General features: G+C 33.6%; 2 protein-coding genes across 2 annotated transcripts; one reads left to right on the top strand and one right to left on the bottom strand.

Annotated features, from left to right (window-relative positions):
• Positions 1-51,303: 51,303 nt before the first annotated feature.
• Grip (Glutamate receptor interacting protein) lies at positions 51,304-90,451 on the top strand. The gene is made up of 16 exons (XM_089638050.1): positions 51,304-51,867; positions 64,258-64,467; positions 81,016-81,263; positions 82,035-82,324; positions 83,875-84,059; positions 85,287-85,406; positions 85,500-85,662; positions 85,743-85,969; positions 86,045-86,190; positions 86,957-87,347; positions 87,429-87,584; positions 87,671-87,865; positions 87,959-88,555; positions 88,643-88,839; positions 89,009-89,107; positions 89,198-90,451. Exons 1-16 carry the CDS (start codon positions 51,684-51,686, stop codon positions 89,264-89,266), a joined length of 3,477 nt encoding a protein of 1,158 aa, XP_089494176.1. The 5' UTR covers positions 51,304-51,683; the 3' UTR covers positions 89,267-90,451.
• An 866-nt stretch (positions 90,452-91,317) lies between these two features.
• omd (integrator complex subunit 5 omd) lies at positions 91,318-115,889 on the bottom strand. The gene is made up of 16 exons (XM_089632993.1): positions 115,492-115,889; positions 115,255-115,405; positions 115,030-115,140; positions 112,641-112,831; positions 111,603-111,726; positions 110,825-111,010; positions 109,273-109,431; positions 105,938-106,250; positions 104,392-104,705; positions 100,984-101,207; positions 100,194-100,382; positions 99,946-100,062; positions 98,579-98,744; positions 97,716-97,852; positions 92,007-92,091; positions 91,318-91,522 (listed from the first exon to the last, which is right to left on the bottom strand). Exons 1-16 carry the CDS (start codon positions 115,708-115,710, stop codon positions 91,371-91,373), a joined length of 2,838 nt encoding a protein of 945 aa, XP_089489119.1. The 5' UTR covers positions 115,711-115,889; the 3' UTR covers positions 91,318-91,370.
• Between the last annotated feature and the right edge of the window lie 1,322 nt (positions 115,890-117,211).

Genomic DNA, 117,211 nt, shown 5'->3' with positions numbered 1-117,211 from the left:
CGAATAAATGTGTATTTTTATATACCTATAGCATATAGATGCACCTGTGACAGGTAAAACATACTTTTTTTAAACAGCGCCATCTGTTGAACTTAAAACCAACGCGCGCTATAGTTTCGCTATCTGCACAGACGGAGTGAGCCACAGCAGGGTACAGTTAGTTAAAAAAGAAATTACACTACACTAAATAAAATATCGATAGAAATTTTATTGAAACCCATAAAAGATTTTCATTTACAAAAAAAAATATTTATACATTACTGTCCGTTAGGTTTTAAGCGATTTCTGGATACCAAATTATGATAGAAACAGAAAAATACTAAAAAGCTAGTGATTTATTATATTTCAACTATTCTTGGCGGAATTAGGTTAATAAGGAAACACATTAAGAGTAAAATTTATGTTGGTGTTCGTGTCCAGTATTTTCAAAACGGAAGTGGTCCGCCAAGCGCAATCGTATTTCAATTTTCCATTAGGGAAATCTCAGCTATTTCCGGACAGCTTTGGAATATTGTAGATCCAATAATAAATTATATATTAGTACATTGGTGATAATCCCATGTCGTTCTCTTTAGTATCTACAATAGATTATTAATTTATCTTCACTACCCTGTCTTTAATACAAGCAGAACGATGTATATGTGATAATACAAGCAAAGCGATGTATAGGTGGTAATACAAGCACAATGGGTGGTAATATAAGCACAACGATGTATAGGTGGTAATACAAGCACAATGGGTGGTAATATAAGCACAACGATGTATAGGTGGTAATACAAGCACAATGATGTATAGGTGGTAATACAAGCACAATGGGTGGTAATATAAGCACAACGATGTATAGGTGGTAATACAAGCACAATGATGTATAGGTGGTAATACAAGCACAACGATGTATATGTGTTTTATGTGGAAAATTCACTGGTTAATGCCAGGTGTAAAATGTAATTATTTATATAAAATTTTAAAACTGTTTGTTTTCCCAATAAACAAAAATTAAAAAATAGGTGGTAACACAAGCACAACGATGTATAGAGGGTAAAATCTTTTTTTTCTGCTGTCATTCCTTGCACCTGCGCTCTTTGAAATATTATTCATATTGTCCGAGAGATGCGAGCCGGTTTGTGAGATGAGAAATAGGACTGCCATATTAATGTTTGCCATTAAAATACCTCAAGGAAGATTAAGAGGCTACATCAATCAATATTTTACTGCACTTTTAGGTGAAAATGTGCACGCAAATACATTAATAGAGCAAATACAATACCTAGAACCTTCGCATATGTTATGTTCTTCAATGACGCCATTTTTATTTAAAATTTAAACAAAGATGAAGTTTACTTTTTCCGTAAATTTACGTGAATCACACACCTTTTCACAGCAATGACAATTATAAGATACGGTAGCATATCAATTACCGATAGTAGATACGGTGTAATAGAAAACTCAGGACTGTGGCAATTTAACACACATTTAAAATGGTATAGTCATTAAAAGTGATTATTAAAATTAATTGCCTATTTTTTCACATTAACTCCACACAGGAGAGGCGGAAAAAAATGTCATATTTGGGGATGCTATGTGGGGGTCTTTTTAGGGAAAGGAAGGAGATGCAGTTCTAGGAATGAGGGTTGGGTAGAATATAGGGTTCAATGTGTCCAGGAGTGACGGACGAATGAATCCATTTTCCCACTGCGGTGCAAGGTAATGGGTCGAGAGAGTCCAATTGGAGAAGTCAAAGGTAGTCAGTAGATGGGCAAACGCATCCGCTCTGTACCCCTGCTAAGTCACCAAACCTAAGAAGCCACCTGGGGTGACCTACGAGTTAGTTATCCAATAAATGGTACGCGGGGCGGCGGTACCCATACCACGTAACCTGTTTGACCTAGTTTTTTTTTAACTTTTTATCACATTTCATGAATTTATATCACTTTTCAAGAGTGTGTTGAATTGCCCAGTTACCAGTAGATACCTACCTAAAAACTGACCGAAATGTTTCTTATGTTTCTTCATGAAGCTATTGAGATATTCAAGAAAATTACAGTCTTTTTCTCATTAGATCAGTGCTACGCCACTGCTCCTGAAGAATGGAGAAAATAATATACTTCTTGCAGCCGTACAAGTAAAACGTGCGCAATGAGGAACGGGTGATTGGTAAACCTAAAGAAATAAATTAAAGAAAAAATAGTGTGGAGTGTGGAGGTCTACGGATAATCCATGGAAATACGAGGAGGGTGATGCATTGGTGATGACCTACCATAATCGTATCAGCAAAGTTAAATTTTCTGAATGCTATTAATCAGGCGCTATAGAAATAAGAGTAGAATGTTGTAAATGGTGACCCCTACAAACATCATCAATCTGACCCTTCCATGTAGTTTCACCAAACTTTGAATATATTGTCAACAAAAGAATCACAATGGTTTTTTTAATGAATAGTGGCGAAATTAATAAGGATTAGGTAGGAAGAGGGCGTCTCGTGATTTTCCAAAACAAAAGCTTTCTGTTGACAGTTTTTTTTAAATATATATTTGGACAAATACCTAATACCTACTGAAAAGGACGTTTTTTAATGGAGTTTTGGTTGACACTTTTTTATAAATATATTTGGAAAAATACCTAATAACTACTGAATAGGACGTTTTAATGAAGTTTTGGTTGACACTTTTTTATAAATATATTTGGAAAAATACCTAATAACTACTGAATAGGACGTTTTAATGAAATTTTGGTTGACACTTTTTTTTTCAAATATATATTTGTACAAATATCTAATACCTACTGAAAATATGTTTTTAACGAAGTTTTGGTTGACAGTTTGTTTTTTAAATATATTTGTAAAAATACCTAATAACCACTGAAAAGGACGTTTTTAATGAAGGTTTGGTTAACAGTTTTTTTTTAAATATATATTTGGACAAATACCTACTGAAAAGAACGTTTTCTATGAAGTTCGTAAAAAAATTACCTGACTGAAATTAATGTTTTGCACTGGTGCGTACCAATTTTACTAGTGTTATTTGAATATTGAATATCAGCTCCCAAATTTACCCAAAGCTCACCAACGGGTTAAATCGATCAATGACTTTGTGATATTGATCTTTCAGTACAGTATGTTCAATACGAACAGGGTGATACTCACAGTCAGTCGGGTGATGACTGCGTCTGTTTTATAATCAAATGCAGGGATACGACATAATAATATTATAATTTAATGTAAAATGAAGGAGTTCATTTTACCATTAATGTTATTCGATAAAAAATATTTTGATAAAATATGTTGTTAGAAAATCCTTGATCAAATCTAAAAAAACGCTAGTTTTACATTGATAAGATAAAAATATAATAGCCATGATATATGAGTTTTGAAATACATTATTTGTGTTGCATTTCGCAGGGACACTCCTAAATAATTGATCAATCGTAAGTTGTTATATTATTGATTCCGGTCTATTGTCTAAGATCTAATGTCTACGCTTTATACTCGTACTGTCAGTTGGTCGACGCGTGATTCATAGAAGTTATCAATAGGTAGATATAATATGAATTTATCACCCATTGTTTGGAATAATTAATTATACATGATCTCCGAAACTTATGTCATATATTTTCCCAGAAATGAACTCAACTTGAAATTTAATTGATCGTGACTTATATTTATATCGATTGCTTCCTCTCTATTCCATCTTTTGGTAGCTGAGCAAATTGATTTACTTTATATTTGGAAACAGCAACGACCGCAGCAAAAAAACAGATGACAACAAAGAGAGCAACAACGTTAAAAACTACAAAAACAATGACAACAACAACCCCCACCTCTACAACGTAAATATGAACAACGAAAATAACAATAACAGAAATTACAACTATAAAAACAATGACAACAACAACCTCCACCTCTACAACGTAAATATGAACAGCGAAAATAACGATAACAGAAATTACAACTACAACAAACGAAATAACTATGATAACAACGATAAGGAAGCTAAAAACAACAACTACCGCAGCAACGACATAAAAGACATTAATAGCAACAACAGCGACAAATTCAACAGCGACAACAACAACCCCACCTCTACAACATCAATATCATCAATGTGAACAACGACAACCACAATAATAACAACAGAGATTACAACGAGATCAACCGAAATAACTACGATATCAAAAACAAGGAAGATAAAACCAACGATTAAAACAACATCAACAACGAAAACAACAACAGAAATTACAACGACAACAACAGAAATTACAATGACAACAACAGAAATAACAACGACAACAACAGAAATAACTACGATAAGGAAGATGAACACAGCACTGACACAAACAATAACAACAACTACGTTTTATCTTTATCAAGCAAAACATCCACTTACATACATACTTACTAACTCATCTTTGTAAGCGGCAAAAAGATGATTATTATTTTCCTGGCTGCACAGTCAAATATGTCGACCTGTACTTCCTGGATGATTTTTATCTGGATGGTTTTTACATTCTAATTTTCTCAAACAGCCGCATGTGGACTCGAGCCTAATTTGAATTCTTCGTTTACAATTCGAAACAACAACACAACGTGCGTCAGAAATCGACATCATGGCGTGTGGCGTGTGATAGATTACAAAACGTACCCACAACATCTCTTTGAATCTATTTTAACGTATGACCAAGTCTATTTCACATCTCGTTGTTTAGAGTTGGCGTGATTTACACCCAGATGTTTGGTTTACGGACCTCTTGCGCCGACCGAGGAACTAAAAACATCTAATGAAAGCTGAAAGCTCAACAACTGAAAACTGAACAATCAAATAACAAACAACTAACAATCAGAGGCTTCGTAAAATCAGGTCCGGACTTAGAGAATTCTTATAGGCCCTACGTTGGCGGGGACCCTTTGGGAATTTAGCAAAAAAACACACAAAACACACCCACCTTTTTTGTTTAAATGTTGATCAGCGGTTCTCAATTTTTTTCGATCACAGAACTCTACAAAACTTGAATGTTGACGGAACCCCGGCAAGATTTGGGACATACATTATTGTATTCTTTTCTAAATAAATTCGACATATGATTGCGAATAGTGCGTTAATAATAAAAATCCCGGAGCCTATGGAACTATGACTCCCTCATTTAGAGAAAGTGGCGAGGGTGAATGGAGTGGAAAATTAGCTGTGAATTACACAAATACCACCATAATGATGGAAAAATAGAACAAGCAACATTTTCCACTTATAATGACAGAAGTGGGAGGAATTTAACATTGTCACATTATTACCCAAGATGTTCGTCTTCTTTAATGCAGACCCCTAGGCCCTAGGCAATGCGCAGTAGACGATTTTTTTTCCATATTTAAGGTGAAGCCAAAAATATGAAAGAATAACTACAAAAATCTGGTAATTTTTGGCAGCTGAACGTTAAAGTAAGTAGCAAAACCCCTTTGTACTTACCTACCTATTTAGAAAAAAATATTGGAATTCGTTATTTAAAATGTTGATCATAGCAACTAATAGCAATGAAAATAAAATTTATTTATTATTTTCAGAGTCCTGGGTCAGAAATGTGAACAATTTTGGCACGTGGCCGGGAGCCTGTCTGAGTTGGGGCTCTATGTAAATGTGACATATTTTTTTCCTCCCAAGTGTTGTGTCTTCCTATACTTACCATTTTAGCATCTAACAGAGGCCCTCTCCGAAGTTGGGCCCTATGGACATATTTATATATTATTTTGCAAGTCGTGTGGCATCAATGTGTATCATTTTGGCATCTATCCAGGGGCCCCTGCGAATTGAGGGCCCTAGGTAAAAACGAATGCTTTCCTGAGCCCAATTCTTTCAATGAGCCCTGTGGTATCTATGTATACCTCTTTCACCTCATCCTAAAAGATTAAATATGCCATGTTAGGAATCATTTTCATTTGGGGCCTCCATTTAACTATTAACTAAAAAAAATATAAGAAAAACGTCGCCTGGCCGTAGTCCCCTCCGAAGTTGGGGGCCTGGGCCAGGGCTTTGTTTTCCTGGGCAGAAGTCCGGCCCTGCGTAGAATGGATTTTCATGCTTCAAATGCTGCTTTCTTTTGTCATGATTCCTTTAAGACAATTTTGTGTTTACATTTGGTTACAACAAGTCACGGTGGAAATAACCTCTCTACAACAAGCATTTTAGGTAAATAACATTGTTACATGCATCGAAAGTATTTATAACGTTTCTACTAACGCAGATCCGTGAAAATCACGAGATATTATAAATGTACTATTTGTGAATTACGAGTATTTATAAAAAAAATATTTTTGCTTCTAAGAAGAAACTTTTCTCACGAATGTTAGTAAACTCGATGACGACATATCCAATGACATAATAAAAATACAAGACACATTATATTCATACTAAACGAACAAATAATTCAAAGAATGTGTTTAAGACTGAATTTATTTGAAATAGCTATACGAACGGCCCGCTAAAGTATGTCCACAGGACCTAGTTCATCATAAGACGCGCGTTGTCTTCGTAACTTATCTTGACTATGAATTCAAGTAAGCATCTGTCAAACATTTGAACAAAATAGACACGCATTTCAAATAAATAATTCATAATACATTAAATAATTTTGATACAAACTTACTTAATGCATCGCTTGTCTGATATGATAAGTAGTTCCAATTTTTAAAACTGAAATTGAATAATATAACGCATTTCGTAGGAATATTCCGCATTACTTACTCATCCATGCATGCACCGACAACCTTTTACATTTTTAATTAAGATTTATTGAATAATGTTATTATTAAGTTCTGCAAGTATTACATAATTAAATTATTAAAATTGATTTAAATTTCATTTTTATAAACATTAAATGTAGTTCTACGAATGAAACACAAAAACAATTAACGAAATTAGTATGTTTAATTGCAGCTATTCTGTGACCCACAAGCATACAAAATTTAAAATAGGTGTATTTTACCTATTTACCTACTAAAAAGAGAAATGCCAAAGGTCCCTTGCAGGATTTTTCCAATTTTTCCAGTTATAGAAATTCATTACTTTATTTTATATGAAAGGGGTAAAAGAAGTGTGGGTACTGTAGGAAAAAAAGCACATCATCAGCTTAACACATTGTTAAATACGTACATTTACAAGAACACAAGGCATAGAATATTTCTTACACCTGTTACTTGTAAGTAACCTACTTTTGTATATGTCTTTTTTCTTATTCGTGTTACCGAATTCAGCAGCCAAATACATAATATTATTTTTTAATCTGCTGGAAAAATTAAAAGAAACAACTTTAATTTCGTTTAACATTGATCAGCGCACACAAATAAAAAATCTGCATAAATTAGTAGGTACCTCTATCTAATTACATACTGTACAATACGCGCGTATTGTGTATTCGCTTTGATTCGTACGTATCTCTATCTAATTACATTCTGTACAATACGCGCGTATTGTGTATTCGATTCGATTCGTACGTGGAATCCCGCTCCGCGTGCGCCTGTTTACTTACGTGTTATTATTTATATTGCAACCCGCTTGAACCGGCAAACTTTGACACTGGAATGCGCTTTGTGAGCCCTCATTTGTCGTTCGGCGCTTGCAGCGTGCAGAGATTGGGTCGCGGTCGGCGTACACAGCAGTTCTCAGTCCTCAGTCCTCAGTCCTGCTCCCTTCTCCACCAGTCCAGTCAACAGTCGACGGCGCGCATGACTTCCTAAGCTTATTCTTAATTCTGCTCCCTCGGGAAGTTCGGAAAAACAAAACCGGAACAGCGGCTAACCGGCGCGAAGCCGATTCGACACGCAGCGTGACTGTCTCGGGGAAATTAATCGCCGTTATTCCTGCTCTCAGAATAATTATATTCGCTGTTATTCTACCAATAAATCATAGTTATTTCGGTGTTAGAAATACACGTATGCAAGTTTTCTTTTCAAACGATTAATTTACCTTTACGTTGTGTTTGGTGCATTTATTATGATCTAGTTATGTTATTTAGATATGCTTATTAATTAAGAGATCAATGTGTTTTTTGTGAACAAATACTGATATTCTAAATTAATAAATGGACATTTAGAACTTTTGTAAAAGTGTTTGTGTGCTGAAGTGAAATTTTTCAACCCTTCGCAAAAAACTTCGAGATCTACCCTACCACAAATGTAACTTACGTATATTCTATAAGCGTTATTGATTATCACCATGAACTTCATCTGAAATTTATCTGAGTCACTAACAGATGCGTGTGAATCCGCCGCATCATCCTAAATCTCAAAGATGCGTCTCTCGAGGCGGATATCAAGTAATATTTTGGTATCAAGTTGCGTGTTAATTACCTAGTCTTTGACGTCACCCGTCATTAGGGAGTTGGAGACAGGAAGCGAGGGTCCAGCAGTCAGCAGCCGAGACGATGAAGCTGTGGAAGACTCTGAAAACGGGGAACAAGACGGGGAGTGAACTGAAAGCGGGCAGCTTCGCTTCATCGAACCAAACTGTGGACACCTTTGAACTCGAAGGTAACTTTTTTATGATAATTTTAAATGTACAGATTCTTACCTATCTAACTATTTCGGTACCTCTCAAAACTGTGTTAAATTACAATGCCATAATCGTGTGTGCCAATTTTAAATTGTTTATGCATTCTATATTTTACTCATTAACTTGTTTGTCATTAACTATTGTATTACTTTTACTTATTATTATTATTTTATTTAATATAATTAATTATGATTACTCTATGAACATCCTTTCATGTAAGTTTTGTGTATCATGCCTATTTTATGCACTAAAATAAAATAAAATAAATAATAAATGTCTATAGTAAGTAAATACATAAAATTATATCGTACAGAAAGGAGGTGTGATTTTTATGAAATATTCTTTCATTCTTAAAAATTATCATTAATTTTGAATGATCCAAATTAAACCAAATTTGACTACAGATTTTATTTAATAAAATAACACTTTAGAATTATTTTGCATCTTGGCCTAAATTCTGATGGAGCAGTTGTTTTAAATAAGCTTACAAAAAAATGTTTAAAAATCAGTTACCTAGTCAGTTGCCTAACGCAGACACTGTTTTTGCTTGCCTAGTAAGGATTGTATACATTATTCTCTCTACTTTAATACAGCAGCACAAGCCTGTTTTAATTTTTTGTCTCGCCCCTCCCCTCTTATTAAGCACCCAATCTCACCATCTCATCAATTATAGATTTTACTCATTTGCAACATTATAATCACCTCACCAGGAAATCACAACCTCCAACTTGTAATGCCTGGACTAATTTTGACATCAATTAGTACGATTATCGCAGATACTTTATTCGAATATATTACCTTTTGATTCACCGCTGAATAAAGGCTCCCTCGTTCCTCTCCTTGGAGCACGTGGTGTGGTTGTGACACAGTATGCGACCCTATTGATGTGTGTGATAATCAATGTGAGCTAAAGTATTCACATGGGGGGTTGGAACCTGGGGGCCAAGGGAGATTGGGGGGAGGGGTGGAAAATATATTAGAAGTTTTTTTTTGGGATCTCTACTTACCACAACTTATTATTTACATCACATTGATAAAAGAGATGGTGCACATAATATTATTGTATTTTCCAAGAATGTAATCTACAAGAACTATTGTCAGTGGGGGGGTTTGAAACTTTGAAACCCTTAACCACCTACCCCTTCCCTACACCCTTAGCGATAATCCTACATAGATCTCCGGTTAACTAGACATTTGAGACCACTGGCCCAGAGTCAAAGTTCTTACTGCTATCCAAAAAGTTCTTACCATCAATCATTATATTATGTGTATAAACATCGTCGATACAAGAAGACCTGAAACTGCTAGATTTTAGGATCGCCCGCCTCGATTTTAATGTTCATGTTCGATTGGTCGTAAATTCTTCATATTATGTTTAAATATTCGACAGCGGACAGATATAAATTAATGTTAGTGTCAATAAACATATGAACATTGCACTGCAATCACATCAATAACCCCACTCGATTAACACTTTTATGTCTGCCAATAAAGATGTGATGCTACTACTGCTCTCATCACAAAGGCAATCAAGAAATCAATAAGTTTGTTTGGTCAGTAGGTACCTAGTTGGTAGTGTACATAATGATATTATGTATGAAATAAGCACCAATTTCGACGACCTCCATAATCGAGTAGTTAAGATTTTCGACTTTGAGGAGAATACTTACTGGTATTAAATATTGCTAGTTTATTAAGAAAATCTTCAAAGTATTCGTAATCATGTTAAAAACGGGTCTGCAGGGACTTAACAAATGAATTGACAGGTTTCATATTAAAGTTTTAGTAAAAATTGGCTAATTTTTTTTAGGAAACGGCCTTCTGTCTCGTTTTAACAGGATTTTAATAAATCAGCAATACTCATTTGTCTCCGTGAGCGGGTTAAAACGCAGATGTGCGCTAATTAATAATAAAAAATTGTGTGGAATTTCAGGGAAGTATTATTAAAATAAATAATAAATATTTGCGACTTGTGACACGTTTCCAAGGCCAAGACCACCATCCGGCATCGAAACATTGCTTGCAGACCAGATCAGATTAGCCACCAGATCAGATTAGCCACCAGATCAGAGTAGCCACCAGATCAGAGTAGCCACCAGATCAGAGTAGCCACCAGATCAGAGTAGTCACCAGATCAGAGTACCCACACAGACAGGTACTTTAATCTGATAGTATTAATACTCCAACGTCTGGATGATGTAGGCCCTCTGATTGGTCAAATTTAAATTGTGTTTAAATAAGACTTTAAAGATTAAGACACGATTTCATACTGAAATAGAATCGCCACATGTAATACGATATTTCTTCAAAAATATCGTTTCTGCTTATACAATTTTTGGATAATATCGAAGAAAATATGTTTTAGAAAGTTCATGATCCATTGGATTAATTAGTTTACAGTGAAAATTATCCACAATTACGTGATTACGTTTGACGTTTGACGAAAAAAGCACGCGTTCATTCAACATGGCCGATACGCACCGCGTCAATAGATGATAACCGAGAGAGCGCTCCTCTGGCGGTGAAAGAACGAACCAAGGGGCTGGCGCGAATATTTAAATATGCAAAATAAAAAGATTTCTTCTGGAAGTTTATTTAAACTTTGCAATGGCATCTGATAGTATTATTGTCCCAGCGTCTGGACGGTGTAGGCCCTCTGATTGGTCAAATTTAAATTGTCTGTTTCGGGTAACTTGAATATTAAGACACAATTCCATACTAAAATAGGATCGCCTCATAATAATACGAGATTTCTTCATAAGCATCGTTTCTGCTCATATAATTTTTGGATAATATCGAAGAAAATATGTTTTAGAAAGTTCATAATCCATTGGATTAATTACATTACAATGAAAATTCTCCACAGTTACGTGATTATGTTTGACGTTTATAAAAATTCACGCGTTTCTTCAAGATGGCCGACAGAGCGCACCTCTGGCGGTTTAAAAACGAACCAAATGCCTGGCGCGAATATTTAAATATGCAGCTAACAATACTTGACTACTTACCATTAACAAGCGTTTTATAAGAAGATTTCTTCTGGAAGCTTATCACTTTGTAATGGCATTTATCATTATTTTTTATATTTTTTTTTCTTATTAATTATATCTGATTTTATATTGGCATGTTTTCTAATTTCTAAAATTGCAAAATTATTTATTTGCGATGCTTTATATCCTGAGTGAAGTATTTTAAGACCTGAATTTTTATCGAAAGTGTGATCATTATTTAAAAGATTATTTGCAAACTCAGATTCACTATTTCCATTTATAGCCCTGCGATATTCTTGAGTTCTGACTTCAAAGTTTCTATTGGTTCTACCTTTGTAAAAGAAATTACAATCATCTCAATTGAGTTTTTAAACTCCTGTTTTTTTTGTTTGAATTTTGCTATCATTATTATTAAGAATATATTTCTTCATTGTTATTAGTGTAAAACGCCAGTTGAATGGTACCAGGATTGTTTATATATATATAATTTTAGAAGTATCGTTATCCACAAACAGAATTCTACGCCATTGTTTATTTCTATCTTTAGAAAGACCGTTTGAAGAGAATGTGTTTAACTATCAATTTATTAGAATAACCGTTATTAAATGCTATTTGTCTTATGAACATATTGTTTTATGGTTATATGCTATTTGTTTTTTTCAGGTCTTAAAATACTTCACTATAAATAATTTTGAAATTTTAGAAATGAGGAAACATATTAATATAAAAGCAGATATAATTAACAAGAATTTTTTTATAAACTCTCTTTTAAATATTTTCCCACTCAACTGGTCTTTCCCGTCTAACGATATTGTAATTCCTAATTATTATAAACCCAGCCTACTCTTACTCCTCCCCCCTCCTTCCACTTCTTCTTTCCTAATTGCAATCTATATTTAATTTTTGACTTCGGTGTATACACAATAAAATGTAAACATTATATTTATTTATTTATTGGACAATTTGCATAGCGCCGCTTTTGTGAGATATCACCTCAGGGGCGCTATATTGTAATAATCTACCTTTATATATAGATTTTTACTCTCCTGATGAAGGTGTATATATAATCTAGCTTTAAACTTTATTAGATACAGTAACAGTTGTAGGTAAAGAATTACCACCAGTTGGAGTAAAATTAACACCTTTTAATTAAACCGACTGCTAATGTCATCGCACAATTACCCTCCTTTTATTCATAAACACGGGTACAATTAATCAATATGTAATAATCTATTATTTAAGTCAACTTTGTTAAAACTATCTTTAATTGTGACAAACTAAACGATATTGATTCAACTTATAGACATTGACGGTTGTAACACATATTCAAGCACTGCAAGTCTCCTATGAGCTAATTATATTAAGTACGATAACAGTTAATATCAGTTGTAGACATGTAGTCAATAATAGTGTTTCATTTGAAATAATCCATCACAAATACGTAAAATTTCATTTATTCAAACAACTGTCATTCTTATTATGCGTAAATTTAGAATGTTATTATTAATTAACTCCTTCCTGTTCCGTGTTTTAACAATATATATACTCACCCTCTCTCTGTGAATGTTCTAATATCTATCTATTAAATGTAACTGTTGTTAATATCACTTAAAATGGGCGAAGCCCAAGCAAGAGCCGCCCGCAGGGCCTAGCAGAAAAAAACCCGCGGAGCGGGTTTTTAACTGCTAGTCTACAATATTATTATGCGATCGTCTGGACGGTCTGGGCCCTCTGATTGGTCGAATTCAAATAATTTGTTTTGGTTAAATTCCGCTAACTTGAAAATTAAGACCCAATTTCATACTAAAATAGGATCACCAGGTTTCTTCAAAAACATCGTTTCTGCTCATATAATTTTTGGATAATTATTTACGTGAAACTACCGTTTTAATACGCATTTACAAATAAAACAAACATTTGATTCAACTTAATGACAATAAACAACAACTCTTTGCATATACGATTTTGAAAAATATTGATATTTAATATTATTTACGTAAATAATAATTTCGCATTATTTTGACAGAACACCGATATGATATACGCGAAAGTATAGGCACTGCCAACCCAATAAAATAACATGAAAGACAATCGGAAGATAGAAACGCTTCGTTGATTGTAAAATTAGCCAACAAATCTCTAATCTGACATGTACTTAAATGTATAATAAAACAATCATTTTGCCAGGTATAAATATTTATATAATATATATTAAGGTATTATTCGGAAACGCTGGACAAGGATAATACGAAATATTTTTAAGTAAAACCTTCGGATTAACCTTAATATATTAATTAAGGAAGGACCTAGAAGGAATCTGAATGCATTCGGGAATTTTTGAATTTTAGCATTTTAATTTTTAATTACGCAAAATTAAAATTTGCTTTCGTTGTATTGGATGACAGCCGGAATAATTTCTATTGATGACATTTTCTTTTTTTGGTATTCCTGATATGAGTGTCTAGAATTTTTACCATAATTTACTCTATGCAAATATTATTTTGGTATTTTGGTTTCTTTTACAAGTAAGGAAATATTTAAAAAAAAGGTTATTATAGGTTAGGATAGGTTAGGTTGGGTTATGCTAGGTTAGGTTAGATTAGGTTGGATTAGTATAGTTCAAGTTAGTTTATAGGTAAGGTTAGATTAAGTTGGATTATTATAGGTTAGGATAAGTCAGGTTATGTTAGGTTAGGTAACGTTAGTTTGGGTTATTATGGGTTAGGTTAGGTTGGGTTATTATAGGTTAGGTTGGATTTGTATAGGTTAGGTTAGGTTAGGATAGGTTAGGTTAGGATTGGTTCGGTTAGGTTAGGTTAGGTTAGGCTAGATCGGATTATTATAGGTTAGGTTAGGATATAGGTTAGGATATAGGTTAGGTTAGGTTGGATTATTATAGGTGAGGTAAGCATAGGTCAGGTTAGATTATTATAGGTTAGGATAGGATATAGGTTAGGTTGGATTATTTTAGGTTAGGTTAGGACATAGGTTAGGTTGGATTATTATAGGTTAGGCTGGATTATTATAGGTTAGGTTAGGTTATTATAGGTGAGGTTAAATAAAATAATAGTCAAATAAATCATTTGTGCTAAGTAGGCACTATTTTGCCGGAATATTGTATTACATTATATTTTTTTTAAATTACGTTTTTCAATTGTCTCTAGCCGCTCATTTCAGGAATACCGACAAAAGAAAATGTTATCAACAGAAATTATTCAGACTGTCATCCCATACAGCGAAAGCGAATTTTCATTTTACGTAATTAAAAATTAAAAAGCTAAAATTAAAATTTTCCCAAATGCTGTTCGATTCCTTTTATAGTAATTAAGGTAAATCAGAAGGTATTATTTCAAAATATTTTCTATTTTCCGTGTCCAGCGATTCCGAATATTTACCTATATTAATTTACCTTTAGACATTTAGGCAATTATTCGGGAAAGGTAAAGTTTTACCCGAACAACTGTCATTCTTATTATGCCTAAACGCCTTCCTGTTCCGTGTTTTAACAATATATACTCACCCTCTCTCTGTGAATGACCTAATATCTACCTATTAAATGTAACTGTTGTTTGTATCACTTAAACTGGGCGAAGCACAACTAAGTGCCACCCGCAGGGCCTAGCAGAAAAAAACCCGCGGAGCGGGTTTTTAACTGCTAGTAATAATAATTGTATGACTTGTACAGCGCCGGTTTTGTGCAAAATCACCTCAAGCGCGCTGTACAAATTTATAATACATTTCTACAGTGATCTATGTTATTACTAACTATTTATGGAGATAATATACAGTACAATACTTACCTGGCAGGTCACTTGAGATTAACACCTAATTAACATTATCTAATTGTTTATTAGCGAAATTTAGATACAGGATTTAGGACATAATTGGAAAATTGAATATAACTGGACTTTCTCTTAGGAAGGGTATGACAGCTTTCCCGCCTTGATTGTCGTTATCCTTTTTCTTCACCCCTCACCCCTTCATTCTCACAACATTCCAGCTATGGGGTTGTTGTATTTCCACTGGCTCCGGGCTTAGGTTTTGTGCGGTATTCACATTCAAAATATTAAAAACCATATATTTTAAATACATGAAATCAAAAGATGTCGAGAAACGAAGTATGTCTCGCCAAACTCTCGTGTAATTATTACGAATGCAATAAAAAAGCCACAAATCCGAAACGATCTTCGCAGGCGCGCCACGCCATGGATGGTTCCTTCCCCAAAACAAATAACACGATATCTGTCTGAATTCAAATTAATGGCTACAGCTGAACATGGCAAATATGAACGCAGAGTGAAAATAACCTTGTAATGGGGGTAAACGTTGAAGGATTGCACAATAAACACAACATTATGACTTCCTTCATCCGTTATATTCAAATCCCTAGACTAACATTAGGGGAAGGGAGGGCAAGTTGGAAGGCTTAACTTTAAGATGTAAAAAAAATATAACAACATAATATCAATCATTTATTTTAATAAGTCTTCAGAGAGATCTTACATGCTTATAAAATTGAGTTATTAAAAATAATTAAAATTGAGTATAAAATCTGTTAGGACCCATAAAAGAAAAACAGGAAATATTCCATCTTGCCCTAACCCTGAGGGCAGGATGGAAAGCTTATAAGGGCAAGATGGAATGAATAGGATATCCTTACATTTTACAGTTGACACATAAAAGACAACCGTTTTCTATGTCTGAACATAGTTCATGTGCCCAACAACAACACTGTGGACACTGTACCCAGTCCTCTGTGGGCGGTTCCACATATGCTTCTCCACATAATACACACAACACATCGTCTTGTGTTGACTGTTCCGGATGTTGTAGTATGTTCTCATCTTTTTATGTCCTTTTCCCCTTTCTTTTACCCTTTCCTTTGCCTTTTCCTTTGTTTTCCTTGCCATTGATGACCGTATTAAGGACTAATTTTGGTTTCGCTTTCAGCTCCTTATTTTTTTCAATAGTTTCTTAAAATGAAGAACTAGTTAGGATTTCTGATCTTTTACATCTCAATTTTCGCTTCTTTATTGTAGGAGTAACTTTTGGTGATGTAAGTATTTTAATTGGAGAAATTTAGTACGAGGTGGATGGTTGTTCCAAACTCTTTTCAATAACACCTAAACTTGTTTTAAATATACTGTCATCTGACATCGTATTCTGTGTATTATCAAAATTAAGTTGCACTTCTTCATCCTGTTTTTTTTCATAACCATCATGGACAGTAGATGTTTCATTGGTAATATTGTCTACAATATTGACGTTTATTGACGAATAATCATTTGTGTCGGTATTTTAGTCTCCCTCATCAGTCACAATGAAATTTTGTTCGCCTTCAATTACTGGAGCGTTTTCATAAAAAGTGGCCGATGCAAAGTCTAAATCTGTAAACAAATGTCTATATATGGGAAGATGCCAGCCTTTCTGAACCCACTAGTGGCATTTTGCACAGTAGCACTTATGTTCATAGGCGATGCATACTAGCCTAGTTATATCAAACTGATTTAATCTTCTTCCAGGATGATTCTTTTGAAAAGTGTCTAGGGCTTGCTCAAAAGCCACTTTGAATGAACGGTAAACCGAGACGTCCAATGGTTGCAGCTTGTGGCTTGGTGGGGGGGAATACTGACCATGAATATATATTTTTCTCGAGCTAAATTTAAAGCTTCTAGATTTTGATGAGTAACATGATTATCTGGAATTAATTAAACAAGTCTATCTGCTGTTGGTCTTGTTTTCTCAATAAATATTTGTAGCTGTAAGTTAGTAGTTACAGCTTCCTCCATCACTATCTGCATTGTTTCTTCAGTTCAAGATCCTATGTTTCTCTTTGTAATATACTTGAACACCATCTATAAAGAGAATCATTCTCAATTAGTTGAAAAAAATTAAAACAGAAATAAAAATAATTGCTCGCGGGCAAAATGGAAACTATTCCATCTTGCCCTAAAATGCAATTTTCCATCTTGCCCACAAGCTAACTGCCAATAATAATATCAATTTCTTATAAAATCCTTTATTTTTTTTCCTCTTTAAATATCAATTCATACAGTCAATTCCTTATAGTTAGTGTTTATAAAAATAAAATGGTAGTATTACTTACTTTCTATGAGTAATCACACGATTAAATTCCACTGATTTTGTAAAAATTCGTCGCGAAAATACAAAACACGCGTGCAAGTCGCTCGGTGGCGCGAGCCGAACCGAGTCACCGGACATAAATACAACATGGCCGCTTATATCTGTGTGCGTAGAGACACGGGCACTTTGTCGCGTGATTGGCAATAGGTAGATAGTTTCCATCTTGCCCGCTCCTTCCATCTTGCCCTCCCTTCCCCTACATATTAACATCATAATATACCTAAGAACCAGATTTACGTTTAACATGCAACGAATCTTGCTGCGCTCGGATTTGAATTAAAAAATCACCCGTCGTCTTTTTCTTTAAATAACACCAACTAAAAATGTCACCTTGTGCATTGCATAAAACATGAAAATAAGAGCTTGTTCGTTGAGCTCAATATTGATATTATAATTATCATGATATCACTTATACATGATATTAAATATTACGGATGGTAAACTTTTACATATATCTCGGCGACAGGTTCTGTGTCGGTAATTTTTTTCTAGCATATCTAGTCATATCCAAGAAAGTCGTATTTGTGAGGTTCATTTAGATAAATAAAAATTATGTCTTTATTTGAAATCTTATCTTATTACCTATCTACCCAAATTGCATATAACATTATCGTTATCACTTTGTGTTTGCTAATTTTGAATATTGTTAATGTTAAAGATCGTTTGCGAATTTTGATAACCTGTATCTATTGTTTGTTCTCATTACATAAACTTTTTCCCCCAAATCTGAACCTTTTCACATCAATCGGTTCAGTAGTAATGTCACAAACTTTCATCCTTCCTCTTTAAAACGAGATTAACATAGCTTTGTCTATTTTTAGATTAGTTATTAATGTTTTAAATTACTTTGATAGAAACAGTCGCTCATTTGGACGCAATTGCCTTCCCAGAACAACACGCGAGTCCATATATTTGAATATCGACTGCTTGTAGCAGTGTATTCTCAGTCTAGGTTACGTAGAAAAACATTTCAAATTTATCTTAACTATAGTTTTAAGCTTTATTCTAGTACTAGAAAGTTCCCTGAACCACCCTTATAGCAATATTTTTAGGTAGTAATAATAAATGGCATAACTATAACGGTCGCCATTGTTACCAAATTTCGATCTAGACGGAAGATTGGCGAACCTTCTCATTGCCTCTCCTCGACTAGGCAAAGACTCCCGGTGCTTTTTAACCCCCGTCTGAATGCGGCTAGGTGTGCCTTGAGCGTTTGTTGACAGACACAGGGCGAGCCCGAGGTGACTCCTCCAAAAATAACATTGCCTATCCCCCGTCCCCTCTGTAAACCCAAAGCGCGATAATTCTGCAATAATATTATCATAGCGGTTGCAATTGTCAATCTCGCTGACACTTCAAACTGCCACTGCGAATGCGAACATTAAATTTGTAGATCAGATAGGTATCTAGTACAGGCTTTTCTGTAGGCCTTTTTAAGATATACAATGTCGTAGTATATTTTTTATATACCTCATAAGGTTAAGCCAGCGTTAGCAATGTAAGCGCCCGAATATATATTTTTTAAACTTGATTTAATAATCATAATATTTGGATGATTTATATAGCACCGTTTTTGTGCAATATTACCTCAAGGGCGCTGTACAAATATATTTAATACACTTTTACAATGATCTACTAACTAAATATGGAGATAATATACAGTACCATACTTACCTGGTAGGTAAATGTAGTATGCATGTATTATATATACAAACCTTCCGGAAGAAATTCTCTAAATAATAGTGAAAACCCTATCAAATGCCGTTACGTATTTTACAAGAACTAAGCGCACAAACAGACAGATGCGGATAGCGACTTTATTAGAGTACTGAGAGTGCAGAGTACTGAGAGTAGGTACTGAGAGTGCAGAGTACTGAGAGAACTGAGAGTGCAGAGTACTGAGGGTGCAGAGTACTGAGAGTGCAGAGTACTGAGAGTACAGAGTACTAAGAGTACAGAGTAAAGAGTACAGAGCACTATAGTAAAAACAGTAGATATTGATTTTACTTTTGCTATTTTACCCTCCATTACTATTGATATTACATTTATTAGAAGATTAGTGGCAAAAGTAGAGTTGATATTTCTTAAAGGACTGGAGAATTTTTTTATGAAACGACCTTAAAAACTTACAAATTCTTAGTTTTTACGTGCTTTCAATGTCGCGTACTGTAAAGGTAAAAGGTTTCTGACGTTATTGTCATGGATATGACTGTCTAAAAAGGTGAATTTTTCGTTTAACTCGGAATTCTGTCGAGTCCGTGATCATTCTTTATCCATGTGGCGGTCCTTTCCTGACTCTCCGAAAGCACGCTCACCGAACTTAGTATCTTGGATGCGCTTTGGTTCTTTCAACTTAGGTACCTACGTACCTTCAAGGTAGGTACCTACTTTTTTATGGCTCCGAAGCTCACGATGGACACAAAGTCTAATGAAAAAATTAGTTGACCTGTACGAATTTCATGAAAACAGAACACCATTATGAGATATTTTACTGTTCTTTTTCTAAGGTCAGCTTCCCAAGTACTTTTTTTTTTAATTTAATTACAGCTGTTTCGGCTTTCAAGGCCGAAACTTTTTGAAAATGGACTTGGAAGCCGAAACAGCTGTAACAATAACAAAAACCAAAAAATACTCGCAGAACTTAATAATTATATTATTAAATTTGATTTTAATTAAATTTAAAAAAAAAATTAAATGGAGTTCTACGAATTAAACACAAAAACAATAAATAAATTCCCAAGTGCTACATAATTTTATACCTTTATTCCAAGTTACAAACGCGATGAAGTTAATAAAAGGCAACTAAATACAATTATTATATCGTAAAATTTCAATTCTTCATTATTTATAGGGGTAAGTTAATGGCCCCCCTTTTTTAAATTTACTTACAAACAAAATTACATCATTACCCCTTGAACTTTTTAATAGTAGGTGTCATAAATTTTAAAATTACAACAGTTTTTAGGTTTAAGTGCGGCTATACATTAGGTTTTTGATAATTAAAATTGTATAAACGTCCATCCTTCAAAAGTGAAAAAAGGGAAGCGAGGACATCATAACTTAATAAAACCATTATGTTTTAAGTATGTATCCAGTAGCCAGGATCAACCAAAATGTTTTATGTTTGTACGTTAATAATTTTTTTAATTTAATTGACGGTTTTAATTTAATTTTGTTCTCATTTTATCACAATTTGAGAACACGTAAAAATTTGATTATTTCAAAAGTTTTTCAAATTGATCTCATTCAACTTCATCAATAATATACTTATGGAAAGTAAGCTTTCATCGATCACTAAAAGAACGTATTTTTAAACCATTAATAGCCTCTTAATTTCGCGGTATGAGCAAGATGTATTAAGCCGAGTCTCCTGCGACAATTTTTTTTAAAAACACGCTACAAAAATATGAAAATTGGCACTCGATGCTCCAATTTATTCAATCTTTTGAAAACATTTTTTTGCAGGAGATCTTGCCTTAAAAATACAAGTCACGTTGACACAGAGTAATATTTTCGAATTTCGATAAACGTTCAATAAATTTCTTATTTTTGCAAGAGAGTTTTTTGCTGTTCGTTCTTTTCAAAATGTTTGAACCAATATCTTTATCTTTGTTTTGTAACTAACGGTGCTGCCAAGGTCTGGTATCTGTGAGAGGATATTCTGTCAGCGCTTTATTAGCAGCAGAAATATACCTGGACGGATGACAAACTTCGTGCTGGCACTGTTGGTGGACGCGGTGGACTCTTTCGCTGCAGCAGCTGGTCCAGTTTCTTCACCACCTAGGATTCTTTTATCTCCATCTCCATCTGTGCTTCATTTTAATTAACTTAACTTCTCTTTATTTTTATAATATTTATATTTTTTATAATACCTCCATCAACGTCTGTCTCGACACAGATGTACCCTAGTGAAACAGATGTCGAAAAATTTATGTAATAAAACTTTATATTGATGAATAAATAAAAATAAAAAAAACTGTAAAGTGCCCCTGAGGTGATATCTCATAAAAGCGGCGTTATACAAATTGTCCAATAAATTAATAAATAAGTACCAAATTATTAACAAGATCACCGATAGCAATATTGTGTGCATAATGATTATCATAAATTATTGTGAGAGACATACTCGGTCGTTACGAATAATTAGTGTTGGTTATTTCCCCGCCACAATCCACAATGGACCGCGTAATAGTCCTGCCCAACCAGAAGCCAAACCACGGACGTTCATCATTCACTATTTACTAGTTTACTGTCTGTTGTTTACAACTCTCCAGCACCGGTTACAGAACCTTCGGCCATGCGCCTGACGACCATCATTACCGGCTATGTATAGACAAAGCGGAACGAATGCACAGCCGGGAAATGCATTAACGGCTTGGAAATTCCTCGGTAAAAAGCTGAGATAAAAGCTCTCCTGTTTTTACAGACAAATTATTCAGAGACCCACGGGTGTATTTTACTCTGGATGGGTTCATCGTTTTAAGAAAACTGTGGGAGGGGAACTTCTACGAGAACTTTATAAAATAGTGAGATACTTGTGTCGCACAGTGCCCAAATTTTAGTAATTTTTAATTTATTTATTTATACGCCTTTTTGTAACTAGAATAACTTCATTTACGGATTTAAAAAAAAACTAAATCTGACGTCGGGGACGCCACATAGGGACATATATTTATGTTATGATCAAGTTGATCAAATTCTTGAGTCTGATCATGGCAAGGTCAGAATAACTATAGATTTGATATGTGTGAGTTATGAAATGATGTATAGTTGTAAATGAGGCAATGGGTGGTGCATCTGGTGCAGTAATTTCTTCATCGGGTGTGGTAATTAGGGGTGTCATCGGCATACCTAAGATTACCCTCCCTAATTCCCCCAACTCTGTCCTGCTATATCAGTTTTCTGGCGCTTTCCTGTGGATGTGCTATACTGAATAATATAGGGAAGGGGAGAGTACCTATGCATTATGACACCTTTTACCAGTTTCAACTTTCCAACAAAGTTTTCTATGTGTTCATTTTAGATAAAGTATATGCTCGTAATTCTTTTTTTTTATCACCGAAATTTGTTTTGTATCACAATCTCCCAGTTTTAAATAATTTTATTATGAATGCCACAGAAGCATTTTGCCAAGTCCAGAAAATGTTCTTATTGTATTTTCAATTTTCCCAATAATGTCAAAGCCATTTAGCTCCAGATTGAAGCCATATAAAATACTAACAAAGTTCATCTAGATAATTTTTTGAATCAAAAATCATATTAAACTATAGTGGACCCCGTAAAGCTTCGCCATTGCTAATGTCTTTCTAGGGCGTGTCTTCCACCATTCTCTACTGTATACCACAATGTTACTGTTAAAAAACTACATTGCATCCACTTTAATTCGACTCTGTATCTCTTTCCGCACTTGAAGTGAAATGACACAAAACTGTCACTGTTACTTATTGTTACTGCTAAAAATGTTATTATTATTATTCTGGTGCAGAGATATTGCGTTAAGTACTCCTCGGGATTCCTCGTCTTCTTCTACCATTCAAAAACTCCTGGCAACGTTGGAATTTTCTGCGATATCGGTAGTCTACTTTTCGAGATTTGCGAGCGCAACCATACGCGGACAGATAAGATTTATTCGAGCGATGTGATCGGACGTTGACCAAATCGAAAATTAATATGATCGGACGTTGGCCAAATCGAAAATTAACAAAAAAAAATATTACGATTAGTGCAGGTACATTGTATGATGATTGTATCATAGTAAGTAGGAACATGGTTGGAGAAAGTGGGAAGGATTATCAAGGGGGCGTAATATAATGTGCACTTGAATGGAAGGAGTCGGTGACGTACCCCAAAAACATGGCACGATCAATTTGAGTTGGTTCGTGTAAGAGGTGAAATTATTCTCCATCCTGTTCTTCTTCTAAATTTGGAAAAGGAGAGTTAATGGAAGTCATAGTGGGATGATGAGGTTATTCAGCCAGTCCTAATCTACAGTGTCAGTCACTTGATTCAACGCGGATGTGCCTCCGGAAAACTGATGAAGGGGACATGCGATGCGTGTTTTTAAACATTATTCTGAAAATTTATTTTATTTATTGCATCTCTATATACATAAATCATGTTTTTTCACATACAAATCAACCCCACTAGGGTTATGCCTGTATCGAGGTTAACAATTTACATTTGATTGAAGCAAACATAGAGTAATCACAAACATAAATTAATACTACATACAAACACATAAAATATGAATAAAACAACTAGTTTGCGCAATGATTCTATCCCCTCTGCCTAACCTTAGTGGTAACCTAACCTAGTAGTGACTAAATAATTAGCAATTAAGTTAGATATAAAATATATTTTTTTGACTATACCCCTTGTATAAACGTCCATTACAAAACCATTTTACATTTTAATGAATTGCGCTTTTTACGTTGGTTGATTTGCAAACAAATTCGTATGACGGTAAAATCGGGAGCTGCTTTATTACACCGCTGAGATTTATAATGTAATAACAGATAGATGGCAATCATATGCTTTATTATTCTTTGTCGCTTATTTCGCGAACGGTTTTAATGCTGTGGGAAGAATGCAGACAGAGATGTATTTTAATTCACACGCAGTTTTAGCGGTGTAATAAATGAGTATTATTAGCATCATGATGAAATAAAGACGCCGAGATATTTATGCGAAAAAGATGTCATCTGTAATGAATATCAAGTTGTATGCAAATACATGTAACTAACAATTACGTAATTTCTTAGAAAAAACCGCCATACAACTCTGCTATGGCACCAATTACTTGATCTTAGATAATTTCTTATTAACACGTCCCATGTTTTCATCGGTCGACCCTGACTACTTCATCCATTCACTTTCGCGTCAAATATTCTCACACAGTTTTCTCCATCCATCCACTGTACCTGTCCAACAGCTGTGATCGTCTCTTTCTTAAACTTGTTCATAAATATGGCTAAGTAAACATGAAAATGAGGAAATCAACTGGGTCGACGAACATCAAGATGAGGAAATCAACCAACATAGTCAACAAACATAAACATGAAGATGAGGAAATCAACTAGGTCGACGAACATCAAGATGAGGAAATCAACTAACATAGTCATCAAACATGAACACGAAGTCGACAAACATGAAGATGAGGAAATCAACTAACATAGTCAACACACAGGGGTGCCAGGGTTCATGGGGTGAGGTTTAACTGGGTTTTGGCGGCGGATGCGTTTGCATGGACACATTGATCCCCAGATTCCTTCACACCCATCATACCTTCACCTTCACCTTCTCCTTCCAGAACTTCCTCTCCTTCCTTTTGTTTCAGGGTCTCCTGTGTGGAACTAATTTTAAAAAAAACATGAATATGAGGTCGACAAATATGAATATGAAGAGATCGTGATGTAACACCAACACAATTACCTACAGTCGGGATGAGGACTGTGAATAAACTACTTTAACTACTGTACTAAGTTTTTGAATAGTCATTAATAAAATAATAAATCATGCTCTTTATACTTACATATTCCTATGCTTTATACATATAACTTACTGTAATAATCACTTAAGTCATAATCATATTGTAAATGTTTTATATATTTTATAACTTCATACTTTTTATATTCTTTTTTATGTATCTATTTTACTTTAGGGAAATCAACAGTTTACAATGTGGTTCATTAATACATACCTATGTAATTTACCTAACTGAGAAACCAATTACAGATTTCCTCAATATACTATTGTATTATGTATCTAAAAATGTAAACACTTTACTTACAACAACTAAAAAATATTATGCTATTAAATACATTATGCTTTTATATTATATAAATATTATGCTATTATATTTTTAAATTCTACTGTTTTCTTCCATACTTCCTTATATTACTATATAGTCATTTACATTATTTTATATTCTCTCACATTCTTTATGTTAATGTATAGAAAATCGACCACCATAACACGGGCATGTGCCTAGCATAATGGTCGAAAAATCCTCAATGCATGTAACAAATAATTTCCATGAATAAAGAAACTAAAAAAAAAATTAAAAAATATACAAACATTGCTGAAATATAAAATAATTAAACAAAAACCTTGCAATATTTTGGGATCTCCACAGTCATAAAAAGTACTGAACACCGATTACGTAATCGTAATACTTACATCACAGTGAAACAAAAACCATGAGAATTTTACACGAAAAAGTCATCATCTGTTCAATATATCAATTTGTATGTAAATCTGAGGGCATGTAAGTGTAGGTATGTAAACAAACTTTTTCTCAAAATGTTGTTTTTTCCGGCTGTTTTGTGTAGGGTAAATTATTTATAAAACATTCCATTATGTTCTGGTTCTCAACTAGCGACCTGTTATTTCCATCAGTTTTCGTTCTGGGAGATTTCTTTAGTAAACGTGCCTTGAGGCGTTGGGGAGCGATTAAAACTCGGCTGGAGGCGCACTGCTTTCATCCATTCCGATTCCAGGAGAGGATAATTAAAATCATATGCCCTATAAATGCATTGAAACTATCCATTCAAATAGAAAAAAATCTTTCTCTTGGCTGAATTTTTCCTGGAGAGATAGAGCAAATAAAAATTATACAACCGTTTAAACTCTGATAAGTACCTACCTACAATTCACACGTAGGCAGCATATACTTACCCTGTTATATGGCAGTGAAGCAAGGAACTGTCAGAGTTAGTTAGGTACATACCCCCTTACTAATAAAATATCAGTGTTTGTTGATAAACAACCGTTTATGTATGGTAAATAGTTGTACGTCGGTTGTGTCAAATTTAAAAAAAAGTTTCATAGTATGGGGAATAGAGTGAAGAATCTGCATAACAGGAAAGTATGTAGGTATTACACGATGTATATATATAAATGAAGCAAGGAGTAAGGGAGATATTCAAATACGAATGTTAGAAGGAGCACGCTAATATTAAAAAAGCGATAATAACTAAGCGAAAATATTTAGTAAAACTATTTAATAAAATATTTAATAATTATAGAGGGAGCGCGTTAATATAAAAAAACATAATCAATAGGCGTAAGTGACTGTTGTGAAAATGTTTAATAAAACACGACTCGTTTGAAATTGTGCAAAAATCTCACGACAAATGCTTTAGTTAAATTTAAAGATACACTGTTGTTTTTTTCATGCATATAACAAATTAAATAACTGAACAAAACGTGTTTTTAATAATTTTCTGAGCTTACTTAGCGATTTTTTTCTATCGATGGAATTTCATATAATCAACGTTTTGGCATAACAAATGTATTGATATTAACTTCAAAAATAACATTTCATATTTTTGTTGGAACTTAAAAACTTAAAGATTTAAAAAACGAGAAACTTGTTATAAATCGGTAACTTAAAAAACAAGAAACTTTTTTATAAATCGGTAACTTAAAAAACGAAGAACTTGTTATACATAAATCGGTAACTTAAAAAACGAGAAACTTGTTATAAATCGACAACTTAAAAACGAGAAACTTGTTATAAATCGGCAACTTAAAAACGAGAAACTTGTTACGAATCGGTAGAAATGTTGGGGGATGAATGCGGGGGTTAAAATTGAATAGGAGGTAAAGGGGAGAGGAAGGGGAACATGAGATAAGGATAGGTGATGCTCCCGATACATTACACACGCATGAATTAATTTATGATCGAACGCGTTACTTATTTCGATGTATCTGAAGGTTATTGCTAAGAATGTTTACGCTATAAAAATTACGTGGAAAATACGGGGAAACGGAGAATTTTTTCCAATGTTGGTTCAGCATGTGGGCAAATGAAATAAATCGGTTTAGTATACTGGAGTCCAGGACATTATTCAAAATTTTAAATAACGAAATTTAATCAAAATTAAACATCGTGTATGAAGGGAGTTGAAATTGAATGAATAATGTAGAACAGAAAAGTATACACAATGCGATGTATGAATGTGGATGTCTCATCCTTTCATTTCATCCTTTTTGCTGAATAAATTATAAAAATAATATTAGTTATATACTCGTGGCACAAAAGCTTATTACTTGTAGGTAGGTACTTGAAAAATATCTTGTTCTGAATCACGGGACACTAATTATCTACCAAGAAAACTTTGTAAAATAATTATTATCTACACGTATTGTGATTTTTCTAAGTGAATATCGCACTAGGGTCCCAAGTTCCCGCAACCTGACCGGAGCCAGTGCGACTATGGCATCCCCAATTGGGGTATGCTGTTAGGCTGAAAGAAGTGTGGAAGGGAATGAGATGGGGAAGAGGAATGTTAGAAACTAGGTATTTGGCGTTTCAGATCTAGTCACCAAACACCGCCATTTAGCCGATACCGAATGTATCTACCACTTTGGATAGTTCCGCCTCCATTTTACTCCACTTATCTATAATCTCGATAAAATCTCATATTATATAAATGCATTGCATCCCAAACACGTGCGCCTCTGTTGTTAATTATTTCTAAGGGACAACTCAAAGTGAGCAGGGAACAGCAACCTAACTTACCCAACCACTACCCAGTACCTACTTCGTACTTCCCACTACCAAAGCGATTGCCCTAAAAACTAACTATCCCTCATGGTGTGGCCCATCTGTCAAACCTACCAGCCGATAATCTGTCACTGTGACATTTATCTTTCTTTGTCGTTGTCCGGGGTCTGGGTTTGAACTGCAACCACTTATGATTTCGCAGCTTTTACAAGTTTTATCAGCATTTCAAGAGTGAGATGGTGTGTGGGCTAAGGGCGAAGTTTCAAAATTTATCAACATTTTGGCGTCAACTTTTAATCAGCAGATTTTAAACTGACATGAGATAAGTGTTAAACACACACTTATAAGTTTATGATAACGTCAACACGTGTAACCGTATAACGATAGTGACGTATATAGTATTTAGGTCCACGTATTCTGAATTTTTACCGACATATAAGATATTTCCCTTTCTTGAAAAACATATGTTATTTTCTTAGAAAATCTCTGTTCAGATGCCGAGTTAAAAAAGTAATTTTATGAAATTCCCTCGATAGAAAAAATCGCAAAGTGTGCTCCGAAAATTATTTATAAAAGCTCATAAGGTTCTGCTATTTAACATACTATAGGTTTGAAAAAAAAAACCTAATCTAAATTTTATTATTTTAATAATTCCTTGAATATCTCTTTAATCGTTATTTTGAAAAAAGATATTTGGCATTCCATGAATGCACATTCGCAGAATATCGCGTCAAAGTAATATTTTTGGCAAAGCGTCATATTCGTGGTATTGAAGGCCAAAATACTTTTTTCTGCTTATCTAGATTTCAGTGGGAAATCACATCAATCTTTTACTGAGAAGGGTACCTTACATGTATCTACTATGAAGGAAAGAGAGCATATAACGGTATTTAATAGAATCAATTTCATTTTTTTTATTTTGGAACAATATTTTACATTTCATAGTACAATCCAGTAACGTTGGCCTCACTGGGTGGCTTAATCGTGCTAAGGCCTCTATTTTATTATACAAGAAAAATATACATAATACATTTAAAGAAGATATTTATAATGTTGGTGAAGATAAAAGAAGAAAAATGTCATAAGATTAAGATAAATTTAAACTAAAAATATAGATTTAAAATTACAGTAAAAGAAAATTAAAATAAAATAAAATGTAATAAACTTAAAATCCGTATATTTATATAATGTTTTTTGTGTTTGTGAGTGATGTGTGTTACGTGTAGGTTTTATTATTTTATGTTTTACGTTTTACGATTCGACCGGTCGGTGGCTGAATTGACATCACGTTTGGGTCCCACCCAATCGTAGTGTGTTCAATTCCTAGGCTGACTAAGTCCTCCATCACAACACAAGCAACATTTTCCGCTTACTGTTGTGTTAGTAGGAGATTTTTAAATATTGTCAGGTTATTCATAACCCGGATGTTTGTCATTCTTTAAAAAAAAATTATGAAATTTTAGTAATATTGCCTTTTTTGTTCTTTAATCCTTTTTGTAATTTTGTGTCTTATTACTATTAAAGCACTTTTATTTCTAAAAGTATTATTATATTATTTATAATAAAACAGCCAATGCCTACCTTTTATGACAAAAAAAATGAAACTTAGTGGTATGAATAAGTATCTTCATTATTTCTGTTGACTTTTGTCTTGTACCTTAATAATAATAACCACGATTTATTTAAATATTAAAGTTATTTTGTATACATTTTATCATACCTAAAATCTCCTCAGCTCAGGAGCTCACCATACAAAGTAAGAAAATAATAAGTTAATACCTACTGTGGGCCGCTGTTTCCGATAAACAAATATTTGTCAGAAACTACGCATTGTAGATTATGTGCTGTTTTTTAGTAAATATATTAGTTTATTATTCACGTACAAAAAAACCTGGAAATTCGTAATAAAATTCAACATAAATATATTACAAGAGGTCACACCGGAAAGAATCTCTTGGTCCCTAGGAGCAATTCAGCAAAGTATCAAAACCAAAAGACGTACGTATACATATCTTGGACTAAAATTATATCACAAAATAACACCGGAATCAAGGATTAATAATAATAATGGTTCAGTAATAATAATGATTTTATTTTTATATTTATATTTTAAAAACAAAGTTTATGCTGGGCGGTACTACAATAGGTACAAGGTTTTGATCAGAATTCACTCTCCTAAATGTGATTCGTCCCTCGGTATAATACTGATTTGGAACAATATAAATCCAATAACTTATTAACTGCTGTGTACAGCCTCACATTGAACAGGGCTGAACTGCACTGTAACTTGAGAAACTTGTGGTATTGCGTAAATCGTGTTGTCGTTGAAACTTCATTCAGAAATCGTAATATTACTGATGTATGTTTTTAACTAGTTACCTACCATTCTCTTCATTCATTACTACCGTACGTACTGAATATTATATGCTTAATATATTATATTATTTGTCTGTTAACAAGTGTAAAAAATAAATAAATAAACATTATCTGGTAAGACAGGGCAACTTACAAAAGTATAATTTCGCGAACTAAGATCCATAACAAGTCCAACAAAATTCAGGTCTAAACTAAAAACTTACCTTTTTAAGCTGTCATACCCTTAAATTAAATATACGATTCCTGAGAGAAAGTCCAATTATATCCAATTTTCCAATTATGTCCTAAATCTTGTATCTTAATTTCGTTAAAAAACAATTAGTTTATTATAATTAAGTGTAGTAATCTTGTGTAAATGTGATCTACCAGGTAAGTATGGTACTGTATATTATCTTTATGTATAGTAAGTAATAACATAGATCATTGTAGAAATGTATTATATGTTAATACAGCGCCCTTGAGGTGATTTTGCACAAAAACGGCGCTATACAAATCATCCAATTGTTATTATTATTATTAAAAACAAGTGAGCTATAACGAAAATGGAAAATGGAGAACGGCGAAAGTTTAGCGTTTTCACACAAAGAGCCTAGCTATGGTATAATATTCCTAGCTTTAACTATATTTAGAATTTAGATACGAACAAATACTATTATTTACAGATTTGTTAGTTTATCCCAAAAATTAAAAGTTAACTTCAGCCCAGTAGACCCTTTCAAAACATTGAATACACTCCTTTGATGATTTTTCACAAAAACGGCGCTCTACAAATTATCCAATTATTATTAAACATCGGAACATTTACACTAGTTATGAATTGTGCAACAGCATTAAAGACTGAATGTAATTTATTAATTTGTCGGTTATGTATTTATAAGATGAAACACACAAACTAATCGAGATAATAATAACCCTCTTTGTTAGACAGGTGTATCAAATCGTGCTTGGTGAGACAACCAGGAACATCGTTGTCTGAAACAGTGGACGGTAAACTCAGTGTTTCCTAGTATCCAATGGATTTGACATAAGTACACAATACGCATTCACTCATTATGTATAAACATATCACCGAGGACGTGTTCCTATCCTATACACGAGGTTTACCAGAGTTTATCTGGAGCTTATTCCACTTTACTGACTTCAAAGCCGCATGCGCAGACATTCATTAGCGTAATCTTACTCTAACAAGACTTCTGAACTCGATTAACGATTGGTTTATTTATAAACTGAAACAAATCTCTACCTAATTTCGTATACTAACTTTGATTATTTCATCATAATTATATATTTTTGTGTAGTAATTTTATTTCTGGTAAAACCTCAAATTGTGATATTTAATCATTGAAGACAATATTAGCGACCCTCAAACTAAAATATGAAACAAAAAAGATACACCTAGGAATAATGCGACCGTAATTCCATATCTTTTCGTAATCCAATATGGGACCGAATGTTTTTCGGATTTTTCAGTTTCAAATTTTCGTTTGAGAGTCGCTAATATTGTCTTCAATGAACAATAATTATGTATTTATTCTTCTCTAATATTTAATTATTAATTTCAAAGTGATTCTAATTAGGTACTTACAAGTTAAAGTCATTTTTCCCTCTATAAGAGTCTCCGATTCGATTTTATTTTGTACACATATTGATACTATATGATATTATATTATGAGTAAATATTCATTTACTTTTTTTATTTATTGCATCTCACTATGCATAAGACGGTTCCATGATAACTCAACACAGTGACAATTCAACACACCTTTAAAAAGTGATATAATGTCATTAGAAACGATGAAAATTTTTTTAAACCTAACCTAACCTACTTAACCCAGTTAACAATGTTTTTGTTTCATCACTTTCGACGACTTTGTATAACTTTTTAAAGATGTGATGAATTATCATTTTGATGATTCATCTGGTCACAACATAAAACACGTTTTGTTTCACATAAAAATCAACCTCACTAGGACTCTAAGCCTTCGAGGTTGTATATTGAATACTACGTTGCTTTTACATCCAACAGATTGCTCTGTTATAAAAAAAACATATTTTTACCTGTCACAGGTGACATATATATAATTATATAAAAACACAGCTGTATTCAAATACAAAGTTGTGTCAAAATTTGAAAGCAATCGGCGAAGAACTTTCGGAGATTTAAGATTTTGAACAAACGAACATTAACATTTTTATTTATTAGTAACAATCATACGAAAAAAATCAGTTATAAAGGTTTATATATGACGTACATGTTATTTAAACGATTTTGTAATAATAATTAACATAAAATTCAGTCGACAGTTTCTACAAATACGTCTAGTTTATTTTTACGAAAACGATTATAAATATTTTGCCAGGAAACTCTGTCTACTCTACTGGCTTACCTAACGTCTAGTTGGCATGAGACAGATTAGCTATTTAGTCTCAAAGAATTAAGCTGGAAAACTAAAATCAACAACACGATTCTTGGATACGTTTAGTCTCCCCCACAATAACAACAACTGCTATTTCAAACACAAAATTAAAATAACCATCTTTACCTCTATGAAAAAGTCTCCGAAAATGTTTCTTTGTGAAGCTTTTTAACGACAAAAAATCACCCCGTGATAAGTGAGAAGTAACACAGTCATATAAGTTGAACCACTCAGCTCGTAGACCTTTCAACCCGTTCGATAAAAAAAACGTCTGAAGATAAATAGCATTTTTACGAGATAAAAACTCAAGTAAAAACATCTCCCTAATCATCGTTCCCAAGTGACCCTTTATTTAGAGTTAATTTCATGACACGACCTGTTTTTTATAATATTATCTGTATATACTCGTATATTAAATCATCAATTGCTTGAGATTAGTTGTGTTAATACGATACGCTAACCTACATATTTAAATTAATGTTATTTAAAAAATTATCATTTAAAAAATCTTAATCTAGGAATAATTTTAAGAACATTACCGCTAATACTAAATTACCGTTTTTAATATTGTTATAGTTAAACGCTCTTGAAGTGAAATGCCACTTAACTGCGCTATATAAATGCCATATTATTTTTATTATCAAAACATTTTTTTTACAATAACCTCACACAGGAAGCCCTGAGTAAAATAATTTTCGTCAGGCCTATGGCATCTTTGGAGATGCTGTGTGGTCTTGATAATTTAGAATTTACTTCAAAATATGTCCTAACAGTCGGATTTTACTAAAGAATTTCCAATGATTTTAAATACATCAATTTAAATTTCACTTTTTTTCGGCAATGGATGAATACAAGTCTTGAAAGAAGAAACTAACCCACTTCCCGACATCCGATCGAGCTGAAACTCGACAGATAGACTCGTTGTCGATCACGATACATTCTATCACCTTTTTTGTATCAATCTCTGAAATTGGATGACATTACAGCAATTATTATACGAAATAAATGTATGTCCTACCCGATCGGCATTTGGCATTTGGTAGAGTTGTCGACTCCAGTTCCTACGTAGGAAGGTTCAATCCTAAATAATGAAGTTTTAAAATAGATGTATTAAGAGGAAGCTACAAGCCAAAAATGTGTATATTCTTGGTATACCTTATATTGTAGGTAATAGGCATAAAAAAGTAGGTAATAGGCATTATAAAGCCGACTATGATTCAATTAATACCGTTCTTCGTGAGATTGATTGGGAATTCATTAATCAGGGAAATATTGATCAATCTGTAGATCAGTTTTACAGTATACTCTACCAGATTATCTCTTCTCAAGTTCCCCTCAAAACGAACAAAAATCACTTTCCTAAGTGGTACTCAAAAGATCTCATTCGTTTGATAAAGAAAAAAAACAAATTTCATAAAAAATATAAGAAATATGGTAATGAACTAGATCATTTATCATTCAGCTTGATTAGAACCAGAACAAAAAATCTGATTAGAGTTTGTTATCATAAGCCTTTAGACTTAATCAAACAAAATTTAAAAGCTAACCCGAATGATTTCAGGAAATTTGCAAAAAGCAAATATAAAAACACAACCGATGTTCCAAAAGAGATGCACCTAAACGACATAAAAACTACCCAAGGTCAAGTTATCTGCGGGCTTTTTTCTAAGCACTTTCAATCTGTTTATAAACCTCACAATGCAAACTATTCACCACAAATATCTGAAGATTTTTGTAACGAAAGCCTTGGTATGATCACTATTTCGCCCTTAACGATATTAGTCAAGTGTAAGAATTTGAGAACCAATAAGGGATCAGGTCCTGATGGTATCCCGCCAATATTTTTGAAAATGTGCAGAGATGTTCTTGCCAGACCACTTAGCCTTCTTTATAACAAATCATTACAAGAAGGTGTTTTTCCAGTCAAATGGAAAACGGCTTTCTTAACACCTATATTTAAGAAAGGTTGTAAGAGCGATATAAAATATTATAGACCTATCTCTAAACTTGACTGCATAGGAAAGTTGTTTGAGTCAATAATATATGACTGTCTATTAGCTCATGTAAGTAAATATATTATCATTGAGCAACACGGGTTTTTCCCTCGGCGTTCCACAACAACTAACCTTCTCGAATACTCCCAGTACATCCGCGATAGCATCGAAAAACGTTTACAAGTAGATGCCATCTACACGGATTTTTGCAAAGCATTTGACCAGTTAAATCAATCATTACTCATCAAGAAGCTAGAAAAGTTTGGCATAAATGGAAATACTTTGAAATGGTTCGAAAGTTACATTACAGAAAGAAAACTGCAAGTGGTTGTAGGAGGGTACTCCGCGGATCTTTTTACTGCAACGTCGGGAATTCCACAGGGCTCGCATCTTGGACCTTTGCTATTTTTAATCTTTATAAACGACATAATTTTAAGAATAAAAACATCAAAATATCTCCTGTTTGCCGAGGACCTTAAGTTGTACAAAAAAATTACTTCATTAGAAGATTTGCACCGATTTGCAAAAAGACTTATCATCACTTCATGAATGGTGTACACTAAATGATTTATATTTTAATGAAAACAAATGTGCCGTAATTTCATTCACAAAGAACATTAATAAATTCTCAAACACATATCACATTAACAATATCCCTTTACTAAACACAACTTCAATCAAAGACTTAGGCGTGACATTTGACTCGTCACTTAGCTTCAATAAACATGTAGATACAATTTCAAAAATTGCATCACAAGTATTAGGATTAACGCTAAGAATTACAAATTGTTTTAAAAGTACAGAATTAACTTTGACATTATATAAATCAATTGTGCGAAGTATTCTCAAATATGCATCAACAATTTGGTCTCCCAATTATGAGATTCATAATTATAGGATTGAATCCATACAAAGGAAACTAACCCGTGTAATTGCTTATCGTGAAGGTTTATCTGATCAATTTGGAACTTATAATGACCGAATTTTGCACTACAAACTACACTCACTGACGGTCAGACGTAAACTTTCTGACGTACTGCTCCTACACAAAATTATACATGCATCAGTTGATACACCAAACATTTTATCCCAAATTAACATCAATATTCCATCAAGAAAATCAACAAGGAGGATGAACGAAATTTTCTATATTAAAGCCTACCACACAAATACAGGATATTTTTCCCCTGTACCGCGAACATTAAGAAGTTATAACATTATACATGGCTCTAATAATGTAATAGACATTTTTAATGACCAATTTAAACACTTCAAAAAATGTATTACCTTTAATCATATTAAGCTGATATTGTGATGAAACCCTTTATTTAATGAGAAGCAACATTGTACCTACCTAATCATTGTCTCACCAGTACAGGTGTGACAATAACAAATCGTTTATGAACATATTTGTATTTACCTTTTACCCATTCTTATTTGTTATTTACTTCTGCATATTTAGCTTATTCATTGTGTTACTATTTTTGTTGTTATTATGTATTTAAACATCCATGTTAGGGTGTCCCAAAAAAATTAAAGTTGTTATTTTTGAACGCATACCCTCTAATTTTGTTTTAATAATGACAAAACACTTATAATTTTTTTTTCGTTTACTTTGGACAACTGCAACCCGTGCCGACTTGCATCGAAAGATGTCAGTACTTGTACATTAAGACGCCAGCGAGCAAACGTGTTGATGAGCTTGTAGTAACTTGCTATTTTGTTAGTAAACGAAAATCACTCGTTCAGGCAAGATGTTGTTAGATTTACCCACTTCTAAAAAAATTATATTGTTAATAAGAGTCGTAAAACACCAAATATCGGGTTCTAAACTGCCATCTAATGGACAAGTTCTTGAAGTTTTGTTGTACAATATCCGGAAAGTGAATTTAACTGTCAATATATACCAAATATAGCTATAGTTGGTATTAAAAGCTGTGTTTGAAGTAAAAATCAGTCAAGTGACTACAAGCCCTGAAATACCTACCACTCTTCAAAAAGTTTCGAGATAACTGTAAAAATGTTGATCCCGATAAAATTCAGTGCTACAGAGAAAATCTCACATTGCACCTAACCGCTTCCGAAATCGATGATTTGCTTGACTTTTGACATACTGCACTGACAACAAAAATACTTGGAGATGACTAGTGAGAGTTTTTAGAGCTCTGTGTGATAGTTTAAGGAAGAGATACAGCGAGAAAATTTAAGATTCGGCCTCCAGGTGCTCGATGGATGGCAAAAGCGCTTTATTCCTTGAAAATATCATTAATTTGTGCGCAATTTAAAATTACCGGTAAGGATAAGGCGGCACTTTTAGACGTTTGCCTGTTCATAGTAACATCCTATGTCAAACCATAGTTACAATGTATTATAGTAGTTAAAGCACCTTACCAGGACTTTTGCTTTTTGAAATCGATGAAGGCTTAAGAAAAAATTGATGAAAACATCTCAATGGCAGCTTTATTTCTGTTCAGTAAGCAGTTATGGTATTTGACCGATGAAGGATCTATTTTATTACTGTTTGACGACGCTGTGGATTCAACAACTAAAATAAAAATGCTCAAAATATCAAAAAAAAATAATTTATCAACCCATGACAAACGTTACATCCCATCGAAGGAAGATCTTGATGGTAAATTGTATGGTAAGTTTATTAAGTAGTTTAAATTATGTTTTGTATTGAGGTTTTTGTTCATATCATAATTTAGTGACTTTTGTTTCAGAGAAAAATATTTACGACTTCATTTCAGTCAAGAGCAAGTATTTGTTTGATCGTCTGAAAACAGATGCCAGTTTTCTTAACGAATTCCCTACGATGTGGTCAAATAATGCTTCGTATCAAGAAGTCAGAAAGAAGGTGTCGCCGCTGAGGGTAGTGAATGATACAGCTGAAAGAACTGTTAAGTTTATGCAAGATTTTCATGGCTTAATCTCACGGTCGAATAGGAACAAAAATAATTTTTGTTACGATGCGTTCAGGAACACCGGAAGATTTATCCTGACTGTAAAAAACAAACGATGAAAAAAAAATTAATCAATAAACCATTTTTAAATACGAAATAGGTACTACATAATTGAACATTTGTGCATTTTTAAATTTTATTTATCCCTCAAAAATGAAAGTTGAAAATTCTTCCATATTAACTCTGTACCATATGTTCGGCATCAAGTCGGCACGGGTTGCCGGTGTTTAATCAAAATAATATTTATTATATGAGTTATTGGGATCAAATGGAATAAAATAAGAGGGTATGCATATTTAAATTCATGAAAAAAAAATTCTCCCTTATGTCCTGGGACACCCTAATCCATGTATGTAAATTCTTGGGCACCATGCCTGTTTTATGTACTTAAATAAAAAAAAATAAAAAATAAATAAAAAATAAAAAAATTAAAATCGCTTGACAAACGGAGTCTAGAAACGTTCGATTTCAAGCACAAAACTGGTTTTTATTTATTTTGTAAATAATTTTATAAGAAAGCAAAAAAGTTAATCAAGTGAAACTCTCACAGATAATCTTAGCTATAATACTGTATTTTTAAAAGTTGTTTTCCTTATGTTTTCATACATTTCTATTGAAAAAATATTTTTTTTAGTAGTTAAACATTTATATTTTTTATTGAGTAGGTAATTTATATTTTTTATTGTATTCTACTCAAGCGAAACGATAGGAAAAAATTCAATTTATAAAAAGCATATTTTTTGGTATTCATAATGTTATAAAGTCACCAATTATAAAGATTAATCAAAATGGTGATTTGGCGTTAAGCTTCGCCTTAAAGTAAAAAAAACTTTTTTTTGTATGAATTGATTTTTTTAATGTATTATTTCAGTCGATAAAAAAATAATTACTTTATCTTCTCAAAAAACCAATCGCGAAATTCACGCCAATAAACACGGCGGTATCGTTTACAATAATGATGATTAGTTTTCTACTTGTACCGTTTGTCCTTTACATTTCACTTGTGGATGGTGTCATCTCAAATTTGTGGGTTGTAAGTACCCACTGGTGCAATGTTCACTGTTAAACGGTTGATTGATATTTAAGTTGCAATAAAACGCACCCAAGTCGGTAAATAGGCGGCGATTGGCGTTCCCGGCGGTCTTCAAGTATTATCAATTAATTAAAACCTTATTTCTCTTAATTAAATGGATAAAAGGGCATTTAACACTGTTGATTAACCGTGGACAATCCTTGATTCTCTGCTCTTTACATCAATGGCTTCTACCGGTCATCGTAAACCGTATACTACATGCTCTGGACTTTTTCTGCGAGAAAGTCCGTGCATTGTCAATTATCTCGACTGTATATAACTTCGATAGATACCAATTACATTATAAAAGTTTTCTATTTAATATTCCTTTGTTGTGTTAAATTTTTAGTGGTCTTCAAAAATACATTCGACACTATTTACCATTCAAATCGCATTGCACAAGATCTGACGTGATAATGTTTTGTATCGAAGCCGGATTCAGGTTTGCCTCTCAGAAGATGGGTTTACTGTACAACTGTACACTGTACGGGGCCCGCAGATACTTTAATAGTACGCAACTGCTAACCCTATACAAATAGCAAGTGCGCCCCACTGTCGAATTTGTCAGCCACCTCTGGTCTGGAGCCCCAGAATACTTAAAAAAAAAGTGGGTGTGTCAAGCCTACGCAAGACAGAAGTGAAACTTCTAGTTTCAGCTGATGCTTGGCGTGGCGCAGTTCGCTGGTGTCTGAGAGAGAGGAAAGAAGAGAAGAGAGAGAACGTTCGTGAGCGGCTCCCCCACCTCAACAAGGTTTCACTTCAAAAATGCCACAGCCGAGAATCGAACCTCGCTTAACTGATTGAAAGCCAACCACGCTGAGCACCAACTGTAAGCAAAGCCGCATAAATTGATTATATTATGTAGGTTCTGAAAATATGAGAGCTTGTTATGTTTTATAATGTTACCTACATCACACCCAAAATATAATATATTTTTAAAAATAATGTACAATGTACAGAAATAGAATCCCACACAAGATCGCGTAGTGCGCTCTAGCGAACGGATATTTTATCAGAGGGAGATTTTTCTTTTAAAAAATGTTCTGACCTACTAAAAAATAAGATATTGAATGAAAAAGGCGTTAAAAACAAAAAAATAATGTGCGATGGCCGAGAATCGAACTCGGATCAACTGCTTGGAAGGCAACTATGCTGACCATTACACCACCAACGCCAGTTGTCGGGATGAGCTAAGAAGCATTTATATGTTACTTCAAAACTTTGACTAGATCAAATGAACTTTAATCGGTGGTGGGGGTACCCGCATTTTCGTTTCGGTCATGAGTCGGTTTTACTCCGGTCCTCGAAATTGCATGACGCGCGTAAAGAAGTTTCACTTCAAAAAACCCTTAAATTTGTGCATAAACGGGCGGTCCTTCTTCTATCTTCCCAAATCTTTAGAACACAGGTGTCAGGTGGGAAAGCTGTCCTTGGTTTACCGATATTTCAATGGAAGATGCTCCGAAGAAACTAGCGTCATTGATCTATTCTGAAAGGGAAACACGCCCAACATTTTTACACGCTTGAGAACCCACGAGAACGGGTCGTTTCTAAGACTCGTTCTTAAGTTCAACAGCTCTACTGTGGAACGATTTTCCGGCCTATGTGTTTCTTCCCTCCACAACAGTTGGTCTAGAAAACCCCACAGAGAAATAGCTCAGCAAATTTTGTAACGCCAGTACTTACAGTTACATTTTTTTTAATGGCACACATTAAGTTTCTAGTTGAACTCCTGGATTCTCAATTCTGACAACATCGTCCTTTTCTAGCGCGTGATTCACTGGAACATGTCATCTTTTCCTGGTATATACAAAGATTAATGAAATTTCTAAGTAATGCAGTTATATTATTTATTGTGACAAATTAGACAACGCTGTGTACCTACGCTGTGCCTTCGCAAGAATTTAATGTCTCAAATTGTTGGTACGTCATGAAAAAATCTTTAGTTCATGAATTTCCTAGCAGCATGTCACCAAAGTTCTGTTAAAAGTTCCTATTCAAAGATCTCATTCACGTGTGAACAATTTGTAAAAATATAATAAATAAATATTCTTACTTTTGGGAATTCAGTAAATACTTTCGTGGCAAATGTGAATACCGAACTTATTATTAATGATTAATGATTTTGTGCCTGTGACTACGAATTCTTCAAAAGTCAGATGTTTTCATTAGTTCCTACGCGATTTTATTTGTCTCTTCCGTTTCACATTTCCAAAAATAATTTGTTAAAAATCATACAAAGAATTTATAAAAAAACTAAATGATTCATTTTTTCCAGCAGAAGTGAGCGAATGGTGCAATAACGCAACCCACGTTACAATCAGTATGATCAAAGAAAGAGTTAACATGCAGACCTCCACCAACCATCAATTAAATTATTTTACAGAATGATATTGGTTCCCTTGTCAAATGTGTGAACAATTTGCCATCCAAAAATGCTATGGTCTACTAGTGGCAAATCATTTACCTTCTGTCACCAAGCGTATCGAAAGGTAATTGGTGATACGTGATTGTGATTACCTTTTGATAAGGCAATTGCGTATCGGCCAAGTTTATCATCGATTAAAATATTTTACAGCATGATATTGATTCCCTGTTCCCTGATCATCTGTCAAATGGTCAGAAGTGAACAAGTTGCCCATCCAAAAATGCTATGGTCTTTTAGTGCCAAAGCAATTACATTCTGTCACCAAGCGTATCATCCGGCACAATGAACTTCATTGAAGGATATGGTACAAACGAAGTGAATCACCACATTTCGGAGAATCGATCAAATGAAGTCATCGCATTAAAAAAACCTTAATAATTATTATATCTATACCTATTGATGTTTTGTGAGATGAACAACAAGCTGGCATTAATGTAAATTCAAAAAGGGTTCAGCGATTTCATAACGATACTCCAGAGATTCAAATTTGTTAATGTTCACCTCTCCCGGCGATTTCCCAGATGTTTAGTAAGATCAAAAAAACGGGTGTGATCGTTTGAAGTCAGTTACACACTACGACAAAAGTGCCAACTCTTGGAAAGACAAACAACTGTTTCAGACAAAATTTCCAAAAGCGCCCTTGAGGTGATTTTTTCACAATACAGTTGACTCTTTTTGTATAAACAGTTTTAACAACAACAAAAAACAACACGGTTGCGTAGTGAATTTTGCCCAGTTTTGTGTGTTTTAGATGCCCGTAGAAATTTTATCACGCGCTAGGGAGCTTTGAAACATCATTAAAAATACTAATTTCGGTTGTGCCTCTGTCTTTAACTCCGGTTCAATGAACTCTAAAACTTTGGCTTAGACTAAGCTTTATTTTCAAATTTGAAAGTGTTTGTTTGGAGAATCCAGACAAGCGATACAGTACCTACCTATAATATGATAGTTTTCAACGTAAAATTATTTTAATCGCTATTTTCAAAATAGGAATTTGTCGGGTCAGACTACCATAGACGTTTGTATTTCATTTGGATGAGATGCGAAGCGAAAAAAATATTTCCACTTTCAAATATCCCAAGTTGGTCTCCAACACTCAAACGCCGAACGACCGGAAACTACCGAATCCGGTCCTCGCGCACTGCTACTCGCTTGATAATAGTGAACGTTTCGACGAGATATTGCCTATCCCTATCCCGTGATTATATGTCTGTTTTAACTAAAAAACAGACAAAATGATTTCAGTCAAAAAGTGTTAAAAGCTGAGATTCGCCAAATTACTACTTACAAATTACTATCACGGGATCATATTAGCTTATCAGCTTGGACTGTGCCAAAACGATAAGCAAATATGATCCCAAGTGGAGTAATGTATTATGCAAGATGCACGGCGTGGCAGCTGTCTGGTCGTCTGATGTCTGCTCTCGGCTGCTGTCTGCCGTAAACCGTAAACGAAAGTCTAATCAAAGCGACTTCAACACATGTTCCTTGTAAATTCAATCAAGGCACGGGGGGTCACCACTCACACTCACTACTACTCCAGACCACTCACTACTACTCTCTACTCCATGTGATGTTCTTATTCTTTATTTTTATTTTTATTTTTTTTTTATTTATTGAGTTAAGTTAAAAGAAATTTACATTTCACTTTCTTAACTTAAATATATAACATTAAATAAATAGTATTCTAATATTGTTCTAATAACTTAAGATTAAAAAGTTTTTTTTTAAATATATTTATACTCTCCGTTTTAAGTTTATCTGGAAGGAGATTGTATATTTGTACACCCTCGTGGCCAATGCCTCTTTTGCCACTTTCAGTCCTTACAGTGATAATAATAATCGTAAAGGCTAAATAATTACACATTTCCAGATAATGACCCCACTCAAACAAGATGTTATAAAAATTCGCAAGGATAATATCCAATAATGATACAATGAATATTAATTCAAATTTACAAAAAGCAAATATTCGTTAATTGTAAAAAAAATGTTAAAATTGTAACAAGAAACAGTTGTTGCGAACACTGATGAATCCACTTTTAATGTTCCAACTACTTCCAACCGTCTGGAGCCAGTGATACCGCGACATCTTCAATTGCGGTATGTTGTGATGCTGAAGTTAGTAGGGAGTGGAAAGATATGGAGAAGAGGAAGGTTAGAAGTTCGTGGCACTTCAGATCTAGCCACCGAACACGGCTTAAGCCGTTTCAAGCAACGTTACTATTCTGAATGGTCGATACTGAAAGTATCTTCTACTCTGGAACGTGCCGTTTTTTAATGAATAAATTGTTAAATAACATCAATCAATCAAATAAAATTTACCTCTGCACGCCGATATTTGATCCCGCGACTTCCAGATTGCTAGTCGAGGCGGTATAAGAGCTGAAAGCCGTGATACATTAAAAATTCTGAAAAATGCTTTTTGTGGAAAAACTCACACAATTTGGCAGCATGGCTAGAGTAAAACATATTTATATGCTGCGTATGCATACACGAGCCGAACTGCGAAACTGAACCTCACTTATAGGAAAGGAACGAAGCAACCGCAAATGTATACGTACTATAAGATCCGCAGAAAAAGACTGGTTCATTTTAATGATTCATAAACTCATTTCATAAATGGACAATAACATTTGCCCTTATTGTACGCCTAAGTGAATGACAATTTGATCAAACTTGTTACGAAAAATATCACTACTCAAGGTTTTAATGGTAAATTCGTCTTCCCGTCATGGATAGAATGACGAATGGACTTCCCGAATGGACGAATACGGATAAGAATACGGATATGGGAGTGTAATTATCTTAACCATATGAGTAAAAAGGTAACCCCCGACACCTTTCTCAACGCACCGACTTATATTTCTAAGTATATCTATGCTATTTGGCAACTTGCCGGCTGTTATTTATCCGACTTTAGACTTTGTGATAATGCTGAAAATGTACTACGGTACACTGGATAAGTTTGATATTATCATCGTCAGTTAAATTACAAAATAATAATATGAAAAACTGAACAATGTTACACCTAATGTTAATGTTTAGTAATCTACAATCTAATCACAATAATGATCCGAACTATTGCGAAGTTGTTCCTGAAACCCAATGATTATTTCACCTAGAATCATATTATAATCTAATCCTCCACTTATCCATTAAATGAATTTTTCCAGCTGTAAACAAATATGACGATATTTTATTTATTTAATTTAACGGTATAAATATAACATAAACAATAATTTTCTATATCACAGTTAAATAAAAGCATTATAAGAAAATAATAAAAATAGATTTTTGAAAATATCAGTTAAGGCGATGCACTACGTCGTGTAATATTTTAAATTGAGCCGCTATCAATAACAACTCTTGCGTAGATGGCGATAAGGTTTAAATTCCCGATTAACACCATCCGCCAGTTTTGATTTATGCAAGAAAAAAACATGGCCAAAAAATGCCTTTTATTTTATTTTGTGGATGTTCAGGCATAAATATTTAATATTTTTTCGATCATTTTATAAACATCTTAATTTGCCACATTATACAATAAAATCATAACCGAAAATGGGTTCGTAAGTAGGAGATTTTGAACTTTGAAGCTGTTTTCATAGGCCTTTACATTATTTTTTTCTGGGCTTATAAAAAGACTTATCTAAAAAATACTCGATTATTTCAAAGGCCAAGATGTATTCTACTCGCAGTATTTAATTAAAGCATCTGGAACATTTCTAGGCGACCAAATTTTCAAACCAAAAACACATGATTTTGCATTACTACGTATGGCATCGCCTTAAATGTAGCGTTAGACCGTACCATGACATTAGAAAGTAAAAAATGAATACAATCTCTAGACTCTAGAAGGATATATAACTAAGAGGTTTAAGTACATACAAAACATATTATTTATTTCTTTTTTTTTTTTATTATGCTTCCGATTTTGTTGTCCGGGTTAAATCTTCCCCATAGGAAAAACTAAACCCTTCCACTCACTTTTCCAAAAATGATCAGCTAGTCAATCAACACTATGTAAGTGCATTATATAAGTAAAATAAATACAAAACAATACAAGAACAACAACACGTCAACTCACCAGATATCAAATGGGAAAAAAAATTCACCGTCTCCAGATATTTTCATATCAGAGGGTTCGGCTCGGTAGAACTTCTAACAGGGCCTATAAATCCTACTGATCCCTCAACATAAATATTTAAAAAATCTTTTGTTATCCTACATGTATTCAAAATGACCGACTTTTTCATCTTTATATATAATTTTTTTGATAGATCTAATACGCCTAAATTTTTAATTAGAGAGCTAGGTATAATGCCAGTAGCCGAAATAACGAATGGTAATATTTTTATAGTCTGAGAATGCCAAATTCTTTTTATTTCATTTCCTAAAACTGTGTATTTTCTTATTTTTTCACTAACAGATTTTTGAATATTACAGGAATTTGGAATAGCGACATCAATGATATAAGTTATTTTTTTAATTTTGTTATGTAAAACTATATCGGGTCTATTATGACTAATCGCTCGGTCTGTTAGTATAGTTTTATCATAATATATTTTATAAAATTCGTTTTCTAAAAATGAATTTGGTTCGTATTCATAATATGGTACTACATTACGGCAGTCAATCAAGTTATGTTTAATTACCAAATTTTGGTGAATTATTTTTAAAACTTGATTGTGCCTAAATGTATACTCGGACGGTGCTAATATAGAACATCCCGATATTATAGGTTCTATAGTTTCCGGAAAAGCCAAACATTTTCTACACAAATCATCAATTTGATTTGTATCTTTGATTATATGCTTTCTATAATTTTTAGTATTAATGACTCTATCCTGAATGGCAAGCATAAATTCTTTTATTTCTGCGCTCAACTCTCCAATACTCAACCATTTGTTTGACGAAATTTTGTCAACATACGTTTGGTTGAGATAATTGAAGTGTTTTGCGTGTAAAATTTTATTTGACCAGGAATCTAATAATTCCTGGTTGGGATTTATAAAAATGTTGGCATTCTCATCGTATAAATTTAAAGGTGTAATATTTCTATCTGCCTTGCAAATTATTTTGTGCATTTCTGAGCTATGAGCTTTCCTATGGAAAAAAGTTCTTAGCATTTCTACCTGATTATGTTTCAAAGAAGTTATTTTGACTATGCCTCTACCTCCTAAATTTCTAGGTATATTATTATATTTTCTAGGTGTATTATTATTATATAAGCATTCACATAATTACTATTTATTTTTAGATTTACTTTTATTTCTTAAAAATGATTATTATTTTCATATATGATTGCACTAACCTCCCCACATCGCGGAATAAAGATTATTATAATTGGGTTCAATTAATATTGATTGAAAACGTATGATAGTATAACCTTACTGTACCTAATTTTATCTAATATATGTAGACGCGAGTTTTTTTTTAAATTCTCCGTCCTGGTATTCTTAAATTTAAACAGAATTTTGGAACGAGTAGCTCTCGTAGGTAAATGAAATTCAATGATATGTTCTGCTAGTGAGGGAATAACAACTACTTTAAAGGCTGATTAGTTTAATCGTTCACTTATAATAAAATGCGTTTGGTTAGCGGGAGAAAAATATAACAAATCATTAAAACTGGTTAATTTACTGCTAATTGGAAACCTAACGTAACTTGGTGAAATAGCCCCAGGTCTAATGACCGCGAAATTGGCTAGTCTCGAGGGGAACGGAAGACACTCAAAACTCCAAAGCATATTGCACAAAACCGTACGAATGCGAATGCACATGCGAAGCGTTAACAAAAATTGATGGACGTAAAATACAATTAGAATATTACCATGATAAAGGGTTCAAAAAGGGAGGCGCCATAGTAAATCAACGATGAAAAAGATAAAACTGCCGTCACAAATATTTGTGACAATTTTGACAACTCCGAGTGAAACTTTTAAACCTTCATTATGTTAACATGGTACCTCATTATGTTACTTATGGTACTTCATTATGTTACATTATGGTAGTTCATTATGTCAACTTTTAAACCTTCATTATGTAAACAGGTTATCTCATTATGTTACTTATGGTATTTCACTATGTTACATTATGGTACTTCAGTATGTTATATTATGGTACTTCATTATGTCACATTATGGTACTTCATTATGTTAACTTTTAAAACTTCATTATGTTAACATGGTACCTAATATGTTACTTGTGTCACTTTATTATGTTACATTATGGTAGCTCATTATGTCAACTTTTAAACCTTCATTATTTTAACATGGTACCTCATTATGTTACTTATGGTACTTCATTATGTTACTTATGGTATTTCATTATGCTACATTATGGTAGTTCAACTTTTAAACCTTTATTATGTTAACATGGTACCTCATTATATTACTTATGGTAGGTACTTCATTATGTTTAATAAAAATTCATTATGTTAACATTCACCCCAAGACAACATAACACATCAAAATCTTATATAAACATTTTTAAATCCGCTAATTGAATGACGATAAAAAGACTGCCTTCGTGATAAAAATGGCCAATACCAGCTCAACTTAAGTACCAGGTTCAACCTTAGAGGTGAATAATTAACTTTCGCAATACATCACATTGAAAGAGGGGAGATTATCTAAAAATAACCGATTTACAAGCGGCGCCCGTAACCCCTGATACCTGTAAACTATTAAAACTCTAGTGCTAAAAACAAATCAAATCACAACAAAATAATATAAATCACCTTCGGAACCTTCCTACTTGATCAGAACATTCCGGGTGAAAGTCCACCAATCATTATTGAAATGATGCTTAAAATGGCCTTAACCGTGTTGTCGGGTATTTCCAAACCTTCCTCTTCCACATCTCATTCCCCTCCGCACTACCTTCAGCCTCACAACATAGTCCAATTTTTGGATGCCATAGTTTCACTGGCTCCAGACTGTGGCTGTGTATTGTTAGCTGCATATTTAAATATTCGCGCCAGTCATTTGGTTCGTTCTTATGCTGCCAGAGGTGCGCTCTGTCGGACATCAGGGTAGGCTAAGCGGAATTTACCCGAAACATAATATTTGAATTCGACCAATCAGAGAGCCTAAACCGCCCAGACCCTGGCGTAATAATACTATCAGATTGCCAATTTACTAACAAACTCTTCAAATTATTGCTTATCCGGTTAAAAGCTGGATTGCAGGCCCTCAACGAATGAATTAACAGTTTCCTGATAAACCTAGTAAAATACGAATATATTATCACGATGTCGAAACACGTGCTCATGAATAATCAAGGAAATTCAGGTGCATTAACACGTGTTCCGATATATAAGAAAATCAGCAAACGGCCTGCAATTCCGTTTATAACCGGATTACCAATAATTTGAAGAGTTAGTAAATTGGCAATACTCTTTATTCTCCGTGAAATAACAATAATAAATTCTCATTGTTTGTGCTACTGCTATCAAAGCGTAGAACATCGAAAAAGTGTTTTTATTTCCTTCACTTTTAAACTTCATTATATGAGACAAATTTCTCTTTTCCAGAGATGAACCAGCGGCGCTCCAATGACTCTCCGGACTCTGGGCTGCCCGGAGAGAGGCTGGCCAGGAGGGCGCTCATCCACCTGGACCGCAGGCGTGGTGGAGACCTGGGGCTCATCCTAGCTGGTGGGTATCTCACTCCTTACTCATTGGACTGGCACTGGTCTGACATCTGGTTAAGTTTATACCTGTCGACACAGTTCATTAGTAAACACTTATAGTGTGGTAGTACTGGGACTCTTTCTTTGGAAAAAGAGGAGGAAGTCAAACGTTGTTCATGTATGACGAAGACAGACATTAAAAAATGTGTTTATGTACGAAAAAATCGATAGGAGCGGGCGGCGTTTTTGATTTCGAAAGATGCGTCGAATACTACTTCGAGGTCGACTAGAAGGATTTTGAGGGGTCAAGTGATCAACTCAGTGTCGTGCCATAATAGAGCAATGGCACTTTGCAAATGGCGGCGATTGTTGTTATTACTCGTTGTTACTGCTGATTTGTATGTTCTTTTATAGCAGACATCAAATAAATACTATTTCACTATTTTATAAAGTGAAGAAACTTAGCAATTCATAATCTGACAGTTGCGCGCCCAGACCTGTATTCTAATCGGCCTTGCATTTTCTCTAGCGCCGCATAAAATCTTCGGGCGGAAAATAATTGTATTATTTGTAATAATAATTAATTTACGTGTATTTGTAAATAAAATGTTATTACTTGATTTTTATTAGCGTTTGCCAAGTAATTAAAACACTTTCTCACGACACACATGTGGACAATATCGCAATTTTTAGTTCATTTTTCTTAGAGGTAGCACACGACCTTACGCGACGATTGACAGTTTAGTACTAAAACTACGAAATCGAAAGCACTACAATTGACGTACTTTTTGCTTGCCACTTTGATATTTCTACAGCGCGTCTATACATATTGTAACGTCATTCACGGCTGCCACGTCAATAAATTTTGTAAAATGTTTCCTTCTCAAAATTGTTGATCACTTCGAAAATCATATTTTGAGTATTCCCTTCACTATCTGACGTACGGAGGTGCCTACATAAATAGTTTATTCATTTGTCTGCGGTGTTAGTCATTTCTCTTCTTACTCAAGGGCAATGGTCAATGACTCTCGTATTTCGAAAATTATTCAAACTAGATGGCTATCTAATATATCTACTACTTTAATATACCTACCTACTTAATTTATGGTAAACGTGGTTTCAAATATTTAGTGGCGTTATAAATTATTGAAATAATTATAAAATGTATTTTATAAAATATATTATCATAAAACTATACTAACAGACCGAACGATCAGTCATAATAGACCCGATATAGTTTTACATGACAAAATTAAAAAAATAACTTATTATATCATTGATGTCGCTATTCCTAATTTCTGTAATATTAAAAAATCTCTTTCTCAAAAAATATGAAAATATACAGATTTAGGAAATGAGATTAAAATAATTTGGCATTCTCAGACTATAAAAATATTACCATTTATTATTTCGGCTACTGGCATTATACCTGGCTCTCTCATTCAAAATTTAGGCGTATTAGATCTGTAAAAGAATTTATATATAAAAATGCAAAAATCAGTCATTTTAAATACATGTAGGATTACGAAAGATTTTTTTAATATTTTTATTGAGGGATCAGTAGGATTTATAGGTCCAATTAGAAGTTCTACCGAGCTGAACCCTCTGGTATGAAAATATCTGGAGTCGGTGAATTATTTTCCCATTTGATCTCTAGTGATTTGACGTGTTGTTCTTGTATTGTTTTGTATTTGTATGCTTATATATTGCACTTGCATAATGTGGATTGACTAGATGATCATTTGTGGAAAAGTGTGTGGAAGGGTTTAGTTTTTCCTGTGAGGAAGATTTAATCCGGACATAAAGTCGGAAAAATTAAAAGGATAACTTGTATAGCCCCGTCTTAGTGAAAAATCACCTCAAGGGCGCTGTGTAAATATTCGTACTACACAATAGATGCCGCAATACACTGTACTTAGCAATTAGTGTACCTGTATATAACTGTCGTTAGGTTCAATCTAAAACTGTTGTCTTCTCGTCGAAATTAAGAAGAGGCATAGATTGTCGTAACCCTTTAATTCTCTAATAGTCTTGAACCTTTGAAATACAGTAAATGAATACTCAGTTAATTGCTGTCACCTAACGATCTTAAAGAAACAGGGGCGTCGTGGTCCCCCTCCCCCCCTCTCCCTCCCACCTCCCACTGGCCCTCTCGTGATCTAAATTTACTTCCTCTCCCAACCTGAGGCGCATGTCTGTCCAGAAACTCGAACAAAAAACAACACACACTAGAAAGTCTGACGTAGACTTCGGTTCTAGTCGCCGTACGGAATATTTCAATCATCGACATGTCTCGCGATACTTTTGATAAACTAAATCCTCCATAAATCGACTGTCACCCGCGAAAACTGGCCAAAGTGCAGAAAAGTGTCCACGGCAACCCGCGATGGAGCTAAATCCGGAAGCTCGCAAGAAAAGCACAAAAACAAATAATGTAAAGTCACCGCTCGAATGGGAGAGACCAATGTTTTGAGTTTCAGTGGTCACACGTGCGCAAACAATCAAAACTTGTTAATAAAATTAAAACAATGTGTACAAATTGAGTTAAATTAAGTGTGTAGTGAATTTAAAGTGTGGTTGAATGAGGTGACAGCGGGTCAGTCAGGTGCGGAGAGTTCGCCATGTTTTCCTCTTTCAAGTTCCCCACCTTGCGGCTGCGGAGCCCCAGGGCGGGGGCTGGGGCTGCAGGGCCTGGCGAGGAGACTCCCAGAGCCAACACAAACAATAACCCGGTTAGAAACAAGCCACCCAAGACTCCGCAAACTCCGGTGCTGGGAGCCAACAGGGTCAAGAGACACCAACGACGTAAGAACTTCACCGTCTTTTAAATACTTTAGATTAGTTCAACGATCTTTTAAGTTTGTTTAACTTGGCAGAAAATTTGATAAGCAAGTAGAAACTTCGACTAACTTTTCTTAATGAATAATATTACGTTAAATCTTAAAAATACGACGAGGAAATCTGCCATTAGGCTCTTGTGAGTCCAGAAAGCTTTCCTCTAACCAGACATCAGACAAATACGATTAAATACGTCAATGACCTACATTATGTGTATATACTTTTACTCTGCCTATTATCAGATCGACATGTTAAAAGTAAAATAGGTGGGTAGGATATGCTCGAAGTAGACAAATTTGTAGTATTGCAGTAGGTAGTTTTGGGTAAATGTTTACCTACGACTGCCGTTTTTAATACGCATTTTAAAAAAACTTTAGATTCAACTTAATGACAACAAGTAACAAATTCTTGCAATTGTGATTATGGAAAATAGTACTATTTAATATTAAGTTCATAAATACGCGAAAATCTGCTAAATGACAAATAGAAACAATTGGTAATTGTAAGTAAAATTTGACCTAGTTTTGTTCAGAGGTATCGTAAATTTTGTGGAAAACTTGAATTATGAAACTAATTTACTAATACGTTCCATTATAAAGATAATCTGATGAAGGCATCACATAGACGCATCATTCTTCTACGATAATATTCAATGCCTGAAGTTGCTAAATAAAATTCAGTTTATTGCACCTATTCACTCCGCGTGCTCTTGCGTCCTATTCGAATTGGATGAATACAAAACGAACAATTGTAAACAAAATTCTAGTTTGAAATTATTACAAAAATGTGGTCTTTAATTGCGAATTGCAAGCTGAATAAATCTATAAAATATTGTTTTTCAGACAAGTCATGTGTGACTCTTTTGTTGTTATCAAATCTTCAAAAATACCACTTACACTTGTGTATAATTAATACGTTAATAGTTGTGGGTATGTCTTGGAGTCTTCGTGATTGTAACTCTGGTTCAATTTAAGTGTATTTTCAAAATTGCAACTGAAGAAAAACTCTTTCGAGTACCTAAAAAGAATAGATCTTTGAAAATGGGTTGTACAGAAATAAAGCCGTTCATGAAAAATAATTTCATGAAAACTGCGACACAATTTCAAACTCGTAGATTATTACTGCAACAAATCTCCACATAAAAGTTTTACGCGATGTGGGTTGCTTACTAAAATGAAAAATTGGATATACACGGATAACGTTGTTTTCTTGTTTATACAAAACCGTTTATTTTTTCTTGATGGATTAGATAAATATCTTTAACATAAAATACAATTAAAATGTTATTTACAAAAAATACTCTTTTGATGGCCTCCGTGGTCGAGGTGTAAATTTCTCGACTAGCAAGCCGGAGGTCGCTAGTTCGAATCCCGGCGTGCGCAAATAAATTTCACTTGATTAATTTGAGTTATTTCACAAAATACTAATTTTAAATAATATTTAGTATATTTGCGGCACGTTTCAGAGTGGAAGCGAAACGTTGCTTAAAATGGTTTTGGCCGCGTTTGGTGACCAGATCTGAATAGCCAGGAACTTCCCCACCTTCCTCTTCCCCATCTCCATCCAAACCCCACTACCTACAGCCTCACAACAACCCCAATTGGGGATGCCATAGTCTCACTGGCTCCAGATGGTTGGGAGCAGATGGGACTCTTCTGCGGTATTACATAAAAAAATTAAAAATTTAGAAAAAAAAAAAATTATGTTTAAGTGTTCTTAAAAAATGAATACCAGTGGATTACTAATTTTCTATTTCTTACAAATGATTTCAACACTTAACCATCCTTTGTTCTCAGTATTAGTGACCTATTTGTTGACTACTGAGAACGGATCCTACCCAAACTAAGAATGTTCTCTACATCAGTGGAGTTAATTTAAATGAGATTATCAATCAATTAACAAAATAAACTATTATGGCGCGGGGAAAAAACATAAATTCTTCAAACTATTTTTATTGGTGTGGATCCAATAAATACATTCATAATATTGGTGCATATCGCTTTGAAATGTTAACATTTAAAAATTTTAACGATCGGTATTTAACCACATGATTTTGATATGGCAGATAGATAAAAAAAATAAGTTAACAGAAATAAGCTAGAGAAACAGATGTGATTATTTTCGCAAATATAATATAAACATGTTTATTGATCCTTCCTGAATAATAGGCGCACATGCCCAAGCACTACAGGGTTTTCCAATAAGAGGTGTTATTTTAATATTCAATCGTAAAAGATCAATCGTTTCGTTGCTTGTTTGGCACGTAGCGCCGTCTTGTTGAAAGTAAACGTTGTCCAGATCAATACTATCCAATTCCGGCCATAAAAAATCATTAATCATCTCTCAATAGCGCAATCCATTCACCGTAACTGTTGCTCAAGCCTCATTTTCGAGAAAGTAAGGTCCAATGACTCTGCCGGACCATAAACCGCACCAAACAGTCACACTTTGAGGATAAAAAGGCTTTTCAACAATAATTCTTGGGTTTTCCGAGCCCCAGATGCGACAATTTTGCTTGTTGACGAAGCCACCGAGGTGGAAATGGGCCTCATCACTCAAGATGATTTGCATTTGATTCTCTCAAGTGAATTTTAATAATTTCAATGCGTTGTTGAAGCGTGTATAATTCCGTTTTTGTTAATGGCGTAGTTTCTACTTGTCAAGTGTTAAAAAATGACAGCTTCAAAAGTAACATCTACCGAAATAGCGGGATATTCAAAATAACACCTCTTATTGGAAAACCCTGTATATCTGCAATGAAGCTGACACTTAAAGCCATAATGATCCAGAAATATACCACTTCCTTTTAATCTGGTTAATGTAACCGTGCGAGCTTTTACTAAGAGGAATTCTAATTAGTGTTGCACTTCGTGATCACTTCAGTCTATTTAAAACACAGGAATCAGTGCATCTCAACGTATTCTTTGTAATAGTACCTTAAATATTTAGAACAAACGGTAATTTGGAGCATACCTACGTACCTACTCATGCTAGTTTGGTTCCAGTTATGTGCCTGACTCTTCATTGGGTACCTGTACAGGTGTGTAGAATATCCACTTCAAGAAATTTCTTCGAGGAACGATTCTCGCAGCTAACCAATGGCTGAAAAATACCATACGAAAAAGAGAAATCAAATTTAATTTTAAAAGTTTTTCATCCAAGTTAAAAAAAAAATGATCAGAACAAACAGTCTAGTACCAACTAACTAACTAACTAACCGTCACGCCTATCCCCCGCAGGGGTAGGCAGAGAGGACGGACCGCCAAACAACTCGGTCTTGGCACACACTTCTTGCCTCATACACATTCATACATCGTCTCATACATACTCTTCTATTATTCTGACTCTTGTCTAGTACCAGCTATTTTTATAGCCCTGTTAACCTGTAGCCCTGGAAACCACTCATTGGATAACCAACACCTCCGTCACCCCAAGTGATTCGCTACGTTTAATGACTTAGTAGATGCGTCTGCCCACCAATTGCGTGGTGTTAATATAAATAAAAATAAATTATTAAAATAATTGCATGCTTGAAATGTTTATTTCTTTTGAATACATTTTTAACAGATCTAAATTTGAAACACTAATGATTACTAAAGTTTACTAACGATATTCATTCGAACAGTTTTGATCGTCTCTCTAATCATTTGTCAACAAAAAATATATATTTACAATTTTTTATCGTTAGTTTACATTACATTTTACTTATATATACTAAGACATACATGGTTACATTAGTCGCATTAATTCGTAGACTGCGTAACTCCAAATTTTTCGAAAATACGTTTTTAATGCCATCTGGTGTTAAAATTAGACCCGCATCGACTAGTAAAACTCGAAAATTTAAAAAAAAAATGACCTTTTAGATAAACACAAATTAGGAAACTGCGTAAAATTATGGTGCCATTTTTACTCGCGAATACTTCGTAACTCCTTAATTCAGTATTGGCCGGTGAGCCGTGCACGCTTGTTGTGTTTTTGACTGAGGAAATTTATTTACGGTGTAATAGTTTTACCGTGAAATTAACTGAGATAAGTTGATTAATCAATTTTGAACATTTTATAACCTTAATTTTAATTGTGAAGTCACGAATAGTGTTTTGTATCTGTAGTCTAAACTGACGTCTTCTGCACCGTGTGACGCTCTGCCGTAGATCTCTTGTTTTATGTGCCTCTGCGGTTGCGTTCACCGCTTTTACAGTGGTACCTGCTTATCACCACACGCCCTCCTGATGTCATCATCACTGCACGAATTGATTTTACTAACCCGGAGCCCTTCGCGTCCTGCCTAATAGGTCCTTGTTCTGTGATTATCTCTTCTTCAAGGTCACCATCTCTTTGCAAGTGGATCTCCTCCTGATGCATATTCGGATCCGGTTCTTAACTGTCCTCTTCAAACAAACCCAAAATATTTACGGTGGAACGTGCGGCAATTCCATCTCTTCTCTCCTCAGGCACAGTCCGTTCTCTGTCAGGCATCTTCCGCGGGTCAAGCACATGTCTTGGTATGCCATCTACTTCGATGTTGTTGACTGAAGTAAGTCCTGTCACCCTTCCATGCACGATGTGCATCTCCCATCTACTGGCTTAACCGCAAGAAGATCGCCCACTTAGAGCTCAGTCAATACTTCCTCTTCTATATTCACTTGCGTAGAAGGGTGTCTCCACGAGTAAGTGTGAACTATACTAGACAGTGCAATACCTCGATCATCCTGACTTTTTGCAGACAAAGATTGTACCGAAACACTGCCTGCAGGGGATCGCTTCCACTTCTGGCTGCAGTTCTCTTTATTGTTTGATGATGTCGTTCAACTATACCGTTTCCAGCTGGTCGGTATGCCGCGCAAAATCTTTGACGAACATTCCATCTCTTACACTTATCTGTTACACTGTAGGAACAAAATGCAGTACCATTGTCCATGAGAACTACTTTAGGCGGGCCTCTTTCCCGAAACACTTCTTCCAAATGTCTGATAATCGAAGCTGCATTACCTGACTCGATTTCCCGCCACACGGCAAATCTACTTGGACCGCAATCGATAAATGTGAGTAAACATTTCCTACCGAAATGAGTAACATCAACTGCCAAGCGACTCCAGGTTGTCACAACATTAAGATTACCCGCTTCATGGGATGATGGTGGAGGGTCAATTGTCCTGCATTGTACGCAGGAACACACGCATCTATCGACGTCCTTTCTTCTCGCCTCGGGATCGACCAGCCGGGCAAGATGAAGCGTTCACTTTACTCCAAAGTGATGCTGAGCATGAAGAGTTTCTACGCTTAAAGCACATTTTTGCTCACCAGTTCCACTTTAAAGTCTCTCCCACCTATCTTCACACTCTGATGAGTCTCTTTCATAACGTTTCCTGTCATGGCTACTCTTTGCCCGGGTCTTGCAAACCCTAGTAAGTACATCAGTTTTATTTCTACAGGACAACAAGGGTGATCGACAATGTCAGATCAAATTCTTCTACAATCTCCTTCATCAACCCCAAGCGTCACTTAACGAGCATCTCTGACACGACTACTCCCGGTCAGTGTAGATCTCACCCAGCACAAAACCGTCGCCGAATTTGTAATGATCTCCAGAGTTTGAAGATTTCACTTGAGAGTCAGATTTAATCCCTTAAGGAAGGAAAAGTACCAGCATTTACAAGACTTAAAACAGACATTAGAAAAGGATTACCACTCCTTTAACGATAACCTTCCGCATCATTAAAATCATTAAAATGCATCTAAATAGACTGCCTCGACATACACATACATTGTTGTGTTTTATTTTGTGAATGAAAAATTCCTATCTCCCAAATTTTCCGCTCGGTTGTTCATAAAACTGTTCGCAGAAAAGTATGTATCTTTTGTAAAATACGTATCTCCATTCTCGGTTTTTATGTAAACTTCCTAACTCCGATTTGAAATAGAAAGCCTTAACTTACAAAAGTTTAATGATTGAAAATAAATTTCCAAATATATTATATGTTCGAAACATAAATAAAAAGAATGAGCCGTCTTTCATTTTTTTTCACTACGAGGTTTTTTGTGCCTCCTGTAAAATTTTACATTTGGTGGTTACGCATTCTGCGAATTAATGCGACATTTTCATTGCTTATAAAATTATATTTTTTACAGTAAGCATAACAAATTTTTTTGAATTCATTAATTTACCTTCATTTTTCAGATTTTCAAACATTTGATCTATACTAGCAGTTTTGTGACTCTGTTTTATCTCATATGCGGCAATCTTATTCTATTATTATGCATACTTACTTTTATACATACTTTTATTAAAAACTAAGTATTTTGGCATTTGGTTATTCATAATTTTATGTATAAAAATTAACACGTTTTATGGCAGTCTCCTTTTTATTGGATTCCAACTGAGCTCTTCTCATATTTAAAGTAAATTGACCATATTTGTTTTTGATAGACAATGATCCTATATTTTATAAATACTTTCAATAAATGTTTATAAATACTTTCAAAAAATGTTTATAAATACTTTCAATAATTTTTTATAAATACTTTCAATATATGTTTGTAAATTCTTTCAAAAAATGTATTTAAATACTTTCAATAAATGTTTATAAATACTTTCAGCTACACAAATCCCACAATTACAGAATCCCGATGTTTTTTCACGGATTTGATGGATCTGCGCTTGTGTTAAACTAAAAACGATGCAGAAAAAATATTAAAATAATCACGTGACCTTTGTGTTTGAAGAAGAAATTTATGAAAATGATTAATCCACCCCGTCAGGAACGCCCCATTTCTAGTTTCCAGATTCGTCATAGATAAATCTAGCACCGATAATCAGAGTATTAGGCGTAATAAAAAAAGTGAAAACAGCATTAAAAATAATACGCGATGTTTCCGAAAAGTGGGAAATTTTATGGATCCAGAAAAGTCACATAAATCTTTTATAATTTAACTACAGGGTATGGCTCAGAATCTATTTCCGAATCCAAGCGGACTTCCTGTCCGACATAAATAAAAAAATTACGTTCTTTTGGCATTCATTCATGAGACGGTCTGTTATTCAGTTTCATAGATTTATCAAATTTCCAGACTGGGACCCCTAATTTAATTATTTAAAATAATATTATTGAATATCACATTATCATGTGATACGATACCGTACAAATTGTTCCAACGTGGCCAAAGCCAGTGGAATTATGGCATAGAATAAAAATAACATAAGAAGTGTCTTGTGGGCGTGTTTCGATATCCAAATATAAGCCCTAGTCAGTGGCACACAAAATTTGTATTAAAAGCACTTCTACAGTTTTCTTCTTTATTCTATGCTATTTGTTTCGAGGCTGGAGGAAGGAGAGGGGAGAATTGGACTTGGAAGTGGAAGGTTGGGAAGAACCTGGTTATTCAGGTATGACCAAGGAAGCCATTACAAGTTTCGATTCTGAACGATTGTCTTTCTCTGGAAATTGGAAGTAAAACTTTTGATTTATCAATTAAGATAACATGCTAACTCAACACAATGACAATTCAGCACACCTTTGAAAAGTGAAATAAAGTAATGAAAAAACTAACATATAAACCTAACCTACGTAACCTATTAAATCTAGTTTTTGTTTCATCACTTTTTATGACTTTATATCACTTTTTAAAGGTGTGTTGAATTGTCATTTTGATGAGTCATCCGGTCACCATCTCAATTAAATGAAAATAATAAACTTTGTAAGCAAATATTTTATTAAAAATTATCAACACATTTCAGAAACAATGGTTCCTTCATCAGGATATGCGTATGAAAATTGCGATTTATATAGGCAAATAATAAGCACAAATAAAAATATATTTTATTTTTAACAATAGTATTTTATTGATTTATGGTTTATTTTTCATTAACTAAGCATATTTAAATTCGCCTTCTATCTGGCACCATCGATAATAATCATGAAAATCATTCAGTCCTGGATGTTAAATTTATGAAAATAGATTTAATGACCAAGATGTTTTTTGTAATGGTTCAGCTGACTGCGATATCCGGTATTTACCGGAAGTAAAACTACAAAAGTTTATTTTACATTCTGTTATTTAGCAATATGTGATTTTTTTAAATCGCATGGGAAATGAAAACGTCGTTTTTGGAACTCATTTGGTGTCCAATCTGGAGAGTCGTTACCAGCAGGAATTATTATATTTTAGATATTACAAAATATGAATATATTAGTAATATATTAGTCGCCACTCATTTCCCGCTAACGCGAATGCAAGGTAATGAACATGTTAATATCAATACATTCATTAACCTTTTCAGCACCGCACCTTTGTTTCACATCTAGACCATATTTTATGCTTGATAACACCTTAAATAATTATTTGATTCTGTAAACAGTTTTTTTATTTGGTTTTTATTATCTAGCCTCAAAGTGTTATTTTTAATTAGCAAAGAAAAAACTATCACACAAACAATTGTTTCATTATAAATATTCATTTACAGTGTAACGTTCATAAAAATAAAGATAACATTAAAAAACCTAAAAATTATAATGGAACCCAGTCCAAGCAAAACAGCCGAAACTGGATATGACATTATATGTAATAACGGTATTTGTCGGTCGAACAAGGATTGAATAGGATGACAAATATTCTTCAAAGAAGCTATTTGTTTCACAAATTAAGAGATTTATTTTTTCTTCATGTTCCTGAGAAAAAAACTGTCATTTTTTTGCGTTAACCCCACACAGCAGGCCTATGTCATCTTTTGGGATGCTATTTGGGAGGGTCTTTTTTAAGGAAAGGAAGTTCTGGGATGGTAAAAGGTAAGAGGGTTGGGTAGGAATCTAGGGATCAGTGATTCCTGGAGTGAAGAACTTATGAATATATCCCTCCCACTACGGCGCGAAGCGACGGGTCGAGAGGTCAAAGGATCTCCCCGAACCAGCCTCTACCGATATGGCACGCAATGCAGCTGGTGGCATCCTGAACACACTTCACACGATGAACCCGGGCACCCCTGCTAAATCACAAGCCAGCCCGTAGCGAACCACTTGGGGTGACCTATGGCAGAGGTGTTTGTTATCCAATAAATGGTTCGCGGATTGGCGGTACCCAAACGCAACTCCCAAATTGTAAATGTTGTGATTTTTTATTTTTAAAACTTTTGACCCCGTAATAATTTAGTCGGTTTGCTAAATTAATAATATTATGGTTTCAATTATTTGTAACGCTGACAATATTTTAAAACTCCTACTATCATTATATAATGGAAAATGTTGCTTGTGTCAAAATTGAGGACTTTGCGGAATTGAACACACGACGTCTAGGTGGTAACCTGACGCATTTGTCAACTCGGCTATCAAACGGATTATCAGAATTTTAATATAATCAGACTATCACAGAAGCAAACGCTTATGATCCACAAACATTTGGACATTGTTGACACAATAGATCACAATTCTGTACGATTTCACATTTGCCAAAACAATGTTACAAAATACGCCTTTCTGCAGCTACATAACATATTATAAGTAGACAACTTTCTTGAATACAGCTTTTCACTAAGACTTCAGATTTCCTTCACTATAATTTTAACTAGTGGATAATAATCATATTATTAGCAATCAGAATCGCGGTGGTTGAGTTTTAATTTCAGTCAAAAGTAAATTAATTTCTGATCAAAAAATAGAATGTGGCTTTGAAGCGGAAGACATATGGGTAACTATTTCACTTCTTGGTAAAATAAATTCACATATGCACTTCATATATCCCACCAGATAATAAACACCTCATAAATATTACGTCACACACAAACAAAGCATCACAAATTATCACAGATAACAATAATAAAAGTTTCATTATGGTAGGAGATTAACATCTACCTCACTTACATTGGTCACCAATAAATGAAAATGGTGACTCTATGTACACCGAATCCATCAACTCATTAAATCCCGCCCACTCGAACCTTATGGAATTTTTATATTTAATAATCTGAAACAATATAACTCTCAAAGTAATAATATACTCATAAATAATCGCATTCTTGACTCAGCTGTAAGCAACATACTACTGAAAATTATGCACAACAATATCTCATTAGTACCAGAAGATGTTTATCATAAAACACTGCTAATCTCGATTCTTACTAAAAAAAATAAAAACTAACACAAAGCAAATATTACAATTCAGAAAAGCGGATTATTCAATAATAGACACAAAACGAAATTGATTGGGATCATAAACTAAACCATTTGAATACTCAACCAGCAAGTGACGCCTTCCACAACATATTGAACAATATTAAAATAAATTATGTACCAACTAAACCGGCAAAAAATTGTAACTATCCACCATAGTATACATCATATCTTATAAAAATAATTAAAGAAAAAAATAAATATCGTAAAAAAAAATTACAAAATTTTAAAATCCACGTGACCACCAAACTTTTTCAATCTTAAGATCAAAGAGAGAAAACCGAATTGCACAACAACTCTACATGAATTATATACATACTGTTGAAAGTAACATGAATGGTAATCCTAAACTCTTCTGGAATCATTGAAATAACATTAAAAAAACACAATCTTCCCTTCCAAGGACGATGCACCTAGATGATAAAAAAGCAGAAAATGGCCAAGAAAATGTAATATTTTCATTAAATATTTCTAACCAGTTTACAAAAACGATAATAACCTACTTACATTCGACATACCAGAAAACACAAATATCACCATGGTTAAATTCACACGAGAAATAGTCTTAAAAGAAATAAAAGCTATTGACATAAACACAAGCGCGGGGTGTGATGATATTCGCCCATACTTAACAGCTAATTACTCTCTGCATTATATATATAAAAATCAATGAACGAAGGCACGATACCTAAAATATGGAAAAGAGCTTATGTAACACTAATCCACAAAAATGGCGAAAAAATTATGTTAAAAACTATCATCCGATTTCAAAACTAACAATATTCAGTAAATTAATGGAAAAAAATATTTACAAATATCTAAGTCCAGTATAACAACAAAGCAACATGGTTTTACAAAAGGCATAAATGTGGAAAGTAATCTCGTTCTTCTTACTGAATTCATCGTCGATCATTAGGTATACGTGATAATTTATTTCGTTGGGTTACATCTTCAATGGATCACGAGCAGTAGCAATAAAGGGCTTCGAATCAGATTTCAATGAAATTTCCTCTGGGATCCAACAGGGTTCTCATCTCGGACCATTGTTTTTCATTTTACATATTAATGATTTGATCAATGTTGTAAAATACTCTGCTATACAAGCCAATAAAAATTCTAAACGATTGTGTCAATTTATAACATGATTTGAACTATATATCCTATTGCCAACAAAATTAATTATATCTAAGTGTTTCAAAATGCCATCACATTGCCTTTTCGAGAAATAAAAATAAAATATTATTTAATTATTCTTTGAACAATAACAACATCAGTATCAAATGTTAAAAATAAAATGCTAGGCTTCATCATAAGAACAAAAAACTTTTTAAAAGCATCGATATCATTAAGCAACTCTACTTTGCCTATGTACGAAGTCATCTGGAGTTTGCATCAGTTGTTTGGTCTCCATTTTATAAAATCCACATAAACAAAATCGAAGCAATAAAAACAAATTCCTAAAATATCTTTGTTACAAGTCATTTGTAAGATTTAATAATTGTGCAGAGGTGCTTCATACTTTAAAATTGAATCACCGAGTGTACTGAGTCATCATAAGGATGCACTATTCCTGTCTAAAGTAGTTAGCAATAATATTCAATGCCCAGAGTTGCTAAATAAGATTCAATTCAATGTATCTGCGCGTTCAACACGCTCTTCAGTCCTGTTCAGGGTAGATCAATGCAAAACGAACACTAAGCAGAATTCTTGCCTGAACAGGCTATGCAATAATTACAATAGCGTATTATCCAAGGTGGATATTTTCGGTTGCGAACTTACCAAATACAAGAGGTCCATAAAATAATATTTCTCTGATGGTTTGTGAATAATGTTATGTCTCTATTGTTTATATTTCTATTACGATTTGATTTATATCTACAAGCTCTCTCCATGGCTATAAATGTATTGATAAATGTTTTGTTTTGTAATTTTTAGTTTCATATAATCTTTTGTATTGTATAAATTTTTGAATTCATATTCCTTTCTTACAAATTTAATTTACTTATTCCTTATTATGCTGTCTCAGTAGAGGTAAAGTCTCAAGGAGGAAATCCATAATTAGTTATATTTTGTCTATATAATACTTACGTACAAACAGAAATAAATGTAAACTGTCGATTTCCCGAAAATTAATAATTAAATGAAAATAGATTATGTTAATGCATCAATGATAATAACCTGTGTCATATTCCAGGACGCTCAGAGCCAGGCCTGCTGCCCGCCATAGCCGGCTTCAAGAAAGAATCCTCAGCGCAGGACGCGGACAGGTTCGCCCCGGGAGACAGGATCTGCAGCATCAACGGCATCGCCACGGCGCGCCTCACCAACGAGGAGGTGCTTGCGCTACTGGACAACGTGGAGGAGAGGGCCTCGCTGGAGGTGGAGTACTACCTCCCTAACTATGGTGAGGACACTGACCCCCTTACTAATGAACGTATTTTAAATTTAGCATTTTTTTACACTAACCTCCCATTTTTTTACCTCCCCACACGGGAGGCCCTAAGTGAAATAATTTCCCTCAGGGCCTATGTCATATTTGGGGTGCTGCGTGGAGAGTCTTTTTTAAGGAAGGGGAGGATAGCAAGTTCTGGGTAGGTAAAAGTTATGAGGGTTGGGTAGGAATCTTGGGATCAATGTATCCAGGAGTGACGGACGTATGAATATGTCCCTCCCACTGGGATGGTAAAAGATACGAGGGTTGGGCAGGAATCGTATCAGTGATTCCAGGAGAGAAGGAATGAATATATACCTCCCACTGAGGCGCAAGGCGACGCACAGTGGACGGAATGAAGAAAAAACACGAATTAATTGTTTGATGGCTAAATATTAGTGCAATATTTTTTTTAATCTTATTAATGAATTATAACGATTTTTAAGTAAAAATATTAATTTATTATTATAAATGGCTTTTTCTCCATTTCGTCATTAATTGTAGTGAAAAATTCTTAATGTTTTTGTAAAATGTAGGGCTCAAAATGTTAGAACCTGCCGCTATGTGGTATTTTTGTGTTACGTAATTAGTTAAAAACTATTTTAATTTCGCAGAAGTGGCATTTAATATACCCCGTTTTTTTAATGCCTCGAATAATTCTCTCCGGAGAATGCATATAGGCCTTCCTGAAAATAACAAAATTGTTCAAGGAAGGACAAAAGATGATCACAATTTATATATGACATTAAAGGTGAGACTTCAGTCTAAAATACTTATATATTCATAAATGGGAACAAACGATGTTTTGTTTCTAAATGCTAATTGAAATATGCATTTTAACAGCAAAAAAATCCAAAAATAGTGTAAAATTAGATGTTAGTTCAAATCTCACACACATGATATATTGATATATAGTTTTGTAAATTAAATTAAGAATACCTTGAGGAATGTCAGCCATAAGAAACTTTTGTAAATATATCCAAAAGTCACTTATTACACAACCGTCTCTGCTCACGCGTAGGAATGAACTGAAAAACGCGATGCCGAACATTCAACTTACGACACACTTTGCAGCGTTGCCAAACTTCCATCAAGCCCTATTGACATATTTAAATTAACACATAAAATGCAGAAACTATTGTACTACACTAAAAAAAATATAAATATTAAAAAAATTAACGTATGCAAAAACCACTTAATTCGCGTTTTTTTTCCATTCCGTCCAAAGTGCGACGGGTCGAGAAACCGGTTGAAGAGGTCGAAGGATCCCCCAAACCAGCCTCTCCCGATTTGACACGCCACGCAGTTGGTGGGCAGGTGTATCCTGAACACACCTCACCCGATAAACCCGAGCACCCCTGCTAAATCACCGGCCGTATCGAACCACTTGGGGTAACCTATGGCAGATGTGTTGGTTATCCAATAAATTTCTCCCGGGGCGGCGCACAGTGGGCTTAAAATCGCCTTTCATAGACATAGAGACTTGAATTTTCAAGGGTATTTTTTTGGCTAGAAATGGATTCTGCTGATCATTACTATGCTATAAAATTTCGTATGAAGCAATTGCGTGTATAATGTTATGGATTCTATTGATGAAAACACTTAACACGGTTTTATAATTTTATTTGTAAGTCTTACAATTGTTTATGGTTACATATTATATAGTAGAGTTTTTACAGAGTTAAATGTCTCTAAGTGAAATGTTTCCAAACTGAAATCTAGAATGAATCTGCCTTGAAACAGAGCGTAATGCATCTTATAGTAATCTTGTATTTAACTAGTGTGGTAAATAAAGTCAATTAATAGTAAACATGGAAATTTACAATAGACAAGAGATATGGCGACAATCAAAATGTTGATTTTGATATGCATTGGTGCGACGGACAAATAATAGATAGTGAATGAAGCATAATAGGTTCAAAGGTTGTACAAGTATTAGAAAGGTACATAACACCTTCCTCGTTAAGATGAGATAATGTGGCGTCCATCATTATCTCACATCAGTTCGAAGTCTTGTACTTCGTCTGAGCGTTAGGGATTCATCAGTGGACCCGGTAACGTTTTCTTCCATTTCTACGTTTGCTTCTCTTTTGTCTTTTGTTTTACAAATGTTCAAGTAATTTATTAATCTTACACGAGAATCACCTTTAAAATGATCTCTTCTAGATGTGTAACACTTAAATAGTTTATATAAAATGTAAATGATTATTAAACTTAAAAATACATAGGAAAAAAAGTTATTTTTCATAATTCTAATTACAATATGGTCTTCGGGTATATTTTCCAAGTCATCGTACATTTTATTTAACGTATGGCTTGCTAAAATTAAATCATCTTTATCTAGAGTAAATATTTTTGGTATTATTAATGGAATATTTATTTTGACATTTTGTGTTTGATTTATATTGCAAAAATTATCATCAGTTATATTGAACAGGGGAATTATTGATTTTGAAGCTGTTTGATTTGATATATTATAATATTGGTCTTCTACATTAACAATCACTGTTGAACTAGTGTAAAGTTTGCATTTTGGCTTTATAATTAATATTCCTGTATTCTGTAATTTAACATCGGTTGGTTCAGAATTCTTACATTTAATTGTAACCAATGTTGGTTTAGGGAGCACAAAAATCCATTTCGTTCCTTTATTTGTAGTATGCCAAATTTCGTTAATCGTATTCATTATTCTGGTTTCACAATTCGGAGGCATATGAGAAGGTTCGATTAGTAATTCTGTTTCACAAATAGATCTTTCATGTAGATTATAATAAATGTTTGTGGTTTTACAAATCGCTTTATCTAAAATGGTTTGTTTACACGAATCTATATTATCAAGAGTAACATAATTTGTTTTACTCTCGGCGATAGCTAAATATTTAACATTAGGCATAATAAAAACATATAAATCGTCTTGTCTTTTCATAGGCAAAGGTATTAACTTGTATAAATTATAGCTTACATAACTACACAAAGGGTTTGATATAACAAAAATTATTCTTCTATTTACATATGCAATGTCAATTTTTACCATTGACATTAAAATATTAACATTTTTTATATTTGGTGGGACAGGATAAGATACGGAATTCGGTAAATAAGGCAAGGACTTACTTATTTCTTCAATATATTGCTGAGGTGTGATAATAAATGGGTGTATTATATTATTTTTGGAAAGCATTAATGCGTTTATGATAAGCGTATATTCGTTTTGTAATTCTGTTGTGATTAAATTCAATAGGGTAAGATGTTTTTCTATTTCTTGCTTCAATTCTAAATTAAATATGACATCGCTAATGTTTGTAGTAAACGACTTTAATTTTACGAAATTTTTATTAAATATTTCTTCATTTCTTTCAAGATTAGTTATCGTATTATTAAAATTTGTTATAGTTGTTTTCACTATTTGAGTTTGCTGTTTTAACATATTATATAAGTCTTTATCACCTGTGTTTAGAGAATCAATTGCTTCATCATAATAAAGCGCGTCATTATTATCTAAGGTTCCAAATACAGTTTTAAATACTGTACCTACCATATCTATCCAACCACGTTTTACTCTTATTTTTGGTTGTCCTATAAATTGTTTTAGCGTCTTATCCTTTTGCTTTAATACTATTATTAGTTGATGTAAAATATTTAAATGCGGTTCGCAAGGAGAAAAACTTTTATGCATGATGTTATCGTCATTACATAATAGTTGTATATTGCTATATGTTTTATCAATTAATATTAACTTATTATCAAAATATATGTCTAAATCAATGTATGTTACTACATTCCAATAACTCTCTATAAAATTAATCATATTAACGTGTTCATAATATATCTCTGCGGACGAAGATATTTGCGTCCAGTTGAATCCATTATCGTAAGGCAACCATGTCATCAATCTGAAACAATAGCCTTTTTTAAACGATTGAAATGTACTTTAACATATTTTTTCTTTATTTGTATAGTACAGTTTACTTTCGAATTAATTTTAACAATTCTATAGGGGCCTTGATAATTAGGTGATAATTTTTTGGAATGATTACTCTTCGTTGTTTCGTTTCTTAAATAGACTAAATCGTTAACGTTATAAAGTTCATTACTAGAAATGTTCTTATCAAAGTTCTCTTTTGATCTTATCTTTTGGACTTGAACATGTTCGCGTGCAATTTCTTGTGATTTGTTCAGTTTCAACTTTAAATTGTCAACATAATTATCATATGTATATTTGAATTGAGGTTTTTGTGTTAATGACGTTGGAAGTTCTGGTTTTAAACCGAAAATTAATTCGTATGGCGTATACCTAGTACTGGTATGAGGCGTTGTATTATACGAAAACATTGCTAAATTTATCCACTCGTCCCAATCTGTTTGTTTTTCTGAAATGTAATGTTTTAAGTAATCTGCTAAGGTCGCGTGAGACCTTTCCAATGCACCGTTGGACTGGGGGTGATAAGCTGTTGTTTGGATTTGTTTAATTTTAAATAGTTTTGCAACTTCCTTTAAAATAATTGACGTAAAATCTTTTCCTTGATCTGTAAGAATTCGATTTGGTATTCCGAATACACAAATGAAGTTATTGACTAACTCCTTTGCAATAGTAATTGCTTCATGATTTGGAATTGGAAATGCTTGCGAAAATTTTGTTAGGTCGTCTTGTAACGTGAGAATATATTTATTTCCATTTTCGGATAAGGGTAACGGACCTACAATATCTAAAGATATCCTTTCAAAAGGTTTCTCAGAAGTTGTAGTTATTTCCATTGGATGAATAAATCTTTTACGAGAAATTTTATTTTTTTGACATGATTCACATTTTTTAATGTAGTTTCTTATGTCTTTTCTCATATTTTTCCAATTATATCTCTCTTTCATTCTATTATACGTTCGATGAAACCCCGAGTGTCCTGATTGTGGAGAATCGTGATTCTCCTCTATTAATTTAGCTATATCCTTGGGATCTGGATAACTTATTTTATTTTTACAAATAGTTACCATGATTCCGGAGTTTGCAAAGACGTAATAAATAATAGTTTTTATTTTATTCCAATTTAAATTATTATCACTGCGAGCTAGTTCAGGAATTGAAAGCGATTTCTTTCCTTGTGAAATTAATACATTTTTTAATTTAAGAAAACAACAGAAAATATCTTCGTATGTTGGTTTATCCCAAAAATGTTCCATTGTTATAAGATGGTAAACGTTAAATATGTTATTTAGTTCTGAATATAATATATCTCTTACATTCGTTTTACTTTTCTTTATATCATCGTGATTATTGATTAAATTCCTTATCTCCATAGACAAACCTTCGGACATTTCCTTATCATTGGAAATAAAGTTACATAAATTATCTTTCCGTATTAGAAGACATTCGTCTGTTTCAACAATATTTTTGCAGTCAATAATGGTTTTATCTTTATAATGAGACTTTATAAATTCTTCGTAAGAATTTGGTTCAGGGTTTATTCTAAAGTGTAATATTTGAGAATGATCAATTCTAGATAACGCATCGGCATTAGAATTAAGTTTTCCGGGTTTATATATTATATTATACTGATATTCTTCCAATTTTAAACGCCAACGAAGTAAGCGAGAGCCAGGGTCTTTTGTATTAAATAACCAAACTAAAGGTCTATGATCCGTTATTATATTGAATTTTACACCATACAAATAAGGTCTAAAATGTTTAACTGCATAAATTATAGCTAAAAGTTCACGTTCTGTCGTTGAATAATTTGATTCGGCTTTATTTAGTGTTCTGGAAGCAAAGGATATTGGCAAATCTTTAGAAATCTCACCTTGAGATAATACTGCACCGATAGCAAAATTACTTGCATCTGTGGTGACATTAAATGTTTTACTGAAATTGGGGAACTGTAATATTGGTTCATGAATTAAATGTTCTCGAAGTATATCAAAAGATTCTTGTTGTTTTTCCTTCCAAATGAATGGAATATCCTTCTTTAATAATTGGGAGAGAGGTTGAGCGATTTTGCTAAAATCTTTAATAAAACGTCTGTAATATCCAGCAAGTCCTAAAAATGACTTCATATCTTTTGGATTTTTTGGAATAGGGTAATTTTTTATGATTTGAATTTTATCTGGGTTTGGTTTAACTCCATTTTCTGATATAACGTGACCTAAATACATGACTTCATTACGCATAAATTCACATTTATCAGGCTGTAATTTTAAATTGTGTAATCTTAATTTTTGGAATACCTCTTTTAACCTAACCTCGTGAGTCTCTATTGTATCGGCATAAATAACTATATCATCTAGGTATGCAAAACATCTTATTCCTTGTATACCAGCTAAAACGTTATTTATAACCCTTTGAAATGTTGCAGGACCGTTTTTTAACCCAAACGGCATCCTTAAAAACTCGTAATGTCCTAGAGGGGTGGAAAATGCTGTTTTATGTGAATCTTCCGGTTTCATTGGGATTTGGTGAAATCCTGATGCAAGATCTAAGGTGGTGAAGTACTTTGAGTGTCCTAATTGATCTAATATCTCTGTGATGTTGGGTAAGTTGTAAGCATCGCCTACAGTGACCTCATTTAATTTACGGTAATCAATCACTACTCTATATTTTACTTGACCTGTTGCATCTTTCTTCTTGGGCACTACCCACAAAGGAGATGACCATGCTGAATTTGAATCTTTAATTATTCTTTGGTCCAACATTTTTTTTATTTGATCATTTACTTCCTTTTTATGTACCTCGGGGTATCTATATGTTTTTGCGTGTATTGGAATCTGTGTTGTAGTATTTATTTCATGCCTTATCGAATCGGTTTGACTCAATGTATCTCCTTCCAAGTGAAAAATATCGTTATAGTCTCGACAAATTGAAAAAAGTGATCGTTCTTCTTCTTTATTTAAATGTTCAGTCCGTAATGATGCTTTTAAAAGTTCGTACCTATTATCAATATTTTCTCTTATTTTGTTGAATTGAAAAATGTTTTTATTTTTGCATTTAACTTTCCTTTTTATCGTTCTATCATCGCAATCAGCTTCTAACATTTTGCTATCTTTTTCACAAAATTTTTCCAATATCAATTCCATTTTCTTAACTTTTACTGCTTTTTCTGTCGTATTTAAAATAGACGTAATTGCTTTTGACTTTGAATTAACCTTTGTTATACTTCTACAAAGATAAACTCCTTCCATAATCTCTATTTCTGGAACGAGTCCCTCTCCTATTTCAGGATTCAAAACATTGAATTCAACTAAGGTCTCTGTGCGAGCCTGTACAATAATTACCGAATTATTGTTTTTGACATCCGAACTTTTTGTTTTAAAATGGATTTGCATAGAACTTTTACCTATACATAATGTATTGTTGCTGTAATTAATTTTGGCATTTACTTTTCTTAGGAAATCATTTCCGATAAGTCCATCGAGTGGAACATTTGTTGCTCGAGGCAATAAATGCATCTTATTAGAAATTGGGATACCGTTGAATAATAAGTTCAATTTGACAGATCCTAACGTTTCAGTCGATTTTTCAGCGTTAATTCCTCTAATTTTAATTATTTCTTTATCATTGTATACTGTTTCACCATCTAAAACCATAGGGTTAATTAGTGATATATCTGCGCCACTGTCTAATAATAGTTTGACATATTTATTTTTACATTCTTTAATGGGGATTTTGATATATGCTGTAATATTTTCAAGATTATTTAATATTCTACCTGTAACGTGTTGACCTTCTTCGTTTCGGTAGGGAACGAAGGGTCTTGGAAGTTTTCCGAAGCTTTCTTTTCTAAGAAATTTTTATATTTCCAACAATCTTTTTTGTAGTGTCCACGTTTTTGACAAAAGAAACACGTTATTGTGATGTTTCGATGCGTGTTTACAGTATTATTATTTTTGCACTGAGAATTTTTTGAAGTGAAGTTACTAAATGATTTTACTTGGTTGACACGTTTATCTTTATTGTGGAAGCAATTTATAGATATATGTCCTGATTTTTTACAAATAGAGCAAAATTTTTGGTTTGAATTACTTTGTTCTGTAAAATTGAGCATTTTTTCTTCGTTAATTGCAAATATTGAAGCTTCTTCAAAGGTTTTTGGGTTTCTAGCCCTCAAAATAATGCTGTACTGCGGTAATGCGCCCATTAAAAATGCTTGAAGAGCCATTTGTTTAATCATAGAATTTTTTCCTATTAATTCAGTGATGTCGACAGTTTCTGCTTTAGTAGCTCTCATTAAATTTGAATAGCACCTTTCAATTCTTTGTGTAAAGTTGAGAACACTCTCATTTCTATTTTGTTTACATGTCTGCAACTCTAATAATAGTTGTGGAAAACTTTTCGAATCAGCAAAATTTTCTTCAAGAAAACTTTTGTATTCCTCCCATGTACGCAAATTTCTACATGATGTTATTAAATCAGCTTTTCCAGTAACTTTGGTTTGAATATATTTAAAAATAATATCTTTTTGAGCTTTAGATGCTAGTTTATAAGCATAATCACAATTTTTAATGAATGTGTGAAGATTATTTGTATTACCATCAAATGTACTAATGAATTGTGTTAAAAATTGAAGAGATACTTCTTGTTCAGTCATTTTTAACAAAGCGATAATTGTAAATTAATAATAAGAAAAGAGATTTTAAATGCTACGTATGAGATTCTTTAGAATTCATGAAACAATAATCAAACTTACAAAAATATGAAAAACCATTCCATCTTCAGCAAGGCAGGTCCGCGACGTGCGACGTCAAGGTGTAGAATCTTCTTGATTTTCGGCTATTTGCACAGCAAAGGGCAACAACGTACTTTATCAAAAATACTCAGCAAGGCAGGTCCGCGATGTGAAGGTGAAGGTGAAGTGTAGAATTGTTGTGTTTGTGGTAAGATCCAGGGATGTTTGGGAATCTTCTTGTTTCTTTCTTCTTGGTGCTGTTCGGCTTTTTGCAAAATTTTTTTTTTTTTGCAACAACGTCACTAGTCACAAATAATTAAAAGTTACTCGTAGAATCCAGAGTTCTTTTGTTACAGTCAAGAATACTACAGTATTATCGAAATAATGTTTCCATGTAGTATTAACTTAGACCATATCGCACTTCTGACACCAATTTTTTGTTATGGATTCTATTGATGAAAACACTTAACACGGTTTTATAATTTTATTTGTAAGTCTTACAATTGTTTATGGTTACATATTATATAGTAGAGTTTTTACAGAGTTAAATGTCTCTAAGTGAAATGTTTCCAAACTGAAATCTAGAATGAATCTGCCTTGAAACAGAGCGTAATGCATCTTATAGTAATCTTGTATTTAACTAGTGTGGTAAATAAAGTCAATTAATAGTAAACATGGAAATTTACAATAGACAAGAGATATGGCGACAATCAAAATGTTGATTTTGATATGCATTGGTGCGACGGACAAATAATAGATAGTGAATGAAGCATAATAGGTTCAAAGGTTGTACAAGTATTAGAAAGGTACATAACAATGTTAGAACCTGCCGCTATGTGGTATTTTTGTGTTACGTAATTAATTAAAAACTATTTTAATTTCGCAGAAGTGGCATTTAATATACCCCGTTTTTTTAATGCCTCGAATAATTCTCTCCGGAGAATGCATATAGGCCTTCCTGAAAATAACAAAATTGTTCAAGGAAGGACAAAAGATGATCACAATTTATATATGACATTAAAGGTGAGACTTCAGTCTAAAATACTTATATATTCATAAATGGGAACAAACGATGTTTTGTTTCTAAATGCTAATTGAAATATGCATTTTAACAGCAAAAAAATCCAAAAATAGTGTAAAATTAGATGTTAGTTCAAATCTCACACACATGATATATTGATATATAGTTTTGTAAATTAAATTAAGAATACCTTGAGGAATGTCAGCCATAAGAAACTTTTGTAAATATATCCAAAAGTCACTTATTACACAACCGTCTCTGCTCACGCGTAGGAATGAACTGAAAAACGCGATGCCGAACATTCAACTTACGACACACTTTGCAGCGTTGCCAAACTTCCATCAAGCCCTATTGACATATTTAAATTAACACATAAAATGCAGAAACTATTGTACTACACTAAAAAAAATATAAATATTAAAAAAATTAACGTATGCAAAAACCACTTAATTCGCGTTTTTTTTCCATTCCGTCCAAAGTGCGACGGGTCGAGAAACCGGTTGAAGAGGTCGAAGGATCCCCCAAACCAGCCTCTCCCGATTTGACACGCCACGCAGTTGGTGGGCAGGTGTATCCTGAACACACCTCACCCGATAAACCCGAGCACCCCTGCTAAATCACCGGCCGTATCGAACCACTTGGGGTAACCTATGGCAGATGTGTTGGTTATCCAATAAATTTCTCCCGGGGCGGCGCACAGTGGGCTTAAAATCGCCTTTCATAGACATAGAGACTTGAATTTTCAAGGGTATTTTTTTGGCTAGAAATGGATTCTGCTGATCATTACTATGCTATAAAATTTCGTATGAAGCAATTGCGTGTATAAATGAAGGAGTTATCATTTTTTTAAGATAAATTTTAATGGCACTGACATTAAAAATAAGGCTATCTCTGGAATCATAAGGTTGACCATTATATTTGTTACCATTATGCTTTGTCTAGTTTACAATATTTTATTTACACTGCAAGCCTACTCATATGTAAAGCATTAAAATGAATCATCAACATTAAAAAGTGTTTTTTTCAACTTTGAGGATTTAAAAAAAAAAACACAAGTTGCGCCACAATACGAAGTATGTCAAAAAAAATACAAATAAATAGTAGTATATCTGTGTGTAAGGATATAATGGCCAACCTTATGATTCCAGAGATAACCTCATTTTTAATGTCAGTGCAATACATTTTTTTCTTAAAAAAATGATAACTCCTTCATTTGTACACGCAATTGCTTCATACGAAATCTTATAGCATAGTAATGATCAGCAGAATCCATTTCTAGCCAATCTATGAATGGCGATTATCAGCCCACTGTGCGGCGGCACCCAAGCCCGCCTCCAAAATTGCAAGTGGTGATGCTGATTAGTTTATTCGCGTTTCTCTCTTATTGGCGTGACGTTTTTATCCAATGTCTTTTGCAACGCTATACTCACAATTATTATAATGCCTAATATTATAAAAATCACCTCAATAACTTTCTTTCGTATGAAAATTAACTGGGAAGTTTATTTAAAAGACCCACCTATCTAATACAATTTTTAATCTATTCTTGGCAAGAAGAATATACAAATAAAATTGTTAAGCGAGGGGGGGGGGCATTTCTTGAAATCAATTGTCTAGTCGTTGTTTTTTTGTGAGCACTTATTTCTATTTTTAACGAGTCCGAATAAATTGTTTGATAATGTATAATTTTTGACTGTGTATGAATCGACATAATACTAAGTATAATGATATCTGTATAATGTGCTAAATAATATTATTATGCGTTGTGCGTGTATAGACTGCATAGAGTATGTACTTACCTAACTAAAAAAGTGGGTCCCTATAAATTCGTGCCGTTCGTGCGAGCTCCTGAAGAAGTATAATCATAAATCTTTCTTGACAAAAATGATATTAAAAATGATGAGTGACCGACAGCTGCCGACGAAAAAATTAGTCCCCTACCAAGAGGCATAATAAACCAATGCCGACGCAACTCTTCATTTTTTATTTTCATATCTAAATCTATATAAATAAAAATGTTATTGTTCGTTTGTTCCAAATCTTATCTTAATCTTAAATCTCCTAAAGTTCTTCACTGATTGCTTTGACATTTTGACACAATTTTGCATTCGAATACAGTGACAGGTAAAAGGATGTTTTATAAAAAAAACAGTGCCATCTTTTGGACGTAAATGAACAAGCGCTATATTGGTAAGTTTTTAGATTCTCACGGCCAAAAGCATTTTTGTTGTTTGTTTTTGGGGTGTTATGCCGTGTTGCGCTAACTCCTTCTTTAGCCGACGTTTCGGACAGCGTTGCAGTGTCCATCATCAGGGCAGATCAGGGCGGATCTGCCCTGATGATGGACACTGCAACGCTGTCCGAAACGTCGGCTAAAGAAGGAGTAAGCGTAACACGGCATAACACCCCAAAAACAAACAACAAAAAAGCGCTATATTTTCTCTTTCTGCACAGACAGACTGAACCACAAAAACGCGTGTCGGGGTGCAGCTAGTAAATAATAAAGTTGATAATCACGTTTCAGAACTATTCCATTGTATAAATCTGGGGGCTACGCTAAAAGTGCCTATGTCAGTGTTTGGTAATTTGATTTAGGTAACAAGAAGTTGGTAGGTACTCCAAAACGTCCCATTTTTAATGGTATTAATGCCTATGTCAAGCGGTCTAGTTTAATTAAAAAATTTCACAAAGTATGAAAACCGTTAAAATGTACGGAAGATTTTATTTTTATTTTCTGATTCTGATTATCGGACTAAAAATGTGTGATGTTAGTATTTTCATTCATAATTATTGATTTTAAAAATGGTCTAAAACCGCACATTCCGAAACGGTTCCAAATGGCTACAACATCATTATAATATAGAAAACGCTTATTTACGGAAAATTTATTCGTCAACGTAAAAATGCCTTCATTATCGTTATTTTTGTTAATTTTTTCGAGATTCAAAAATAAGTAAAAAATACCCTTATTACTATTGCCTTGTGTTGCAGAAGTCAAAATATTGTTTCTGCGTTTTTCACAAACAATCTTTATTCTTTTTTGTTTTATTTTCCAATGTACATTCTTGTTACATAAATTTTGTTTACTTTGCTTCCGGTTTCGACACAATCGTGTTATTAACTAGCAATCTTAAATCGGTTATGTCGAAACCGGTAGCAAAATAAACAAATGTACATTGGAAAATAAAACTCAATAAAACAAAAATGTCTAGAAATGGTTACATAGTTAATGCCCAAGAAATACAAAAAAAATTTATTCTTATGCGGAAACTTCTCTAGTTCATGCAACCACGTACCTAACATGTTTGTTTCCCAAATAAACTAAAATAAAACGAATCATAAAATTGACACATCAGACACTTCTAGCATTGCCCTAGAAATATAACTCAAATTATATAATATTGACATAGATACTTCTAGCATTCAGTGGCGGATCGTGACTTTTGCGTGTACTAGAGTGTTAATATTAACAAAAATGGCATTATTGATGTTGTTGTATCCGAATAATTTTTTTTTTTCTAAAATTCTTTTTTTTGTATGAAGATTTTCAGGAAATCCGTGCCAAACTGAAATTTCCTGAAAATCGTCAATAATGTCGAATTTTTCAAACTTGGCACCCTATCACTCTCAAAAGTCACGATCCGCCAGTGTAAGCACTGCCCCAGAAATATAACTCACATCTAATATTGACATAAACACTTCCAGCATTGCCCCAGATATATAACTAATATCTAATATTGACATAGACACTTCTAGCATTGCCCCAGAAATATAACTCTTATCTAATATTAAACATCGAATAATCTGATTATTTTTAGATGTAGGTTACCTACACACTTATACCTATCTACAATTGTTCATCTTTGCAAAGCGTGATACCCGAAGAATAGGTACCTGGAAAAAATATTTCATTGAAAAAAATCATCTTTTGTACAACGGCCAATATATCATCACAAGTTAATCACATTGAGGTATATATAGCTCATAAAATTTGGGAAAACTTCATAATTATAGTATTATTTTTTTATTAAACTCATTACAAAAACTCGTTACTCCTTTTTATTCCATTTAGCGACACATTTTCACGCACAAGCATCGTTATTAGTTATTACAGTAATTTAGTAAGACAAGGAAAATATTTCATATAATTAATGGAAGGCAAACGTCTCAGCTTACCTCGACGCGCGTCTATCACGCTTTGCATGAAATCAAATCTTCAAAAGCTCCCAGACCAGACATGTCTTCAAAACAGGAAAAAAACAACACACGCCGGTCCTCCTTATTGTTTTTATCACTTTCTCTGGGAGCACATTATTTTCGGAGGCAATATACAATCTACACACCGTAACGGGGAAGTTGCTAATAATTTATAACCCGAGTCATGGCGTGACCGAAATATGCCGGCATTATGTTTTATGGGTTTATGAGACGACTGCGAACTATGACGCGAATTTTGTGTAGGTAGATACAATACATACTTACTTATTAGGTGCGGTGTCATAACCAGTTGCGGTTCGTGGTCTTTTCAACTTGGGGTTCAGAAATTCAAGAGAAGATATATTTAATCAAAATGTACTTACTGGAGGCGACTTAGACAGTAAGGTATTTGCCGAAACTTTTATAAAAGTAACTAAGGAATATAGCGTCTTATCTAAAAAAGGGTTGAATTTGAAATACGAAAATATAATATAAAATCTGTTCAAAACTAGCAGAATTGCAGATGCAATTAAGCAAACGGTTGGAGAAATGGAGGAACAAGAAAATAAAAATATACACAAATTTACTACAGTCACTACAGAATGTTAAATACCAAAACATAACATAATATATAACATTTAAGGCGATGTCATACGTCATACGTAGTAATGCAAAATCATGTGTTTTTGGTATGAAAATTTGGTCGCCTAGAAATGTTTCAGATGCTTTAGTTAAATACTGCGAGTAGAGTACATCTTGACCTTTAAAATAATCGAGTATTTTTTTATATAATTCTTTTTATAAGCCCAGAAAAAAATAATGTATAGGCCTATGAAACTGCTTTAAAGTTCAAAATCTCCTACTTGCGTACCCATTTTCGGTTATGATTTTATTGTATGGTGTGGCAAATTAAGTTATTTATAAAATGATCGGAAAAAAATTTAATATTTATGCCTGAACATCCACAAAATAAAATAAAAGGCACTTTTTGGCCATGGTGTTAAGCGGGAATTTAAACCTTATCGCCATCTACGTAAGGGTTGTTATTGATAGCGGCCCAATTTAAAATATTACACGACGTAGTGCATCGCCTTAATCTGCATCCTTATTGTGCCCAAAGACCGGCCGGCCGCGCCATCCGTCAATCTCCGGATGTCACGTGGCATCAATCATCATGCTTCGCGGCGCACCAAGATAGTGTTAATTTGGCATAAGTTTGCGATAACAAACTGCGCGGCGCACAGTGGGCTGAAAATCGCCTTTCATAGACATAGAGACTTGAATTTTCAAGGGTATTTTTTTGGCTAGAAATGGATTCTGCTGATCATTACTATGCTATAAAATTTCGTACGAAGCAATTGCGTGTACAAATGAAGGAGTTATAATTTTTTAATGAAAAAATTGTATGGCACTGACATTAAAAATAAGGCTATCTCTGGAATCAAATATTGTAAACCAAACAAAGCATACTCATATGTAAAGCGTTTAAGCATTAAAATGAATCATCAACATTAAAAAGTGTTTTTTTCGACTTTGAGGATTTAAAAAAAAAAACGCAAGTTGCGCCACAAAACGAATATGTCAAAAAATTACAAATAAATAGTAGTATATCTGTGTGTAAGGATAGAATGGCCAACCTTATGATTCCAGAGATAGCCTCATTTTTAATGTCAGTGCCATACAATTATTTCTTTAAAAAATGATTACTCCTTCATCTGTACACGCAATTGCTTCGTACGAAATTTTATAGCATAGTAATGATCAGCAGAATCCATTTCTAGCCAAAAAAAATACCCTTGAAAATTCAAGTCTTTATGCCTATGAAAGGCGATTTTCAGCCCACTGTGCGGCGGCCTGGAGCGGTGCGTCGTACTGCCATGCCGCTCCGAAGTATACGTGTGGCAGAGCCTATTGTTTTGTTAGAGACATCAACATATTTCACAGAAGTGAAGAAAGATAGGATGGACAAAGGGTGAAAAAGAACCTGGTGCGGCGTTTCTAATGTCTACGTTCACTTTTAAATATTAAAAAATTACGATTTTGCTTTTTCATATTGAATTGAATGAAAATATAAATTTGAAGTAGATTTTTCGGTGGGTATTTTCGAAACACCAACATAGGTTATAATTTATATGCATATTATATTATATACTAGCGCAGACACGTGAAAAATCACGGGACGTTATAATTTATTTTAGGATTTGAGAAGCTGAAAATATTTACAGGATTATTCACTGCCTGAAAAAAACAAACAGTGTCAGTTTTAGAAACTATCAGGAATTTACCTTTCGAATGAAAACCGTCAGCAAAAATTACGACATCTGCCAAAAAATTAAACAATAGAAACACAGATTTCAAATGTAAGATTACTAATTAATTTCTTAAAATAAATTATTTTGGTACTAACCTACTTATATGAATATTTATTGAAATATATATGAATATATTTATCTTATATTGCTTATCTGAATTGTTCCCACAATCAGTTCCAATTTTGAAAATGACAATTGAATTCAAAGCAAATCCAAGTTTTAGAGTTCACTGAAAAGGAGATATTAATTAACTAAAAGTGGTATTTTTTAAATAATTTTGCTTCAAATTTTGTCTTTAATTTTCTGGAAAATATAATTTTTTTTAATTATTTGTTTTCAGATTCCCAAAGTTCCCTTTGCATCACAAGCAGGGTGGCCGTAGTGCCCGTGGAGCGCGAGGGGGGCTCGCTGGGGGTCACCCTGCGCGCGGCGGGGGGTGGTGGAGGCTCCGCGGTGGGCTGTGGAGGCCAGGGAGGCACGGGGGGCGCTAGGCCGGGGGCGCTGCTGGTCACTCACGTGAGGCCCAACGGCCCAGCCTACCGCACGCACAGGATCAAACCTGGCGATAGGCTACTCAAAGTTGATAATGTAAGACCTCTCATATTACCTATAACATTATTTTTCCAAAGAAAGAAACTATGTAACACAAACGCAACTTTATCAGGACATACCGAAAGTTTGGGAGGCAGTGGTTTAGTTACCGCCTGAAGAATCGCCTGGGGGCATATATACAAAGCTTATACCATTTCAGTACATGTGTTGTCTATGGACGATTTTGCACAACTTTTGAGCAACTAAAGTTGCTTGCGTGCGCCTGGACTAATTGCACTAATTGAAACCTTTTGTTAAAAGTGTTAAAACATCCAGAAACCTCTTCACAGTGTTCACTGTGTTTAATAGTAACCACTGTTTATCTAACAATTTACAGTTTTTTCCTAGAAACATAAGTTAAAAAACATTTTGATACCATTCTGCAGAACAATTCGTCTCCTTTTAGTATATCTCGTCCATTTTGTCAACTTTACAGGAGTAACAAAAAATTATTGTTTTTTTTAAACTAGCATAAATTTTACATACATACTCTTTGGAACTACTTATTAGTCATCCATAATTAATAAATAAAATAGAAAAATCAAAAATGTTATGGTACAATTTTCGATGATTTATTTTAGACCTTTAAAAGGATGCCAAATGATAAACAACAGCAAAATTAGGTACTTATCTGTAAATCATATTTTATTTTTCCAAAAACTCCGTGACAATTGGAAATTGATCCCCAAACAATAATATAAAAAATCATTTATTTCATCGCCTAGAATTCATGATTCGCACTAAAACAAAAAATTCTGTGAATTTCAGATATCGTTAGCAAATAAGTCACTAGCAGAAGCGTACCAAATCCTGCAGACATGTCCACCAATCACCAACCTCACTGTGGAATATGATATCTCTATAATGGAGTCCGTTAAGTTTGCAACGGGACCTCTCCTCATAGAGATAGAGAGGGGATGCAACGAAGACCTGGGACTAATTCTCACCGACAAGAGCTATAACGAAGAGTGCTTCGGTGCGAGTGCCAATTACCAGAGTGCAGACGGACATCCCGGGACATTTGTGGAGTCCATACTGCCGGCCAGTATCTCAGACAGGTAAATTTGGATTGTATTTATTACATAAGACAGCAAAGTGAATTGTGGCAGGGCTGTCAAAAGATCAAGCTGAAATAAGAAATTAAAATTCGCGACTGGAGAGCAGTAATATCACAATAGAATGTCTTTAAAACCAAATGAAAAGTAGATAGTAAAAAAAAATTGTATAATACATATTTAATATGGTTAAATTATTATTATTATTTCAGGGAGCATGTTGAGTCAAAACAAAGTACAGGTAAACCCTTTTATAGAGCGCGAGCCTGAATGTATCTTGGCACATCGACATTTATATATAAATAGAGGCTACATTCCTTGCAATATCAGTGTAAAATATTGTTCCCATGCGGGAAATAGGAAGGGGGGTGTGACAACTGTCGATGTTGCCCGAATCCTTCCGACCGCGAACAAATTCAACAAACGTGTCAAAGGTGAACGGCGGCCGCGGACCCCACAGCAAATTCTCCACGAGTTTCACATTAATAAGTCAATATACACGACAAATGATTATGGTAAAACCCTACCAACCGATGAAAGGTTATACCATTGCTTTCCCTATATTTTCCAGTACGACTTGTGCAATATCTCAGCGTGTATGTCAGCGTTTTGACGTTATCGCCGGAGACCTGTGCCCGACGAGCGCTTGTAACTGACTGATAACCGAGATATCTCATATCGACAATGATCCTATATGCGTGGCCAATATTTCGAATGTCAAATCTGACTCTATCTGTATACCTTATTGCTCACCGGTGAGCAATAAAGTCACCACCCCCAGTCCCCTCCTACCCTGCAGTACCCCAATATACACCCATAGTTTGTACTTTATATTTTATACATAGGTACAATAAAGATTTTTCAATTTGAATTTGCACCATTAAGGGTTGCGCAACCTTTTTAATACAAATCTTAAATTTGGATATGAGGCCAAAATACCCAACCAAATTGAAAAATTATGTTTTTAATCAAAAGTGTAGCAAAATTCTAGTACGGATATGTGCTACTTTCTTTATTTGTGTTACAAATTATAAAAAATGGGGAATTAAAGAAATCGATTTTTCACAATTTTGAGGCAACTTTGGCAATTATTTGTGAGTTAAAAAATCATCAACAATATAATAATTTGTGTAAAGCTGAATAGTATCTCACCATACAAATTTGAATTTCGTACACCACTATTGAAGTGTTAATCCACAAGTGTAATGTTTTTACCATGTTCATCGTGGTTTTATACCATGTACAAGTTTGATTTAAGATTTTCACGGCCAAAAGTATTTTTGTTATTTGTTTTGGGGTATTATGCCGTGTTGCGCTAACTCCTTTTTTAGCCAACGTTTCGGACAGCATTGCAGTGTCCATCATCAGGGCAGATGTGTTATTTTACTAAATTATTACTTATAAATAACACATCTGCCCTGATGATGGACACTGCAATGCTGTCCGAAACGTTGGCTAAAAAAGGAGTTAGCGCAACACGGCATAATACCCCAAAAACAAATAACAAAAACATGTACAAGTTGGTTTTAATATAATAATATAACCTGTTGCAGGTGTGGAGCGCTTCACCCCGGAGATCAGATCCTGGCGGTAGACGACCTCACTGTGGACAATGCCTCCTACACGCCTGAGGAAGTTATGTGCTACATGGAGAACTGTAGCGGCAAGGGATTCACTCAGCTCCAAATCCTCCCCGTGCACATGCTACTTAAAAATTATAGAATGGGGAAAACTAGAGGTAACCATACGTAATATGTACTAGTAGTTCTGTGAACAGTTGAGTAAACCTCACATTCAAAAAGTATGTTATTTAATAAATAACAACCAAAATTTCCTCTGAAATCATATTATTTGTAAATAGGTGTAAATATTTACCTACTTAATTATAAAAAAATATTATTTTTAAAAATTCAATGATCATACAATTTGTCATTAAAAAAGTCACTATAGACAGTAAATTCTTTTTTCAAACGTTCTTTGGGCAGGTAGGTACCATAATATTGAAAAAATGCAGATAAGAAAGTCCACATAAACACAACGATTTCACATTTAAAAAAAGAATCTTTTCTAAACCATTAAAATGGCCACCATCTTGAAGTGGAAACTGTACAGAGGGACAAAATGCAAAACGGTCGAGTTAAAAAAGAACTTTGCGTGAGTGGTTTATTTATGGACTTCGCTTTGCTCAGTCAATCAATAATGAATGGTTGAAAACTTCTAAATTGATGGCTTCGGTGGTAGAGCGCAAGCTCCTAGGCTTTGGACCCAGCATTCTGGGATGGTCAAATTAAATTAAATATCTCACATCGATTTAAATGATGTATTTAGTAAATTTGCAGCCTAATCCAGAGTGGTATATACTCTGGGTAAACTTGTCAAATTCCGCTGCATGCAAAGGCTCTTTAAAAAAACAACACTTGATTTCAACTTAAATATCTAATTATGACAACTATTTAAGTCGTGGGTTTAAGTAACTATGTACAAAATAGGTTTTTAGGGTATTGGTTTAGGTTATTTTAATAATGTATGCGTATTTCCAAACCCTTAAACTTAACATTGAGAAAAAATTGGAACTTTAAAGCATCTTTTACATTGATGTATGTATTTTACCATCTCCCACGACACAACTAGTTATTTCTTGTAGTAATTAAGTTCAAACCAAGAGCATTTCATTATTTGTATTAAGCTTGCAGCGGAATTCGACAAGTTTATGGATACTCGCGAGTATCGCTGTAGTGAGATTTCACAAAATCTTGGGTGAAATGGCATAATCTATGTTTAGCTACCAAATCTGAATAGTCATTCTTCCTAACCTGCCATTACCATAATTACCGCCTCATAACATTCCCCAAATGAGAATTACTTTCATATTTTCACTGGGTTTAGGCTATTTCAACTCTTGTGCAGTAATCGTACAAATATTTCGGAGTAGATGTAAATGTATCATAAAAAAATATTTCAACAGGAATGCAGCAGCCTGGCAGCCCTGTATCAGGAATGTCCACCTTGAATTCCAGGAAATCTCACAGACAAAACAGACAACTTAGACAAAGTTCTGTACCAAAAACTTTTGAAATGGATCCAGGTACATTTCAAACAACCCATATGAATTTATATTTAATTTCTCTAATTTTCTCTACATATTTAATTTGTTTAAAAATGTTATGTGTTTTTGTAGATTACCTACACAATAATTTTGTCACCGGTGTCGGAGTATGCCGTTCCGAAATCCTGTCCCTTCAATTAGAAATTCCACCAAACCATGACAGTGGAATCACGGTCTGCGAAGACAGAGAATTATTGCTCATTTCGCATATAACCCACCAATCTCCTGCTTACAGGTATGAATACTTTCAATGCAGCGAATCCAACAATATTTATTGCATCAATGTTTCAAACACTACATCTTGTTTTTTTCCAGGAGTGGTTGCCTGCAATTGGGAGACAGAATCATTTGCATTAATTCCCAGCAAAACTTGACGGCTAACGCAGCAAACGATGTACTCCAAAAGCGCAATGACACAAACTGTATTAGATATTTAAATATAAAGGCTGAATTCAGTATGGCAGACTCCGTAGAAGCTTCCAGCGGAGTATTTAATGTTAAATTAGCCAAAAGTGGAGCGGGGTTAGGTGTAACCATCACAGGTAACAACGGGTCTCAACCTCACTCAATTAATTCAGGTTTATATTATGTATTTCTTAATATCTTGTAAAATTCAGGTAATAAACAAAGAGGACCAAATGCAGAAGAACCAATGATAATATCAAATATAAAAGTTGGATCGGTGGCATATCGGAGTGGAACTTTAGCAGTTGGAGATCAACTGATAGCGATCGATTCACAACCTCTCAACAATCTTTCATTGGTACGTTTTCTACTATCACATTCTTAACACACTTCGGCCGGGAAAGGTAGTTCTACCTGTTCGGTCGATTGATGCTTAACGGCGGAATGGTAGTTCTACCTTTTGTGCCGGCCTCATTTCAATGGCAGAAAAGATGGAATTATTCAATGTTTTTTTTATGAATATTATATACCAATTTCTTTGTACAGGTCCCAACCCTATGTACACAATTAACGAATCGTAATGCAAGTCTTCTTTTTATATTTATCTAAATGCATTTCGTTTACATCGGTATTTCAACAAAAGGATAGTATATTATTTGGTATTGTAATAATTCAATTCCTGGAATGAGTTTTTATGACCGTGAAACCCGATTCGAATATCTATCTCCGTTTCGCACTCACTCAACTCCTATGTGCAAGTGAGCGAGAGATGTCGGGCGTATTTAAAGGAAGCAGGAATGGGCAAATACCGATAGGCAGACAGTAATAAACATATTACAAGGTTAATTGAGTTGCATTTCAAATAATATTCGATTTTCGTTTAGTACTTTTATAGCTTGAGTGTGCTGAGTTACTGCGTAGAAATTTTTATAAAAATATTTTAATTAGTTTTGAAGATATAGCGATTTAAAACAAATTAAAGAAATTCACGCGGGACCTTTATTTTCGCCCATAGACAGCGTAGCGCCAGGGTAAATATACCCCCCCGAAATGTGATAATATGACGTAATATTAATTTGTTGTCTCAGAATAAAAATATTAATTAATTTTAATTCCATTTATAGGATGCCGCTTTCAATATTCTTCAAAACTTTCCTGACGACATTATAATGTTAACAGTTCGTAAGATGGATCCTAGAAGTGACTGGAGAGATGTTCGGAACAATCTCATGAAACCCCCAAATTTTGGCTATGGAATGTTAGAATCAGCTTCATCAGTCGGTTCTTCAATAAAATCAGGAAGCACTTATGGCCGAGTGCAGCATAATAATCAACTCGCCAATAGTGATTTAAGTGGAAATAATAACACTGATGACAATATTGAAAGAGAAGCAAATTGTGAAGAATCAGTGTTCGATATAGAATTAGTGAAACAAAATGATGGACCGTTAGGGTTAACCATTGCCGGAAGCGAAGATGCAACTCAACCCATTGTATTGAGTGGATTAGTCAAAGGTAGGATCAACTTTTGTTTTTTGTTATGTATTGGGACACATTTGTATTTTTAAATGTAATCTTGTTGTTTCTTCTCTTCAGGTGGTTTAGCTGAGAAATCGGGTGCATTAAAAATAGGCGACCACATATTGTCAATCAACGGACAAAGCGTTCATCAAAAGCCATTATCAGAAGCAATCAATATGCTTCAAAACTCAAATCATCGAGTTCTGTTGAAGGTTTTAAGAAAAGGACAATGTGAGTACTTTGCGAGTATAATTTTATCTGTACCACTAATAAAAATAATCACCTTTTTCTATATTATATTATTTATTCTTGATTAGATGGAGGCGCTACATCAAAAATAAGTGTGCCTGTGAAAGTAGAGAAAGGCCCTTACAATAGTAATCGAGACTCTAACACTTTTACAAATAATTCGCAGTCCAGTCCGGGCCTGGCTTCTATAGATAGCGCAGTAGAGTCGTGGGACAGCCAACCTCCTGCCTCTAGTGTTACAAGGGACAGTAATATGTCACCAGGTAACTACTTGTTCACGTTTTGTAAGACGTATGACGCAGGTGTAAAGCTTCCTGCTCATTTTAATACTCATAACAATTTTTTGAATATTTCAGGTAAAGATGAAAGCACTGATCTGGCAGACGGTCAATTTAAAGGAAATAATGAAAATAGAATGTCATATTTACCCACTGACGAAAATAAGTTATTAGCGTCTGGCTACAGAATACAAGAACACGCATCTAATGACTCTAACGATCTGCCAATGCCAAATTACAGTTTTACGAATACATTACGCACATTCAAAAATGATAAAAGTCCTTTCTCTTCCGAAAACAGTAGATTCAAGTTGAATGACAATTTCCATCAGAACTACGAAGGAACGAATCAGTTGGCAGCGAATCACAACTATAATAATGGGAATGATACATACTGTGAAGATCCACATATGTTTAATAAACCAGACTCCATTGGGGGGAGTTTCAAAGATCCCAGTCCCTTCAACATGAACCCTCCTCAGTTGAGATCAACATATAAAAGAAATCATGACAATAACTCTGACAGCGGATCAAGTGCGAACAACAGTGCTTTTGGGAACATGGGGGATAACGGGCCACGGAGGAATTACGATGGGCAGAGAACTGTTGGCAACTTCCAACTGCCAACCGCTTACCAACTGCCTGGGACCTCTAACTATGACTCTGACTTTCCTGGTACATAAACATGTTTTACAACTTGTATCACTATTTTCCGAACAAGGTTGTTACAAAAAATGATAATAATTAATTTTATTATTTTAGGTTTCTACAATATGGAAGCATTGACGAGCCAAGGAACCATTCACCACGTTACTCTGTACAAGGATGTAATCTATGATGACTATGGTTTCTCCGTGTCTGATGGACTGTACGAGAGGGGTGTTTACATCAACCGCATAAGAAAAGGGGGACCTGCAGACATTGTGGGACTCCTTAGACCGTTTGATAGGATTTTACAGGTACCTAATTAAAGTTATAAATAATGCAAACAATGGTCGCTTCATAATTTATGGCTGACGAAATAGTGGCAATTTCATATGCGTGTCAAATCCATTTTTGTTTCGAATATCACAACCTATCATATTAAGAGTTACGTTGAATAATGAATATTATTTCTGATTAACAAAGGTCAATGGGACAAGAACTGTGGACTTCGATTGTTGTCTGACAGTGCCCCTCATCGCCTCGGCTGGAGACAGAATCGAATTAGTTTTACAAAGGCTAAAGGTAATACAACTATGTACCACTTCCCGTATCATGAATAATATTTGAATATCAACACTAGAGTGGAAAGTAATGAGTTACTTTTGTTTTCAGGATTCATGGAGCGAAGACAACAATTCCAACAACTTAGAAACAAGTAATGTCATCACAAAGACGATATAAATTATTACGTGTTTTAGTGAATTTTAAATGAGCACTTCGAAATTTCACATGAATTGTGGAAGAGAACTCTTATTACTTTGAAGAAACTAGCAATGTCTACATGTATAAACATTAGAAGAAACCCGTGATAATTATGCATTTAGAATTCCCTGGACAGACAGACCAAGTGATTAATATAGAGGTCATATGACAAGAATGTTCAAAACTGAGAATTTGACAACAATATTTAAAATCGCAAAGTGCAGTAGTTTCAACTTCAACATACCTAATAAATATTGTGGTGTAAAAAAATAATATTATGAAACATGAATGTTGAACTTCGAGAATAGTTTGACTGCAGTGCAACATGTCTATTCCATTATCACAAAGCCTCAATGAAATAATTCTCAAATATGTACCACATTAACAAATAGATATTATTTCATATGAATCAATAAAGAAAGTAGATATTATGTACATAAAATAATACTGATGGGGGAAAGAGATAATGCTGGACGTATTCACTATATATGTAAGTTACAAATTAAATGTCACATACATATAATTATTATTACGTACCTAAATATGCATATAATTCAAAGAATTTATGAAATATGTAATAATATTTACAGATTATGTTAGTTTGCTAACTATGTATAAGGAAAACATGACATATTGGTGCCTGTGGCGGGAATGTATATTACATATTATGAATTAATTACAGCATATACCAAACCAGTTTTAATAAATTAAAGTTTATGTACTATGTACATACTATTATACATAATACGAAGTAATGTTAATCACGATTATTAATGAAACATGTATTTGTAAGGTCGAGAGATATAGCTAGCATTATTAGAGCCTTAAGGTTTGTGTTCCAATGGTTTTTACATTGCAAGATAGGTTGAGAAAAAACGTTTAGTCAGAAAATAATATTTATAAATTTGTAGGTAGGTACTACTGTAAAAACATTATTTTACCCTGTGTTATGGCAATTTTAACAGTCAGTTGATCTAATTAGACTATTATTTCTTCGTTTATGTAATGAAATGAAAGTATAAAAAAAATAATGTAAATTCAGAATTATGTTCATAGTTTTCCATACAAGATACAAATTTGTCCATACCTACATATTAACAGAATATTACAAAGGTTATGACGGTGCATACCAACATGTACTGTCACTAATATGTAACAACATTGTCATATTTATTCATTCTTTCTAGGAATAAAACAAATTTAATTTAATGTGTTTTTTTTTCAATTGATATAATTATATATGTAAGTATTTCCAGTAAAATAGAAATACATACAAGGAAATGGGATGAGAAAAACAAAATTTATGTACCATGGCAACCTTATCACGATATTCCATTCCAATAGAAATTAGTCAAATCTTCTACTTCTTCGTGTGGAGGGGAGTTGGAGGAGATCAAAGTAAGATGCTGAGGTTATCCAGCTGGTTGATGGCATAGGAAGTTATTTCGTTCAGTACAAATGTGTCTCTGGGAAACTAATGAAGGGGGCATGAATGATGTTTTGTTGTTTGAATGTGTCCACATTCATACAATTCAGAATCCTTTAGGCCCTATTTGTGCATTCTATTATACGCACAGCGACTGTGACTATACAGGATGCTGTCTAGCGAGATCCATGTCTTCTCAGGCAGAGCGAATCCTGGCAGTTTTACAATCAATAACAAGGTGTTTGTTTTTAACATCCTAGGTCTGCCACTGAGTTCACCACTACTCTTCGGGAGAGTTTCGTGACTGAAGCAGACTTTCGCCTTCCGTCCAAATGATGGATCTTTTAATGAATTTAAATGATGGATCCAAATGAAGGATGGAATCCTCCTGGATGTGTGGCGGTTGATCGGGAGGTTTGCAAGTTCATTTCGAAAAAGAATGTTGCTATTCAGTCTTTTCGTATTATCTGAGAGTTGCTGATTAGTCAAGATTACAGCAACCAATAAAGTTACACAACATAAAAGTAATAAAATTAAAAATACCATGATGAATTAAAAAAAAAACTTCTTAAAAATTTTATATTTATGTATTTACAAATGGATATTATAATTGAACAGAGACAATGATAATACCAATAATAATATTCAGTCAGTAGTTTATTCAGCAATATTGTTTGCCTGGTGCATGTCCAGGAACATGAGAGGGTAGAGGTGGCCCAGCGTGGCGATGTTCTTCTGCAGCATCACCCTCAGGGTGTCGGTGTATTGGGGCAGGGGCTTGGACTGGCTGGGATCTCGCCAATGGAGTCCTAAAATAATCAATTATAAACAGTCCACACACAAAACCACCACTCTCAACATATCACAATTTAATAATGATATTATTCTTTCTTTTTAATGTGATTCCACCCATCCATGGCTCTCCCATTTTGGGAAGTACAGTACTATACAGATCACCAAACATAGCTAAAGTTATTTCAAGTTATATTCGATTGTGAATGGACATCGGATTGTGTAACTGAGAATATCATCCACTCTGAAACCTCTGGGTTCAGATTCAGGAAGCTTACTCCACTGCCACAGAAGTTATAAAAAAAATATGATAAGCAATTTGAGAATCTTATTATGGTAGAGATTATAATATACAAATACTGTTAATATGTAATTCATCTGCTTTAGGAGTCATTTTTATTGAAAACCAAGTGTACCACAATTACGGTAAAATAATTAATAATTATTAGATATTGGTAAGTAATCAAACAGTTTATAAATGATTGCTCGTATTCAACTTACCTGAGGCATCTCGGGCAAACAATGCCGGCGATGGGACATTGTCTCTCTTGTAATTCCAGACACAATCTCTCAATATCTGCACAATCTACAACAATATTAAATGCACATATGTATATAAAAAATTATAACTGAGTGCAATACTGCCCCGTGGTAACTAAAAACGCAGTGTCTTCCTTCAGACTCTCAAATAAGACATTGTGTGTTTTATTTGCCACTGTAGAAGTGTAGTCTGCGAATGTAGTTCTAGGCTAACTAATTGATTATAGAGGTACAAAAGCAAACTAAGATTAAGAATTAACTAAATTAACTAAAATTAATTAACTAAATTAATTGTAAACGTAATGAGTAAGATTAAGACCTACTACTGAACTGACGTTTGTCTATCATCTCCTAGTTTACTGAATATAAAAGTATTAAAATTTCAAGTACTAACAAGTGTAAAGTGCTAAACTCACTAAAACGACGATCGCGCTTCGCCTGTGGTTTGAGTTTTTTCAAAATAAAGTGTCTTTCCGGCATTATCTGCCATAAAAAAAACATACATTCAGTTACTTATCAAGAGAATAAACAAACTTATGGTTCTCTCAATCACAAGGAAACCAACAACAAATATTAGTGAAAAAGTGAATACATCACATAAGTGAAACTTTGTGCTTAATTCTATTTCTAAAGAATATCACCTTCCGGCATTATCTGCATTTAAAAATATACATTCAGTGACAAAACAGAGTGATTGTTCAATCTTATAATTCTACAAAAAACAATTTAACTCATATCAGTGAAGTACCTAGTGGACATACCATTTCAGTTGAACACATAATTCAAAAAATAGTGCTCAAATCGATAAAATAATAAAAATAACAAACATTTAAATTTCGAAGCGTATCAAAGCGTCATTGTTTTTGTCAACACGCAAAGTACCTAGGTATATACTTATTTCCAGGCTGACCGACAAGTTAGCCATATTGCCTACTTGCCAGTTGACAGGCGCAAAATTTCTAAATCTAAGTGTGATTACAGTGCATTACTCCACAATCTATTGGAATTATTTAATTGTGTCATTACAAACATCATGTCAGCAACAAGATCCGCCATTGAACTTCAAAAAATCATGGACTCGCTCACCGAATACATTGATCGTAAACTGGGTGAGTTGAAATCACAATTGTTTACAAAATTAGAGACGGAATTAACCGATCTAAAAAAATCAACTCAATTTGTGAGCGATAGATATGATGACATAAATGAAAAATTAAATAAAATTCTCGACCTTCCGAAACAACACCAAAAAATAATGGAAGATTTGGAAAACAAAGAAAAAAGAATAGTTGCTCTTGAAACGAAAATATCTGAATCTGAACAAAGGGAATTAAAAACTTGTGTAGAAGTCAACGGATTCAGAGTATCGCCGAACGAGCCACCACAAGAAATAGCCAACAGAATTAGCTCAGCCTTTGGAATTAATTTAGAAACAATGGACCAATACAAATATATAAAACCTACTGAAATAAAACCACCACGTCTAATATTTACCTTCAAAGATGACACAAAAAAAATAACCATGATGAATGCCAGAAAAAATAACAATGTCTCCCTTCTTTTAGCAGATGTCAATAAAAAGGTTTACGTAAATGAAGCCCTGACGCCATACTACAAAAATCTTCTATGGAACACTAAAATAAGGGCAAAAGAAAAAAAATTCAAATTCATTTGGTTTAAAAATGGAAAATTACTCGCACGAAAATCCGAAGACTCTCCAATTTTTGAAATAAAAAATCATTACGACCTCGAAAATAAAATAATGTAAACAAACAATAAATTCCATAACCATCTATAATATATTGAACACTTATACCAAAAATGGATCCATTAACGGAGATTGAATTCGATTACCCTTCTCCCGAAACCATCACAACTTCAACAATACGAGAAATTAATGACTACATACAAAACAAAAAAACAAAAACATTAAAAATACTCCACCAGAATATTAGAAGCATCAACAAAAATTTCGTAGAGTTGACAGTGATGCTAGAGCAACTTGATGAGGAAATCGACATTATCATACTCACAGAATGTCGTATAAAAAAAGAAACATATTCACCAAAACATCTGGACAAATATAAGGTATATAACTCCACGCAACATAAAAGTCAGAATGACGGAGTGATAATTTATCTTAAAAATGAGATCCAAGGAATTGTAAAGGAAATTCAACTCAGAGACGCAAACTGTCTACTGATAAACATTAATAATGACATCTCAATATTCGGGATATACAGATCACCGTCAACAAGAGACATATCTCCCTTTCTTAATTCCCTGGATGATGAGCTAACCCTACTACGAGATGTTCGGAACGTGTACTTAATTGGGGACATTAATATTAATCTACTAAATACAGGACAGAAACACCCGCAGTGTGATGACTACCAACTACTTTTGCTGCATCATGGACTGATCAGTGCAGTTAATGTACCAACAAGATTAGGATATAACAAAAACGCTCAAACTGTATCTGCCTCCTGTATTGACCACATCATGGTAAAAACAAATAAACCATACTGTACCGCCGTTCACCAATCCAATATTACTGACCACTTTACACTACTACTCACCATTCAACTTCAAAATACACAAACATATATTAAAAACACACTTGTTAAAAAAAGAATTAATGTTAACAAATTAAAGGATTTACTAAAATCGGAAGATTGGGGAGAATTACTTAAAATTAAAGATTTTCAAGATTGCTGGCACTCATTTACAAACATTGTTCAAACAAATATTCATAAATGTTCAGAATCATTCACAACACAGACTTCACACAAACGTAAAATAAAAAAACCTTGGATTACTCAAGGACTTCTAAAAAGTATAAGAATTAGAGACAAATTACACTTGAAAACTAAAAAAAACCCACTTGATCTTTCATTACTAAATCTTTATAAACATTATAGAAATATGTGTTCCAAACTTCTGAAATATGCCAGAGGTAACTATTATAAAAGTCAAATTCAAGACTGTAATAACGACCCTAAACTTGTCTGGAAAATTATTAGGGAGATGACATATACTAACAACAATACAAACAGTGATATTTCCGAACTGGATACACCAAATCAAAAATTAAATATGAAAGAACATCCAAGGGAAATAGTCCAATTTGTAAATGAATATTTCTCCAATGTCGGTTCTAATTTAGCTAAAAAAATCATTAAACCTCTTCGTACTGCTAATGAGAATAACAACGCACTTACTAATAATATCACCTTTAAATTAAATACAGTTACGGCAGATGACATTAAAATCATTATAGATTCATTGAAACCAACACTCACTTCCGGATCAGATGGCATTTCAATGAGAATAATTAAATCAACTAGAGATGAACTAATCCAACCACTTCTCCACCTTGTGAACAGATGTATCAAGGATGGTATCTTTCCTGCATCGCTTAAATTGGGTTCTGTTATACCAATCTTTAAAGCCGGAAATAAAGCGGATATAAGTAACTATAGACCGATAACAATATTGAATAATCTTTCAAAAATAGTAGAGAAAGTTATTAAGAAACAGCTCACTCAATATCTTGAAAAAAACCGCATACTATCTGAAAATCAATACGGCTTTAGAAAAAATATGGGAACTTCCGATGCCATCGCCTCTATTGTAAAAAGTATAAAACATAGTCTCGATAATGGTAATAAGTGTATCGGAATATTTTTAGATCTATGTAAAGCTTTCGATACAATTGATCATACATATCTTCTAGAAAAACTCAAAAAGATTGGAATCGTAGGTCGTGAACTGAATCTCATTCAAAGCTATATGTCAGAAAGGTCACAACTAGTCAGGATTAAAAATGAATCAAGTCAACCAATACCAATTCAATACGGAGTTCCACAAGGCAGTGTCTTAGGGCCGATTTTATTCCTGATATATATAAATGATCTATGTAATCTAAACTGTCACGGCTCAGTAATTAGTTTCGCAGACGACACAGTTCTTCTCTTCCATGGAAAGTCGTGGGAGACAGTATTCGTAAAAGCTGAAGAAGGGATGAATCAGGTAAAACAATGGCTTGATACAAATTCACTAACATTAAATGATACAAAAACTAAATATATTAAATTCAAAATTTACAACAAACAGACAGATAAAGTCAATTCAAACCTAAACATAAAAATTCATAAAAATTGTTTAACCGCGAACCATGAAATTCCTTGCAACTGCCCAAAATTGATTGAAATTCAAACAATAAAATACCTTGGGATAATTATTGATCAAAACTTAAATTGGAACTCCCAAATAGAAAATGTGAGCAACAAATTAAAAAAACTTACCTATTTCTTCAAAACAATAAGAAACATTTTAGATAAAGAACAATTAATTCAAATCTACTACGCATTAGCCCAATCTCAACTACAATATGGTCTTATCGGATGGGGAAGCTCATGCGATTCCACTATAAAACCAGTCCTCGTAACACAAAAGGCAATTCTAAAAATTATACTTAGGATCCCCATCAGAACTCCTACCGACTATGTTTTTAAAACCCTGAATGTAATGACACCAAAACAATTATACGCAAAAGATATACTAATTTACGCATTCAAAAACCAGGACAACTTTACACAGACAAACTCAGACAGACTCACAAGATCCACATTACAACACATGTTACACCAACCTACAACTAAAACAACTTTTGGACAAAGAAATATGCAGTATTATTCTATAAAATTATTTAATGTCCTCCCTTTTGAAATAAAAAACATAAAAAAAATAACTGACTTCAAAAGAAACATTAAGAAATGGATTATGGATAAGGGAAGGAAGAATATAGATATAATTTTGCAACCCAACAAAGACTAAAGCTTGTATTATGTTTTATTTTTTCTCTAAATATTGTTTTTTAATTTTCTATGTAGTATTTTAGCATATGTACTTATAATATTTCAAACATATAACCATGTACAATGTGACCTTAGAACGGGGTACCCCAGTAAGGACACATTATCTTATATAAAAAATTGTTAAATAAAAAAAAAAAAAAATAAAAAAAAAAAAAAAAAAAAAAAAAAAAAAAAAAAAAAGAAAAGGAAGCTTAGATGGTTTGGGCATGAAGAGCAAATGAACTACTAAACGAGTGTAAGGAGAATAATGTGAATGGTAGAAGAAGTTGGGAACGTACGAGAAAGACATGGCAAGATCAAGTGAACCAGATACTTGAGTCGGGCCATGTAAAGAGTCAGAATAACGGAAGAGTATGTATGAATGTGAACGAGGCAAGGAGTGTGTGCCAAGACCGAGTTGTTTGGGGGTGCCTCCTCTCTTCTTACCCCTGCGGGAAACAGCGTGATGGTTAGTTAGTTAAAAACAACATAAATCAACCTATTCTTCTTGTTTTTCAAAATATCAAAGCTACAGATAATATGGAATACAATTAGACCTTACTTCTTCAAGAATACTAACGCAAGTATCCGATAATCATGTTGTGTACTCAAGTCATAAACAACTTTCTGTGCACACCGTACACGTCGCTACCTCAACCGGCGGGCCACGGGAGACTGGCGTAGCCAACGAGTTTACAAAATGTTGGCAACGTGTGCATGTGTATGAACCTCCGCGCAAACGTATGGCGGTAGTCACCAAGATACTTAAATATAAGGGCCATAAATGAAAAAACATTTACATAAGACTTACCTCAATCGGCTTTAAATGGGGAATCATTTTACTGATGTAATTAAGAGGAGCCGGTAATAATTGCCCACGGTACATTATGTCCAGGAGTTCAATAGTTACTTCATTAAGATTATCATCATCGCTGCCGTTATATTTATCTGAAAGTAAAAAAGAAACATCATAAATATGCGCATTTTAAATAGAGCAGATAGATGATGAACAGTGTGTCAGGAGGAGACATGACACCCAAGCGAACAAAAGAAGTCAAGTGTTGCGCAATGTAAGCCCAAGTAAGACATTGCATGATCAAGTTAATCAAATATGTATCTAAATTGGAATATAAAAATTGGTACTTGTGAGCAGTGACGGTTAACTCTAAGGATCGTTGGAGCAACGCACTCCCAAAATATCTGTCAGTCAAAAAATAATAATTATCAACCAATCATAATATTTTCGAAAATCAAACAACAGTAATAACTATACAAATATTAAGTTAAATTCAACTGGCTCGAATTGCTAGTATCATGCTATTATCTTTTACCTCTGAAGGTTTAACTGACGTAAGGATAGATTGGAAATATTTTTAGCGCACCACCCATTTTTGTGAATACAAGCCGCCACTGCTTATGAGACAATTTATTAATTTGAATGAACCAAGGAGTGTATGCTAAGACAGAGTTATGTGCTGGTTTATTCACTCTGCCTTTTCCTATGTAGAAATGTGTGGTGGCCTATCCTCTTTACCTCTCTTTACCTCTCTTTACCTACCCCTCTAAGGAAACGGTGTGTTGGTTAATTAGATAAATAGATAGAAAACCATTACATTATGAATTAACAAGCGGCAAAATGGTTTTAAAATATTTAATCGAAAGTTTATGACCAACCTGACTTGGCTCCATATTGCTGGATGAGGGTGGCCACCACAGCTCTGAGTAGTACGGAGCAGTAGCAGAGGGCCGGACGGAAGAGACTGACCATACGGATCAGGTGCCACACCAGTGGGTAGCCGTCAAACACTTGGCGAATATACAGCTCGCGCTCTATACTGACCTGCAAAATTCAAGTAAAATATAAGTAAGTCTTGGCGGCATCCACTACATACATGGCCGGCTGGATTGGGAGGGCCGGTTGGGGGAGACCCTTTGATCTCTCTAGCCGGACTCTCTCAACCCATCGCCTTGCAATACAGTGGAAGTAATGGATTCAAACGTCTGTCACTCCTGGACAAACTGTCCTCCATATTCCTTCCCACCAATCATACCTTTTTCCTTCCCATAACTCCCTCTCCTTCCTTTCCTTAAATAATCTCTCCATATGGCATCCCAAAGATTACCCAGGCCCTGATTGAAATTATTCTCCTGCGTGGAGTTAATGTAAAAAAAAAAAATTGGTCCCACAACAAAACAGAACATTTTATCTCGGAATAATTTTGATTTTTTACATCTGTGGAAGAGTGCCAGTCGTATTTCTAAACACCAAAGTGGATATTTTCCAAAATTAGAATGCGTACCAAAGTTTAAAAAAGTATGACATTTGATCATTGAATAGAGAATAAACAGAGGAAGTAAGTGCCCTCAGAGGAGAAAATAATTAAATGACTTATTTGCATCGCATAGTTGCACTCATCTTTTGCCATCGCGCATTCCTTATTAGACATCTAGAATAGTTTCATTGCCTACGTTATTTTTTTAAAACCACATTGTCAAATTCCAATTGTCTGTCAAGTATTACATGTGACGCCATTGTTCATGGTCCATTTTTTTGGCCGTCCGTCGGCTAATTATAAAATATTAGCTTAAAAACATTATAAAGTGTATTAAATAAACACTCAAGATGCGGCGTGTTTTGAATAAAAAAAACAGCACAAATATCATTTTACAGATAAGTGAAAGTTTAGGAAAGCATTCCTGCCCCAATTTATTCGATCGTTTAGGCATGTTTTACCATACTATATTGAAATATGTTGTTAGTTAATACTGTATTCACCAAGGAACTTATTCTTTATGACAATAAAACTCTATATTTCATCAATTTATTAGCAGCCTTCGTACAAATTGCATTGCACAGTAAAAATGTGGATGCTCAGCGAAAATGCGACACGGTCCGGGGATAATATTATTATTACCGCAATTTCGACAAGTCTATCATGTCTTATTATTAATGTAACTGTAACATGGTAAGCCATTACACATTACATACCAATTCTACCAGCGGCAATGAGGCACAAGTCTTATTATTAATGTTATTGTACCTTTGTGAAATCCTCATCCGGCCATGGTAGGCCATTATACATGACATCTGGAGATACCAATTCTACCAACAGCAATGAGACACAAGTCATTCCGTCTAAGCAGTCTCCATTGGCCTCCTAAAACAACATATAAATAAAAATCAATAACATTTATACTAGACGGAAGCACAGTTAAACTCATACATAATATTAAAAAATCAAATAATACATGTTATAAGCATTACATGATAGTAAATGAAAGCACTTACCATACAGGCCATGATGGCACCTAAAAGAAGTTCCACTTCTCTACTGGATTTAGAAATGGTGGCGATGTTTGTGTCGAGGGTGGCTGCACTTGTGTTATTGTTGACTTTATGAATTTTTCTAGCTCCCTTTCCGATAATTCCAGCGTGGAATACAGATGTGTGACTTTGAGTCAGTTGAGTGAGGGGGGCCTGAAATAAAATAAAATTTAAAAAATGTAAGAATCCAAATAAAACTTTCAAACGGCAAACTCTGGCATAAAACATGGACAGCTCTTTCTGTCTGAGTTTTCTTTGTCAACACAACTATTTCCAGCTCACAAATTTATTTCCTTCTTGAGTTATGGAATAGTAAAATATCTACTCCCATAAAAAAAAGACAAGGCGCCACATTGTTTGTTCCATACTTTTCAAAGTACAATAAAAAAAATTATGTTCCAAAATTTTGGAATATTATAAAAGTAGTAATACATAATATAAAAACTCTGCCATACCTGTGTATAAAACTAGTAATATATAAAATAAAAACGTTGCCACACTTTTTTTTTAATTTAATTAAAATCAAATTTAATAATATAATTATTAAGTTCTGCAAGTATTTTATTTAAAAATTTAATTAAAAATCAAATTTAATAATATAATTATTAAGTTCTGCAAGTATTTTGAAGTAGTTAAGTATTTTTAAGTAGTTACCTATACCTACCTGTTTATAAAACTAGTAATAAATAAAATAAAAATGTTGCCATACCTGTTTATAAAACTAGTAATATATACAATAAAAACGTTGCCATACCTGTTTATGATTTTGGAACATCAACAGTTCATCTTGACTATTTTCAAAGTTGGCATTATTTTCAAGTCCATCCTTGAGTTTAGCTCCGAACATTTCGGCCTCCCGGAATAAAGCTGTTTCCAACAACTCCCGCAGTGCTACGGATCTGGAGATTTTGCTTCCACTGCACATACGACGGAATATTCTGTAGGCTGTCGATGTTCCTTTCATTTGCTTCGTCACATCTTTAAATTTAAAAGTTATGTTGTATTGATTAATAACATTTTTGATCTGGAACTATAGTAATTGTTTTTCACATTCCTTTCTGACCTCTTTCTAGCATTCCTAGTTAGTACAACATAATTCCTTCGTGAATATGAGCATGAAAATTCCATAATTAGTTTGTCGTCGCCTATAACGAAATTTAATGTTATTTACAAATGTATCATGTTAATTACGGCACGTTATCACCTAATATTATATTTGATCTATGGAATAGATCATTGGGAACATATTTCTCAAGTGTATAATATAGTTCTATGTTATAGAACGCGCAATAAAAAATAGAAACCCAATAGTGAATCAAGTTCAACTTTCATTCTATACTTGCAGAAATGCCACACAGTACAGTAATATCTATGGTTATGTCAAATTCAAAAATAGAATAGAAATAAAGCCAGTGTGAACAATTTATTTCGTAAATAGATCAAGTGCGAATCCAGCATTAGAGAATGCCGAGGACAGAATGTTTAGAATTTTTGGAAAATACCGAATAGTACCAATGATATAGGCCATCAATATATTGATATTTTAGGAGAATCTTGCTGGCTGGACGATAAGCATGTGATGTCACGGACACATAAATAAAATGACTGGTGCGGCAGTATGCGGCTCTGCCGTTTGTATTGTGTCTCGTGACATCTAGGGTATTTTGAGTGGTTGTTTTACCCAAGTTCACTTTGAAAGCTAATAAGTTCATCATTTTTAGATATGAAAAAACTAATTTTACTGTTGTTATTTACTAAATATGATAACATTATAAACATTTACAGCAGTTAATATACGAAATAAATCTCTGTACCATCCAATCGGGTTTTGGTTTAAGTGATAGCGTGGTTCACTCATTTTAATCAGTCCCAAGGGAGGAAGACTCAATCCTATGTTAACCCATTCTTTTTAAATTTTAGGACATTTTAAAAGTTCACAGCAATTAACTCAGTCAAACAAAAAAAAATATAGGTATATATTTATAAATACATCTATAAATAAAAATAGATGTAGGTACTATAGTAAAAAAACTGTTTTTTACGGGTTAATTGTTGTTTGATTTGATGGAATTTTTCAGGTGTCTAACTAACTGGTCTGCTGGCTTTCACGTGTCTAACTAACTATGTAGTACTGCTGGCTTTTATTTGTCTAACAAACTAGTACTGCTGGCTTTCATGTGTCCCACTAACTAGTACTGCTGGCTTTCATGTGTCTAACTAACTAGTACTGTGGCTCATTTGACCTTATTACTTTAAATTACATTGATGTGTTTTATGAGGAAAAATGACTGATTTTAAATTACATTGATGTGTTTTATGAGGAAAATTCTTCACTGGAAAAAAATCCATAAGGCTCGTTCAAAGTTTGTGGTATGTACACATTATTTAGAAGTGATACCATGTTGCAAGCGTTAATCCTCATAGGGCAGGTTTTATGCTCTGATGATGGACACTATAACGCTGTCCGAAACGTGGGCATTCAAAATTAATCACGTTGTGATAATCTCAAATCATATCTGATAAAATAAATTATTTTACACTATTAGAATCCTTCTTACCTACATAAGACAAGGTCAATAAATCATAATATTGATTTCCTTTGAAGAATATTCGAATATTTTATAGAATTCTTTGATCACTAGATGAACAGGTACACTTCGGTCAACAAACCATTTATGTATTTACTTGCCTACTTATAATATAATACATCGTCGTCAAAATAAATAAAAAAATAGGAGAAAACCTCATTGAGAAAAATAAAAACTAACCTTGCCAAATTCAGAAAAGCGATTAAGTTCCTACCTACATACATATACAGGGTGTCCGGAAACTCGTAGTACAAGCGAGAAACTGGTGAATCTACATCACATTTGGAGTCGATTTTGTAGTATACATTTTTTTTATTTGAGCTTTCGTTATCGAGTAAATCGAGTTTGAAGTTGATTTTTTATTTTTTATTTTTTTATTTTTTTAATCAAATTCTTATAAATTATTACGGAAGATCAAAGTACCCAACTAATTAAAACTATTTGAAAGTAAAACAAATGAAGAAACTCGGATTTGAAGCATTATTTTGAAATCACCCTTCATTTAACCCGGTGTAATCATAAAATATTTCTGCTCTGCAGGGTTAAAACATCTGTTATTCAACCCTAAACACCAGAAAAAACTTTAACCCTAAAATAGCCGAAAAATATTTTTTTTTGGTTTTTTTTTTTTTTTGAAAATGCTCAAATCAAAAAACCTTATGTTTTTTTGGGTTCGCCATGTGGTATAGATTCTCCAGTTTCCCGCTTGTACTACGAGTTTCCGGACACCGTGTATATAATATATTTTAGCAGAAAAATATTTTTGTTCTTTACTTGAAATGTGATTGTTTTTGCAGGGCATTTTTAACCTCTCAGACAAAGACATTTATTTACTATGTGTTCCTTTGAGAACTGTCAAAACGTGATAATTTTTGTGTTATTTACGAGTTTTGCTAAAAGCTTCATAACTCACATTTTGGGAAACATAGCCTCATTCTAAAAAATGTTTTGGAAAGATTATGAAATCCACTGTCGCATTGTGTTGTTATATGTAAATATTTGCGTTTCTAAATATACATTTTATGAAAATGTCAAAAATATGTAAGAATCGCTTACCATTATTTCAAAGCCGTGAAAAATGTACTTTTTTCTGAGTATCATAAAGAAATAACACTTTATATATTGAAGAAATATAATTAAAAACTATTAGTCACCTCAAAATATTAACCGTCCAAACTAAAATATTTTTAATAAATTATTTAGAAACGCAATAAATTATGAACGAACAAGATGACAGATTCAATCGGCTTAGATAATGCACTTCTACGTTCCATAGATATCCTTGAATACAGACGCGTAGCGTTATTCATTATCGATACTCTGTTTTTTAAATCATGGCAATCCGTATACTAGTGATGGAAATAAATCGATTTTTGTAAAATCTCGCGCGTTTACGTGAAAAGACATTCTAATGTCTTGACCGCTATTATCATATTTACGTCTTTTGACGTTCTAATGTTCTGAGTGGTTAAAAGTGGAAATATGCAAGTCAATGTAGATTCTGTAATTTTTCATAGGAAAAACAACTAGTTTATGCATAATATATACATGTAATTATTAATGCAGTTACATACCTTTTTCATGTAGACTTCTGAAGAAGTATTTAACATTCGCCTGCGTTATCTTCATCAGAATCTCCACTTCCAGCACGTTGTTCTGATTGTTGGGCACATTTATAAGGTCCAGCATATTGGCCATGGCGTGGCAGATGAACATGGAGTTTTTCATATGATTCAGCTCCTCTGCCATGCCGCTTTCTCCCACAGAGGCGTGGGTTACCACCGATACTTGCTCGTTGAATACCGTGGCTAATCGGAGTAGATTGAACTCGCAAACTTTTGTTATGGGCTTGTTCTGCAGTTGAATTACTTTTCTTGTCTTTTCCCATCTGAAAAAGAGAATGAATACTAACATTAATGTGTAACTAAATTGTTTGAGATCTGTTTCACAACAAAAACAATAAATTAACACTATTGTAATTAATTCTTCCAAAATTTTACCGCTGATAACTCCGTTGTAACCAGTGGCGGCTCGTGACTTTAGAGTGTCATAGAGTACTAAGTTTGAAAAATTCAACATTATTGATGTTGTTTAATACGATTTTTTTTTTTCATAAATCGATTTTTTGTATGAAAATTTTTAGGAAATTTCAGATTGGCCATGCGGTTGAAAATTTTCATACAAAAAGCCGAATTTTCGAAAAATGTTTCAAAAGACATGTTCAGACAACCACATCAATAATGCCAGTTTTTGTAATATTAGCACTTTAATGCACCCAAAAGTCACAAGCCACCCCTGGCTGTAACCTCTCCCTCATTCTCACAAATGAAGAATATTATAACAGAAAGTGAGTTTACTACAGAGCTCTCGCAGAGGCGCCATATTTGTGAAATATCAAAGAAAATAACTTCAATTAGTAAAAAAATTTCCACATTGATTAAATAAAATAAAACTGGTAAATATTATGTAATTATACTTGTCATTAGCTGTAAAATGATAAGAGTAGTGGGACAAACGCTCCAGAATAATAAAATTAATAAGAAAAGAAAGATCTAAATTTGTACAACAGTGCAAATAGAAAACATAATATATTACAGAAATTAGAAAAAATAAAACATTGTAGTAAGTAACAACTAGCTAACTAACTAACCATCACGCCGTTTCTCTGCAGGGGTAGGCAGAGAGGACAGACCGCCAAACAACTTGATCTTGGCACACACTCCTTGCCTCATTCACATTCATACATAGTCTCATACATACTCTTCTATTATTCTGACTCTTGACATGGCCCGACTCAAGTATCTGATTCACTTGGTCGTGCCATGTCTTCCTCGGGCGTCCCCGACTTCTGTTACCATTTGCATAGTATATTCTCCTTACACTCCTTTCTTCGCTCATTCGCTCTACATGCCCAAACCATCTAAGCGTCCCTTTCTTGATCTTACTTAGTACGCTTACATCAGCCTTGCACTCTTTGCTGATCTCCACATTCCTCACACGATCATACATGGTTTTACCACACATACGCCTCAGGGATCTCATTTCATTTCATTGAAGTAAGTAAAGATATAAAATACATAGCATTGTTTGTTGTGACAAGTGGTTGATGAATACATATACCTTAGCAGTGTAGAAGTGTTATGACAAAACCTTTCTAGGCAGGTCTCCTGTCTCGCTTTGACAGCTTTCTTATCATCTTGTGGAAGGCCTTCTGGCAAGGCCACCGCATTGATGGCCTCTCTCAGCGCATTCTCATGGGCCTGCCGAACCAGAAACAGAATTCTGTTTGAATCTTGCTCTGTGGACTCTAAAGTTGCCCTCATTGCCAAGGTTCCTGATATGATTCTAACAAGTAGAGCCAATGTCTTATCGTCTTGAGAATTCTGCAGTAAATAGCTCACTATATTTGTAAAAACTGCTGTAGATTGATAACCTGTCGAAAGAACGTAAAAATAATATAGAAGCATTTTTTTTATTCAATATTTGAAAAAATATTTTTTTATATAGATAAGTATACAGGATATAAACAAGATATGAGTATTTCTCAAAATAAATGTACGTAACGAAAATGTAGTTACGAAATAGTGTTACGAAATAGTCATAAGACGTAACTAAATAGTAAACATAAGGCTTGTTTACACAATGGCAAATTTTATTTTACTTTTTTTATTATTTATTCAATTTAATTAGTTGTCGTCTTTTTTAAATGTAAGTAATTATCCTTTACTTTTTTATTTATTGTACATACTACAAACATACATAAACTCACGACCCAAATATTTGTATTTTGTTATACCAAAGGGGTTTAAAAAAAAAACAAAGGAGTATAAATAAATGTTTTTTAATCAAATTATCAGCTCCCAAATTGAAGTACCTAACACAATATTCAACAAATCTTAAGAAATTAAAGAACAGGCACTGTTTAAACTATTAAAAATTTAATAACATACAATTATTTAGTTTGAATTATCCATTAGCGTTTTATAAATTTCTTCCTCATCTTTATAATAATTGAAATCTTTCCGAGACACATTTGGTCAGTTTTTCAGTCTTTGGTTTATCACTCCGCTTTGGCGCATGAATATAGACATTTAGTGATAGAGATTTAGAGATAAGGCCCTTACAAACCACTTTCTTTTTTGTATGTATATTTTCCAGTTTTTCGTTTTTAAGATAGTCACTCCACATGGTTTATCTTTGATTTTGTTAGAATCTTCATTTTCACTATTCATATTTTCAATATCAGTGTTATTTTCTATGGCATTATTATTTCCTATTATAACATCTCCGATTTATTAGATAATCCAGTTTCAATGGGAATAGCATCATTATTAGTCTTAGTTTGTTTATGCAATAATATTTTCAGAATATTCACTTGCCTTTTCATCCGATTACAGCACTGTCTTAAATTCTTATTTCGACTTTTTAATCGAGTATTTTCTTCAGTCAGCTTTTGTAGTCTTTCCTTTAGGATTTTTTTATTATTTTTTCTACGTTCAAATGTATTATTGTCTTGTGTCGTAGGATTAGCCTTTTTCTTTCTTTCAGCTCTTTTATCATTGGCTTGTCTCCACTTTGCCCGTAGCTCTTCTTTTTCTTCTTCTGTAAGAATTTCTTTTTTTATTTTTGATATTTTCTATAACTTTTGTTAAATGCTTAATTCGGATTTCCTCATATTTATTTGTATTTTCCTTTTTCAGTCTTTCTCTGTAAGCGTTTTGCTTTTTGGCATTGGTTTATGGGGTCATTCCTAAAAAAAAATTATGCTGTAGTTATGGTTTTATCAGAGTAAATAAAAATAAATTTATATTTAAATAAGCTTTTATAAAAAACTTAAGGCACTTATAAATATTGTATAGAGCGCCTGTAGAACGGATAGTGTGTATGAGTGCCTCAAGCTTATTTAAAATAAAACCAGTATTGGACGGCTCAGCTTGATCTTCAAGTACTTGTCATTATGTATAATGCCATATAATCGCGATGATAAAACATACAAGTCCGACGACACCTGCTCTGCCATTGACCATCAGGAATTTCCAGCGCATCCTATGTATTACAACCTACCTACTTTTCAGCGCCATCAACAGATCTGCTCTATGGTATAATAATATTTATTTTTTTCCTATTATATCTAAATACATATGTATATTTGTGCATTGTGCATAATATATTACATTATTACTAAACTTACATAAGACTTTCATAAAAATGCTAGACACACTTACAATATACTTACTTTTCTTAATCACGTTGTAACTGTGTACACTCAGCTTTACATTGAACTTTTTCGTTACGTTACGAAATTCATAACAAACGTTACGAAATTGTAATAAGAATTTATGTTATAAAAAGTCAATGGTTTGATAAAATTTAAAAGTGTTAATATGTAAGCTTAGCAATGTTCGTACCGCACATGTTACAAAAAGATGAGTAGAAAAAGACTTACCGTTTTGTGAAAAAAGGCTAAAATATTTTCTGTTACGAAATAGTGGTCCCACTAAAGAAACACGTTATTACTGATTTTAACAATTAATGTTATGGCGGAGAAGTCAGACCAACAATTAATCAGAAAGAGGCTAGTGTTGTCCATGTTAAATTTTACAAATGGGTTAAAAAATTACGGTGGAAGTACTAATAAAACGTAACTAAAGAGTAGTTACTAAAAAGTAAATGGTGATGTCTCATTTTGTTTTTTGTGCATAAATTATTAATTTATTATGAAACCCCATAGAAAATTACCTTTTTACAGAAACTAAATTTAATTAAGACCCTAAAACTTACATAAAATCACATATTATAACGTTATTATCGCATTTTATGAAGTATAAACAAATGAGGTGGGTAGGGTGGCAATTTTATTTTGTATGGAAGGTAAAAATCGATATTTTTTAAAAAATTAAAATATTTGCGAATTGATACGATTGGAATGTTTATTTTTCGATATTTTAAAGCCTAATATTTATTCTACAAAATGGTCCATATTTTTTTTGTATGATTAATTAAAAACATGTGAAATTTTTGAACTGTTTGTAGGCACACTTTATTTTTCCAAAATGTACACTTTTTTTGAGAAATACTCATATAAAACAATAGAAATTAAAGTAGCCTTTCCTCACCATAAAGAGACAATGCTCTTGTGTTTGGTGAGGGAATTCTAGTTCAATTATATATATGTTAGTATTAAGGTAAATAAATTATGATTATGTAAGTAGTGAATGTATTTTGGACTTATAATAGTTTAAGGTAATTTTTTAATTTAAGGTGAAATTCCTGAATATTTTCGTTATTTTTTAAATCTAATGGAAGGTTATTAAAATAAATTATGCCTAAATAAAGATTGGTATTTTGAATGAGCTAAGTGTTAAATTTTGGGATTTAGAATGAAATAAATATTAATTTAAATTTTACAATTAGAATTTAGAATGCTAATTAAATACTGAAGAATAATAACTTACTGATAAGTATTGTGACTCTGGCGATAGAATATTTTTCTAAAACTGAGCCAAATATCAATTTTCTTCTTATATTTGAGATATCCGATGCAATACTATCCAACAGAGGTATTTTTGGTTCAGAACCTCTGATGTCTGTTTCCATCTTTTGCAATAGGTTTTCTGCAACAATAAAAACATTATATTACACACTCAACCTCTCTTATAAATAACACTTAATTTTCTTGGAAGTCTTTTTAATCTTTTCATCGCTTTTCCAATGTGAAAAAAGTTTTGATAGTCAAATTTTTTTATTAAATTCAGCCCTGTAAATTTTTTTTTTTTACATTAGTTATTCTATTTTTAAATGTTTTTTTGGTTTGACTTTTGAAAAAAAAACCAGTTGGCAACTCAAGTTACTATCCTGTGTATTTCAATGGCAGTCCACACACGGCGCAACATACCAAAACCAGTTTTCAAAGGCGACCCACCAGTCACTCGCAACTCCATTTTCAGTTGCCAGTTGCCCATAGATATGTCAGTTTTCAAGAAATTTGCGATTTCTCTGTGCCTCAAGAGCTGTCAGATTAAGATATGTCCGAGCAGGAAAACATTAAATATCTGTGAGGTGATTTTGCACAATACAAATCATCCAAATATTATTATTATTATTTGTTCAGGAGGTTGAAAAATTCCCATGTATTTACGACTATAGACTTCCTGATTATGCGAGAAAAGAAAAAATAAATATAAGCGGCTTCACAATCACTTGATTCTGTAGACATTTTTTAACACAATACGATAGTGACAGATGACAGCTGAAGTGTTATTTTTCATTCTATGGTTAAACAAGCTAAGGACGGGTTGTTTCGGAGAATTTGAACAATTCATCAAATTTCAACGTTCATTTCCGGGTTCTGTGAAAGTCTTATTCAAGTTCTGGTATTATATCATTATAGGCTTGTTGCTTGACAAAACTGAAATTAAAACTTGACGAATTGTTCAAATTCTTCGAAACAACCCGTCCTAAGACAATTTGTGAAATCGTAAACTTGAGTTGTGCCGTGAGAGAAGTTCGATTGCCAACCAGTTTGCAACCGGCAGTTGACAGTTTCAGTTTAGTTTCAGTTGCTCCTTGAGTGAATGGACTAAGGAATGAACCTTCCTACCCAGGAACTGGAGTTGTCAACTCTACCTATCTCGACAAATGCGGATCAGGAAGGACCGACATTTATTTCGTATATTAACTGCTATATTGTCATCCGATTTTAGAGAAATCCGTATATGTCCGTGTGTGCGTGATTGCCACAAAAAGTCATAGAATGCATTGTCATCAACAATGAGTCTATCTGTCGAGTTTCAGCTGGATTGGTGGTCGGGAAGTGGGTTGATTTCCGTTTCCAAGATTTGCATTCATTCATTACCAAAAACAAAAGTGAAATTCAAATAAATGTATTTAAAAGGGAGGAATTTACAATTGATCTATCAATAGTATGCCCTTCCATGAGATGCAAAAATAATATTTATGCTGCATTTTCAGTCTTTTTTTGATAAGTTAGAAGTGAAGGACACTCACCAAGCAACTCCCTGCAGAAGGGATTCTTGGGGGCCCAGTCCAGCAGCAGCAGGAAGACGGGGGCGTGTGCGCGCAGGCAGAGTGCAACCAGCGCTCCCCGCACTGCCCCCGGACCCCCCAGCGCCCCCAATCCGCCCACCCCCGCCCCACACACGTTTGACAGCTTCTCCAACATGCCCGCTGATGCTACAAAAAATCCACCATTACATTGCATTACGCTTACTATCAAAAAGCTTCCGGAAGAATTTCTTCCGGAAGGTTTGTATATATATAAATATATAGATATAATACACGGATATAATATTTATTGAAAGTAGAGAAAAGTCGAGCAACGCCAGGTACAAGTCAGTTAGTACATATTAAGTTTGTGTATTTAATAGAGTTCCACAATATGATCACCGTAATGCGATACTATTGAATCCACCACTATTTACAAGTACACATTTTATAAATCAATACAAATCCAAATATATCAATTCAGTGATTCTACAGCAGTATTGCTTTCGTCTGACGATATTTCAAGATAATCAGTGGCAGAGTGCACAGAGTTTTCAAACAACTTAGGCAGTAGGAAAAACAGCAAGTAATGGTAAGTTTTCACTAAAAAGTAAAGAGGTAATCGTTAATAGAGATATCAGCAGATGACACTGATTGCTACATTCATAATTTGTACTGAAAGACAGAGCCTTTTATGCCAACATGCCAGGTCTTAGGTGCCTATATGGACGATACGCCCCCGAATTTTTAAAATATTTAAAAAATAACATTTGGCACTTACAGGTGACATTGATATCCTTAGTCAGTGCCTTGAGTACAATATCAGATTTGGAGGCCAACTGCATGAGATAGGGAACGATTGCCCTTCGTCTTTCAGTATCCCCAAGTTCCAGATTCAAGCTGTCCTATAATGATAATAATGAATGGATTATTTGTATAGCGCCGTTTTCATAAGAAAATCAACTCAAGGGCGCTTAACAACTTAATTTATGCATTTAATTTATTCCTATCACATAGACTTATAACTACATAATTACTTTTGGCTTATAATTAAGTTTCATAGCTAGATACTTTTAACTAGTAGCTTATAACTAAGATTAATGTCGAGTGATTTACAACTAAGACTTTTAACTAATGACTTAAAACAATACATATTTTTATGACCAAGTGGGTATTTACACAATACCGTTATAATACGATTTATTACGACTACGGCTTAAACTAGAGATTTACGACTAACATACATATTTACGTTTACAAATAACCCTATTAACCACAATCATTAAAATGCACATTTCTAAAAAATATTAAAACTGTTGTAGTCATTTCTTTTCTTAAGAAGTCAACACAGATTTTCAGAAATTTCTGCAGTCGCATATGACAGTTCTAGCTTTTCGTTTTGTAAAGAGCATCCATTTTAAAATAATAACAAATTAGTACTGTCATTCTTCAACGAGCACACCCAACGTGCAGTTTTCTATATTTTTTTTATCGTGAAAAACAGTTATTTAGCTTTATAGAAATATGATAAAACTTCAAGAATTATTTTGTGGTTCTTTCAAATATTTTTTTATAACATGAGAGAGAAAAAACATTTCTCTGAATATAAGTAGCTATTCTGGGGAAACTACTTATGGTAGATTGTATACAACTTTTATAAATATTAGTAAGAGGGTACAATTGTTAAAAATATAATTTTGCAAATAACAAAGTAAGTTATTACGAAAATAGAATTAGCTGGCACGCGACGGAGGAGTTTTTGATTGCAGGAGCTCGACGTTCCAAATGTCGACCACAATGTTCACACGATTATACATACCTCAAACATCTTCAGCAGGGCCTGCCTGATGTGGGTAAAGTGAAGTGGGGAGAGGTGTGTCAGGATTGACACCACATGATCCAAGTTCTGTGGAGAGGAGTTCTGGAGAGCTAGTTCTAGCGCTCGAGGGACCACGAGGGAAGGATCACAGCGACCCACATGTCCCACCACCCAGTCACATTGACTGCTACCTGAAATCATTCACCATTGTTAATTAATATTATGAGCCAAGAATTTTTATAAATGAAAGTGTTTATTCCGGTATGTGGGGAGGTTAGTGCAGTCCCACACATTCCATATAGAGATACAAAAAAAATATATGATCAAAAACAAAAAGATAGAACAAAAAAAAAACCCTAATAAATTGAAAATAAAATAGAATAAAATGATAAAATTAATAGAATAATAGAAAGTTGAAGCCTTTAGGGAGCCGTGACTATATTAGACGCTAGTATTTTTCTCCAGTGTGCGTCAATACTGGAGGATGGAGTGAGGCGGGCTTCCATAGTGAGGATTATAATATATGCCGTTCTGTGCCTTGTACTTAATAAGCAAAGCGTATCATCACTTTTAAATTTAATATATATACAGTTATATATAAAAATATATAACCCCTGTTCATCGCGACCCCGGTAAGTGTGGATTCGTTATAACGCGGTATTTTAAACAACCCTTGTCTGGCTTCGACACATTCCAGAAAGAGTCATAATGTATGGTTGCACGAGCGAGCTATCTTTCTTTTTCGTTCACTCATATAATTCAGAGAAATTGATGATCAAATGAATTACGAAAATAATATTTAAAATATCGTCAAAGATATTAGTCTAATAGCTAATTCCAGAGTTACAGAATGTGTTGATGTAGAAGATATTCAGACTGTTAAAATCACACGGCGAACCCTTAACTAATGAAGAGCTGCAGGAAATGGACCGTCATACTATGTCTAAAGAAAATGACATCTCGACACCAGGCGCGGATCGTCTATACATGCTGTGGATGCTCCGCATCCCTTGCATTTTAGAGTAAAAAGATTTGGACTTCTAGCCGTAAACAGGAATACTGCAATTTAAATATTTTAATATAGCCACTTTAATGTGATTTTTTTTACAAAATCGGTGTAAAAAAATCATACAAATATTATTATTATAAGACATCGTGCATATTATTGTCCCGTGTCTGTGTAGTACGCACAACGAACGACACGATACAAACAGCGCGGGCGAGTCTAAATACGCATACATTCTCAAATACTGTAAAATGCGTAAAACACACTGTGGTGTGGAAGCGATCTGTAAACCGTATCCAAGAATGCTAGAACGTACGTTCTTTCCGCGCATGCGCACTGAGACCCGCAAGCCAATATCTTCATCAACTTTATACGATATTAATGGCAGCATCCAACATACAAAAACCGTCTTTAATGCTCCTATGTATAATGCATAGAATCGTATACTCTATTACTAATCCATTGGATTGTATGCGCGCGCTGCTTTGACAGTTTGCTTCAGCTCGAATACTGAAGTCGAATTCTTATTGAATATTATTAACCTGCGATTTACTTTTTAATCATAATTTAAATAAATAAAAATGAATATCCAAAATAAGATGGATACTTCGCCAACGTGTTCTAAATGATAATAGTGAATTGTGTGGTTGTATAATTGAATCATTAATGCGAAAAAGTTTTGTATCTCGGCCATTTGCGGAAAAAAAACTTATTCTGGATACTGGAAATATTGAGTTATGGAGCTTAGTGGATTTATGGAGATAATTTTAGACGGTACCTAATTGTATCTTGTTTGTGGGCTAGCGTCTAGATGTGCATGTTTGATATCAAGTACGTAGTAAGTAAGAGTATAAACATTTGATATCCAGCGTCATTTCTACAAAAAGTCATCGACCGCCACTGCTCGACACCTGTTCCCTAGCGTAAATTTAGTGTTAAAATAATCGAAAAGGCCATTTCTCTTCACAATCAGTGCACGTTGTGCAGTTGTTAGAAGAAAATGAGCAAATGAATGCTGCAAAGCGTGATTGTTATGAATTATTTTACGGTTATAGATAAATTTTACACAATAAACGTAGAGAGGCTAAACAAGGAAATGTAGATTCTTTTTTGAAAATGCGGAAAAAAAAATAAATAATAAATTATATTTTATATGACATTGTTATTCCATGTTTATTTTAAAAATAAAACTTCTTTTAGATTCTTAAAATGTTTTTTTTTTAATCCCCCATAGACTGATTTCGCTTATTACGGCCATGTCCAGAAAGCATCTCCCGCGATCAACGGGGGTTACTTGTATATATGCGTACATTCATTCATCCTAGACATGAGATTGTAGATCTTCCATACTGTTAGAAATCTATATCTAAGATACATATTTACCTAGCATCATGTCAATACACATTGCCCGGTCTGTTCCATCCAGCCTACTTAATGAAACTGTGGCCACGTTCAGGAGAGCTCTTACTGCCTCACAGTTCTGTAACGCCGTCGCTAAAAATAACCAAACATATGTTACAGAAACTGTTCAATAGGTTTAAAAACTTTGGACAAGCTAAATATTAGACATAAACAATAATTTGACTAACAATCAACTAATTCACTTACTTGGACAGTTTGCATTACTTCCAGCAATCGCTTTCAGGAGATTGATACTCCAAGGGGCTAAGATCTGAGACCACGGCACTTCCAACTCACATAATGCCGTAGCTATAATCAGTACAGCTTCGATTGATTGGTTTCCCATTCCTTGCTCTTTCTATAATCAATATACACACATTTAAAACCTTTAAAAATTTGAGAGAATAATCGGAAAAAATATTGAATTTGTCGTATTTCTTTTACCTCATACTCTGTCTGACTCATAAACTTTGCCACTGCATCGTGGAAAACCATGGCGAAATATTCTAAAACAGCCTCTCTCGCGGCTGGGAATGATCTCAGCAAGCTTATGGCTGTTTTTGTTAACTCCAAAACATTTTGTAAGCCTCCTCTGGTAGCCCCATAAATAAAAGACCTTAATTCAGATAGTGGATCTACCACAGGGTTATTTAAAGGTGCCATTTTAACGTGAAATAAATGTGCACATATAACAAAAGAGCACTATCACATCAAGTCTTAAATCAGCAACATTCTACGAAGTTTCGAGCTCTAACTGGATTTTACTTACGATTAATAAAAACAACCTCAAACTTGCGTTAAACCATAAATAAACGACCGTCAAACGATGTCAAACTACCGCAAGTAAACGTCAGATTTGTCTTTATCATAGATACCATAGATATATTAGATATACCATTCACGACTTTATCAATTCGGCCACAGTAGGGATGAGCATAATTGATATTTCTGGTGATCGAAACATTACCTCCGAAACGAAATGGAATGATGTTTTTACTAAGGTACCGGATAACTCAACACAGTTACAATTCAACACAACTTTAAAAATAATGATTTAAATTCATTAAAAGTGATAAAACAAAAACTAGGTTAAGTGTGTTACTTAGGAAAAAGTTAGTTTTCCATCGCTTTTAATGACTTTATATCACTTTTTAAAGGTTTTTTGAATTGTCATTATGTTGAATTATCATGGAACTTTTCTGGAATGGAAATGGAAATCTAATACACTTGGCGCCATAAAAAAAATTACGTGGTCGTAAACAAAGTTCTAGCCATCCCAATTTTTAAAACCAATGTTTTTAAAACATAAATCAATAAATATCCCATCAGTCCATATAACTTCCGGTATGGGGAATAAAATTGTTGATTTTTCAGTGGTGTGTATTTTTTCCTTTAAGGAAAAATAAAATATAAATTTATAAATTCATTCGAGTCTGTGTTATACAAGTTTTTGAAATATTTTTCAAGTTTTCATCTAAGAAGGTATTTAAACAGTCAATTTAAATTTTTTTTTTCGTTTGAAAATTTGACCGCTTAGAAATGCGAGTATGATAAATGTTTTAAAATTACTGCAAGTACGGCTTTGCCATAATTCAGCATTCATTGATAAATCTTTTTTATAAGCATAGAAAAACAATGTATCAGACCTATAAAAAAATGCTTTGAAGTGCAAAATCTCCTAGTTACAAACTCCTTTTCGAATATTATGGTTTAAACGTAAAATGTGAATAATTAAGTTATTTCGATTATGATCAGAAAATATTTAAATATTTGCGCCTGAATTTTACAAAATCAAAACGGAGTTTTAGCACAAGTTAAGCGGGATTTTTAACCTTATCGTCATTTGCGTACCTATACGTCGATGTGGATCGCCTTAATAAGTAGCCGTGAATATTTTTCAAAAGTCGCACCCAACATTATTTTCTACAAACCTTGAGTCGCACCAATATACTTTCGGAACTAGATGTCATAAAAATGTTTACATATATGTACTAGGTATCTGTTACTCGTGAGTTTCAAAACTCTTTTTTGTCATTTTTTATTTAATTTTTTTAACAACATCTCAAATTTAAAAGAGAATTATTTTGTATTATTATAATTAATTGGATTATCACTATTAAAAAATATTTCTCGTAAGATATGAAGTACAATAATATTGTTTTCT

The sequence above is a fragment of the Hesperophylax consimilis genome, chromosome 1 (assembly GCF_061612785.1).
Source record: "Hesperophylax consimilis isolate HC1 chromosome 1, BYU_Hcon_1.0, whole genome shotgun sequence".
NCBI lineage: Eukaryota > Metazoa > Arthropoda > Insecta > Trichoptera > Limnephilidae > Hesperophylax > Hesperophylax consimilis.
Note: the sequence above shows the minus strand (reverse complement) of the source record. Positions and strands in the feature narration are given on the sequence as shown.

Coding starts and splice junctions, on each gene's coding strand:
- omd (XM_089632993.1), bottom strand. CDS start 115,710: ATGGCACCTTTAAATAACCCTGTGGTAGATCCACTATCTGAATTAAGG. Junction 109,432..110,824: donor CTTCTGCAGGGAGTTGCTTG/GTGAGTGTCCTT, acceptor TTATTGTTGCAG/AAAACCTATTGCAAAAGATG. Junction 97,853..98,578: donor GCAATATGGAGCCAAGTCAG/GTTGGTCATAAA, acceptor TTTTACTTTCAG/ATAAATATAACGGCAGCGAT.
- Grip (XM_089638050.1), top strand. CDS start 51,684: ATGTTTTCCTCTTTCAAGTTCCCCACCTTGCGGCTGCGGAGCCCCAGG. Junction 85,407..85,499: donor AACTTTTGAAATGGATCCAG/GTACATTTCAAA, acceptor GTGTTTTTGTAG/ATTACCTACACAATAATTTT. Junction 85,663..85,742: donor CACCAATCTCCTGCTTACAG/GTATGAATACTT, acceptor GTTTTTTTCCAG/GAGTGGTTGCCTGCAATTGG.